We start from the raw sequence: 144,179 nt of genomic DNA, 5'->3' as shown, positions 1-144,179 counted from the left end.
ACCCTGCCCTGTGCCTCGGCGCCTCTCCCACCGCTGTGCTGTGCGGGCCGCCCCTGGAATGCACGGGCGAATTCCTGGGACATGTCATCTCTTGAGTCTCCTTTCATCCGGCTGGGGGTGGAGACAGGTGTTAAATCAGCCTGAGCACCCACCCTACCGCGCCGCAGTTGCTGGCAGGGAAAAATGAGAAGGAAAAGACAATGTCCCTCTTGTCCGTGCTACAATTTCTGTTAAGACAGAACCTGTGCTGCTTCTTCATGTTCAGTCAAGTTCTTTGTCACAAACTCCTTGCACTCCATTACCTGTATGGGATGCCTCAGGAGATTAGGATGAACCTTTCTTGCCACAATGACCTGGAATGGGTTTTTGGCAGCTGCATACTGTAACAAAAAACAAATAAAAAAGATAAAATGCACAATCCTGAGTATAGTTGAGAGGGATTTTATTCTAACAGGAGAGACTTGTCCTTCTCCCATTATCCCCAAACCCTAAGAAATAGAATGCATGCCTGAGCATCATGCACAGACATCATTTTAACCTTGAAAGTATTTGCTTTTCTATATTGTGTAACTTTAAATAAAAGCAGTCACTAAAAAATATTTAGTATAAAGATTATAGAGTTTCCAACACAACACACATCTAGTTTTGTTTATAGTTAAAACACCTTTTAAAACATCTTTACAATTACAGTTCCACCTTATTAGCAGTTCATTAAAACACCAGCTTTTAGTGCAATAAAATCTGGGACAAAGCAAACAAAAATCCCTACATGAACTGCAATAAGTGCACTGCTAAACACACATATAAGGAGCCCATAGATTAGGATTAGAGCCAAACCCAAAGGAATGTGCATAATTTTCAGTCATTCTCAGGTATATTACAGCAGCACAACACATTCCCACCTGCATGCTCTGAGCATAGAGCAGCCTTTTGTGGAAGCATCCTTTCTATTTGCTCAGCACGTCCTACAGCCTCCCTTCTTGGACACACAGAAAGTCTCACTCCTAGGCTTACCAAAACTCTGCAGAGCAAATAAAACCATTGCAATGATTTCAGCTACTTCTTGCTACCTATCAGAGTTATTATTAGACTCCTTAATCTGTCCTTCAGTCACTTGGATACCACTGGTACTCCTTGTTTCTATCCAAACAATCTGTGAGAGGTTTTTACCCAGACAGCAAACCAATTCTCTCAGAAAGGCTGAAGTAACAGCTACCCTGGGGATGACTTATCAAGTCTCCAGGAAAGGATGGTCATGTGTGTCTGGCACTCGGAGTGAAGTTTGTGGCAGTGGCTCAAACACTGTGTCCCTGAAAGTCAGCAAGAGCATGATGCCCCAGGAGAGCATCTTGGCTGGGCTCTGAAGATGGGGCTCCCCAGAAAAAAAAAAAAAGCCAGAGGAACATATGCTTGATTTCAGGCCTTGCCAGAGGTGTCCTGAGCCATGAAATTGCAGCCTGGGGGAAGTTAAGCTAAGCCATGCCTGTGTTCATCACCATGAGGACCACAACACCCATCAGTGTCTCTGCCATGCTGCCACCTGGAAAATGACATTGTCTGTCTCACAAGTGGAGGTACAGTGGATGAAACTGGGGGAACGCTGGGAGATAAATAGCTCAGTCCCAAGATTGTGTTGTCTCCCTGCAGACCATCACGGAGCAGCAGGACAATGCACAGTGGGGTCCCTGACCAGATTTCCCTGTTGAAGTATGTTGAAACATGGCAGTGTGCTGTGGCCACAGCTTGCTCAGCAGCGGCTAAGGCTTGTGTGCACACTGCTGCTGCAACAGGGGCTCCAAATCAGCTAATGCAGGACCTGCAGAAACCACAGTAAGTGCCAGGTGTGAGCATGGCACAGCTGCATTGGTCCAGCCCTTTGCCTGCCCAGGCCCTTGGGTGGGTGTAAAGGATGGCTCCGGTTCCTTCCTCCCCCACAGTTTCTCCCTAGGCAAACTCTGGCCTGGCACAGGGGAGCACAAATCCTTTTGTTCAGAGACAGACTCTGAGATAAGAACTTGCAGGAAATTAGGAACCTGTATGTACTCCTTAATCCAAATTCCTTGGGTGTAGATCAAAACAAAAAAACAATGGAATTAACTAGAACCTTCCCTAATTTAGAGTGGGTAGAGTCCCAAAAGTTAGACCTCAAATTCTGAGCGGCTCAGATATTATTGCTAAGCTACTCCCACAGGTTGAGGTGACATGGACTCAGCTTGCCTGAGTTTCTGAGTGATGTGTCTGAGACCTGACATTTTGCCTTGACCTGCTTTCTGTCTTGTAAAGACTATTCTCAGCTCCCTCCTCTCTCTCTCCTCCTCATCTTTGTTAGCTCATCACTACCGTATTTTATATATTTTAAATCTTTATACAGGAAAAAAATTTTAAAAAATTCTAGCTGATGGTGTCCCATTGAATCTGTCATCTCCTATTACTCTGTGTGACATGACAGACCCTGATATGGATATGATGTATTATGACATGACACATGACACCAGTTACCCAACATTGTACCTCATTAGAGGAAACTATAAAGCATAAACCAGGGGTGAGCCCCTCCTATTAATCTCTTGTTCCTTTTACCACCATCATTAGGTGTTTATGTGGTTGTTTTCAGGTTTTCCCCCCTTGGACAGTCTCATAATTGTTTTTGAGTGCAGATAAGAAACAAAAAGGGAAAAAACACTCTGAAAGGTTAAAACCCATCACATTATTTTCTTTGTAAACATAGAAATAATATCTTTTGAAACAGTCCTAGTTAATCCCTTCTTAATATCTAGAAGGAAAATTAGAATTTGTATATCCCTGAGAGCACATCCCAGATTTAATTATTTCCTGGCCACAGAATGGGTTGATCAGAAACACTGTTAGCCAGACAGGAAAAAAAAAAATTGTTATGAAAGGTGCTGGGTTCACCTTTAGCCACAGTTTGGCAAAAAAAAATTGACCATTCCCAGATCACATTAACATGTTTTCTGTCAAAATCTGCTGGAGAGAAAAAAATGCAAATGCTGATTCAGGAAAGAAAGATTATTGTTGCTGTTCCTTCTAGTTTCTCCCCTGTGCTTGATAAATGACATCTCAGAATTTTTCTTTCTAATTTTGCCTAACAAATATCACCAGAACAAACCCACATCATTTTTGTTCAAAGCTGTGTGTGGAAAGCAGTCGAGTCCAGTTTCTCGTCTGTTTCTGTGGAGCTCATATGTTCCAAGGAAAGGAAGATGCTGTTACAAAGGTGGATATTTATTAGCCACAGTAGATTAGCCTCAGACTGAATCTCAGTTATCACAGCTGACACTGACTGTCTCTTTGTGTTCCGTGTGGGCACTCTCTGGGTTGACCTGGCTAACAAATTCCTGTTCAGTGAGTGGTGACTACAGCTCATGAAACACCAAGGCTGTCTCTCTATCCTTCTATAAAATTTTAGTAGCAGAGAGGATGAGTGAGAAATTGATGTTTCTAAAATTGTAGGAAGCAGTAAGAGGCAAATCAATCAATACCAACAGCAGATCAGACACCTGGAGACAAGCTGCTCTCTCCTGCAGTTAAGGTCTGGGGATACAGCTGCAAACTTTTGTTTGTTGTGTATTTCCTACTGGATAGAAGAGTGTATGCAGATAGCTCAGGTCAATGAAGATATTTGTGAAGAATGTCATCTATGTTCCTTGACAACATCTGGCATCATGAATAGACCTTGTGGGTTAAGAGAAGGAAAACATTCACCTGGAGTTCACTGCATTGAACCAGTTGTCACTGGCAATGATCAGCCACCTGATGAAGGCAGATGTTTGCATACTCAAAATACACATTTGGCTCAACTGGCATATTTAATGTCCTTCTCACTGAACAAACTAAAAATTAAGTAAAAATGGTAAAAAATACCATACAAAGCTGGCTCATTCAGGCTGGAATGATCCTTTGCTGACTATGCAGATGTGGGATGGTGCTGTCTTGGTGCCACACCTGAAGATTAATAAACGTTCTTGCTCTTTTACATTGGCATTCCATAACTTTTGGTTTGGAACAGCAGGATGAGTATTTTTCCTGAACAGCAGGATGGAGTATTTTTAGGATTGGATTTACATTTTGAACCTTACGGTCCTGCTACCAAGCTTGCTATTTCTAGACAAATATACTCTACAAAGCAGACAGTTCATTTTCTCTTTGTTGGTAGAGGAATGTCAGTAGAAGAAACGTGAGTCACTCGACTAACTGGTACAACCAAATATGAGATGTCTTAATATGAAGGAGATTAGCAATATTCCTCAAATCCTCCATCAAAATTATTTCTGATCATTTGTTTGTGTAGTTATGACTCATGCTGGAGCAAAAGATGAAGCCCTGTAGAAAAGCTACTAATCTTTTTCAATCTGCTGATCTTTTTCCCTTCATTGGGTGTGTGCCACTGAGCTTCTGACAACTTTGGCAGTTCATTATAAAGTAAAGAACTTCCTCTAACTCTGTGGGTTTTTTTCATCTTTAAGTGCCCTAAATAACTGGTGAGTGAGCTATGCATAAGTGGTTTTTTTTTACTGCAGAATACAAATTCCCTATCTATAATGGCTTTATTTTGACACTGCAGGTGTTAAGAGCTGTCTAACACACCAAACACTTCCATAGTGAGGTGCCAGTAAATTCTAGGTTATAGGAGACCTCATTCTGCAAAAAAAAGATGCGTGCAAAGGCAGCCACCAGCTGCCAGACTGACCATCTGTAGGATCCATTCTTTTTGCAATTTGCTTCCACCTACCATAGGCTGTTTTAGAGAGGTAAACCTGCTGCTAGGTTTCTTTCTGCTGATTTGTACCCTATATTACCAGCTATCCCTCCACACAACATTTCAGTTGTCAAACCCAGCTCAAGTATGATAAATCCATTTGCTAGAAGGCCATATAAGGATTAGTTGTTGCAGTGGTGCCTGAGGCACTATGCTCTTGATCAGGCAAGTATTATAACAAAAGAATAATCCATGGCATACTAAAGTCACAGGAAATATTTCCACTAATACAAATGGATTGAATTAGGACTTGCAAATCTTTGTGGCAGATATTGTTCTTCAAGCACAGTTTCTTTGCTAAGGATAATGATACATACCTCTTTAAAACCAAAAAACAAAAAAAATTACTTGTTACTTGGGAGAGGAGACCATGTCCCACCTGGCTACACCCTCCTTTCAGGTTGTAGTTAAGAGTGATAAGGTTCATGTGCAGTTCTCTGGCAGAAGGCACCAGAAATGAGTCTGGGGGTGCTTCAGTGGTCGTTGGCAGTCAAACCTGGGGTGATCTTTGACGAGTGATATGTGTATGAGCAGTTCCTTCCTTTACCAGCAGGAACTTCTGTCTGGATAGATCAACCAGGATTTGCTAACCAGACCTTACCTCAGCCAGCCTTGGAATCAGCACCTTCCTGTCACAAATTCCTCCTTTCTGTACTTAACTCAAGCAGCCACTGTGGTGACTTTTCTAATTGCAAGTTCCTTCTGTGGCCTTGGCAGTGTTTGAAACAGACAGCTGTGCTCTTTCAGTCCTCACAGCTGTGGAGAAGAAGGGATGTTCTAGGTGCATTCGATCATTTGGTGGGGCTGGAGAACACAAAGTACAGCTGAATTTCTGTCCAAAGGCCAATTTAAAGTTGTTACGTCTGTCCTGGAGCCTCCCCAAAGCCTTTACCTCACACCTGTCTAGATTGCAGCCCCTTTGCTTGATGATGGGAGAGAGGAAGGTGAGAGGCAGCTGCACACCTGCAAGGGGAGTGGGTCTGTAAGATCTGCCTCCTGCCAGCTAAAACCACTCATTTTACTTTAAAATCTCCTTCGAAGGAAAGATGACCTTTTTCTCTTTGTTTTCAGTAATGGCTGGGCTGTGACACAGGTGCAAGGCAGCTCTGGCACCAGCTAAGCTCAAGAGCCCTAAAAGCAGCTCCTGAGGGAGGCAATCCTAGGAAGACAGCTGCAATCCTGGCAGCAGAAGGAGTGTGCCCCAGGCCCTAAGTTACCTTCAATTTTTAGCTGGCTTTTTCCACTGCAAAGGACTGCTGCAAGGTCTTCACTGCTGTTTTAGCTCTTACCTGAACATCTACAAAATGTGGGCAAGCCTGTACAGGGTCAACATGGGTTACTAGAGAGATGAAAAATTCATTGTTTATAAAGGTGGTCTCTCTGCCAGCTTCATTTATCTACAAGGGTATCAAGGTTGCTGAAAACAGCCTGGAGGGAGAAGATGAAACTGAGTTTTAAAGGCATGTGACAATGTCTGTACAATCCCAACAGATTAGCCACTACTCCTACATATCACAGTGATTTCTGTTCCTGTGATTCCCTCTATCTGTCAGCCAGATACTGTATGTGGGCAAGGGAAGACTTCCAAAGAATAAGGGAGAGGTACAAAAGACAAGCCCAATGTCCCAGATTGTATGTGGGGATGTACAGCACAAAGCTGCTTTGAGACAAGGGCCTGATGCCATCTCTCAGGGCACTTGCCTGGAGTTATCTCTCCTTTTGTGTGCAGGCATACTGCTAGAAACCTGCAGTATCCTTGGGCCTGGATTCAGCTGCTCCATGACCTGAGGGTGGCAGCAAGAGAAGCTGCACAGCTGGATGGTTGTCACCACTTCTGTGCCTGCCAGGGGCTGACAGAAAGGAGGGCTGCCCATTAACCCCATCCTCTGTAAACCTCTGCTGGCAGGTGGTGATCACACACCAGGACCTCATTACCTGCTGCTGCAAGGCTCTCACCACCAGCTCTGCTGGAAAATGCTTGCCTTGGTTTCCCCAGGAGGGGACAGGCAGCTGGGGAGCAGTCACAGTGCACCCACCAGTGACCCCAGCTGGATCTCCAGGACAGGCAATAAGCAGGGCAGGGCTGCCGCTGACCAGAATTGGGCTGAAACCTGAAACACCCTCTTGTCTTCCTGTTCTGACTTCAGCTCTGCTCTGGAACTGAAAAGCCTTTGGTACAGGATGCTGCCAACCTTAAACGGACCAAAGACTGCATAAGAGTTATCTTGCCAATCTTGCTTGGGTGACACCCACAATGTTTTCTTGAAAGTCCTTTGACCATACAGTTTAATTGTTTCCTCTTGTAAGCAAGACAGTGAAAACTCAATTAAGTGGAATTTTTTTTCTGTTCACAAAAAAAAAAAAAAGACTTTTTTTATAATTGTCTTTTTCCCTAGCTGGCTTGTAGCGAGGTCTCAAATGTACTGAATAAAGTACACTGATGTAAAAATTTATGTCATCCTTGTTTTTCACAGAAAATCTTGGAACATATTTTATAAAAGCTTGTGCTTGCTTTACTTAAACTTTGGACCAAGCAAAGCCAACAAAATATTTTAATACCAGCAGAGAGGCAGCTGGATACAAGGCAGAAAAAGGAAGAAAAAAGGAAGCTCTAAACTTACTGCAGTGCTGTAGTACATGTAATGTAATAGGTTCCCTGTGACATCAATGGGGTTTAGGCATGCTTAGCTCTGTAGGCTTCTTCTAAAGTTTTTGAATATGTTAAGGCAGAATTTATTTTGGTTTCAATAGCTGTGCTTTATTAAGCTGAAATTTTAAGTTTTTAAGCATAAGTAGAAACAATAGAGTTGTTAAAGTACTAGGGAAAGACTCTAACTGTAATCATGTCCAGAAGCATTTGAACTGAAGGATAAATTTAAAAAACTGTGGAAAACAATAGCCCATTACAATGGCAAAACCCATCAGCTGAAGAAAGCAGGGCAGACACGGTCAAGGCATTGTGCTTAAAGGATATCCACGAGATACACACATACAGTAACAGAGAGTGACATTCTTCATGTTGTATCAGTTTAAAAATCCAGATAGATCTAGATATAGATGTCAGCTACTAGGACAACCAGGCTTCATCGCCCATGGACATCGGCCGAGCCAGCACCTGTCTGCTCAGCAGGTTGTGTGCCTCGTGGTGAAGGGAGGGACATGATCCGCTCCTGCGAGCCCCCGCGCCGGGCACCAGCCGCCCGCAGCCGCTGCGCCGCCCACCCGCCTGTGCCCGCACACCCAGGGCAGCCGGGGCAGGCAGATATAATTATTGCATGCAGATTGCAGATGGCCACTTCGTCAGCATCGATGCAGAGGCACCCCGCACACAACGTGGGGTCCCTCTGCAGAGGGGGATGGCTGGCCTGCTCCGATCTCTGAGTGCCTCTCCCAGGGCTTGATCCGGGGTGGTGCTGAGCAAGGTCTCTTACATTAAAGTAGAAAATATCAAATTAAAACCCCTTTGGGATAGAGGCTTGAAAAGGAAATTAGAGAATAGAATTTCTGCATCATAAAATATTAGGAACAGAGTGCATTAAATTGCTCCTAAATGGTGACAAAGGAGATCTGTTTCAATGTCTGTTTGATAATTGTTTTAACTAAAGGATGTGTCTGTCTTGTGGGGTATTGACTGTTAATTCCAAAAGCACAAATATTGGTGGTGTGTTACAATTAGGCTGCTGCGCTAATTTTTAATGAAATAACCATCAAGTTGTGTGTGTTCTGCTTCTAATATTTATTTACTTGCTAAAAGCAGACCTTTTATTGAGAGTGGTTTCATGCATTCTTTCACCAGTCAAGTCAACGTTACTGTCTTTTTAAAACAGCTGTAAATCTCTTTGATTGGGACTTGAGGCTGGAATCATTCGTGCTGTGTTAAACTAAACTGTCTTATCTCCTTGAGTGCTATGCAGCCTCTAGCATGTCCAGAGCTGCATCTGTCCATGGCCTAAGGAGGCCAATATTTGAAAGCTATTAATAAAGACATTTGGGGAGGAGATGGAGACACGCCTTTAACCCTCAGTGCAATGTGTTAGAAGAGATGACAGAGTAGGAGAGGCATGCTTTTTCATTTTCAAGGATAAAGGGTTTTGTCCTTTTTCTTTTTTTTGTTAATGGAGACAATCACTGCCCTATAAACAGCGCATTATTTTCAAAGGAATGCAGGCTGATGAACATCTGCACCACCAGACTGAAGATTAGCCCAGATAATGGTTGCAAAAACAAAAGTAGGAGGAAAAACCAAAATTGCCATGAAGCAGCACCACAGCAGGGAGACCCTCACCTCTGAAGGCTCCTTCTGCCCTTACTGCCCCAAGCTGCTGAACTGCAGACAGAGGGGACACTCTTCCATGGGTCAGGAGCACCCTGCAAGTTTCCATAGGGCTTAGTTAAGTAGGGAAAATATAAAGCACCTTTAATGGGACCAGGACTTCCTTTGCATGGGATATTCCTGTCTTCTGTCCCATGCCGAATCTGTTGTTTTGCTGTTGAGGTGGCAAAAAGAGAGTTTCAAAGTGGTCCCATCATATCCTAGTATTAGACAGGAAGTCAAGTACCATTGCATTTACTGCATTTAGTGCTTCTCAATGTGCATGCTGAGAAGCAAGTGCCTGGTAAAATCCTTTTGTGGGAAGCAGTATTAAAAACCTCCAGTTTGCTGGGAACAAGTGGCAATAACTTCCTCAGCTATCCAAAAGCTATCCAAAACTCTGTATGGTCAACCCTGAGAACCAAGCATGTCCAGAGCATCCTTTGTGGGCATCTATCCACAGGGCAGCTTAATTCCTTCCTGAGTGGCGAGTGGACAAGGCACTGGAGACACATGACATCACTCTGACTTCAGCCCCTACAGAGATGGGTTTCACCCAGAGCGGCATCTGGGGCTTTGTTGTGGCAAAGCTACTGGCACTGATTTATGATGTGCCTCATAAAACAAGGGTGGACACAAAGAAGGGAAGCTGGGTTATTACTCTAGAAAGAACACTTGCTCCTGGTTTTCCTCACAGTCAACTCTGCTGGAGATATTACCTTTCCAGTGTAGATGTTGGTGACATGGACCAAATGGTTAGATGCCCCTGTCTGTACTCTTCCTACCCCTACGTGTCTGCTTTCAGGAGCTGCCTGTTTCTCACAACTCACCAAGCTGACCTACATGTTTCTCTCAGAGGTTATGTCCAGAGCTATCTGCCATGCTGTCTCCCACCAATATTTAACATTAGGCAGCCAGAAAGGGCCGTGCTTGTGGGTAGGGGAAAGGCAAACAAATTATTGCATTGCAAGACAGAGTATGCCTTTGCAGCTGTCATTGCTTATTACAGTAAAAGAGGGAAATCTTTCTTTGAAATCAAGATTTAGCCTCAGCTTTCCTTCTTGTTGTGGTCTCCTCTGCAGCAGTGAAAACTCAATGACCTCAACTCCCCCTGCTGCCACTACAGTCTTTTTATCTCCACAACATCCACCAAAGAAAAAAGAAAATCCAGGTACAACCTTTTACCAAAGTCCTCAGGAAGCACAGCACTGGTGAGATAGAAAAGCCCAGCCTTGCCCCTGAGAAGAGCAAGACTTATCTCAAAAGAGAAGCTCAAGTATGGACTGTAAGTTCTTTCATAGACAAATATGACAATTTTCTCTCTGACAAAACTTTACCTTCCACCTGGTACTTGATACTTATTTAAATCAGGAATTTCTGTGCGTTCTCGGATCATTTACCTATGTGACAAGGATGTAAAACACATGATCAACTGAAGGCACACAAGCCTCACAGTATTTACTTTAAGATGTCAAAGTGTTGCTGTGCAAAAATCTCAGAGTGATGAGACCGGCTTCTTCAATGCCAAGTCCAGAAAGTCCCAGTGAAATCATCATTCCCTGGAGAGCACATAAATGGTTTCACTCAGCAGGACTTCAAATTTTGTCCTCATCCAAAAAGCTCAGAAAGGTTATGCTGTAGTTCATTTTCCTGGCCCCCAAAATGTCTTTAGCTTTTTCTTCCATAACAGTCTCCTTTCTTCTTTTTGGTTTTTTTTTTTGGTTTTTTTTTTTTTTTTTTGCAGCCACAGAAATCCCAATACAAAAAGAGGAAAATGTCATGAATCAATGCTGCAGTTACAACAGCTCTAATAACACATGCAAAACAAATGTGTGACAATTAAAATTGTCATTATTTTGTCCAGAATTCTGATAGTTTCATTCCAACACAAATATTTCTATTTAAACTGAAAAATTATGACGACAGGAAAGTGCAGTGGGAGGCTATAGAGTGTAGTTTCACAAATATATATGCTATTTTCTGACTACCAGTTTCCCTTACTTCTAAAATTCCCATGACTGCAGTAGCTGAGGACCCTGAAGTCCAGATTACATTTAGTTTCATTTCAGAAGTGCTAAAGAGATTAAACACCTTGCAGATTAGATGATATTGCATGATCTACCCTATACATAATCATACAAAAACTTGAGCTCAGCTTCCCATTAATTGTGCATTGATTCACTTTAAACAGGCTCTACATACAGGCTGAGATGTATTAATAATATTTTATTGTATTTTAACTGACTTCTGTTCTTATTAACTTGTTAATTTGTTTTAATGAATTATTTAGTTTTTCTCATAAGATTTAGTAATGTGACAGACCATGCTTGACCTGTAGTTTTATATAATATCCCTGGTTGAGAAGAAATACCAAGGAAAAAAAGCAGGAAGAATTTTTATAGAGCATCTTTGTTCCAGTTGTACTATGTTTCGTAATTTATTATTATAATTTTGTTGCCTTACTCTGCACAAGTAAATTAACCAATGGGTGCCTAAGGACATGTAGCACATGTTCAGGGTTTGTGGTGTAGGAGTGGATAAACAAAGATGGTAATATTGGCTAAAAGAACATCACATCCCACAAGGGGGGGGAGGTTAATTTCTTTTCTTTGCACAGTTCCAGTAAGAAATGCTAACCCTTTAGATGAAGAAAGACATTTGTCCCCATGAGGTTTAGGCTAGCAGGACATGGGCTGTCCACTTGCAACCATTTTCTTCCCAATCAGCTTTCAGTTGGGTGCAAAGTCATGCTGATTTGCAGTTCTCCTGCTTTCGTGTGACCTTCAAGATCATCTGCAGTGTTATTTCTTCAGCATCAAAATTCACAACAAACTTGGGCAGAATTGGCACATGAAACCTGTGCTAGAAACCACACCATCTCAAAGGACCATAAGGAAATTGGTGAAGCAGGGATTATCTCCCTGCAATTGAAAGTGATCCTTCCCTCAAACAGAAAGATTTCAGTACCCCACATTTAGTAGGACTGGATAGATATATATGTACAAGTTAAAGAAGATATATATACTAAATAAATATATATGTACAAGCTAAGAACTAAATAGAAAGATATGTACAAGCATTAAAAGTTTCAGCAGCATTACCTTTGGAATGAAAAATCTGCCATTGCCATTACACTGAGATCAGAATATTTAAATTACTGCTATTCTTGTGACACTTAGATTTTGATCATGTAATATCCTATATCCTTTAACTGTCCTATATCCTTTTTCCCACTGCCAAATCAAAATGTCTGTGTGAATCTACTAGGGGCAAAACAGACCCTAAACCCAAAATACACTGCCTTTCCAAGTAAGCACAAACCAGCACATTCCCTTATGCTCACAAGCTGTGGTGGCTCATCTAGGATCAAAGATACATCAAACTTAAAGAAAAAGAATATATGTTCAAGAAATTTATTCCCTGATTTATGTTGATTTAAAGATACTGAGAAACAAAACCCCATCAATTCCCCAGCCCCTTTACTTCACATTTATTCACCCTCTGTATTGAGAACTGCACTTTACTTCCTGTGTAAATTATTGTGGTTTCAACTTCCAGCCATCAGCTCTAATTTAGAGCCCTTCAGTAGCCAGTAATTTTTTTCTGTCTCTCACTCATACACCACAGCACAACCATCACTGTGACTCTCTTCACTGCTCTTTTCTGTTCTTCCCACCTTCCCTTTACCATGGGAGTGCAAGGTCTGCAGGTAGCACGCCAGTACTGGCCTCACAAGGCTTTCACAAAAGACTGTTCCTGCTCTTTGTAGACCTACTGAGTACCACAAAATGTTCATTTTCAGCTCCTTTTCTGAGCACTCTCCCTCCTCTGCCATACCACACAGACCACCTCCTTCAACTCGTACTTTTAGCATGGATTTTTTTCAAATGCTCCTATTCTTCCAAGGTATTTAATCACTATGTAATTGTCCCCACTTTTGTTTATCACTTAAAGTTGTCTGCAAATTTTGCCAACAGTGATGTTGCAATTCCAGAGCCCTGAAAAAAATGTTTAAGAATATCATCTTTAATGTCCTCTAGTTTTCCCTCCCCTGTTCAAAACTCACTGAATTTCTATGTTTGTAGCCTCCTCTTTTGTGTTGTCTGTAGTACAGTTTTGTTTTGGAGAGACATGACCTGCAATTTTTATTTGAAGTTGTGCTTCTCCTTCATCTTCTCATGGATTGTAGCCTTCAGGCTGCCTGTGGTCCAGGAACCTTTTCTGTCCTTTGGCAAAACTAACACATCTACAGCAGGACCAGAAGTCGTTCTGTCTGCTAACATGCCAATTCCTTTCACCTAGGTGGAAAAAATCAGCTCTAAATTCCCTCTCAGAATTTCTGCTCACTCACACAGTGTCAGTGAGGAGGTCTCCTTACACAGCTGTACCACCAAGAGCAGATTTATCTGCTGGAGGTATCAAATCTTGGGTTGATCAAGGGTTCAAGGCTTGGGTTCAAGCCTTGTGTTCTTCAGATGAGGCCACATAGCTGGAGGCAGACAAGACAGACAGCAAGGTAACCCTTGTGTGCAGCTTTTGGTTGAAGCAAGCCCATATCTGCCTGCTGGAGGCTGAGCAGACATATCCCCAGGGCTCAGTCAGCAGGGCTGGCTCTGTGCTCTGTGCCTCTCCCTCCCCTCCAGCACACACTGGCACAGTCAAGGAGAAATCCAGAGTTTATGCACTTAAGCCAATGGGGAAAAGATATGAAGAAGAGATGTGCTTGGCAGACCTTTAACTGCAGCAAAGGTCTATAGGAAGCATTTTTCTGTAGGGAGTGAAAGGGGCAGGGACAGCAAGGAGGAATGTCCTAATTCCAGCTCCCATGTGGGAGCTGCAGCATTCCAGCCAATTTAGACAATTCCTGAGATGAGATAGAATTGCATCCCAGAAACTGTATCGCCACAGCTTTTCCTACCTCCTATTACTCACAGCCCTGTGCAGTAGCCAATTGTTTGACTGAAGTAACAAGAAAGTTGCTTCCTTCTTCCTCTACCCCTTCCCTTCTACCCTTATTAAAGTCAAGGAAGAATTCTTAGTGCTGATTTTAAGCAGACTGAGAGAAAAAAGTGCAGTTGGACGGCATTTACTTACCCTTGGCCAAATTTGAGATGGAAGTTTATGTGTTCAAAGAAATATAGATAGCAATCTTGACTTTGTTGTTTGGATTGCAAAAGCATCAGAAAGCAAAGGTGCTCTGTAACTAATTTCTATTGTATTCTCCAGACAGCTTGCTCAGTAGCATAAATCCTATTAATAGATGACCTCAGATGTTGCCTTTTGAGCAGTGGTGCACTTTTGAGGAGCAGGAGCAATGTTTGTCCATGTCTCTACAATTTCCCTACTGAATAAACAATGCTCTTTCCTCCCTTTCCCCCAGGTGTGACTACTTCATCAGCATTTCCCTGGCCGTGCATGAAATGTAGGCATGCTAAACAACAACCCCTCTGTTTTTCACAGCTGTACTCACACCAGCAAGGCTCTTTGTACCATTCTGAGGCTGAAAGTTCTCACCCTTCTCCCCATCCTTCTTGTGGGGATGCAAAAGATCCTAGAGAAAAACCCAGCTTGTTTAGCTATGGGGAGATTTACTACATTAGCCCTTTAATCGATGAGAAGGAAGTCACTGGACTATGTGCCATAGCTGCCATCCTAAAGTGTTGCCAAGCCCAGCTTCCAAAAGAGGTAGCTAAGTCTGGAAATACTATGGAATGTTACTCTGAGCACTCAGAAGTGACTTGTCACCTGCTGAGAAAAAGTCCCTTGCAGCCTCATTAACTGCGGCCAATGCAGTGGAAACTCCTGCACATGTCTCTCTTCGAAAGATGCTGATCAAGAGATTTTTAAAAAATCCCTGATCTTATTTTTTCTCTCCCACCCTCTTTCTGTTGTTTTCAAGTTCATGGATCTCAGATTTGCTAAGGGTGAAGGATCCACTCAGAATGAAGATACTATAAAAGAGGAGAGCAGATCAAATCTTCAATCGGATGAAAAATTCAATGATGAAACCATCCTCCATTTTGTTTAGTTTACCTACCCACAGCAGGCTCTTACCAAAATCTCTTTTACTTGATTTTCCAAAATCTGAGAAAACCAGGACTCACCTCTGGCAAGAATGGCCAGAAGGGAATGGAAAAGCTTAGCAGATGAAAGGTGTTGTGCCTTCAATTTTTAAGTCCTACTATGAAAGACACATGCACTCTGTCAACTTCTGAGTCCCCAGCTCACTCTCCCTGAAGAGCCACAGGGCTGAGCCAAGCAGAGTTTCTGAGCCAGCCCTGTTGGGCTGAGAGCTGCACTCGGGTTTAACACCTACGTTAGTGCTCTCCATCTGTCACTATGTGTAATTGTACTTCCCTACCGCTGTTTGCAGAGTGGGGGACGACCATGCAGAGACACAGCTCTCTTCTAATTAAAGTACTTGGATTTAATCAAGGTTACAGCAGCTTGAGGATGACAGACTACCCACAGAAAAAACAGCATCCTGAGCCATCTTAACTAACTGAGTGCATAGATTAAGCGGAGAGAAAGGAAGCAGCGCTTTTGTTCCTTTCGCTCTGCGCTTCGGCATTCCAGCTGCCAGGGCTGAAGGCCAGCACTTGCTTTTGCAGGCAGCCAGAACTGCAGGCAGTGTGTGTGTGCTGTCTTTGGTATCAGGGGTGTGGAGCTCTGCTCCTGGACAGACCAGACTGGATGACATCACAGGGAGGGCATCCCTTGGACCACCCCTCCATCTGACCCTGCCACTGGGGGATGCTGGAAGGCAGAAATGGGGAGAAATTGGAGGAGGAAGATGTGAGCCAGGAGTCCTGCAACCCTGTGGCTGCCAGAGTAGTGTGTGCCAAGCCCTCTAATGCCTCTAGTGCCAGATTTTCCCCATCTGTAAATATTTTTTGCCGTTGTCTAGCTAGTTTTCAAGTGGCACTTGAAGTCTTGATACTAGGTCATGGATTCTACAAAAAGCTGTGCCTGTCAAAGATTATCACTCCTAATTGGGGGTTACCATTTCCCTACCAGAAAGCATTGTCACCTCAGCTCTGCCAAGAAAGGGGCACACAAGCCCTTCCTTATCTGCTTCAAGCCAGACAGTTAGAAAAATTGCCTTCCTCATCTATATAACCTCGCTCAGCTTCCTTGCTCAGAAACTCTCACTGAATCATATCTTCTGGCAGGAGTAATAACTTCCAACAATTAGGACAGGAACCCCATCATCCAGGGCTGTTGAGTACATGAAGAACACACCTCTAGAGCTTCACTCTGCAGCACCAGCAGCATTACAAGGCTATTCTTGCACATGTACTCTGTCCTTCCTGTGGACATCTCAGAAACTCTGTAGCCACAAGAAGAATGGAGATGTCTAGATTTGGCATTCACTTCTGCTGGGTTTTTGGTTTTAGTTTTATGGCTCTGGAAAAGGGACACCAAGCTCTTGATGCAGAGAGTCTTAAAAGCCATGCAACTATTTGCCCTCATAATGTTTGGGATTCCGATTTTGTCACTTTTGCCAGCTAAGACTGATCATCTGAATCCCCCACTGAAATTTCAGAGTCACCAGTGGGTCAGACATGGTTCCCTACTGGAAGTCACTTGCCTGAAAGCCATGTTTGTGTTACTCAAGCTGAGTAACAGTACTCAGCAGTACTGCCTGAGCTTGCAGTACTGGCACATCAGGTACCACACTTCTCTGTCAATGCTGAACCCATTTCTTAACATGGACTTATGGGCTGATTCAAAGTTCACATCTTAAAGGCACAAAAACTACCTAGAATTTTTTTGGGCAGGGTCATGCCATTTGCTATTGGCTAACTCTTGAGTGTCTGGTCACTACAAAAGGTTCTGTCAAAAGACACTACAGAGTGCTTGACAAAAGATAGAGCATCACACAACAGAGGCCAAAACACAGATGCAACATGACATGGAACTGTGGGAAAATGGGTGTATCTTCAGTTTTGCCTGTTTCAGGTGCTGAGGTATTTAATCTTTTATAAGACACAATTAACATATGTTTAGGGTTCACTGCCTAGAATCCTGTTCCAAGTGCGTCATGGGACTCCTTTTCTAGCAGCTGTCAAGAAAGGAGCTGGTCCTTTCAACAGCTGGAACTGACCTTGTATGAAGGACTCAGCAAGTGGGGAGGGACAACCCAAAAGCCCTTATCCTTTGGGCTCCCTCCCAAAGCCGGGAATGAGAGAGGAGGTTGAATTCCCTTGGACAGAGGGCAGCAGAGAACAGGAAACTTCATGGCACATGTCTCATGGCACTGTCACTTGGTCTCATCTGTCCTGGGCAGGGTTAGGTTTGTGTGCCAGCTGAAGCAAATACCTGCTTTAGGTCTGGCTGTGTGTAATTGCATAGCATTGAAACCATCATCACTGCAGATACTCCCTGAAAAAGAAAAGCTCCCTAAATGATCCCTGAATAATTGTAAGCCAAATAAACCTTTTTTTTTTTAAATGTGGAAGTCCAAGATATTTGTGCCTTTTCTCACTTATCCAGAGCTTGCTAGGACACCAAGCCTGAGGCATTTAAAGCTGCTGCAAAGTATTGTTCCTCATTAAATTCTGTCCTTCCACACCCTCATCCCCTTGCCTCACAGTATTAGGTGACACTGCTACCTCGCAGCAGAAAGCCATCAGCTCTGAGAAGTGATGATAGCCCATTTCAGGGCTGCAGCACTGCTGTGAACAAGGTGCTCAAGTATGATACATTATCCCTCCAAGGCTGAAAGTATCACCTCTGCGATGCTCCTAAACTCTCAGCTAGGTGAGGTTAACACCACAGCCCAGGTTTCTCGTGTGATAGAACATTGATATGCTCCTAACCAAAAAATCAAGACTGTTTATACACACAGGACACTGGAGCTTAATACCTTTTGCACTGCCCTGTGCCGAATTTATATATCCCTTGTGGGCAGGAGAGCTTATTGCTCAGAATACATTCCAATAACTTTTACACATTGAATTTGTTTAATTAGCGATAGCTAGTGGAAGCCCCACTATGGAATACTTAATTTTGTAAACTAATAGCTCTGTGACTAAAGACAATCATATAAACCAGCAAAGGATATTTCCTCAGACATTAGATTTATTTCCTTGACAGATGTAGTATGATTTTATACTACAGTGTGGTAATATGGTAGATAACTATAACATAGTATCTACTGTAGTACAGTTTTATAGTACTATGTATTTACAGCAGTTGTTCTGGTAAAGTCTGGTGTAAACTTTAAATAGTTTAATATATTTATAATGACAAAGCAAATCCTGTAAAAAAAACCCAAGCAGGTTCACCAAAATGGAGCTCTGCTACTGCAGTTTCCAACAGAGCCAGATTACAAAATAAAGGAATGCCTAGCAATAAAGGACAGATTTATTTTAAACCAGTTTTTTTGCCATGTCACATTAATGACCTGTATTAATGACCTGTAATGCTCATGACATCCAGATATTTAAATAAAGGGGTAAGTAGGTACCTCTCTGGCAGCAACCACTTCTCTATGAACCTGTGTTTATAAACTTGTAGGCACCTGAAATATGATTCTTCTAAGGCTTCACTTGAGCTCAAAATTCCCACACACTCAGCCAAGATGAATCTTCCTCCAAGCAGAATACACTTGCCAGTCCTATCATAGAGCAACACTGCACAAAACTGCTGGGAAGAAACTGAAGAGTGTTTTATCCAATTGCAACTGCCTGAGGTCAATGAGGAAGGCATTAGTTTTATTTTTAGCTTGCTTTTACAGCCTGATTGCATTTTTCATAAGATAATCCAGTAGAGGTTCTCCTCTCTGTTGCTTTGGGTTTCTTTTTAATCATCAAGTTTGCCACATTACTAATTAACAAGCTCTTAATAAATCACTGATTGTTTAATATGAATCAGTAGAAGAAAACACCGGCATCCCATGACTAAATTTTTTCATCGTTTGTTAATAGAAACTCCAGGATATTTGTCACTGAAGCATCCCAGCACCTCTCAAAAAATGAAGGATTTGGTCTCGTAGCAGCAATGGTAAAGTGCAAGAGTGATGTAAAAAGAGGCTGGCAAGTAGGAAGCAGAGCAAAGATCAATTAAAAAACTTGCTTTCAGTCCTAAAAGAAATGGGTAACACCAATGTCAAGGCAGGGTTTATCAGTTTGTCCTATCTGACAACCATTTTGCAGTCCTGGGGTTAGTCTTTAGTTTAGATTGGAAGACTAATGGGTACGGATGAAAGTCAATAGTCAAACCTGCTTGTAGTTTGGCTTTTGATATCAGATACCAAAGATACATTTGCTTTTTTGTAAAGCTGGAGTCTTTGCTTGGAAAAATCTGCCATGGAATTTTAGCAACGGTCAGAGGTAAATTTCACTAACCATGAATTAGATCTTGAGAAATTATGAGATTAGTGCAAAAATTATAGAAATGTTTTCGAATAAATGCTCTTTTTTGTTTTCATATTTGTCCTTTTTTTCTCTTTAACAGCATTAAGCTATTTGCTTTGCATGATGAACTGTCAAAGCACTGTGCAAATTGCAAGGAGAAAATTCCCACCAGAAAATTCTGTACCTTTTTGTAAAAATATTTCAGCCATGTATTTACTTGTCTTTTCAGTGTATAAAATACATTTAGTTTTCATCTTAAAATGGTAGTCTTGTCTCTGTTAATTTCCTCTCAGATAGGACTTTGTGGCTGGGAACTTTTAATTCCTCTCTTCAGCCACTTTTTTACTGTTACAATAAATCTTTTGATCAGAAGCTAGAGCACTGGAGCTGGATGAGAGTGTATGCAAATTCAGTCAAAGCCTTTGCCCAGTTGATTCAATCTTCCTTTTAATCCCCATGATGATCTGCAGTAATGGATAAAAATTATGAGCAGGAGAAAGAGAGGAAAAAACAAACCAAGCCTCAGGAAGCAATTTTGATTGCTGTGAGGAAGCACTGGAGGCTCTTAGCCCCAGGGAACTCTCCCCAGTTCACTGGAGGCTTTCAGATACCATGGTGATGGGGGACTTCATGAATAACTAGATAGATAAATGGTAAGTGCTTTTGATCTCTGCTAGCCTGCATTTCATTCTGTCAGCTGGAGAAGAGGCTATTCAAATCTGTCGGCTGTAGGAGGTCAGCCAGGAGAGAGAAAATGTCTTCATTACAGCCTTCTGTTCAGCCAGGCCTCCCAGCTGACCTCGGTGCCCGGGCTTGTCAGTCAGATGAGGCAAATTTTCCAACCGAGGGAAGACGTTGCTGCGCCAGATTTTTATCGCTGGTTTAAGAGCTCGAGCTCAGGGGCAGCAGCACAAGGCCAAGGAAGAGTTGGCTTGCATTTTGACATCTCCCCCAAAACTGCCATGGGATTCGTGGGAACCTTCCCCTGGTGGGGTGTGTATGGGGAACCTGAACTCGTTTTCCTCAGCACTTTTTCAGTGCCACTGGGGTAGGAGGCTCTGAAGGGAGGCGCAAACGGAACCACTATAGAAGACAGAGTAACTCTGTAATTAGAAATGCTTAAATATTGACTAAATTTTCTGCCCTGAATCTTCTCATTCAGTGAGTCTCTTCTCACAGGTCTGACATAAATTTCAGGCACAGGAGCTGGAGTTCTCTTCAGCTTCCATTCCAAGCTGAAAGTGAATGTCTCATGTTTAAAGATCCCACCTACTTTTTGGCAATACCCAGGAAGGAAACCAGGTGCAGAGCCCTGTGTAATAGAGAAAGAAGATCTCAGCTACTCAGGATGGAGAAGGAGGTCACATTTTTACAAGATGCATAAAAATTGAAATAGGAATTCCAATCCCATTATTTCGTAATGGGATTTGTAAACCTCATGTTCACAGGCTGAGATAAACAATATTTGCTTCCCGAATCCCTCTTGGAAGAAGAACTCCTTGCAGCATAGCTAAATTACACAGTAAGTTATCATTTACAAAGAACAAAAATAGGAAAAGGAACCAGTGAAATTAATTTATGTCTAAAGGATTTTTCACTTTTTGGATTGAAGGGTAGGGAAACAGTCTCCTCTAAAACCACACTTGTAATGGAGATGATTTTACTGTGTTAGATCATTTCCAGAAAACACTATAAAAAATGTTCCTTTTACTCAAGCCAGCCAGGTTTTAATAGTATCAAAGCAAAATATAGTCTGCTATTAGCATGAAATAACATTAGCATAAATAGAAAAGAGTAAGGACACTTGAAAAAAGTTCCACATAAATGGCCTGCTCATTTCACTAGACACTACTGTAGCTGAGAAACTGTGAAATTTCCATAATAATCGAGTGCAGAGAAAAACAAACAACAATTTTTATTGATAGGGAAATTACATCCTGTTGCTGAATATAAAACTACAGTTCTGTTCAATGGCCCTTTAACAGCATTGAAAGTATACATTAATTTGTAAGTGTAAATGAAATGTAAACAAAATATTCAGTTCAGTATGGCCACAGAGACCTCCTGATAGTATTTCAGGGCAGGAACCCAGGAGACATATATTTGGATTCCATATCCTAGACTCCATATCCTAGAGCTAGTGGCATCTGATACCTTTGTGGAAAAGATTTACGCAGCTGCTGTGTGGTGACATACTTGTGACAAAAAGCACCACACCAACTGGCCCGTGAGACATTCCTGGCCTTGGGGGAGAAGAGCTCCTTTGGGTTTTTTTCCTTGCTTTGTTTTAAAAAGAGGATCCTTCCATACTTTGCAGCAGTAATCCCAGATACTGCAGTTGGAAGTTACACTGCTGCAGCGCTTAGGACTGCTGCAGAGAGCTCTCCTGTGCAACAGGACTCTTCCCAGGGGAAGCAAAGCGCTTCTGTTGCGTGGAGAGCAGTAAGGAGAGCAGCTATGGAGAGGGAGTTCAGCTGGGAGGGACCACACCAGTTGTCACCACACAGACACAGAGCTGGCAGCCAGGGAATGGGGCTCTGGCTGCCCCAGCAGCCCCTGGCTCCTTCAGGGCTGGACATGTGAGGTGAAGGAAGCAGAGCTGCCTGGTTTTCTTAATGAGCACCTTCCCAGATGAACTTCAGCAGCTGTCACCACGAAGCTTGGAAAACCCACAGGGAGTCTGGGGATTGTGGCACACAAACCCACTGGAGTCCCAGAGCTGCTGTGATCCCAGACCTTGGGTTGCTGTGTTTCCTGCCAGGAACCTGCCGTGGAGCCAGGCTGTGGCAGATGGGATCCCACCGCCCATCCCAAGCGCTGGCAGCAGCAGATTCCTTCCTTCTGCCTGGGCACATGCCTGGGTGTTGGAACCCAGGACATCCCTCTGGCTGTCCTGAGCATCCAAGACCCCTGCCAGGGGGCTCAGACAGCCTGGCACAGAGCCCAAGATGCCTGTGGTTTTGATAATGACCCATGGAGCAAGTTACCAACCTTAGATGAAGATCTGCAGGTCATGACAGTTAAGTAGAATAATAGTGAATTTATCACGGGGTGAAAAAGTAGATTTTAGGGTTTCTGGTAAGGGGGTCCATGGGGCAAGATGGAGGGATCTGGGTGTGTTCAGACTTTCTCCTTCTTCTTCTTGGCCTCCATCTTCTGCTGTGATGTTGGCACTGTTAGATTGGTTTAGAGTAGAGGCTCACTGTCTAACACAGGTGATAGGTATTGGAAAGTAATTGTAAACATTGTATATGTAACTTTTAGTGTAAAGACATAACACGGCCCCGGGGCCAGGCAGGGTGCCTGGACTGTCTTGCTGAACGGCCCTCAGTTGGACAGGAGAAAATATTATAGATAAGGAACAATAAACAACCTTGAGACTGAGAACTGAAGAGCCCTGACTCCTTCTTCAAGCACTGGGCTGGGAAAAGAGACTTTCTAACTCTTCTCTGGGTCACTCTGACCAGCGAGAGGCCTGAGACACCTTGGTACTGAACATGTCTCTCCCCATTGCCTCCCACCCCCACAAACACTGCTGCAAAGTAGGTCTGAAGAGCTTCCCAGTCAGCACAAGGGTGCTTTACATCCTCTGCGTGCTCTGCATGGCAGTGAGTGATTCCCCCCGGGGCAGCACAATGAAAGGAAAGGCCCTAAAATGATGCCTTTAGCTGCACCCCTGCCGGGCAGCTCCCACCGAGCCCAGCCTGGATGCCTTGGCCTCAAAACAGTGTTGGGGGAGAAAGGTTTGGGGGGATGGGGGTGATTCTGTGGCTGCACAAAGCCCGTTGAACAGTTAATGCTTTAACCTTGCGTATAATTTATACAATAAACAAAGTCACATGTTTCTCTAATAATTTAGATGTAAGCAAATGTTGATTTATTCAGGAAGGCTACTGCCAGCAGCAAAGCCTGCAGCACTGAAATTTGAATTAAACTAGGACAGAAGCAGGCTAGTCTATAATAACATTTGTATAATTTTATTTTTGCCCTTGGCTCAGTTCATTTCCTTCTACAGTAGATGCATGAAATTGGTTCTTCAGCCACCTTTAGCTGATGTTCATTGATATCGGGGGTAGGCAGAGAAGCAAGAGAATGTAACCTTTTTAGACTTTGTGTTTGCAATCATAAGGCCATGAATTCTTAGGTCATTTATGACAATCATTTTCTTCTGTGCCTTTCCTTTCCTCAGTACTCTCTGACAGCTCCATGTCACCTGAAATGATGGGGCTTTTCCCCCCATTTTTTTTTTTCCTGCATGGAGACTTCTAGAACAGAGCTTGCTAAACAGATGCAAATGTTGTGTTGTTTTTATTCTTTCATTCAGGCCTGAGGGCATGAAATTGGAGTTCTCTTACTCTGCTTTCAACATGAAGGAAGGGGACTGTATGATACTTCAAAAATGATGGTGAAAAAAACACACACTCATACAGATCCCTGCAATGGATCCCTTGGCTGCTTTTCCAACTTTGTGTTTGAGGAGCAGAAAATAAGCTGGATAAGGGGGAAGATGCAGACCAGCACAGAGCAGTGGTTCTCTTAGGGGTTCCTGGTGGCAGTGAAAGTCCTGCTCCCAAGCCTCAGAAGCACAAGAACACAAAGATAAAGTGTTTCACTTTTGTCCAGAGAAGCCACAATGGGTTTCCAAGCAAAGTCAGAGGATCCTTCTCTGCAAGTAATTTCTTGTGTTCCCTTTCTGGCCATCACTGGGCACTAAGTGGGCGCTGTCTCACTGCAGAGAGAAGCCCAGTGTTATCTGCCTGCACACCCACAAATCCTCTGCAGTGCTGGGCTGCTATGCCCTGGAGACCCTGCTTGAAATGCTTCTGAAGTCATTGTTTCCAGCTGTGCTGAGCCAGAAAGGACACTCCTAGGCTGAAAGGACTTCATGGGCAAAGGAGTGAAAGAGGAGGGACTGGAGAAAGGGGAGAGGGGAGGGAGAGAGGAGCTAAGAACAGCACTGGCACAAGAGTGATAACTTCTCTGTCTGGCAATGGCACAAAATCGGCTTTTAACTGCAGCCAGGACAAGAAAGAATGCTGCACAGGATTGACTTATTTCTTTCCAGATATACACCTGGCCAGGTGTAAAAGCTCACATGCCCATCACAAACTGAGGTACTAGTGTTCTCATGCACAACACCCATGTATATGGTGATTTCACAGCTGTGCTTTTTGATAAGGAGTGACTTTCATTTTTGCAGTCCTCTCAGTTGCAAATAAAAGCTTCTTAACAGGAGTCAAAATTAAACCAAGTCCTGTGAGTCCAGGGCAGTTTCTGGGGCTCATGACCGGTCCATGTCCCCAGCACACACAGACCCTGAAACCTGTCAGTGGCACTTTCAAGACCAGCCCAATAAAAGTTAGAGCACAAACAGCCACCTGATGTGTTTTAGTAGAGGGCTGTGGCTGACTGCCAGGATGAGAAATGCCAGCCTCAAGCTCCTCCACTGTAAAAGTAATGTTTTCCCTCTCCTCACCACACAATGACCACAAAAATGGTACCAGTCCATGCCCCGCTGAGCAACCTATTTCCTCAGGAGTGCAAACACTGACACAGGACAGTTTTGCAACCCTAAATCCTAGGAGTATGTCACCTATGGATGTCTTGGATCTTATGGCCCCACATGACCCATCTTGCACTGTCTCACCTAAATAGGGCAATGCCACATTCCCCTTCAAGCAACTTTCCCTAGCTGTGGACGACAGTGAAGGGAGCAGAGCCACCTCTGTGTGACAGCTCAGTGTCCCTTCAGTTCTGTCCCTGCCAATACTCACAGACCTTTGTTCCAGCCCCCAGTCCTCTTCCTCTCCCCACCCACTGGTTACTGTAAGCAAGGGAAGGGCAAGCTGGGGGTATTTCCTTTGCCAAGGCACGTGGGAAGCAGCAGCAGACCACAACACCACCAGCCACAGCCCCCCAGCCTGCTCTTTGGGTACCACAGCCATGTGCCCCTGACCTGGGGCAGAGTCAAGTCTGAGCCCTTACTTCCCTTATTATTAATTAAAACATTGGAGGAGATCCTCAGCTGGAGTAAATATTCATTGCTCCTGGCTCTTGCCCACTGGTTTCTGAGAGCACCCAGAAGTAGTCACATTTATGCTGTTAACACTGATCTTGGCTCACACTTCTGCGGTCAAATAAATAAATATCACTGCATCCCATTTAGCTCTGTTAATGCCACATTAAGAATGGCATGTGTTTTGACATAACCACCCCTTCCCACATTTCTTTTAAAGACCATAAATGAAGCATTAAAACTCCCAATCCATCACAGTGACATCAGATCAGTGGACTGTGACTTTTATGACATCAGAACAATTGATTGTATGACTCTTTTATGTGTAGCTTGCTATGCGTCGATTGCTCTTCTCTCCATATATTACATCTTAACATCTCAGAAAAGTCTCAAGAGACAAAAAGGAATCACTGTGAAGCAGTGAAGTACAGTAGTTACAGAATTGCCATAAAACTGCCATAAAAATTGTAGAAACAAAAATGCCTTTAAAGATGGCAATGTTCCATTATGGGTCCCTAGCTAATGGTCTGGAGTTGCCCTATGCATACCTTACCATATTTACTGCTTCTGGATATTTCTGCGCCTTTCTCCAAGAAGATTATATTGTTATCGAGACACGCTGGTTTTCCTGCGCACTTTAAGTCTCTTTACCCCATTATATCACCTCTAACAAGTCAAGTGATATTTGTACCAGGCAAAATTCAGGCCTTCTTTTCAAATAGCTCAAAAAAATGAATGAAAAAGAAGGAGAAGAAAAAAAATCAGACAAGGAAAGAGAGGTATAACCTGTTTGCTGTTACAAATTTGCTGAAAGAAAACAGATATTCTGTAGTGCTTATACAGAAAAGTATTGTTAAAATTAGAATCCAGGTACAGAATAAGCAGCTCTCTCCTGCTGAGAGGTGACAGGGAAAGCTCTGCCCAGAAGAAAAACCTCCCACTGGATATTTTACTGAAAACCCACTGTGCCTGGGCCCATGTGCTGTGCCATGTAGCTGCGTGTTTTCTTGTGCTCTCCAGACTATCCACACAAAGCTGCTACCAAGAGCAATGAGCAAGACAGTACTTCTCTTTCTCAGGTACAGATGTGGCTTCTGTTGCTCTGTGGGACAGTAAGGCCCAATAGGCAAAAGCTAAATGTTTGGGGTTTTTTTTTATCTTTTGTTGTAATTTCAAGGCAATTCAATGTAAACAGAAAGGTGCTACAGTCATAAGGATGGTGTTAGGTCATAGCAGAAATAATGCCTTGGGTCCTGAATGATGAGCTCTGGCAAACCCATCCCTGCTGCTGCAGATGTGAGTGCTCCTGCCCCTCCTCTGAGCAGGGTCACAGGGTCACCTCATGTGCCAGTGCCCTCTGTGATCCATCTCCCTGTGCATTCCTGGGGGTCCAGGATGGATGTGCAGCATTGCTCCAGCACCCACAAGAGTCACAGACACACGGACAGGCGTCTGTCTCACTCCCTCTGCTCCTGCAAGGGGTGACTTGTGGCAGAGGAGATGGGCCAGTGACCTGAGCAAGGGCTGCTGCCCCTTGAGCAACTGCAGCTGTTGCTATGGCTATGTTACGTGTGAGCTATGGGCACCCATAGCTCCTTCCCAGGGTGTCTGCCTCACCAGAACAACACAACAGCTTCAAGAGGCACCTGAACATCTTGAAAATACTTTGGGATCCTTACACAGAAAGCACCAGAGAAAATATATATTTGTAAAGTCTTGATGGGTAGACAGGTGTGCCAACACCCTCTAGTCACCCTCAGAAATGATGCAGTGGAAGAAAAGCAGGGCCTCTCCAGCTGTTTTTTTCCAGCCCCTCCAGCACACACACACAGAGATATACACACACCTGGGAGCTCCAAACCACAGCTGGACAGGACATTTGCTACAGGGAGTAAACACAGACTGTTGGCGCTCCAGTCAAAGCTGCCAAGCAGGGAAAGCTGCAGAGAGTTCAGCAGCCTAAAAACCAACCTCCAGGTATAGTGGCACCTCTGGGAAACCCCTGGTACTGTGGTGGGAGCGGAGCTTCAGCAGACACTGCCAGCCTTGCTTGTACTCACATGAATCAGGGACCTGGATAAATTTACTCCTGGATAAATTACGCCTTTTTTTCTTCTTCCTAAGTCCCTCCCAAGCAGGCATATTGTGGGAGGCTGAGAGAAAATCTAAGCTATCTAAGATGATGAATGATTACTACTTATCCCTCTTTCAAGGATCTGTACTCTCTTTTATTGGGGTGAGAGGGGAAGAGATGTGTGGCTGGGACCTTTACAAGTGCCCTTAGCAGACTCCAGGGTGATTTCAAGGGCAGCTTATGGCAGGGGATATTGACAACAACAGAGCCCATCTTGAACACACACCCTTAACTCATTCTTAATTTATATGCAGACCAAGCAGCAACATTATTGTTCAGCTGGGGGCATATTTAATTGCTGAATGTTCTGCAGATGTCTTGCAGGCTGTATAGATAAAGGCATTTTAAGTTGCTGACTTATAACAGCACATCTTTCTTCTTTTAACATAAAAATTCCTACCTTCTTTGATGGATGTGGAATTTTTAAGGCTGAAATCCTGTGCTAGCCCTTGAGAATATTTTAGCGAATGTTAAACTCCCTGACACTGCGTGGGAGCAGCTAAACCCTGATGCCTTTTCATTGGGGAAAAAAATTAGCTTCATTACTGTAAAAGCAGTGTTTTCCCATGACATGAAATTGAGGAAGGCCCATTATTGTTTATGAAAGCCCAGCAGTGTGACTGGCCAGGCTCTAGCCAGACACTGAAGCCATGGCAGCTTATTTAAGTGCAAGCAGCCGGCTCAGGGCTGAATAAGACATCCAAGGAGTCCGGAGCCTTGCCCTAAGGTGACTGCAACCCAAGGGCAGCTCTGCAAAGCATTGCTGGTGCCAAGGGTCCAGCACAGCTTTCCTCCTCTGCAGCACTGTGAGGTGCCAAGCAATTTGGGCTCAGCCCCATGGACTTAAAGCTCCTGTCTGTTGCGAGTTCCTAGCTTATACTTAAGGACTGAATACTGCATACCATGTCTGGGTTTTGGGGTGTTTTTAAATCTCTCCCAACCTTCAAGACTAACCAGACTTACAAATGGTTGTTCCATATAAATTTTTTAATGACATCTATGATGTCCTTTCTGGCTTGTGCTGCACCAGGACACCTCCATCCCAGTGACATAGGTGCCTGACAATTTGTCAAGGAGATAGCCATAAATTCGGAAGAAAACTGGACTCCATTTAAAAAAAAAAAGAATAAAAAACATAAAAGCTGGGAGGAGGCAACTTGATGTGGCATGGCTCCTGGCAATGAGGAAGCATGAGTGCATACTGAAGCTTAGAAATAGAAAGTGATGTCCTCATAAAAATATGGCTCTAGGCTGGTGTGCCACTAGAAATTCTTCTGTCAGTTTAGAATATTTAGCTCTAAGGGATCTCTACTTTCAAATGGATCTTTTGATGCAAAATAGGCTGCACACACAGAGATAGTGTTGAAGAAGGGAGAGTTGCATTTGCTCCCAGTCATGCTTGGTAAACTGGAGATTTTTAGATAGGCTTTTTGATCCCAAAGTATTGAGAGGGCAGGTGGGTTACCTTACCAGGTGCGTTAGGTCTCCGGGTTCTTCTAACTGAAAACTGTTACTGATACCAGGGCAGCCAAATAATAACTGAAAGCTTCAACACTGCTGGTTATCAGGGGAACCTCTTTAGCCTAATTTGAAAGCTCAAAGCTTCAGGCAACTGATTTTTTTTCGTTACAGGCTCTTTTGTGTGATGTTCCAATGCAGTATATCCAATCAATGATGCCATATCATGCATAGTACCATCATGTGGATGTTTATTCCCCCTGTGTTTTGTATTTGACTTGTTAAACTGCAAGAAGAGTTCAGGGAACAAACGGGGGAAAAAAAATAAAAAGCAAACTCCTAGGCTCCCCTACTGCAGAAATTTTAAACTAGTGCATACACAAGCCTCAGCGCTCCAAGAGAAATGAAAAGAAGCGGAAAGTGAAAATATATACATATGTATACACATGAACAAAACATGAGCCACAGTCATAGCAATCTGGGCTCCAATGTGCCAAACAAAAGGGGTTATTCCTTCAAGCAATCTTTGTGTCGCAAAATTTAGGACACGGCAAGGCTGGTTTATGATCACACTGTAGATTCCACTATAAAACTACACAGTTTCTGTACAGTAAATTCCACTGGATAATTAGAGCAGGCTGCTTTGGAAGATTTTAATATTGCATCTTCTAAAAAAGGGATGTTAAGGATAGTCTGGATGGAGAGAAGGGGACAAGACTAATTATCAAGATACTTGTTCTTCCCTTCTTCTGTACTTCTTTTCACGACACACACTTCATTATTTAGGTTCATTTGGGGAAATGACAAGAATTGTGAGGATTCTTTCTACACCGAGTTTTTTAACGTAAATAATAATGGTCCAGATCTTCAGATTAAATGAATCAGACTATTTCATTTACAGGGTGTCTGTGTAAATAACGTTAAATTGATTTTATTTATTGGGATGCCAAAAGTAAAAGTAAAAGCCGGCTCCATGATGAATGATTCGTTTACAGAGGGTGCTGACGCCTTCTGAGGTTTTGGCCCAAAAGAGCAGGAGCAGCTTAAGGAAACTCCATCGTTTCATAACCCTTTTGATATAATTTCTTGTGAACTACTTCGCTTTGGAACAAAGATCTCAGCTCAACTAAAACCAGTGCCTATATTAACTGCATTTTTTATTGTATTTACAAGATTTTACCTTCAATCTGGTTTCTCTTGCCCCTCTGTTCTGAAGCAAGCCACAATTCTGCATTTCTGGTGCTGTAGTTCCTGGTCAGTGAGACAACTATGAGATGGTAATTTTCTCATTATCTTTTCACACAATTACTCTCAATTAAGAACTAATATTTGTATCTTAATATCAGCAGCAGTGGGACAAACAGGCCATCAAATGTGTCAGGCATCCGGCAGAAATACACCTAGCTGTTTTCTTAGACCAGGAGAAGAATCCCTGCTTTTATTGGCTTGATGGTGCTTAGTGATAGAGCTGATGGTGCTGATAACCTTGTGCTGTCATTGACACGAGCCAGGCATGAGGCTGTTCCATCCTTCAGGGCTGTATCTTGCATTTGCCATTACCCTGAAGCACTTACTAGGTAGCTGGATTTTTTTTCTTTTTTTTTTCATCCTAAAATATAAAACCATTTAACCACTATTTATACATTTCCATGAAAGCAAAGTGTTTGTGGACACACACTGTCCTGGAGTTCAACCAGGGCTGCTGTTCCTTTCCTGCATTAGCTCCCTGCCATGTGAATCTTCGTGGTAAGTCCAAGATGATTTTGTTGATTCCTGGAAGATGTCATCAATGCAGTTGTGACAGCAGGGATGAAGCAACACTTACACCTTCACACTGGGCGTATTAATCTCATTCACAAGGGAGGTGTTACCCAAATTTAAAGGTATTTCAGCTTGGTAAACAAATCACTGCTGGAGTCAGCTGGGTGTAATCAGATGAGACCTCTTTTCTCCCTTAAAGGCTTTGGCGTCAGAATAACAAATCAAATGGCAAATTGATCAAATGCATGCAAGAAGAGCAAAATTTTCCTTCTTACACCTACCTGTCTTACTCTGTATCCACACAGTTCAGATCTGTTTGTTCACCTTTCAGGTACTTTGAGCTCCTGTCATTTCTAAGCAGGAGTTAAGAAGGTGAACCTAAGGAGGCAATGACTGCCACTCAGGATACTCAGTTAAAGAATGAAAAAACAGCACTCTCCAGCTAGGAAGCACAGCAGAAAAGCAAAGAAATGCGTGATTAGGGAGCAAGGTGAGCCTGCTAAGCTCTCAGCCCAGTGAGGCAGAAAAAATGCAAAGGCCCGCCCATGCCTGCAGGGGAACTGCAGTCCCCAGGAGCCCTGGAAATTGTGCCAGCACCTGCCAAAATGTGCCTGGGGTGGCACAACATCACCTACCCTTCAGAGTCCTCTCAAATCTGAAATGAAGCTCAGCAAACCAAAACTAAATACAACTGTGGAGTTTAGGCGTTTACCCTATGAATGCACAGGGTATAACCAGGCATTAAGAAATTGAAAAAAAAAAAATTAAACTCCCAAAAAGCCAAACCAACAACAACAACAAAAAAATCCAAACATGTAGGGACTGTGTTTATTTAAACATCATAGCTAAGAGATGTATGAATCCAGGTGTGCTACAAACATTATGCTCAAATGATGTGGCAAGTGACACTAGAAGGAATGCTTTCCATACAGGCAAAGGCAGCCTGGTACAGAATTACCTGCAGAATTCAGCATGGCAAGGACAGCAACTATTTTCCCTACTGCCAGCTTAGTTTGTATGATTGGCTGGGAGCAGCATTTTTCTGAGATGCTATGACCCAGACATTCTGGAAGCACCAGCATCCCCACAAGCAAGGGGGTTCCCTTTTGCTGCTGTTTATTTTCACTTTGTGCTGGAGGAATAAAACATGCATTTCTGTCAAGTCATACAATACTAAGTATGCTCAAATTAATGTCCATCCTAACAATATTGTCAAAAACAACTCCTTTTTCCAAACAGCAAATTTTAATTGCCACCTTAATCAGTGTAATGATCAGCGCAGTATGGAGGGTTTAGGCCCCAGCTCATCATAGCATTTAAACATGTGCTAAGTATCATTGCACTTGTGCAAAGAGTAAAAAAGAATAAGCAGGCCTGAAGGGCAAAATAAAAGTCTTTAAACCAGTGAATGAACTTGTTGCTATTGTAGAATCATGGAATAGAATAATTTTGGTTGGAAAAGACCTTTAAGATCATTGAGTCCAACAAATTATGCAAGTCCACCACTAAACCCTAAGTGCCACATCTACACACCTCTTAAATACCTCCAGGGATGGTGACTCAACTGATTCCCTGGACAACCTGTTCCAGTGTTTGGCAACCCTTTTGGTGAAGAAATTTTTCCTAATATCCAATCTAATCCTCCCTTGGTGCAACTTGAGATAAGGTCTCCCTTATTGAATCACCTTTTCTCCGGATGCCCCAGTTCCTTCGGCTGCTCCTCACCAGAGTGGTGCTCTAAACTCTCCACCAGCTCCATTGCCCCTCTCTGGACACACTCCAGCACCTCAATGTCTTGTAGTGAGGAGCCCAACACTGAGCACAGCATTCTGGTATTGTGAGGAGTCTCTCTAAGGAGGATTCTATAGGCACTTCCATGCTAAAAAGAATCAGTAAAAAGCAATCAATTGTCACTACTCTGCAGAATCCAGCAAGTCAAATGTAGAAAACACCCTTTGAAAAGATGAGATCATCTCCAAATAGGGACCAGGGAACATGTCGCCTCCCATCACTGGTGATCCCACGGTGGGCAAGGGTGGCTGCCATCTGCAGTCACCCAGGAGCACCCAGGGGCTGAGCTGGTGATGAGCACCTGGACCTGAAGAGAGCCTCCAGGCACTCCGTGATCCAACTCAGACATTTAAGACAAGATGTGTGTTTACACCTCTTCCAGCAATTCTCTCTGCATTCTGCCAAGCGGTCTTTCTGATTGTCCCATCTTTCTTTAAAAATATTTTTTCAAAACTCAGTTGGAGAAAGCCATTCTGAATAAAGGATTGATTGTATAGCTCATAATTTTAAAATTAGTAAATAGAGAGGTTTGTGCATAGCTTTGACTCTGCTGCTCACAGATAGATATGTATGTGCTTATACACACATACAGATATACACAGAGGAGTATCCAGTATTACTATTCCTCTAAAGGAGTTCTCATAAGCCAAGAAAATTTTAAAACTTGAAAAAAAAGTAACACAACATATTTGTTGCCAGTACTAAAGGTAATATGAATTTGCAGTATTCTTGTTTCCACAAGCTTACACTTTGGATCTATAATATGATCCCCACAGTAAAATTAATTTGAGATCAAGATAGAAATGAGAAATACAAACCTGGGGTATTTAGTTCTATAGGAACTTTGCTATTGACTTCAGTTTGACAAGGAGTGCAGTTGCCATGAAAATTATTTTTTCTTGGGAAATACAAGCCCCTGAAGTACCAAGTAACTGTCCAAAAAATCCAGAGGGGTGGTATGTGGTACACATCCATTTGCAGGTTCCTTGTTCCCTGAAGTGCTGTTGTTGAAAGCCAAGCATTCATTACAAGGAAGTTCACAACTTAGTAAAGTTTTGCAGCTAAATTAATTAAAAAGACTGAAAACACATACATAACACATACATAAAAACAAATCCTGCAGCTGTATAGCTTAGACCATAGAGGAAAGTTGTTGTATTAACTTTACTGGAGAAATAGATTGTGCCTTTGTGATCTTACATAATTTCTCCTTGAAATCCGGCAAGCACGTAAATTCCTTTCACAAACAGAAGTCATCCACACCAATATATTATAGTTAAAATGATTTCTTTGGATTTCCTTCAAGCTTTTGACAAGATCCTTTACTAAAAAAATCCTGTAAAAGCTACACAGTAGAAAAGTAGTGTTGTTCTCTGTTGTAAAAAGCAAACTGGGAGACAGGAGCTCCTGAGTGCTCATTGTATTTCCTTTGATCTATATGCCCTGTTCATAATACCCCTGACACTTATTCCTTCTGTGGCTTTGGGCAAGTCATATAATCTCTCTGCCTCGTTTTCCTGTCTCGAGGGGTATTGCATGGATTAGTTTGTCAATGTTTGCAAAGCAGCTGAAAGAGTATTCACTGGATTCTCCCAGGGAAGCAGGGACACTTAGCTTCCTGGGGAGTCATGACCAATAAACTCTAAGGCATGCTACAGAAAATGAAAACCAGAAGAAAAATGAAACCAGTTTTGACACAGACTCCACCTAGTTTAGTTCAACTTGTTCCTGAAAAGTCTGCATACACCAACTCTCTTTCCACAGCTATTAAAGGACCCCAGGACCTGCCCAGGTCCTTCAGGTTTTGGGTGTGGATGCTGTTGAGACAGAAGGACAATGAATTGCTCCCAGAGGGGACACCAAAACCTCCCTCAAGGAGTGTTTGCACTCGTGAGGTGGCAGAGGAAAATAAACAGTGAGTGAGTGACACTTGCTGATACTCATTGTCCCGTGCCATTGAAGAGGACTGTGAGAAGCCTTAGAGGAACTGAAAAGCTTTGGTGTATCCTGAATTTGGATCAAATGAAATTTATCTTGGATGACTATAAGGGAATAAACATTGGCAGGGTTTTCTCTGTGACCTCATAGCTTTTACTTAGATTTAAGTTTGGCTTGAATTTGGTGCACAGTCACAACCAGTACATTTCCATGTCTGTCTGTATGATAGCATAGAGAAATAACCGAGGATCACTCCTAGGCATCAGTGTGGGTTTAACTGACCACTGAGTTTAAAAGGCAAATTGAAAACAAAAGCTAAGAGAGAAATCAAAAGAGACAATACCACAGCCAAGCCATTGATAAGTGGCAGCAAATCACCAGGCAAAGCCAAAGGAATATTTTCTCAGCATTTGTAATCCTTCCTGATCATTTTGGGAACTGCTTTTCTCTGCTGGCTGATGTCACAAGAGTGAAGGTAGCTGCTGCATTAGCAGCATTTTCTCCAAGCTCAGAACACAGAGGGATGAGCCACCTTTGGCACTGTGGGTGCATCTGCAGTAGGTTGTTTTCACTTTGGAGCAGCTCTCAGTGCACACAGGTAGTGTAATTGCGGGGACAGGAGAAGGCAATCAGCTGCCTGGGCCAAGCCCTTCTCCTTTCCTTGCACCAGCAGCTATGCCAAATACATCAAGCCACTGACTCCTTGCCAGCACTGTTTGCCTTTATATCTGTCAGGGAAGTGTTCCTAGCATAGATGTCACCTTGGCAGCAAGGCTTTCCTGCTGATGTGCTCTTACTTTTGAAATGCCTCTTTTGTGCCACCTTCTTTGAATTGTCTCTGGATTTATACTTGGTGATCATCATATCATTTCTCTCCCTTTCCTGTGTACTCTCCACGGTTCTGTTGCTCACCAAAACGCTGAAGACTAGAAGAAATACCACAAAAAAAACCAGAGCAGTCTAGCAGGAGGGACTTCTCTCAACATCTGTCTTCTGCTGGTCTGGATGGAGCAAGGTTGCCCGGAGGTAAGTATGGCAGTATTGCCTTTGCATGAACTAGCACAGCAATTTTCATTGACTGTGGCATCAGAGGGAGAGTTTTGCCAGATGGACATTTTTCCCTGGCAGACATTTTCAGCCTCTGCCTTAGGAGATGTGACTGTGTTTATTTTCACAGGCAGTCAACTAAAATCCTCTTTAACTTGTAGGTCTCTTCATGCCCCTCCAGCAGCTGTGATAGGACCAGCAGGGCATGGATTAAAATATCGATGAGCTTCTGGTAAAGCCGCTGGTTTTGACCAAGAAATTAACAAATATGGATTGTGATGAGGCCACAAGGCTCATATCCCTGACTGCTATCATCACCCAAAAAAATACTGTTGTCTATCACCGCCTACTATATACATTTACATTTTTCTTATATAAAAATAGCTACTCAGACATTAATAAAACATGAAAATTACCTTTATAACTGCAGCTGGGATATATACACTATATATGGAACCAAGGAGGAGACACACATTACTTAACATTTAAGCAACTTCCCTCCTTTGCATAAATTCATCCATCAAATATGGCCAGAGTAGCCCAGATCCTGTAATTCACTGCAAACCCAAAAAATTACAGTGACATAAAATCAGTACGTGAAAAAGGGTTGCTTTTCAGGAAGTGGCTGGGAGAAAAATATTATAAATTTAAAAGCGGATTTCTCCAAATTATTCGAAACAGAAAAGCTCCACTACTTTCTACAGATTCCTGTTTCTACAAAGAAAGAACAGGAGATGCTAGCAACACCAGTTTTTCAAAGCTCATGTATAATGTTGAAGGCATAACATAATTTCTGCCACACATAAATACAATACAAATGATAAATGCTTTTGCTTTGGAAAGGGATTGTTTCAGACACTTGCTACTTCTTTAGCAGAAGGGTAGTGAGTATCTCCTTCAAACATCCTTTTGACAAGACACACTTACTCTACAATGATTCTTGAAAACTAATCTGGTTCCAAAATCTGCAGGTCAGTCCTTACAAGCAGTATTTGGAATTCTAAAGACTTGGAATACACTATTCCTGAAGGGTGGATGAAGCAACAGCCCCAGTCACATTCTGTGATCTGACCCTTTCTTTAACCAGATCCTTGAAAACCCCAGATCATAATACCCACTCCCAGACTTTGGGCTATTTAAAACATAGACACAAATCCAGATTTCACAGCCTGAGTTTCTCTTGCAGCTGTATTGTGTATCACTCTGAAATATTTCCTCAGTTCAGTAGGATGGTATCCTGGGTAGAAATTCATACTTCAAATAATAATCTTCATGTATTTCCATATTATGCTGAATCACACATTTTCTGGAGGAGAGTGTTTAGAAACACATCTCTGTTGAAAGTGAATGCTGTAACATCAATGTCAATTTTCTTTCTGAAATCTCAAGGTACACTTGAGTAACACTTCTGAGAATGGTAGTTTTAATGTTAAAAACCCACGAGGGAAGGTTGTTGGTGTGTTTTATTATTTAACAATACCAAATACCTCTGCTCATTGTGTCTGTGTATATAGGTGAGTTCAGGGAATCATTTTTATAGGTAGGAATGCAGAGAGATTCTGACACCCAAAGGATGCACAAAGAGATACACTAACATAAATTTCTATGGTGCCCTGAAGGTACTTCCATTGTATTGTAGGGCTTCTCATGAGCAGTTCTGGCCCAGGCAATAGGACCACGAAGTAAAACTGAGTGTTTCTGGACTAAATGAACTGAGAATGAAGCATATTATACTACCTGTAGAAACCATGTTTTCTGTTATAGGCTACTGAAATATGAAAAAGCAAAACAAGTTAATCAAATGCTTGTCTCCTTACGATTTCCCTTCTCCCCCAACCTACACACACATACCCACAAAAGCACATTTTACCCACTTTTCCTCAGTGTGGTCTTTAATTAGAATGAGTTGAGCAGTTAAATTGGAACGATCTTAGAGCAATTTGTACAATCTCATGAGATACATTATCAGTTATGCCCTGAATTCTGCACAGTCTCTCTGAACAGTGAGACTATCTGAGGCTCCTTCCATATCCAACCCTGCTGTATTTCACATGATCCAGCCCAGAAAACCTTACAGTAACTGTAAGAGGGTATTAATCCTTTTGCAAAAGACTAATTGACAAATTGACTAATCTGAAAAAAAAATCTGGCTTGCAGTGAGGGGTAGAGGTTTCTAATGTGCATTGGGGAAATCCAGTCAGAGTAAAAGACAGCAGGAGCAGAGGTGAACTCTGACTTGCCTCTGCCCTCACAAGTTGTTTAGAATGGGTCCTTTCTCACCTGCTTTGCAGCAGAGACAGGTTTTCTGTAGAGAAATGTCTGAAGGTAGGAAAAAAAGCTGGCACTATCCTCTTGTGCCCCTCAGAAAGCCTCAGCAATTACCAAGCAAGCAGAGGAGCTGTTTCTCAGGGGAAAGAATAACTGGGGAGGGAAGAGAAACACAGAGAACATGAGAGAAATGAAGAGAATGTCCCAAAGTTAATTATAAATGCCTATGCACATGGGAGGCAATGACACCAAGGCAGGGTGCACATTTTCAAACCTACATGCTCAAAGGCAACACTCTAACCTTTTTAACCTATCCACAAGTGTTGTGATTTGCTAGAGGTTTTAGCACCTCTAGCCTCCATTGCTGGCAGAGGGATTTTGAAGTGCTAAAGGCTTCCAAAAGACACTCACAAAACAGCCCCCAATACCTAAGAGAGGCTTTCTGTGAAACTACTCTGTGATCCCTTGATAACCCATCCAGGCTGTAAGATTATCCATAGCTTGACAAGGGAGCAAGTTTTGTACACTCCTTCTGTAAAAAATTATGTTTCTGGACAAGGGAGTTCACTTTGGGAGTTTTCATACCAATGATAAAATTACAAAAAATGAGCCTCATGTCCCATTCTAGTGCTGCTATTTCAACTTAAAACAGTGACTCAACAAGTCTGATGTTACTCTCTGAAGCAGACCACTGAAGAAGCTTGTAGTACAAGAGATTTTGGTGCTGGGATGCAGAGAGAGCCATCATCCCCTCTTACAGTGACTGGCAGGCAGAACTGCCATATCTGGTCATGACAGGAGGCCAGAGCTAAGGGATCCACAAGGAAATCCACCATTCCTGTTTCTGTATGGATTTGCATTGCATAACACAGGGACAACCACATAACCAGGAAGTGTAGTGGGATGTAGAAATAGTTTTGTTCAACTTGGTCTTGTTTAACCAGCAGCAAAAGGACATTAGTGCAAGCAGTGCTATTGTAGGAATATGGCAGACTATTGTAGAAATATGGTAGAAGCACTTGCTGCTGCTCAAGATCAGTTCCCTTCCTATAGAAGATCCAACACCCTGGAATTCTCACAAATACAGCAGGGATGTTGTTGCTTAGACTACTTCACTGTTTGGTAGGGTTCACACTGTTCAATCCATTTCACGGCTAAATAACAAAATCTATTTCTTCAAATACTGCATCAAAATATTGCTGGTAATAAAGAAAAAGATACATTATTTTTAACATTCCTTGGGGAAAACCAATCTGGAAAAGTGTGTTTATAAATCTCCCTCATTCAAATGCAATGCAAAATCCTTTTTATTTTTCTCAAAGGAAAAAAGACCCACTGACAAAATATCTAGTGCAGGCAATGGTTGCTAGCTTTATATTTCCACACTAAGTTGCTCTTCTCAGTATTTTTGAAACAAGACTTCAGCACACATGAAGTCCATGAACTGCAGGATGGAACTCTTAAGAGAAGGTCAAGCTGACAAGAGGGCCTTCCTGAGAAGAGCCAAAGTACTTGTTTCCAGACAGGATTATAGCTAAATCAGAAATAATGCCCTTTAGCAAGTGGACACATATGATCTGCAGCCGTTGGGAAACCTGCCTGTTCAAAAGCTGCAATTTTCCAAACTGTTAACATTGACAATGATATGGAAAAACTACTGTAGTTTTCCAGAGGCTAATTGTGAACAGGTGATGATTTGAGGAAAAATTCAGAAGTCCAACACTGAGCTCAGTTTGAGCTCATTAAGGTTGCTATTCAGCATCAGTAAAATATTCATAATGCACAAACATGTTGTAGTTTTTATAAACCTGTTTAAAAAAAGATAACTCCAAGTAAAATGGAACAGAATTTGGTTTAATGTGTTCTCCTTTGTATGCAAATTACCTCCCAGGAGTTAATAAAGGTAAACACTGCTATCTTATTTAGATATGTGCGGCAGCCTGTATGGGTTATATTTATATTTAGTGAACATTACCAACGTCAAAATACATCCCTACATCAGAGTTTGGCCTCATCAGCAGTAAACTCAGGCCTGAGATTAGACAGTGAAGGCTGAGGATACTGCAGACTGTGAGAAGAAAGAATAACCAGAGCCAGGGTCTCTCTCCTCTTCTGGGGACTTACTATGGAAAGGTTTAATTTGCATGTGAAGAGAGATGCAGATAGTACTTCAGTGGAGCAGTTACTAGCGACTTCTTTGAGTAAATCTCCATTTTACTCATGTGCCTTTATATTTTGTATCCCCATGTAGAGGGAAGAACCATGCTGCAGTCCCATCTTGAGATGGTAGTGGACAAACTGAGGCAGCAATATCTACCCAAAGGGGCTTGCAGCTGCCCCTGTGGGCATTTACCCTATCCCACTTCAGCCCATGATTTTCTGTCTTGGAGACGAAAGTTTTACCAAATGACCCTCCTTAAGGTAAAAAATAATATGATTTTTTACTTCATGAGAAAATATACCATTTCTTATCTAGTGCTGACATCATTTGATAAACTCCTTGCTGCAGGTAAAATAACTGTACAAGGATATTTTTCATATTTTTAAAGGATGCTATATTGCTATTTTTCTTCCCCTTTCACCATAATACCCATTTACTAGCTTGAAATTAAAGTTAGTTCCTTTGCTGATTACTTTTCTCTGTACTATGCAGGTCGCTAATGAGTGCCAGGCTGCTGGCATGGCTTTATTTATTTATTAGAAAGAGAAGTGCAGTGAAGCATTTAAAAGTCACATACACAGGCCATAATTTTTTTTGTGTGTGTGTTGACACATTGTAATACAGAAATAAAGTTGGGTCATGACACAGGTGTACTTGACTTTATGTAAGGTTTTATTTCATCTGGATGAAAAACTGAAATTTTTCTTAACTGTGAAGTGACAAACCATGAGAACCTTTAAATTGTTGAACCAGCTTTAAGTACTTTAAAATCACTGTGCCCAAGCTGCATAACATTAGTAAGGGTTGCAATGATCCTGTTTCATACAAACCCAGCTGGGGAAGGGGCATATGGCTGAGGGGAGTTTTCCCTCTCGTGCGCTGCTACTTTTTGGAAGAATATTAAAAATAGAATTTGAAGATGAAGCCACGTTTCTTGGGGCACGTAAGCGTGCGATTACTCCAGCTCTTCCTTTTAATTTCTGTCAGCCATTCCTGGTTAATTAACCTATTTGTTCTGGTTACAACAGAATGACAAAGCATTCGCAAATGGTGCGAGATTCCTACATGGGAAGTCCTACCATGTTATTAGGCTTATCGCTTAAAGAAAAAAGGAAAACCAAAAAGAATGCACTGGGTTGGATGCCTTTTAAAGCAAGGGAATTAGTCATTCCTCAGGCTGCGGCAGCTGCCGTAGGAGAAAAGACGATTGTTATATTTTGCATTACTTTCTCTAAAATACTAAAAACGTGTCATAAACAGCTAATTGCAGATATTCTCTGGACAAGTCTGGCTCTATTCGGGGGCTTTACTGGGCAGCTTTGGCCTCGTAGCCTGGTCTTTCTCCTCAGAAATGTCAGTAAAGTCCCTGAATTAATGGACTGTGAAGTGCTTAGAAACATACCGTTTCACAAAAGTATACAGCGAGGATGTGACACTAATGGGAGGTGACCCGTGGGTTTATGACAAAACAGTCCACTCTAACAGCAACAACAACAAATTAACACAGCTTCTCTGCGCAGAGGCTTCAAACAAAGCAACACACAGTGGCGTGGGAGGTAAATAAAGGTGGAATAAGGGAAAAGTGACTAAGAATAAGATTTGTAAATTATTTGTCTATTTACGGTCTCGTTGTCTTCAGGAGAGGGCAGCTGCAAACTGCAGGGTAAAGAAAATTAAAAAGGCAAGGCTCCATTGTAATTGGGTAATTGGAGAAGGAAAGTTAGTAGCGTTCGGAAAGATGTCACATGAACCTAAGTGGTAAATTCCAGGATTTGCTCACACGGATTTGTTTTATTTTAATTTTGCTGCTTAAAAAAAAATATAGATAGACACATACAGAAAAATTTTAAAAATGCAGTGCAACTCCTTCAATCTTTTTGCAATTCTGCATGGTTGAACATTTGAAATGAGTTTGTGTATCACCCCCAGGCATTGATTCAGACTCGACTGGGGCAAAGCAGACTCCATGTGCTTATTTTTATACACGTCATTTGGGAAGTTATATAGCCAAGGGAACAGAAAATGTGTTGCTCCACTGCCAAATTATCCCATATCCCTCGATCAAAACGGGAGGTGATCCTAATCAACAAGTTGTGCGACCTTAGTGCAATGGCAATGTCAGGTCAACTCGAGAAAGTGAAGAGACAGAGCTAAATACAAATAAAAAGAAAGAGAGAGACAGAAAGGAAGAAAGAAACAACCAACAATCCTTATAATTATCATCATCTGCTGCTTTTCCCTCTTCTGGCAAAGAAACACTCCATCCATTTGCAGAAATCGCCCGCGGAAACGTTACATCAAAACTAATCACAACGATTAAAATCAGCTTTTCTGTGCAAGAGGAGAGTAAAAAGCAAGTTGTAGGCTGGAATGAGACTGTTTTTTCCACCAAAAAAATCCGAAAAAATATACACGCGATATATATATATATCTTTCTATATGCACGTTTCGAAGGAGATCAATTTTATGCCCGTGTGATCAGTTAATTTAATTTAACTTTTATTTCGGAGATTGATTCAGACTGGAGGTAGAGACATGAGCTAATTGTATCCTGATCCTTGCCTTGAGGGGTTTCAAAGCCCTGGAGCAACTATTCTCTGTATTTTGCTCTGTCTACCTTAGCCAAGCTATTGCATTTCTCTCTGGTGTAGCGAGGAGAGCAGACCGCTGCCGGGAGAGAGAAATATCGGAAGTGTGAGTTGTGGGGGGAAAGGGGAGAAAGAAGGGGGGAAAGAAAAAAAAAAAAAAAAAAAAAAAAAAAAAAAAGGAAGGGGGGAGAGGGAAAAAAAAAAAAAAAATAAAAGAGGGACACTTTGGCGGCTCCGATGTTCCAGGTAAGGGCTGCTCGGGATTGTTGTTGTTTGCAGCGGAGGGTGCGGAGGGACTCGGGCGCCTCTCGCTTCCACGCATGTGCCGGGCGCTCGCACCCCGCGCGGGGACGCGGCTCGGCCGCCTCGCCCGCCGCGCTCCCCCGCGCAACCCGCGCAGCGCCGCGGGGAGGCGGGCGGCGGCACGGAGGGAGCGGGAAGGAGGGAAGGAGGGAGGCGGCCGCGCGGGGGGCGCCTCCTTTCCCCGCCGCCGCCGCTGCTGCTGCCATGGGGGGACTCGGGCGGCGGCGGTGTGCGCGGGGCGGGGGGGAGGGAGGGAAGGTGGGGGGATGTGTTCAATTTAAACGCGAGTGTTTCCGCGCTGGGGCTGCGCGCCCGGCATTGTTCTCGCCGGGCTGCGGGAGGGGGCCGCCATTGTGTGTGTGTCTGTGTGTCTGTGAGAGCGGGAGGCACCTTCCCCCGTGCCCGCGCCCCCTCCGGAGCGCCCCGCGGCGCCCTTTGTTGCCGGGGCGGCGGAGGGAAGGGCGGCCCCGCGTTCTCCCTCCGCGCCGGGACCGCGGGTGCCCCCCGGGACAGACAGCGCTGCCCCGTCCCCTGTGCCCGACGCCGGCCCGGATGAGGGAGCCGGGTCCGCCGGCTAAAAAAGAAAAAAACCCAAAAATTAAAAAAAAAAAAAAAAAATTAAAAAAGAAAAAGGAAGAAGAAAGCAAGCCGCCCGCCGCCTGTTTCCAGTCAGCGCGGTACAAGTTTATGGGAGCGCGCCCCGCGGGCACCGAGCGTGCTCGGACTGTTCGGGGGAATTAAAGAATGGCGAAACGCTTCGCTCTCTGGGCGGCGGGGGCTGCCGAGGAGCGCGGCTGCTCCCGGGAAGGGAAGGGAAGGGAAGGGAAGGGAAGGGAAGGGAAGGGAAGGGGCCGCCCGGTGCCCGCAGGCAGCGCCCGGTGCGCGGGGGGGTAGCGGTGCGGCCGGTGGCTCCTGTGATTGTTGTTCCCGGTCAAGAGCCTGCAGGAAAAGCTGGGCCTGGACCGCAACTTTCCAGCTTCAGCTGCCCCCGAGCTCCCGGGGGCCGTGGATGGAAGGGGGCAGGGAGCTGCGGGCGTGGGGATGGGGAAACTCCGGGGTGACCGGGGGAAGTTGGCTCCTTGCGCACGCTGAGGGCGGCGGGCAAAAAGAAAGAAAGGAAAAAAAAAAAAAAAAAAAAAAAACTATGGGAAAAAAAAAAAGAAGGAAAAAAGAAAAAAAAAAAAAGTGTCGGTTTAATAGTTTGGGCAGCGCCCGCGGAAGGATGCTCGGCCCGCGGAAGGATGCAGGCCCCGCGGGTCGGAGGCGCTTGGCGAAAGTTCCCTTTGCCTATTCAAAATGACTGCGGTGATTTTGGTGTATTAATTGCGCCCGAAGCAAAACACAAAATGTTCTAGCACACGCTAGAGGTCCCTCTCAGAGCTGTCAGACGGGAGAGTGTTTTCAGGTTGGGTTGTTCTTCATTATTTATTTTTCCCCGCTTTAACTGTTTGAACAAAACCGGCTGTCCCTTCAAATGCCAGCGCAGCGTGCTTTGTTCAAATAAGGGTGAAGAAAGATTTGCGACTTTCTTGCTTGTGCCCTGGTTGTTTGGGCATCGGTTAATAAACCGCACTCTTGGAAAAACGAAGGTAAACGGTATTAATTTCATGCAGTGTTTTATAGTTTTGTTTGAAATAGCCTCCCCGTTTGTTGTTGGGGCCAATTCCAAATTTTGTACTCGGTTTTCTCATGTGAACCCTGCCATGGAAGTAAACAGTGTAAAACTTGAAATAAGGATGCCAGGCAATGGCTTGTGGTTTTTAAAAGAGAAACATGCAAGCAAGCAAAAAGCCAAGTATTAAGATTATAAAGAGTCAATAAAGATGATGGAGGTGACTAAAAATCATTGATCCCGAGAAATTTCCATATCCAGACCGTGTTAGAGAAATAATTAGTCCCCCCAATCTTCATGTATTACAACAATATTATCACCATTTTACGGATGGAGAAACTGAGAAATAAAAAGAAGGTCACTGACTTGCCTGAAGCCATATAGCAAATAAAAGATAGATCTGGAATCAGCTAGGACAGATTTAGATCTCTTGCTGATTTGTACTGCTGTAACCATTGATTTCAGTGGAATTCTTCTGGATTTAAGTCAAGTTTGGACCTTATGTGTTCCTCTGTCCCTTAGAAACACTGACTTAATGTAAGTTCCATTTTGACCATGAGTGAATTAGATGCAAGATTTTAGGGAGAGTATTTGGTGTACATCCACTTTTGGAAGACACATTACTGTGAAACTTTAGGATTCAGTTGGCTTTTGATTATTCTTCTCTTTTTTTCCCCATTACAGTTTCATTTGTCACCTCAGTGTAGTTCCCTGGTTGGGTTTTGATATTGTGGGCTTTTTTAAATGAAGGATTTCCTCATGTCTAGTGCAGTTTTTTTTACTCAGGATTCTGAGAAGCATTTCATGCTAAATGTCTCTGAATGATACATTCAGTTTTTTGTTGGAACACCCTAAGAACACCCTAAGATTTTGCATGAGGAAAACTTCCAATGCAGATCTCACTCAGGCAGAAATGAAAAATTGCATGAACGTTGTTTGCAAAAAGCAACCAGGCTTTCCCCTGCAGAGTGGAAAGGCTGCATGTAGAAGACTTGCTCTTTATTGGATTATGGTAAGTTTATGTATGGAGAAAATGCGATGTGAAGGGAAATATTCACTGATCATAACAAATGTTTGTACATTATTCAAAGTAGGATCTCCCACAATTAACGAAATACCAAATCTGCCAGTCACAGTCAGATAGCATTTCACATGAGCCTAGCTGGGAAGGAATGATAATTTCTGCTTTCTCTATTCCAACTACTTTAGAAATATTTTCAGGATACCATAAAGCAGACACAGATGTACAGATTGTGGTTGTAGTACTTTACTCTTCATCTATTTATGTGTCCGGGTATATGCAAACTGCCTCCACTGAAGCACTATATGAAGTTCCTGCTTTCATGTCATCAGATGAATTTAGGAAGATGCTGGTACTTCAGGGAGCTGACATTCCCTCAAGTGTTGCTGACATTGCTGCACTGAGGGTCTGACCTGACATCCCCATGTGTGGGGAAGCAGGCACAGAATTTGGGTGTAATTAAGACTATTCTACCCCCTCCCCCTGCTCCAATTTGAGCTTATATGTCTGAAATAGAGAGCATTTAGTTGGGAATTAGCTCTACAGAGTGCATATGGTTTGTTTAAGACCTTGTACTGGCTCCCTGGCTGAGCAGAGGTTGAACTGCCTGAGCTTTCGCCTCCTTTCTCATGTTCTGTGCAGTAAACTACTGTGCCTCACTTGCAGAACATGTTCTACTCTTCTCTTGTACCAGAGGAAAAATAATGTTGATCAGAAGCAAATTTTAGCAGAGATGCCTGCTGTTACTTATTTTGGATCCTTTTACGCTGTTGCAGCGGAGCCAAGTTGGATCTCCTTCCAGGAAATAAATTTAGTTAGTTGTTGGTTTTTTTCTGACAGAAACATAATTCTTACTCTGAATGGAATCTTTTCTGTTGGTCTGTGTTGCATTTATGTTTTCTTTTTACAGCCTGGGTAAAATTCATCTCTGGTATAGTGCCATTGACTTCTGTGTTGTTTCACAAAGCATTAATTTGTTTTCCTGTGTTAAAATACAGATTTCTATTGTCCCGCTTTCCATAGAATACTGTTTTTTTTTAAAGAAATAAGTTTGATTTTAGAAGGAGACCAATATAAACTGTACATCTTCATTTTTATTTTGCCCACCTTTACTACTCGTGCAGGCAGAGATTTCTTCTCTTCTTTCTCTACTGGCAGAGATTAGGTTGATTATGTATGTTTAGAGAATGTCTAGGCAGGAGAAGGGAGTAGCTACTATCTTCCTAGCTGATAACACCTTCAAAAAAATCTAGAAGTGAAAGCCATTAGCACATTCCATATTGATGATGTATGCTGTAGCTTTAATAATCTTGGTTTCTCTAATGTGCATTTCAATCATGCTGTTAATCCAGTAATCAAATGAGCAACATCCCATATCCTAATGAGCCAAAGCTGATGCTGTAGAAAGTTCAGTTGTAATCCCGTGTTTATGAAGCGAATGGCTCACCTGATAACCTCTTCCTGACAGCTCCTCAGCTGGCTGCCTTCCCCCACGGGCGCTGGAAGTCAGGGTTTGATGTGGTTGGCAGCTTTGTGCAGACTTTGCAGGTGGTTTGTAGGCAGCCGAAGTCTGCGGGTGAGGGATGCAAACTTTAGGAGTGCTTGCTGGGACAAAGGACAACTCACCCTGACAAGTTATTTAGTGGCTTTTACTCAACTAGGCTTCCTTGCCCAGTGCACTTATGGGTGAGGAAAAGCCTTTAAAAATACCCCCAAACTTTAAAAAAACACCTCTCAACAGCAGGGTTGCTTGAAGATGATAGGAAAAGGAGTTCTGTCTCACACAGGTTAATATGGCTCTTTCTGCTTCTCATCCTCAGACAAGACCTTTACATCTGTGGTTGTTCCCCCTCAGCCAGCGTTTATGACTCAGTTCTGCCTCAAACCTCAGGCTCAGGATAGGCATCTATGGGTTTTCCCTTATTTTCCCTGGCATAGTTCAGGGTGATTTGCAGGACAGAGCCACAGGCATGTGGATCCCACTGCTGACTGTGATTGTGGTTGCCTCTGTCTAACAGGCTGCTGCTGTGGGAACAGAACTGCTGTACTGGGCTTTGTCAGACCTCACCTGTCAGCTTTTAGCTCTCACAGGTGATCTCTGAAGCCTCATCATGATGGGATCAGGCAGAAATGATGGGAGGTTGGCTCAGGCAAAATATCTCCAGCAGACAGGAGGAAATGTTAGTATTTCTGCATAAGTCACGGCTGAAACCTAATCTGTAGCACAGTCTGCATCTCCAAGCATTCATCTTTGAGGAGAGTGAGCTTGAGCTGGAACCACAGCTAGAAGGCTGACTGGGGAATGGACAGTCTGTCTTTTGAAAGGAGATTAGAAAAGGCTTGAATGTCCTTTTTAGCAATGTGCAGTCTGCAAAGTGATGTGAAAATTCCCTCTCAAGTCACACAGGTAGTGAATCCCAGAGAGGAGAGAAGTAGCTATTCAAGCTAAATGACAAAAATTGTGGATATAAACTGGGCCTGTTTAGGCAATAGTTTCCCAGAACACTTTCATATGCATTATCTAGAAGATGCAGCATTTAAAGTGAGACCTTACATTTGGTAATACTCTGTTTTGTGCATGCCTTTAAAACCTGGGCTACTTGGAGAATATTGCCAAAAAGGTACCTCTGTGACCTTAGTTGTGAGCAATAGCCTATGATTGACTAAGTTTTTCATCAACGTTTCTGTCAATGGACCAAATAGCTTGCTTTTTTAAAAAATATACACATTTATATATATATGTGTGTGTGTGTATATGTATCAACAATCAATTTCCATACCCGAAAACCACTATTTTGAATATTCCTTAGGTAGAAATTTGAAAAATGCCAACTGACAGAAACCTATTTAAAACACAGAATTTTTCATAGAAAAAAAAATCAGTATCTGTTTTTATAATCAGTGAAAATTTTGCATAAGTTTTGTCAATGGAAGGAATTTCTGATTTGTGCTTCACATAGGGTCCTTAGTTTATTTTCATTCCATCTGCAAAACTATTTCTCTTTCTATAGTTCTTAATTTTTTCCAAATTAAGCCTATAATGCTTACAGTTTTCCTATGATTTCTTTAGTGGCATTCACTTTATTTTCAACACGTTCTGTAAGAAGGAGGTGGGAGATTCAGCAAAGAAACATGAGCAAAAAGCCCATTTTTCTTTTTCTTACTTCCTTACAAACTTAACTTAAAAACATCCTCTCCATCATCCAGTCACCCAGTCAACTTTCAGCGTGCTGATTTGCTTTCATGCCCGGTCTGTAAATCCTGGTGGGGCAGGACCATCTCCCCTCCTGCAGCAGAGCACAATTAATTCCACAACTAATAATATCTGCTTGTCATCGGTGTTGCCAGGAGAGCAGGGAGAGGAGAGGGCAGGAGCGGCAGCTGATGAGTATAATAACTCCGAGTACCTGGTGGAAGCCAAGCCGAAGCAGCTGCAAGTTTGCTTCCTAAGAGCACTTTGCCTTAAAACAGCTTTGTTTCCCTCCCTGAACTGAACTGGCAGCGGCATTAGGTGGAAGAGGTGCTCACAAGGGGAATACAGGTCCATCAGCATGATCCCAGAGCTACCAAGGGAAGGAGGGAGGAGCGCCAGGACCTAGGGAATGGAATGGAATGGAATGAAATGTGGGTCTCTAGCTAAAATACGATGCGAGTCTCCCCAGAATGCTTTCTAAACAAGGCAAGACTCCCCAAGAGGTTAAGTTGCCCTAACAAAGGTTGATGGGCCGTTCAGCACAAGGGACCGGTGCTGAATAATTCACAGATCGTTATCATTTCTGCAGCCCATTATGTACCCATTACACCCAATCCTTTCTAAACACTAACGAGAGATAATCCATGCGCTAAGGACCACTCACACAAGGTAAACAGACATTCCTGGCTTGCCACTAACAGGCAGGTGTGATTCCATTTATCTGCAGCAGCCTGTTCTGCTCTAAGTGGGACGGCAGGAAAGGGATTTGACAGGCTCAACATCTGTATGGGAGAGGGCCCAGAGTGATGGACAGCAGGGCAGCTGTCCCAGCTGGTGGCTGTAGGTGAAGTGTGATAGATGAGTAATGATTGACTCTCACAATTAATAGACAAGTACAATGTATATACGTTAAGAAAAGTTTTATAGATTTATAGTTATGTTTTACCCCCTCCCGTGGTTATCAAGGGACAGCTGGGGTTGAGACATCTGGGAGGGCTGGCTTGTTAACATCTGTATGAGGGATGTGATCACTTTGCCCAGAGTGATGGACAGCAGGGCAGCTGTCCCAGCTGATGGCTGGAGGTGAAGGCTTGGAGACCCTTACAGGAGAAAATGAGAAAAGGGCTGACTAAATGGGCAGAGGACAATTTACACCCTGGTTATCAAAGGGAGCTCACAGATGCAAGGAAGCTGGGGAGAGCCTTGAAGAATGGTGAAAGTCCAAGGGAGGAATTCAAACAGAGTCAAAAGGGAGAGCTGGGGCAAGCAGGACTCCAGCCTGTGGGGCCAATGGGTTTATTCTAGGCATTCAAGAGATGGTCACTGGCAAAATGCAGGTGAAATCTTACATGGATCTGCAGCTTGGCTCTGGAGGAGGGGGAAAGAAGCAGTGGAGTTCAAGATGGCTGCAGATGTGAGCTGAGAGACAAAATGAGAAAGTGCAACCTGCCATATCCTCCAGCTTTTCCTTGCAGTGGCCTCTGTGGTACAAAAATAGCTTGGGATTCCTGGAGGTAAAATGAGGATGTGATTTTTGCTATTAGCAGAAAACTGAATTTCTGAGGCTGGTAATGCTTTTTCAAGTAAAAGACGTCTTGAGGAACCAATATGCAGGAGTGTCCCTATTTGGGAAGAACTCCGGTCAGGAATAAAACTGTTTGCTCTTTCTCAGGGAGAGAGGTGGTCCTTTCAGGGAGAACTGTGGCTTTGAAGAAACATTTTCTTTAACTCAAAAATCTGTGCTTATTACTGGCTGCATACAGTCTTTCCTTTTTTCTTTAGTCTTCCTCAAGTACTTGCATCAATGTCCTGCAACTGAGAGTTCCACAGGTTGCTGAGAGATAAGCTGTGGAGTGATATCCTTATTCATTTATAAGCTAATGCCTTTTTTAATTCCATTAGGTGCCCTCTTGTTTTATGAAGGGCATCTGATTTCTCCTTCACACCATTCATTATTTTATATACCTCAATTCCATCATCTTTTACTGTTTTCCTTTCTAAATGAAATAGTTCTGGTTTTAATCTTTTTGTTTAGAAATACCCCCACATGTCTCTAATCTTTTTTGTTGCCTTTGGCTATCTAGTGTAGCTATCTATCACTCCCATCTTGCTTCTCACTGGATCTTTTAAAGCTAGTTCCAAAGTCATCAGTGTGAAAGAGACTGAAGGATTGTATTGTGGTTAAAGTACATTACTGAGACTCCAAATTTCTTCTTCCAGATCTCCTGCCCTATGACCTTAGACTAATCACTTGGCTGCAGAGTTCCACAGTTTCCCTTTTAGTTCCAGAAAATACAGCAGGGAAATCTCAAGCAATATATGTTAAGTGTTTCTCCATGTCTAGATGGAAATTATTCTAGATGCATAGCCATGTTAAATGTAGTGGTTTTGGTTGTTTTTCCTCAAGGCAGCTGCATGTTGTGTTGAAATTTGTAACTTCTCCCTGACTCTTTGATTGTATGGTGCTTGACTGTTTCCTATTTGTTACACTCCTCTGATATTAGGTTCCAAACATATTCAATTAAGTAATTTCTTTTTTGTTATTTTATGGTGAGCTTCGTATGGAAAGTATGAGTTGCTGGCAATTTGGGCCAAACAGACATTTGACTTTCATGTATCCTTGGGGGTTTGGAAAGTCAGCGCAGTTCTGACGAAAGTGAAAAACAGGATGGAATCCTGACTTTTTACATGTAGGACACAGCCTGTTCCTGGGAGACACAAGGTACGCCCAACTCCCACTCATACTTCCCACGTGTGGGATCTGGACCAAGGTATTGCTGGCTTGCCTCCAGCCTACACAAACTGATTATCCACAACCTGTCAAGGCTCTCAAAAGGAGCATGACACTCACCGATCTGGCTCCCTCCTCTGACGTTTACAGCAGGCCCTGGCTGTTACATATTTTTAGCACCTCTGTCGCTCTCCAAAAGCCCACATCAGGTCTGCACACCTTGCTGCCTGGGTGTGGCATTTGGTGCCTCGTTTCTGGCACACAGGAGCCAGGAGCACTCCGGATGGGTGTACATGGGGCTGTCACAGCCCCACACTCCAAGGAATCTCTCCAGCACACACCTTCCCAAGTGTCATCGCTCGCTGCAAAAAGGTCATGTGTCAAGCAGTGGGAGGAGAGATCTATGAGGTGTCTGAACTATGAAACCTTTCTTTTAAAATCTTCTTGTGCCACAAAAGATGCTGGAAAAATACACTTTGATAGGATGCTATTCCAGCAGAATGACAAAAGCAAGCTGCTTGGACATTTGTAGCATAAAACTAAGGAAAACTACATTGTTCTTTACACTGATTTTTTTTTTTTTGTCTGCTTGTTTTCCCCCTAGCCCCATAGCTCCTTTTTTTTTTTTTTTTTTTTTTTTTTTGACTTGATGTCCCTCTTTCCCTTTGTAAACAGATAGTCAGCTCCTGCTTTCATGAAGCCCCCAGACAGCACTGTCTGCTCCTTCCACTGGAGCTCAAGCCTCTGTACATATTCCTGTGCAAGCCCAATGAAATTTGGTGCTCTTGTGGTCTCTGTGAAAAGAGGCCAATCCTGGAAGACTCCTGATAACCCCATTCAGGTCGATAGCCTTGTTTGTGTGATTGAGGATAACACATAAGGATGCTCAGGGGTGTTGAGACATCAAGAATATTTGCAGCTTTCAAAAAGAAAAAGGATGGTTTGGATTTTGGTGGGGTTTGCAGTGCTTTGTTTCCCTTATGCCTTATAGCTGGCATTTTGTCATAGCCTTCTGCTCACTTGCATTCCCATGACACATGAACATGCTCAAAAAAACTTCCTGTGAGAAGTCAGTGGGCTTCATTAAATTTTCAAAGTTTAGAGCTGTGATCCTCTTTGCCCCTCTCCACGGGCGGCTGGCCCTGCCAGATTCTGATTGCTTATGTGAACATTTGATAAATCTCACTGTGGACTACATTTGCTCTTTCACCCAAACAGTCATCACACACATTTTCCTAACACTTTAAAATTATGCCTGCCAAACATTTTCTGATGTAAAGTTAAAAGCCATCTATTACTGAAGTGATTTTTCAGCCCTTGTGGGCATGTTTTTCTTTCTTATTTTTTTTTTTTTTTCCTTCTTGTGTAGTTCAGATAGTTTCAAGCTCTTTTAAACAGGCTGCCAAGGGTCAGTTTCAAAAAAAAAATGTCTTCTTTAGTTTTCTCCTAAAAAGTATGGTGGTGCTGTTGTTTTCTTTTGTGCAACCGCTTTCAAAGCTGAATTCCAGTGAATGTAGTGTTGTCATATTGCCATGGCCACAGAGGACTTAATATAAAGCTGGAGATTGCTGCTTATTCTCTGTAAAGGTGTCAGTCCTGCACTTGCATCAGGAAGGAGACTTTTCCCATTGACTTCAGTCAGCCACAGCCAAATAGGGCCCACCCCACCATGCTGAAGTTGATGACACTCTCTGAAATTGATGACACTCTCTCTGAAGTCAATGACACTCTCTCTGAAGTCGGTGACACTCTCTCTGAAGTGGCCTCCACCGTGTGCAGTGACATTTGTGCCCTGCTGTGCTCCTGAGATGCCCAAACTGGCAATGAGGTTTGAAGAATGCACAGCTCCCTCCTGGCTGCCATGTTCCCTGCGGGGAAGGGAAGTGGGATGGAACTGGATCCAACTCATCCAGACTTGGAGCACTCCCAGGTTCCCCAATCTAAGATGGGCCTGTGTGAATTTGGTTGCGTCTTTGCAGTCCAGTGATCTGGTGTCACTCATAGCCAGGCTCTACATGCAAACCATTTGTTCATAGTCAGAGCTTTGCCTGACCCTTCCCTAATTTTTCCTCCCTGTACAGATCATATTCCTCCTGTCATGAGTGAGCAGAAGGCAAGATGTCACTTCTTTCCTCCCTTTCCTCCCCTTCTCAGTGCTCCGGGCATTTTCCTTTAAATGCTTCTATTTTTCCTCTGGGTTCCAGAGCTGTGCATGGTTTTTGAAACTGATTAAAGCAGTTTGTCCTACCATGGCAGAGAGATGCTAAAACAAAGCGTGTGTGTCTCTTGGTCTTGAACCAGGATTTTTCTTACTCTTTTTTCCCAGCTGCTTGTTTAGCAAACATGGTTAAACAGGATCATGGTGTAAAAAAAACAAAGCAACTCTTACCTTTCTGGATACCACTAGCCTGATAACACACCCAGCTTTTACCCAAAACCCTGCTAGTGCCCTTGAACTCACTGAAGCCAGCTGCAGCATCGAATGGTCTGACCAATCTGAATTCATCATTTCCCTTCAAAGCGCCTTGGCAGGACCTTTATTTGAAATCGTATTTGTTGCTTGTTTGTGTCACAACTGCACTTCATGCAGTTTCTGGAAGTGTAGAGACTTGGGTCTGGGCCAGTCCTAAATAAAGAAGCTACTACACAATTACCCCCCCAGCCTGCTCAAAGACAGGAAATACAGAACATCATATAAAGCCTCCTTGGGTGCAGATAGAAGCCTAATAACAATATAACACTTAAACTGCACTGCAATTAAAATATAATCCTTAAAATTTCTTGCATTTGGAGGGAAGAGAGAGCTGGACAGAAGTGCAGAGAAGGAGTCAGAAGTGGAGGCATTACAAACCCTCAACATGGAACTACTTAAGCTTACCATAATTGCATCACGGAAGGTATGCATACCCTGAAACCAAAAAGGAAGAAGGAAGGCTAGAAAAAACAAACACAGCATGATGAACCAAACAGGTAACCTTCAGGAAAAGGAAATTTAGCCCTGGCTAACCCAAAAGACAGGAATGTAAAATGGCAAGGGAAAAGGAAGGAGAACTGAGAGGATATTTCAAATGCAAAGAGACACATTTCTACAAACAAACGAGAAATTAAAATATCTAAAACAGAATTAGTGAATTTGCTGGATCAAAGGAGCAGTTAAAAATGACAAGATACAATTGTAGAGACTACATTATATCCTCCTATCAGTCTTTACCAATTGAAAATGCAGTCAGTCTCTAGATATTCCATTTAATTACTGTAGATGGGTGCCTGTCAAACACTGAGGTATCAGAAGAGAAACTGTAGGATTGACATGCTAAAGTAACAAACCTCCCAGAGCAGATGGCATCAATCAAGACTGATAGCTGTTAACAAAATCATGCAAGTTCCCTTTACAAATAGGCTATTCTGCTATACCAAAGCAATGGATCATTGCATGTATTTTACTTTAAAATCAGGATCATCTCAACCAAATGAAAAAGAAAGAAATATTGAGGTATATGTTAGTAAACTAAAAAAATCTTGAAGTTCTCAGTGATTATGGAGAACAATTTAATATAAAGTTTTAAGGAAATTTCAGAAAGTCTTTGATTATTTATCTCAGAAGATGTTAAGAAAATCTAAATCATGAAGTGAGATGTGAAATTCTGCCCTAGATCTGTTTTACAAAACAAAGGAACTGTTGCAGGAATGAAAAATGAAAGGTTGGCAAGGAAGCCAGTAGAATGCTTTGATGAATTATCAGAACAATAAGGTGGGACATATAAACATATCAACATTGGGAAAATTATCTGGCCCCTTGGTCATCCAGGGAGAGATGACTCTGAAAAACTTGGGGTACCAAATAAACTGAGTTGAAGAGGAAAGTGGCATTAATTGTATTGCTTTGCCAACATGGAAAGTGCCAAATATGAGAGGAAATATTTTGTGTTCTCTGAAAACACTCTCAGGTTATGAAAAACCTCTTAAACCCTCTTACTTACTGGTGCTCAGTCCCTTGAAGGCAAAGCTGGAGAGGCTCCAGGCAGCACCAGAGCCTGGAGGGCAGCGAGAGGGGCTCCCTTAACACAGGCAGGCTCCTCACCCGAGTGAGCTGGTCTGGTCACCCTGCTGAACAAGAGTTAAACACAGAATGGACCCAGAATGCACCAAAAGAGCTGGTTTGTTGAGAGAGGAGACAGAACATATCGTAAAAGTAAATTATATAATCAATTGGGAAAATAAATTCAGTCTTTCATTTTGCTCCGCCACAATATTAGGAAATGTTTTGTGTAGCAGTGCTAGTTTGTAAAAAAAACCCCAGTGTTTTCCTTGAAGATTCAGGGTTTTTTTAATTCTTGGCTAGAACTGGCTGCTGCATCACTCCTACCTATTTCCACGTTTATTTCCATGTTTATTTCCCTGCCTTTGCATACTGAACAAGCCAGGGCAATGATCTCACACAGATCAGAAATGCAAAAGGAAACATAAAGCCAGAAAGTCTACAGCTGATAAGCGGAATTCCATTTTGATACTAAATGGAAACTCCATGGTGCAGGATGGAGTAGATGACCTTCAATGATCCCTTCCAACCCAAACTATTCTATGATCTGAGGATTCTATAGCAGACAGCAAATATAATTGAGCTCAGCATGGACTGGCACAGTGAGGTTCACCCAGGGTTGGTCTTTAGGAGAGAAGGCTGTACAAAAATGGGACTTTGTGCCTTACAACAAAGCTGTGATCCAGTTTTAAGGAGAACTGTACTGCAGCCTTCACTTTTTTTTTTCCTATAAAAATGGCTAAATTTTGTAATCCAAAGGTTCCTTTCACTGCTCTTGTGCATTTTCCTTCCCTTACTCCTGCAGTGATCATGTTCTGCTGCAAAAAGTGTTCGGTTTGTTATGAGTCATTTGGAATTTTGTCAGTCCTGGAGTGGGCAAGAAAGAAATGGAGAGATGCTTGAATAAAGAGAAATCCTAATTTATAGAAATGAATAGGACATGATTAAAGCAGTGAAAAAGTTCCTTTCATCTCACACCCAATACAGTATTTGTGGGATGTCAGGATTATGAATGTCTTGTGAATGACTGAAGTTCAAAATGCTTCTATCTGTAATTTTGCAGCTAGTGGCACTTCAGGGTCCAGGAGTCACCAGAGGAAATTACAGAGAGGGAAATAATTTAGAGAAGAAACTTATGACACAAATCACAGCCGAGAAACAGAATTTAGTTCCAACGTACAGTACACACTTTAGTCTGCAAGCTAAGAAATAATCATATGAAACCTCTCTGCCTTAGCTGATCTACAAATAAAATCCATTTAATTCCTCCACCTTTACCTGGCAAAGAGTAACATTACAGGTAAAATGGTAGATACCTTCAGGGTGATATTACCAACACTGATTAATTTTTTTTTGTTATCTAAAACAAAACAAAACAAAAAAGGAAAAAATAGATTGCATTTTGTTCTTCTTAATCAGTGTCCCCAGTGGGTGCTTCTGATCTTCTCTAACAGAGTATTTTAGAAGAAACTACATATGAAAGCCTAGGACTTGACTTTTGTTTTTTATAACAGGGTTGATAATCTTAGGTGCAGAGCTAAGCTCTGAGAGCGCTGAGATTCCAGGATTTAGAGGCCACCAGAAAACACAAAACATTTAATATCCAATGCCTTCCCACAAGCTCTCCTACACAGACTCCTGGGCTAACACCTCTTGCTGTGTGTACAGGAGAAGGGCAAGGAGGAAAGTTAAAAGCCACATTGCACAGTTTTCTGTTCACAAGCACAGACTGTGTAACCTCCACAGCTTGGTGCACATCTTTGTGTATTCTGGGATTAATGAATGGGGCATTCATGTCTGCCAGTCACAAAACAGCAATTTGCAAGCTGCTCCAAGCATCCCTGCCTGGGTTTTGTGAAGGTGATCAGAACCTCACAGGATCAGACATGCTGGACAAAAATTGCTATATTTAGCTATCCACAGGGAGTTCCCCTGTTGCCTTGGTTATCTAGTACACCTGCAACTATATGTAATACTGAAGGCATTTTCAAGTGTTGTCAATAACTTCTTCAATCTATAAAGTGATCAGAGAGCAGAGTGAAACTCCTTGCTAAATAGAAAGCACAACTGCATCCCAGCAGACTGACAAGCAGTACAGCAGGAGTCACTGTCCTAAGGCAAAGAAATGAACACCAAGGTCTGTCCAGAAGTTAAAACAGAGCAGGTGGAACCTTCCCTAGTCTCTCACAGGGAAGGACGTGGTTGCTCAGTGCACCATGCATTTGTGAATGGTGGGAGCATTATGAGCAGACAGTTAAACAAGGAGATGTATTTTTGTGCTCTGTTCTGAGTGAAATGAGAGAAACAAGTTCCCAAAAGGCACAGAGAGTCAGCCATAGAAGTTGTGGGTTTGTTTTCACTGTGCTCAGAACCTTTCTTTTCCTGTGAGCAGATGACAGCAAAGTCATCATAAAAATTATTATTATTTGAATAGAAAACCTACAAATTAATATAATGTTAGTAATTATATTGGCCACCTATCCTGTTGCATTTTTTAACAGCAGATTTCAAAGTTTATAAAAAATAAGTGTTTTACTTTGAATGCATTTTCCAGAGAGGAAAACTGCTGCACAAAAGATGGAGTGACCTATCCAAATTCAGCCAGGAGGCAATTGGCTGAGTCAGGAATAGAAACCAGAGTGCCAGCCCAATGAGGAAGGCATCCTAAAACAAATGGAACCAAGCAGAAATGGGAACAATGTCCCCACATTTCAGCAGTGAGAAGTGCCAGCTGCCTTATTCACCATTTCTATAAAATATTAGCACACACCTTTTTTTTTTTTTTTTTTTAAGATGAGTATTTAATTAATTACTGAACTGGCTCTGCCATTCCTCCACAGAATGAAAACAAGCACTTAAACAAGTCTCTCCTGTCAACCCCACCCAACACCTACTCAGTTACAGCAGATGGATGAGTGCCACAGACCAGATGTCAAAATGATCCCAAATTTGAGGCTGCACAAGTAACTGTAGCATGCTGCAGAAAAGAACTGCTCCCACAGTAATATTATTGAAATGCCAGGTTGCACTTATCCCTCTTAGAGGTGATGTGCACGGAACCCAGACAGCAAAGGCTGTAGCTGCTGCCACAGCCTCCTGAAATCTTTCCATCTCTTTTGTAGTCTTGCCTAAATTTTGTTGTCTTCTGAAAGTGGGAAGGTTTGCTGGGAAAGGAGATAGAAATATCCCGGCTGGAGTCCAAGAGGGATGAGATGAGTGTCTCCTCTCCTTGGAACAGCTTTGAATACACCTGCTTTGTAAGTGCCTAGTAAATAGGGCTGCTTAGGAGGCCCCTGGTTGCCCTTGGACATCAGCCTTGAAGGACAGGTGATCTCTCTTCTGAGACACTTAAGGTCTTCTCCTTGAAGAGATTCAGATGTGGTGTGGACAGGGATGTATGTATGTGAAGAAGGTATGAAGCTTTGACATTTACATAGGTGCCAGCTTCATTCAAATGCTTTATGTAATGTTGTATCCATTGGCAACCTTAAGCCTGAAGCAGTGTCACCTTCTGGGCAAGCCTGCGGGCCTTGAGGTTGGATGGGTGGCCCAGAGTTACTGGGCTTACCAAGGAGGTTGGTCACCCTCTGGGTCTGTAGCTTGGCGTGATGTCCTGAGCCAGGAGAGCCTCCCTGGAATTGTGGAGCATCTGTAGTTGATACAGAACAGTTCAGATGAGCTCCAGACATGCCTTTGCAAGCCTACTTTGACTTCTCCCAGAGCAACAACTCTTGCAAACAAAAACTTGTTCAGTGGGACTGGCACACTCATCCCAGAGCCCTGCCATACTCTCAGCAGTTCAGATAGGAAATATGTACAAAACAGTTGTCTGACGAGAAAAGGTCTGACAAAACTGAAGGTTTTTGCAGGAATTTTTCAGTTTTGATTAAATCACAAAGGGCAAACCCTTCTTGGTTAAACTGAGTGGACAAATGATCTAGAAGTACCAAAAGTCTGCTGATTTGAGCAACTACATAGGAGAGCCTAAACACCTGGAGCCTGTATGAGACAGAGGTTCACCCTTCAGACCTGAGAATGGTTTTCCTTTTGTCCTAATGGGGATTTGAAACCTCAAAACTATAATTTCCCAGATATGTACTTGTTTCTGTCACACTGTCCCTATACTGGAAGAAGTATTTTGGATACAGGAAAGGGAATCCAGGGAGATCATGGATAACACTGTCTTACTAATTTTAATTTTGAACCTCTGAGTGTCTCTATTTTTCAGAGTATTTAGCATTTTGCAGCATTCTGCCCCAGTTACATGTAATGAGCACTTAGCTCTTTCACAAATCTCAAGTCATTACAACCAGACACCTACAGCAAAAAAAAGTAGAGGGTTTTTGCGCCCACTTTATTTGGTTTAAGTTGCTAGTCCAGTACCCTTACACAGAAACTTTGCAGCAGAGCCAGGGATATAATCAAAGGATGTATCTTCAGCTCCAGGCAAATCTGAGGCAAACTGTCGGACTGCAGATGCCTATTCAATGAGTCGCATCCATCCTGGGCACTGAATGAGGCAAAGGCCCTCTAGAAAAAGGAGGATGTGATTAGATCATTAAGTGCAAAAGAAAATGTGGCAGTAGGAGAAGCAACATAGCTATGCTGGCTTTAAGCTAATTAGTGGCGAAACAGATTTATTTTAGCTGTGGCTGCATGGAAGGCTCTAGTGTTGGGTAACTTGTATTAATGTCACACCTCTAGTTTGCTGAGCAGACTTACCATGTTCTCTTTGGTGCCCACAAACTCTCAGCAGCATAAGAGAGTCAGGATCCCTTTTCAGATCAAAGCTTAATGATCTTTCTGCTGCCTTATCACGTTCTCTTTATTTTCAGCACACGCATGGGAGCACACAAGGCAGGCATGGCCTGAAATACCAAGGCACTAAATGTAAAATGGTGGCTGGTTCTTGGCAGCAGAGTCAGGAATTCAACACGTTTTTAATATTCTGTAAGACCTTTGTTTTCCAACACTAAAGAATAGAATCTAATCCAAAATCCCTACAGTGTCTCTGTGCATCCCTACATTTTTGGTATTATGTCCATAAGGCACAAGGAGCTAATCCATGTTATTCATTAACTGACTCCAGAACAATGACATGTGAGTGCAAGTTCTTTGTGGATATTGGACCTCATTACTGTGAGGTCCAATCACTGCTCCTTTTGGAACAGTGACCTCACCATTTTGGCTTGTGTTGCATCAACACCATCTAACACTGTAGCAATGGAGGTACCAGGGGGTTATATACATGGTTATTGAATTCTCTGTGCTTTAGTAGAAGTTTCTATGTTGCATAATTTTGCAAGACAAAATTTTGCAGCTCTGATTCCCAAGATGGAAAGCAGTTTCTGTCATCTAACCCAAGACCAAGGAGGTGATGCCCACTTGTATCTTCACATCAGTGCAACTGTGCTAACAGTGATGAGTCTCTATCAGTACAATTGTTGGGCAAAATAAAATGAAAACTTCCCCATTAATCGCTCATGTTATTAAAACTGTCAACAGGCAAGTCCTGATATAGTAAAGGAAGCCTAGTAACAGAGGATAGGAAGGGACATGGGAGATCTTCTGCAGTTCTGTAGTTGATATTTTGTACTAGTTGATTAGCAGATCACTAGAACTTCTTGGAATAAATATTTTCTTTGTGACACTTATGTTTGATAAAGTGTTGGAGAAGGAATAGTACAGGAATAGTAAAGAAGAGCACCAAGCAATGCACATTGACTCTTTAGGTAATGATGATACCTAGGAGTCAGAAAAGAAGGGATGGTCTGAAGAAGAAAGGAGGAAAAAAAGACAATGGAAATGTGAGGCATAAGACAGCAAGTGAGGAAGTTACTTGACAGCTGAAATGCGCCAAATATGTGTCTCTGGACTGCCCTAAGTTCCCAGTGAAGCCCCCAAGATAGGGTGCAAATCAGAGCTTGAAATGTTTTCTATCAATGCCCTTCCCACCCATGGTCTGTTGCCAGAGCTAGTTATCTACCCCTTATCATCCAGCAGCCCTTCAGGAGCCCTCGCTGAAGGCAAAGGGAAGGAGCATTTGAGGCCATGGTTTCTGTGGCTCAGAAGACTGATTTCCCTTCATTTAAGGATTAATGTTTTTCACAGTTCTAAGGATGACTGCTCAAATGTTCTTAATCGTGTGTGTGCTTGCCTGATGGGAAATGTGCAAGAGCATTTGGGGACTGTGGCATTGGTACATGGCAAATGGCCATTAACAGAACAAACTCTGCCTCTGGCAGATTAACTTTGCCCAGAATCCTAGAGGCGCTTTTGTGGTGGTGGTGGTGGTGGTAGTGGGTTTAATTTATTTGATGAAATAAAGGAAATTGAGAATATAATTTCAGAAGTTTTGTGAGGATGGAGCCCTTCTTCCCTGACGTGTGCACTTATTTTTCAATTCTGCTTTCCCATTTCTGTTTGCCTAGGCATTGGCCTGCATCCTTTCATGTGTATTGCCTCTGATGTCTGACTCATTATGGCAACAGAAATGTTGATGCCAGACCCAGAAGCAGTACTTAAAAACCTGCTATTCTCTCTCCTTCAAGCTCAAAGCTAACCCAGTTTGTGGCAAATGAATGAAATGCAATCATTTGGCACCTTGTCCATGCATCAGTTTGGAAACATAGGACCTTTCTCCTCTGCCCTTCTGTGTCTTTTTCTATTTGACCAGGCTCCATAAAGACCAGTAACTCTGGGGTGTGGAGTTTAATGATTGAAAAATAAATAACTGGTTTAGTGCATTCTCTCTTGTGTTGCCAAGCCTCTCCTCTCACCTCCTAGTATGTTTCCCATTGTCTCACATCCAGGATTAAAGAGATTCCTGGATTTAAAAGGGGAAGAACAATCATCCTTTATGTTTGGGATGAAGGATACTTAGCCTTTATGTTTGAAGTGGAGGATAAACGGATAAGGCAGTAAGAGAAGGGAAAGGTAGAACAGGACTTGAAAATTATTGCAGCCTGAAAACTCAAACCCAGAAGTTAAGTGACTACTCCCAAACACACTGTTTGAAAAATAATCCAGGTTTCATCTCTTTCTTCATGCTTTGTTTTGGAACATCATGTCGTCATGAATACCAGAGATTAGCAAGAGCTGGGCACTGTTTAACCCAAACATCAGCAAGAACACGTGGCTAAAAGCAGAGAAATTCCCCCATACATGGCTGGGGACAGCAGTCCTGGCAGGACTTCAGTGCTTGGTGCCACCTTTGGTAGAGCATTACAATCGTTGGGCACCATGTGCCAAAGTGAGGAGCTGGAAACTCCTGAGGAGGCAGGCAGGATTATAGAAAAATTAAGAAACTTGGAGAAAGAGGGATAAAATCATCCTGTCTTTCCCACAGATATTACTGCTGTTTGTTCAGCTGTTTGTGTGGGCCCATAGGAACAAGAGAGCAGCCAGGGATTCTCCCAGAGAAGTGTGGGAAGTCATCTATCATGAGATGTAATCACAGCTCAGAGAGGAAGGGGTTTTTCTTTTCTCCTGCTTTGAAGCTGACAACCATGCAGTGTTTTATTTCCTCCTGTTTTCCACAGGATTGCAAAGGAGAAGAGATAAAGCAGAAGCAGGAGATTGTAGAAGGCACGTTCAGTGTAGCTTCACCTATCAGTTCAGTGTATTTTCTGCACCACTTTTCCCTGTCTTTCATCTTTCCAGTCTCTCCTAGCAGAAACATAGGAAACAGTTAAGGCAGATGGGTATGTGATTCTGCTCATTCCCAAAGGAAGAACAGGTGGTGAGGGAAAGGGCATGGGAGAAAGCATGATGTGATTTGGAGAGAACGGAGGATGAATGAGGAGGGGAAGCACTCACCAAGCTGGGATTGATGTGTAGCATTTCAGTTACCTGGCTATGATGCACAAGGAAGAGGGGAAAACTGAGGAGTTTATCTTAGAAGAGTAAGAAAGAAGAGTCCCAGGTGAAGGATAATTATCAGCCGGATTTACCAGCTCAAGACTGCTCTGTTGACAGTGGTGTCAAAATTAAATTTCTAGTTTCTTTCAACTGGAGTGAACAAAGAGAAACTATTACATTTTGTACCCCTTTGAGAGTTGTAAATATGACAAATGAGAGAACCCTTGGTGTGCCTTAAAACAGAATTTTTGTTCACTTTCAGCCACCTTTGGGGCAAAGTGGTCCTATCTAATGAAGGTAACTGCAAGATATGTGCTGCTTGGAACCACTGTTTGGAGTCCTTATCAGGTGTCCCAGGAGAAATCCTCTCTGCAGGCACAGCAAATTTACTTAGGCTTCACCTGTGACTCCAGGAGTTTGTCTTGAGAGAAGGTTGCTGGAGGTTTTGAACAGAGCTGACCCAAGGCTCTAACAACACAGAAGCTGCTGAGGGCAGCAGATTGCCTAGAGGAACAAATCAGCTCTGGTTCCAAGTCTGTGTCATCTGTGCTAGAGCCCTAGAAAATGAAACTTGCTCCTGCTGCTGCCTTCACCAAGGCAGAGTCACTGCTGGGAGGGAAAAGAGGCAAATCCCACCTCTTGTCAGCTGTGGGATGAAGGAAATCTGGTTCTGCAGCATCCTTTTATGCCTCTATTACATCTGTCCCCTCCCTTTTCTGTGTCAAATATGTTCTTTCCCTGAACCTTGTCCACTCCTGCCCTTTACTAGGACAAGAATTCAAATTTAGTTTTGCTGCTGAGAATAATTCACCTGTTTTGGATAGAGAGCTCATGAATATGCCTGCATGTGCCAAAGGAACATAAATGGATCAGGGCTACAGGAATGCTGCTACAGTGACTCTTTCTATCCATTGGGTCTGCTGATGGGGAGAACTGCAGGCAACCAGACCACATCTTCCTCTGTTAAATGCTCCTCTCAGCAAGATTTTGGAGAATTGCAGACTGATTGATAATAGGATGGCCTTAGGGCTCTAAGGGTTTGGCTAACTGCCAACAAACTTAGAGGGCACACAGCGATTATTAGAGAAAAGCACAACCTGAGTGGGAGTGGGAGTAATTTCAGCACTATTTAAAGTCCTTTTGTGGTACAGCTTCAGCTCCCCACCTTTTCCTGTTGTTCATTGTTGTTCCATCTTGGTTAACCCAGCCCAACCCTGATATCCCAGTATCAAATGTTCTCTGATACAGCAGTGTCAAAGGTTCAAAAGGAGCAAGACAGGATGCTAATGGAGGAAAGAGCCATCTGTTTGGTCTGGATTTCTGTGGGGTTTGGTTTGGGTGGTTTTTTTGGCAAGGGGGAGGTCTTTACTCAAGAGGAATGTCTGTGGTGAAATTTTACTTCTCTCTGTTATGACTTTTAAGTTATAATGAGTCAGACTAGTTGTCATGAGTCCAAGAAGAGTTCCCCTCAACATTGCTAATTTTGCTAATGTGGTGGTAGATTTTCTAGAGTTCTTGCTCTCTCCTAGGAAAATCTTCATGACCCTGAGCTCTGTATCCACATTAAGGTCTCACATATATCATTAGGGCACAGCAGCAGTCTTGGCATCCTTGCAGTTTACTGAGAATGTCCTTTAAAAATATAATAGTTAGTTGACTGATGGTTGATTTCACCGAGCAAGGGGACTTTCTATTTCTTCCATGAGGAAACCAAGCCAAATCTGTGATTCAGATTATTCTACCGGAAAGTTTTTAGCTCTTGTGCCCAGATTACTAATATTTTCCCCCAAGGTGTATGCATTTTGCAGCGAGCACAAACAGAGTGGCATGGATCACCAGAAGCTCTCAGATGACTGCAAACAGCTGAGACAGAATTCTCCTTTCCCCAGTCTATTTGCTAAGCCTTATTCTGTTGGCAGATTCAACAGAGTCAACCCAGGCAGTGTCAGCCCAGAACAGAAGGATGTTCTTCATGGCTGGATGCAAAGAGACAGGTGCAACCAGTGGTCTTAGATTCTCTTTTCTTGCTTTTGGAGTGTTTCTTGAAGTACTTTGCAGGATTAGGTAATAGGTGCTTTATAAGAAATAGGTAATTTCCACATGATAAAAGTTTGGTCTTCATTATCCAGCCAAGTGTCTTCAAACTGGTTATGCCAATACAATTAAATGCCTGCCCATTTCTGCATACTATTCTGTGATTTGGCAACATTTTACACACACTTGAGAGATACACTCTTTTAGCACTGTGTAAAACAATTGTGTCATCAAAGCCAGAAGTTTTATTAACCGTTTTCTGATTGTTTCCTTATTTATATTAGTCGGTTTTCAGCTGAAGTGGTTTGTTCCTTTGGTTTATTTTTTTTTTTATTCCAGCTGAAGTTGTAGAACATTCACAACATTTCCTGTTTGTTTCGTGTCCTTTCTGCAAAGCAGAAGAAATTGAGAGGAACAATTCTCTCTCTGAGGTTAAAATGAAGGATAAATTTTCATATGGGCAAGTGATAGCTTGCCTATTAAAGTAATCATTTATGCATAGGACTTTGAGAAACTACTATTGTAGGACCAATATTTGCCACTTTTCATTTAAAAATGTTTTATTACTGATGTATTGTGTAGTCTGTAGTATTGTGTAGTCTGTAGTATTGAGGAGTCTTGCCTAATACAAATACCACAGTACTTACATTCAAATTATGCTGGAAAATGTTGCTTTACATTTCTGAACCTTTTAAATGGTGAAAACTTTTCTTATTTCTTAATATCAGAATTTTTCTGTTGACCAGCAGATAACACACTATAAGCTTTCAGAATTTAGCCGAAAATACTGAAAAAGTATTAGGCTTATGTATATTTGTTGTTTTATCAACTGTCAGCCAGCTCCAGAGAAAGCTTAAGAGATGGAGCAGTCCTTCAGAGAGCATGAACAAAACCAGAATTCAGCAGTCTATACCTCAGGTGGGCTTTTGAGCAGCACAGAGCAGGGAGGTAGTGGCATTTGTCCATGGTACTAGGGAGAAGCTTCATGAAAGCTCAGAGTTCATGGACAGAAAGTACAAAGAAATGAAGATCTGGCAAAATTCCCCAGTGTGGAGGCGGTTTGTAGCTTCTGTGTGTGTCTGGTACTACTGCAGGGAGCTGGAATTCTCAACATGACTTCCTAGAGTAGTACCAGGCTTCTTGGACTTCACAGAGCTTAAGAGCCAGGCAGACAGGGACCCCTGCAAGGGTCAGACTCGTTCTGCTGAGCAGCCAAAAGGCCTCTGGGTTTGTGTCCTCCATACAACAGAATTTCAGCAACCCCAGTAAGTGGGAATGATTCTACAAGTCCTGGGTGGACAGGCTGGCCCATGAGCATCCCACCATGTGCTTCTGGCAGGATATAGCTTCAGAATTGCTTTCCCACATCCAATGAGTTTGGATGTGATCAAACCCAGGAAGCAAAGCAGGCAGGTTCAAACAGATTTCCTGTCTGTGGATGCTAATCAGTGCTGCTGACCTCAGTAGGACATCAAGAGTTTTCTAGTTTATTCAGCTGCGTGTGGGGTTCTCCCTACCCATCCCTAATTAGCCCAGGCACTAGTGGCCAAACTGGAATTCAGTAGCCAAAATCCCGTCCCTCTCTATATGGGATCTGACAAACTCATTTGAAGCAATGGGTTAACAAAATTAATCTAAAACTTCCTTTGAAATACAGTGCCTGCCCCCCAAAAATTAAAATTGTTCCAGATACTTTGATCCATTTAGCTTTATAAACAAAGCTCTTAGAATTTCGCCTCTACACTTTAGATATGACTGGCATTCCTAAGTACTTAAACTCCACTGCTTTCTGATTGAATAAAACTAGTTCTTAGAGAATATTATGAAACATTTTAGTGTAAGACGAGCCCAATATATCTTGCTGGACAAAAGAAAAGGTTGAAAATTTGGGAACTCTAGTGAAAACAGAGGAACTAAGTTGATTAAATGCTCCATCTGGAGTTGTACGGAACGATCCAAGGGTAACTGCTGAAATAGTAGGAGATTTTGGTAAAGTATCCAGAAAGTCATACCTAGCTAGTCTTAAGGGAAAGAAAAAAGTGGTACAGAAAATGTAAAGCATAGAAAGAATGTATTTCCCTTCACTCTACTACCACGTGCCAGAATGAGCGAAGGTCAGCTGTTCAGAAGAACACTGTGTTCACTAACTCTAATTTAATTATCTACATTAGCAGCCATGTTTGCAAATGGCTAAGGACCAAGCAGCTCCCATGGAAACCATATCAGGTGCAAGCCTGTTTAAAAGTACAGCTGGCTTAAATACCTATACAACCATTTTTGAGTGCAGAGACCTTCTGATAATCAGAACAAAAAAAGTTCGTGGTTCTGGGAACTCAAAGAAATCTGGATATGAACTTCTTGAAGTAGTTCTTTGTGATTCTCTGACTCTTCTACACATATTGCCAAAGAGGTAGCAAAACTGGCTTGTGTGTAGGATTTGGATGGTGATTTTTTGATTAAGAAATTATGTAAGGCAAAAAAGTTAGTAATTTAGAGACTTGTCCAGAAAACCAATTCAAGTTAGCAGCTCAGCTCTCAAGGCAATTTTATCTGGGAAATCCCAGGAGTTCCAACCACCAGAGTTCAGAATAAAATCTTAATCATATCGTAAAATCACAGGGATTTCTTCTTTCTAAAATTGCAGAACTGTGGCTTGCCTCCTGATTTCCAAGTATTTACAGAGAAGTAATTCAAGCTTTCAAAGTTGTCTGCCAAAGACTAATTTCAAACCTCTCAGTTCCAGCATATTGAGAAGGAAACTCCAACCAAGTATCGTGAGGCTCTGAGATTTGGCAACCCTGCCATCAAGATGCTACTGTTGAGGCCAAGTCCATAGGAATGGCCTTGAAAGAAAGACCCTATTATCTCTCACCAGCTCTTCCAACTCTCCATCCCCCAAGAAACTCTCAATTGGAATAGGATGCTGGGCTGTTTGCAAAGAGATTAAATTGTTCACAGCTGCTTGGGAATTAACAAACCTCCTCCTCTTTCCAGCGTATTTCTGAGCCAGGTGTAGGATACCGAGTGAGGTTCTTGTAGGACCTGGAGTTGGCACAAAGAACAACATTTTCAAGTCTGCACATATATCTGAGTTACCAGGGCTCAATAATAATTTTCTGGCAGATTAGTCCTGCCCTACAGCAGGTTTCTATGATCACTAAAGCCAGAATGAAAGCAATGGGTCTGGATTTCACACTTTATATCCTTCCACGCTGAAGCTTTGATTTTAAACACTGCTTTATTTTTTTTTTCTCTCTTTTGACACTGATCTGCAAGAACAAGTGTGACAATTCACAGGTAAACAGCAGAGTAAACTGAAGGAGCAGGTCCGTAACAGACCAAGTGACACACTCATAACTTGAAGGAAATTACTCAGAATAACTCAATAAACCTTTGCCAAGATTGCTAAGGGAGAGATCAAGCACTGCAAATTGCAAATGTGACCTTGTTTTGTCCAAGGCAAAGGAAGAGCTTGTAATTTTTCTCTTGCTTATTTTAACAATACTCATTTCTACTAAAAGCAGAGTCTTTACTAGCAAATAACTACCTGCTTGTAGTTGTATAATTCATGAATGTGCAAAGTCTTGGCTCTAGGATTTTTTAGATTATTTTAATTTATTTTATGATACCTTTTGTTCTGTAAAAAGAAATTGAGTTTTAGCCTTGATCTTCAAATAAGAAAACTTTGATTCATGCCCAGCTTAACCTTTCATAGATAGAAAAAAGCAAGGCTATTCAAAGCCCAGTACAATTCAGGGCTGGACAAAAAAGCTCTGCAGTTAAGGATTCTCAACAGTTGCAGAAGTAGTTTGTTGGGGTTTTTTAATGCCAGACTCTTACAAAATACTAATGCTTACCAGATGCTAGAAGGTATTTTTCATCTATTTTATTACCTGATGCTGGAAAAAGAGAAGTATATCCAATACATCCAGTCTTTTCACTAAACTTTATCAATTTTCTTTTTCCTTTCTCTGAATCATTTCAGGTTTTCTACTTTTCCAGGCTTTACTCTCTATAACTTAAAATGCAGCAAAATGCAGGTGCAAACTGCAAAGAGACCTGAAAGGTCCTTTATGGCCTCTGGCTTTAAACCTCACATGAAAGTCCTGACAGTATCCTGAGGCTTTACCCCCAGTTTCATTTGAAGACAGATACAGTGGGAACATTTAATTAATGCAAGTGGTTTTGCATAAAGGACTTCCCTTATTTTTAAATATTCTGCCACATTTTCTACCATTTTTTTTCTTGGTATGAATTAAACCATGCTGATAAAGGAGGTGATAGGGTCTGGCAGTAAACATTGCAATACTTTTTTTATCCCAGCACTCTTCTTTCTTATGACCTATGAATTTATTCCCTTCTGCTCGAATGCTGCTTTACAAGTTAGTGTAACTTAAAATTCAACAGCAGTGGAAAGGTGGGTCTGGGTGACAGCCTGAGCAGGGCTCTGGCACTGTTTAACAGTGTGTATACACCCTCTGTGGGCTTCCTTTGAACTCACACAATTCTAAAGTTGCTTAAATTGGGTTTGTGTCAACCCAGCTGAGATAACTCAATTGAGAAGAGAAAATCCAAGAAGACAGACCATTGGTACTGGGGTTTTTGCTACATAAATACCTGAAAGGGAATTTCCAAATTCATGATGACACAGACATAATACTGGTGGAAAAGGGGAATAATCAGTTTATTTCAGTCACTAAATCAAAACAAAAGTATATTGACAGTGAATTCATTCCATAAAGAGGCTTTAAAGCCACTAGTCGACGGTCAAAAGAAGATTCCCTTTTCCATGCTGGGCTCTAGGCCAGCTGTTGTCCTGTCCCTTGGGGACCCCATGCTCTGAGAAAAGCCTGGTATGAATAAGTTCCATGGGGTATAAAGCTCTGCCTCTGGTCCTGTGCAGGAATCAGTGCTCAGCACACCTCATGGCAACACAGAACCTTTGGGTCATGCAATGGGGATGGTGAAAGGAACCAAGATAAAATCCATGTGGGACAGAAACAAGTGGGAAAGTGCACTTTTTCAGAGTCTCATGTTATTACATTCTTGTTTGGATTCAGGCTTTTTTCCCCTTTTTTCTTAAAGCAATGTTTAAGGAGTTTTCTTAGCCAGATCTTGTTATCATGTAACCAGTTGTCCCTCCCTGCATTTGTAGACCTCATCCAGCCCAGTGTGACTTCCAGCCGGAACTCATAGTTCAAAATAAACTTTTACTGGAAGATTATGATCAGAAAATAGGATTTCTAGAACTCCATATCCAATACAGCATAAAGTTATGCTCTATTACATAGTACTTGAAACACTATATGAAGTAAAAAGTTGTACTTAGACCTACAACACCCGTAAGCTTTGTGGTTTCACAGGGATCCCTCTCTTTGGAGCTCCCTTTCTTGAGTTACTGGCTATGTCCTTCTAAATTTCCATCACCTTCATGTAGGATGTATGGACTTGGTTGAGAAGGAATAAAAACTAACCAGTTATCAGCCTGGATAGAAAGAGCTCTTTGTGCCTCCATGGAGAGCAAATTTTGTGCCACTAACACATAAGGTTGCTTGGTGTCAGTAGTTCATAGAAATGATCAGACAACCACTACAGCAACTTTAACCAGCTACCACTGTGCCACACAGACCAGCCAATTTGTTTAAAGTGCCTCAACACCAGAGAAGCAAAGACAAACACAAACTGAAATACAGCTAAATAAAAGCATTAGTATATCTTCTGGCAACTTACCTCCAGCACATTTTAAAAGACCCTTAAAACCTTTATGCAGCACAATGCAATTTATTACCTGCCTCTCTCTAAGCTGTCTGACAACATAGCTCTTCCATATTTTTGGAAGCAAAAGTGCTCCAGCTGCTTGACACTGAAAATAAAGGTGATTTGCAAAGTCTTGCCTTTTAGTTTGCCAAGCACTGAATGTGTGCTTTCTTGCAAAGACGATGGCTTGGGGTTTCTCTGGTTTATTTTGAAAACAAAGCAATTGGGAAACAAATCGTGGCCTCAGTATCAGAAATATTGCTTTTGTAAAAGGAAAAAAAACCCCAAAAAAACAACAAAACAAAAAACGTGAGTGAGTAACGGCAAATACCTGCAGGGGGAAAAAATAAAATAGGAGCATACTGGGGAAATAGGCTTTCAATTGGCATTGAGGAGCTTCACAAGGGGGCTGGTTTGATGCTGCCTTCACCTTTCACAAGGTTTGGCTGGTAGCTGGTGCTTTGATATGTGCAACTACTACTAACATTTCATAATATGACAATCCAAGAGGTGAAATAGCTTTTGTATTTTAAAATCCATTAAGAACAGCTGCAACTTAGTGCTGATGGATACATCCTCACTTTACTAAATCAATGTCTCCTTTGTTGAGTTATATGAAGCTGTTTCATTGCCACGCAGATGGGAGATGCTTAAAAAAAAAAAGAAAAAAATTAAATAAAGGAGATTTAAAATCTGTTATAGCACACTTGTTATAGCACACTACATGTTAGCATTAGCTGTCCCTAGTATGAAGAAGTAATGAAACAACTAGAAATATCATATACAAAAATAAAAGAGTAAAATAAAAACGGAATTAGCATTTGAAGTGACAGTTCTGAAATGCTAAAAAAGCTTATCTCAAAACTGCATGTTTCTGGGTGGGAGAAGGTTTTCTAGGACATGCTTTTTCCCTAAGTGAATTTTCCAAGAGTCCCAAGTGTTATTTGCCTTCTAGTTCTGTAGTGTCAATATGGATTTCTCATACCAATTTCCACATAGCCTGCCCCTACAGTGAAAACATCTTGTGTTTAGAAAACGTATTACGACATTTAAAAATGTTTATTGTATTTAACAGTAAAAGTGTATGTGGAGAAAAAGTTATTTTCTTTAAAAAATGCCTGGTGGCCAGCATTAGGGTTAACCCACAAGCTTGTTTCAAGCAGTATTTTTAAAATAAACTTTTCTAGATGCCTAGACAGGATCCTAAGAAGCAAACGGACCCGATGGTTTTTCTTTGCTTGTAGGCTTTTGGGGTATTCCAGTTTAGTTCCTCGTGAAGCCTCATGATGACACACCTACCAAGGCTCACCGAAGCACGAAGGTTTAGGTGGTTGTAACGAAATAACCACTTACAGAGGCTACGGGAGAAGAAGGTTTTGTTAGTCTGAAGGAGAATTGGGCTGTGGAAAGCTTTAGCACAATAGCCGATTGTCAAAGAACGCTGCTCTAGCAAGCTCTCTGCTTGCCAGGGGCGAGCCCAGGGGCAAGAGCAGCTTAAAAAAGAAGTGAAGAAAGACCTGAAACTATTTGCTAATGTGGTAACAAGCACTACCTTTATTATGAACCAACTGACTCATGGAGGAGGTTGTTTTGGTTTTTAAACTGGCATGCTCATTCCGTGGTATATGAACTGATCTCCGAGTCCTCGTAAGGATAATCCGTGGTGAGGCCAGTCCATGATTAGTGTTCCGTGGGTATCACATCTTCTTTACTGACAGCAGTAATAAAATGTATTCTCCAAGTGCGGACAGGACCTATTTGATAATCAGCCTCAAACCCTGAGTCCTAGGGGAGAATGCAGAATGCTGTCTGTGCCTGCACGGAGCTCTCAGCAGGATAAACCTCTGATTAGTGACGTGGAGGGTGGAGTGGATGTAAGTTTAATGTTATGTGCCAGCTCACATTAGACAACCTTGTGCAACTCTGTCAGTTTTGGAATGCAGTTCGATTACCTTATCTAACTGGAGAGCTCGAACAATAGGATTTAAACTTCTGGAATACAACTGACTAGGCTAAATGCTATTTTTAGGAACATAGATAGGTAAGTTAACATATATGTATATGATTAACTTACCTATTTGCATATAGATTATACAGGTATATAACTTGTGCATGTGTCTTCCCAGTTACGGGCACCTGCAGCACTCTGAACACCTCACTTGCTACTCTCTAAATTCCCCCTGGCTGCTGAGGTGCTTCCAGTTGATGTGTGTAATACGGATGCTCCGTATACATTTTTCCCCTCCAACCTCACTGCAAGTTCTTTATGTCCTTTATACTTACTATTCGTATACTGGGCTGCATATTCATCTGCAAGTCTGTCAACACAGTTCACCTCCCGCAATCAGAAAATGGTGATTAAATGAACATCCAAGTACAGAAGCTGTCAACCTTGTGTTCATCTTTTTTAAAGTTAAAAAAAAATATTCAATTACCTTTTGCACTCATATGGCTCTGAAAAGGTCTTTAAAAGAAAAGTTTCTTCCACCATCGTAAAACAAAATCAAAGGTCAATGCCGATCACATAATTTTTAGCATTTACAGGAACAATAAAGAAAAACCATGTCTGTAAAAAAAGTTTATGCTGCAAACCCTGCAGTTCTCTGTCTTCTAGGGTGGGTTGTAATAGCTCCTAAAAGGAGCTTGTCTGGGGAATTTAGCTTTTAACCACAACAAGGTACTGTTTGTTTTAGCTATCTGTTTCAGCATTTGGTCCATCTCATGGGACGGTCTTTGAGACTTTGTTTCAGGATTAGGTTACAGATAGAGTATGACAAGGAAAGGGAAAAAAAATCCTTATTTATATCCTCTTACGTGTATAGGGAAAAAAATGCAGAATTTTCTATATGTGCCATCGACCTCAGAGGGAACATAATCCGCTCTCAAACTACAGAGCGAGCACAACTTCTGTAGTGCGTGCAACAACTTTGACCTCCGTGTAATTACTCCAGGCTTACATCAATATAACAGTGCCGGCTTTCTCTTCAGTTATTTCCCGGGAGTGGCAGGCTCTCTTCCCGCAGCGCTTATTTATTTCGAATTGGCCTAATTTGCTCAACAATTTGCACATCCCTTCTTTGGCATCCCACGTTTCCCGGACGGCGGGAGCTGGGGCTGTCGGGGCCGCCCCGTCCGTGCCGTCGGTGCCTGCCCCGGGGGAGAGGGCACGGGGCTCGGCACCGCCCGGCACCGGCGGGCACCGAGCCCTCCCGAGGGAAGCACCGCGGCCGGGGCCCGGCGCTGAGCGATTCCTACGGATGAGTAAGCAGCAAATGTGGTAACTCAGGCCAACAGCTCTGCAATTAGGGCTATAATTTCAGGTGTAGCCAGCAGTCGCAATGAATATTTATTTCATCGTACCTAATAAAAGAAATGGCCCGGCAAAATAGCACGGGGAGTTCTGTGGGGTCCTTTGGTTTGGAGAGTTGGGGGGCTACCAGCGGGGACCCCCCTCGTCCCGGGTGGGACAGGCTGCTCTCCCCGCGGCAGGCTCATGCCCTGGTTCGTGCCCGAGCCCGGCCCGGCCCGGTCCCTTCCCGGGCAGGAGGGTGAGGAAGGCAGCGTGCAGCAGCCGCCTTCCCGGGGCACAGCCGGCCGGGGGGGCAGGGCTGAGCGGGGCTCCGCGCCCCCCGCCCGCCCGCGCCGCTCCGGGGCTCCCCTCTGCGAAAACAGCCGCCAAGTGTCGGGCGGTTCTGGCTCCGGCGGCTCCGCACCCCGGCGCGGTGGCGGGAGCCCCCTCGGGTTTGGCTCCGTCGCGGAGGAGGGTAGCGGAGGAAGAGCGCGGCGGGCGCGGTGGGAGGCAGCGGCGGCACGGGGGGGCCGAGGCCCCTCCGGCTGCCCTGAGGTCTGCAGCCCCGGCGAGCAGGAGGGCGGCCCGGAGCGCCCGTCAGCCCCCGAGCCCTCATTGCTCCCTCTCCGCAGCCAGCCTCGCCGGGGCTCCCGCCAGCCAAGCGAGCGCCGCGGCGACCGACTGGCTGTTCCCGGGCGGACTGCAAGCCGCACGGATGCAATGCCCCGAGCGCCCGTCTCCTCCCGAGCCCCTGGACCGAAATCCGGGCGCCCGATTAAAGGTGCGAGGTCGGCGGCAGCGATGTCGCGGCAGCGCGGCAGGCGGGGAACGGGGCCGGCTCCTCCGCCCGCTCCCCGGCAGCATCCTATCGAGGTCTGAGCCGTGCTGCGGACAGGCACAGCCCGAGCCTTTTCTGTGGGGGGGGGTTGGGTTTCGTTTGGGTTTTTGTTTGGTTTTTCTTTTCTTCGCTTTGCGGGGTTTCTTTTTTTTTTTCTTTTTTGGTCTGTGTTTAAGTTACTGGGGAATGAGGAGGTGCGAGGCGTCGTAGCAGCTCGGTGGCGGTCCGTCCCTACCGAGAGAGCCGCTCCACAGGCGGAGTGCTTTTTTTTTCGGGAATGGGGAGGTGGGACGGGCGCCGGGGGTGGCGAGGGAGCCTCCGGGCCGGGGCGCACCTGCCCGGCGCGTCCCCCCCGCTCCCGGCGCCCGTCAGCGTTGCTCGACGGGACGGACCCGAGGTGAGCGGCGGGCGCGGTAAGTAGCGCTCCCTTCCCCGCGGTACCCCCTCAGCGCGACTCAGCCTCCTCCCCATCCATGCCAGCCTCTCCCGCCCCTTCCCCGCCGCCGCCAGTGGGAGCGCGGCCCCTTTAAGAGCCCGGCTTTGCCTCCCGGTAGCTGAAGGTCATTAAAACACAAAAGCGCTCCAGCGCTGCGGTCCAATATAGCGCATGCGCCCTGCCCGAGGACTGGCAGGGAGACGGCAATATGGCGAGAATGCCTGGCAGCGGCGGCGGCGGCGGAGAGTGGAGCGGCGGCGGCGGAGGGGGCGGCGGACGCGGCGGAGGCGGCGGGAACAATGCGGGGGACCGGCCGTCCGGCCGCGGCGTCGCCCCCCGCCCGCACCGCTACTGCAGCGCCGGCGAGGAGGAGGAGGGCGAGGAGGAGGATGAGATCCAGGAGGTGCAGATAACGGGGGACGAGGAGGAGGAGGACGGAGCCGATGGGGGGCTGCTGCTGGACGAGGAGGAGGAGGAAGAGGAGATGGGTCTGGAGTGGGACGGCGAGGAGGAGACGGAGCCGCTGCCGCCCGCCCCGGGCCGTACGCCGGGCGGCGGCAGCAGCGGCGTCGGGGCTGCCCCGGGGGGCGCCGCGGCGGCTGCCCCGGGGGGCGGCGGCGGCGGCGGCCCCGGGGGGGCGGCGGAGGACGCGGAGCTGGAGGCGGCCCTGCTGCTGCAGCGGCCGGAGCGGGCGCGGCTGAGCGAGAACACGCGGCTGGCCACCCGCTACGCCGTGCGCATCTTCCGCGAGTACCTGAGCGAGAAGGCGCAGAGCCCCGACTTCGAGACCATGGACAAGGGGGCGCTCTGCCGGGTCCTGCGCTCCTTCTACGCCGAGGCGCGCTCCAAGAGCGGGCAGCTCTACTCCAAGTCCTCCCTCATCAGCATCCGCAGCTCCCTCAACCGCTACCTCAACGAGCCGCCCTACTGCCGCACCCTCGACCTCACCAAGGACCCCGAGCTGCGCGCCGCCAACCTCACCCTGGCCGCTGTCATCCGCAAGCTGGAGGAGCAGGGCGCCGGGCCGGTGGTGCAGAAGCAGGCCATCACCCGCGCCGACCTCCGCAAGCTCTACACGTGCAGCGTCTTCAGCACCCAGAGCCCCTTCGGGCTCCTCAACAAGGTCTGGTTTGAGACCTGCATGTACTTCTGCACCCGCGGCCGGGAGAACCAGCGGGAGCTGGAGGAGGACTCGTTTGGGCTGGCCGTGGATGAGGACGGACGCAAGTTCGTCTACTTCAAGGCGCTGGGGCCCTACCACAAGTCGCGCTCGTCCTCCTGGAGCAAGAAGCGGGCGGAGAGCAGCGACGAGGAGAACCTGCCTCGCATGTATGAGACTGGCACAGAGTTCTGCCCCTATGCCAGCTTTGTCAAGTACCTCTCCAAGCGCAACCCCCTCTGCAAGGCCTTCTTCCAGCGCCCGCGGGACCACTGCAGCGAGGGGGACATCACCTGGTACGAGAACAAGGCCATCGGGAAGAACCTCCTGGGTACCCGCATGCAGATGCTCTCCAAGGCGGCCAAGCTCTCCAAGACCTACACCAACCACTGCATCGGTGCCGTCTCCATTGCCACCCTCAACAGTATCGCTGGCATTGGCACCAAGCTGGGAGGACTGCAGCCACCCCAGCACCACCACCCCCCTCCCCACCACCACCACCTCCTCCACCACCCCGCTGGCGGGGGCTGCTACACCCCTGCCGCCCTCAATGGTGGGCCTCGGCCGCGGCCGCCCGCTGCCAACCCCTACGTGCTGCCCAAAGACGGGGACGCTGCGCCGGTGAAAGCAGAAGCGGCCGCAGTGGCCCCGGCCAAGCGGGCGCTCTACGAGGCCGTGTTCCCGGCGGGGGCTGCGGCCGGCGGCGATGCCTGTGGGCCCTCTGCCTCCCCAAAAAGACTCTGCCGCCGCCCCGCCGAGCCCCTGGATGCCGCTGCGCCCGCCGTGGTGGTGGTCTCAGTGAAACACGACCCCTTGCCTCACCTCCTCCCCGAAGCAAACGGGCACAGAAGCACCACCTCACCCACAGTAGTTTCACCTGCTATTGTTACCCCCACACAGGTAACCGGAAAAAGAAAAAGGAAAAAAAAAAAAAAAGAGAAAAAAAGTGGCAGCCCCTCACCCTGCCCCACATAGTCTGCACTGCCCCCCTCCTTTCTTGCCCCAAGGCTGGGCACTCAGGCACACTGCCAGCACTGGGGTGGCTCTTGGGTCACGCTCACTCTTCAGGCACCCAGAGAGCCCAGACGCGAGTTATCCAACTTACTTGCCCCCCTCATCTCTTCATGCCCTGCCACTGGTCCAGTGGCCACTCACTGTGTGCCTGGGTGTTGGACTTGACTGGTGCCTGGGTGCTGCCATGCTCCCCCTCAGTGGCAGCACCGAGAGCTCAGCCCTATGGGCTCCCCTTTTCCTCCTTTTTAGTTCTTTCCCCCCTCTTTTATTTCTCTTTTTGCGGAAGATGTCGAAAGTCGGGCCAGAACAGTAGATAGGGGCATCAGGTATCATTAGTGTGTGTGGTGTTCTTGATGTGCTAATGAACTATTTGAATAACCTCAAATGCAAGAAACAGCCGGGAGAATACTCAATTACACACTAGTAATGAGGGTGTAATTTTAAACTTCAGAAGTTAACAAGAGGGTTAATATGGCAATTGCATTCATCTTGTATTTGTTTATTTAAAATAGCTCTGTTTCCTGGCAGTGATCCTTTTTTTTTTTTTTTTTTTTGTAAGGCAAATTGGCTTTACTTGCCTTAGTTACCATAGTGGCGAAACATACAGTAAGAGCACAATTAAACGGGTTTAGGTGCAGCTTAGCCGTGGAATGTGCCCAAATTCATTAGATGTGTTTGGTTAAGGTAAAACGGTGTTGTGGAAAATGCTGCTGAGCTGTGCCTTGATGTGTGCCTTGCAGAGCCCCCTGTGCCGTGTGCCAGCGCATGCTGGTGCCTGCCCCCCATCCCCTCCAAAAGCACTTTCCTCTCGGGTGTTGGAGCGCCGGAGCTAAATTACTTCAATTAAAGCCTCGCTGCACCTCTGCAATTGCCTTGAAGTTTGGAAGCCATTCCAAGTGAATCTGTAAAGCGTACGCAGTTACGTTGTGCCCCATAAAATACCGCGTTTCGGGCAAGAACATTACTGCTGGCTGCCCTACATGATTACGAAACCCCTCCGACATTCTTGTGTCAAGTAATAACAGGGATCGCCGCCGTCAGCCAGGGAGCGCGGCGCGGGGCAGGCGCAGGTATATGACATGCCTGAGCTGTTTCCCGAGTGGAAATACCAGTTCTGGACAGACTGACCCTTTCAAAGAGTTTGCCAGCTAATCAACCAGCCTGAAGGCTAATTGGGGTGGGGAGGGGGAGGGCAGGGCTCCCAGCGAATGCCTGCATAAGCATCTATGTTCTTTAATGTACCTGTGACCTCTCCTTTCTTTCGAGGAGGCTTTTTTGGACCACTTCAGTGGAGTGCTGTAGCTCGATCCCCTGCTGTGTGTATCTGGTGTCTCTGAATGGCTTAGAGGCTTGATTATGTGCAGATAATGTTTTTGTTCTAGCTCATTATTCCAGGTAAAAGCTAATGCTCCTCGCTGTATTTAACCCTAGATTCCTCTTCCCCTTGCTTTTAACGGTCTTGAAAGCAATTTTGGAACTTCGGGCACAGTTCAGCTTTTGAGGAGGAGCGCTGCACGTGCGTCTGGGAAGGGGAAGAGGGAACTGGGCAGAGCAGTCAGTGGTCAGGGAGTGTGTGTGTGTCTTTAACCTGTTAAATGAGGCGTCCTGGTACTTTCAGTTGTCAGACTAGAGAGCTCTATTTCTACCCTGGCCCACAAATCCTTTCACACTTGCAGAAAGCTTAGGCGAGGAGAAATCCAGCTGCTGTAGTGTTTGTTGCAAAGCTGAGCTTCCTGCGGGAAGCGTTTGGAGCTGTAATTCTCATTAGCAGTGGGCTGTGGGGAGACAGGGAGAAATAGCTAAAATAGAGTGCACAGGCATCTGCTGTCTTCCTAAGTGTATCAAGAAAGAAAATGAGCAGTCAGCGAGGGTAATAGAACTAGACAATGTGAGTTTTATCAGTAATTATATGAAAATGTTCACCTCCATTCATAATTTCACGAGTTAAACAAGGTGCCCACTCACTTTTGTAGCTGAATCTTGCCTTTGCTACAAACCTCATTAATGTAAATCTATAATAGAAAAGTGTCTCTCTCTTTTCTTTTCTTTTTTTTTTTTCCCATTTTCATCCCCAATCTTGTGTCAGTCTTAACTTATGCACTTCTGGGATGTGACAAAATGAAAAAATACTGGCTGTGGAATGGATTTCCTTGGGAGACTGTTAATGCTAAACTTTTTCTCTCTAGCTGCCTTTTATGATACTTACACTAATCGAGGTCCAGGGCATTTCCTGGGGAAATTAATGACTGGCTGAGGTTAATGGCCCAAGGCATTGCCTCAAGCCATTGGTTCTCCCAGCCCGGTCATTAATCCCCAGGAAATGCCCTGGCCCTCAATCATTATTGCTTAATTATAAACAAAGAGTTTCTAGGCCTTTTTACTGAATATATCTCATCAAGTACCATGACACTAAATTCCACTGTTGACAAATATTACTGATTCCTTGAAAACATGAAGGTCATAAGTTTGTGGTTTATTGTTTGTCTTTGTGACTAGTCTTCCAGGGGACAGATTGTGCAGAACTCATGGATTTGTGCAATGCTCTGGTGAAAAGTGGTGGCATAATGTGCAGGTTTCTTAGCATATATTCTTTTTACTGTGAGTTTTGATTTTTTTTAATAGCATTTAGCAAAGTGTGGAATATGAAAGTACTAAATGGGATGTCTTCAATTTGCATTGACTGTCTGAGCAAGACTGTTGATTTTATGCTTTTGTGTTGTAGCTCCCATTTTTCGTTTAGCCCCAAATTGTCTTTTCAACACTGAGTTGGTAGGAGCCTCCTCCAGAGCTCAGGAAAGGTACATTAAATGTTCATCTTGATCCAACTATTGCTTTAGGTTTTAACCTTAAGAGCAGCATTTATAGTGTATTTTAAGCATACAGCACTGCCATCATGGCACAACTTTCTTTTCAGCTCTTATTTGCTCTGAAGTGTAGCAATTTTCCTGCCACTGACAGCAGTACTTCAGTTCAAGTTGATGACAGAGAGATGTAATTTGGCTGTTGTTCATCTCCCATGCTGCTGAAAGATGAACAATAGCTAAAGCTTGAACTTTTGGTGCTACAATGTGGTGGTAGCTTTTGGGTTTTATAGATCTGGTACATGCTGAACTTACCACAGTAATAATACCCAAAAATAGGTGTAGGAAAATAGTTTGGTCTCTGCCAGGGGGGAGGAAAGCTGCCTGTCACTTGCAAATGCTTTGGTTACATTTGTTCTGTAACTCAGTTGTGTTTCTCTAGCCTGTTTGTGAAGAATTTATTAGCTATTAAGATATCTACCAAAAGCTTGGTCATTAAAACCTGAACCATGTGCATTTGTCGTAGCTGTTTTGGGGAATCCTGAAATGCCTTTTTTTTTTTTTTTTTTTTTTTTTTTTTTTCCTTCTGCTTTAAATTCAGAGTTGCCCTTTTTGCTGTCTTTTGATCTGGCACATGCCTTTTCATTGCCTTATATTCTCTTTGAAGGGCTTCCTTTGACCTGAACCAGAAATCTAGTTCTGGCTGCAGGTTTTGCAAAAGAAGGCAGAACAATAGAACGTGAGGAATATGAGTAGACAGTAGGCACAACCGGGAGCAAATCAAAAGTAGCTAACAAGTCTAACCCCTTTTAGTGTTGGATTTTGGAGGAAGTAGATAAGAATCTGATCTAGGAACATCCTGCACATTCCTTAATTGGCCACAAAATAGACTTGTGTTTTGTGCAAGTATCTCTAGAACTCTGACCAGAATGGTTGGTAGGTGCTTCCCCAGTGTGCAGGGCAGGAGAACTCATCAGGTGGCTTCAGGGAAGGACGCTGAGGATGGTGGTGTAAGGATGCTAGGCTTTAGTTCTGCAGGGTAATAGATGCAGCAATATCCCTATCTCAAGGGCTTGAAGTACAGTGGCTATTAGGACTGATGACCGCTAAAGACCTTGTTAGTTCTTGTGACAGTGCTGCTATTGATCAGGTTTCAGAGGTTAGTGCTGTGCTGGCTGCCCTACTGCATGGTTAGTGCTCTTCTCTTTGATTACTAGATTATCCCAGGTTGCAAGAAAATCCACAGTTTTCTAATTTTCTTTTTTAAAAGAAGCACTGAGGTTTAAATCCTAGAAGGTAAGGATTAAAGAAACTTTAATCTATGGTTTAAGAAATTGTATCTACCATTGAGCCTGCTGTTTGTTACTTTGTTACTTACAGATTTTTTAATGAGGAAGGTTTTTGATCTTCTGCTGAGTTACAGATGTGGAAAGCAGATTTGTGGAAGGGACTGTTATACCTAATACTCATCAAAATTGCTCTGAAATCCTTGGAGGGCAGGGGGATAAGGTAGTAGTGGTGTAAAGTTTGGTCCCCAAAGCTTTCATATCAATCTCTGTAGTGAAATGCAGGAATCCTGGCTATGGCTCTTTTGGGTGGAAGTCAGTGTTATTTGTAACTGAGTGCTTCTAAAGATTGTTGAAGAAAGATAGGGTTTTTCTTTTTAAGGAAGTAGGATATCCCAGGATACATTCCTTATAATGAAGATGAAGCTTGTTAGGCATGTGAGTGTTTCCCAAGATGAATACAAGACAAGCAGAATAGAGATTAGGTGTTAAAGATTAGAGATTAGAGATCTTATATGCAGCTTTGGGGGCAGTACATGCACTGAAAGGAATGAAGGGAACTGGCTTTTCTTTCCTTCCCTGAGGTTGGTCCATGTTGAATGAGTTGTTAGAGAGTTGATTTTAGGTGGCTTGGGAGAGTATTTCAGAGCAGATCCAAGGATGGAGTTTTGATACATGCATTTAGAATGGTGGCTGTGGAGCTAAAGGTCCAATACTCTCTTTGTAGGTCCTCTTGGTTGCATTGGCATGATATGTTTGAGGTATTAAATTGTGCAACTATTTCAGCTGGTGATTTCTACTATCACTTAATTTTTCAAAATATTTTTCCTTTTTAGAAGTTATACTAATTTTATTTAGTTGCATCATATGAGCTGTTCAGAGAACTTGCTTTGTCCAGCCTTCAGCGATGGCAGGAATGCAAGAGGTGACCAGTTCCTTGTAGCTCAAATAAATATGACTTTTGTGATACAATCAGGAGAAAAAAAACATCACTGAAGGTGCTGCTGTATTTTGACACTCTTTTACATCCTATAGAATCTGAAATGACTTATGTTGGTACTCTGTGCACATCAAAGATAAAACGCACAAGCTTAAAGGCAGCAGAGAGCTGATATTTTTTTTTTTAACATAAAAAGTATTCTGTGATTATCCTGTAAAAGATTTCCCATTGCCCACTGCTCTGTTTCTAGAGAGCAAGAGATCAGAAACTGCTCAGTCTAATTGGTGAGTCTGTGTGACAGGGAGCTGCCTCATTTCATGTATGGTGTAGAAATAAATGAGTGCTTAAACCCTTTGAAACATACCACTACTGCAAAAGCCATAGGCTGTAATTAAATTGAATGTGGGGTTGTATTGTCTTGTGCCCTTGGCTATAAACTTGATAACAGGCCATGGTACCTCCACCATTGTGTTGGAAGCTGGAACCTAATTAGAGATGTTGTAGATTTTCAGTCACTTTCGAAACCCTTCTGTTCATCTTTTTCCCCGTGTCCTTTCTTATTATTTTGCTTCTCCGTTTCTGAAGCAACAAATGCACCCTTCTTTTCAGAAGGAAATTGTTAAGGGCATGTAGCCAAATATGTATGTGCAAGATAATTTTTTTATCATATTTTTGATTCAAGGGACAAGTGTTGGTAACTGCATTTTATCTGATGTGGAAGAGATTTATTAGTGTTGAGACAGTAAAAATATATAATCATGTTTCCAGGGAATGCTTTCAGAATCTTCTAGGCATTAGAATGGGGAATAAGGAAGGGATTGGAACTTCTTGTAATACCTTGATCTGAAAGTAACATTGGAAGATGCACAATTGAATTCTGTTCTGGTTGTTTTTGGGGTATTATCAACAAGGAAAAATGGCTTTTCTGGGCTTTTAGAAATTTACATGCTTTGCATTCAGCCAATTTTAGTTGATCTGAAAACCTTCAAACTTGCTAAGGACTTAATCCCCGATGAGAACAAGTATCTTTGATGTGTTCTTAATACAACTTCTAGTTTCAAAAATAATCAAAATTGCAGTGCACAAATGTATTATAAACATTTCCAATAAATTCTTAGTTAATTTATAAGGTTGCCTATTATGTGCACCAGTACACTTCTGTAGCTAGGACAGATCATTTTAATGAAATGGAAAGTGAATGACGTTTTCTAGCCTCACTCACTTTACCAATGTATGGATTTTGTTTATATATATATATATATATATATATATATTTTTATTTTTTTCACTGTATATTTAGGACACATATGCTCCATATAGCACAGTTCTGAGCTAGCACCTTTTTGGGACTTCTGACTCGGTTCAAATCCTAGCCTGAGTGTTCTGATGTGGTTTGCAATGTTCTTGGTACTTAAAATAGGTCATGTAGGCTGGATATAATGCATTAGTGTGTGACTTCTGGAAGGAGGTAATCACTGCTCTTCAAACAGTGTCACCAGCTGTAGGAAACCAGTCCTTCCCCAAGGTGGACATAAGAGATGAAGACTGAGTGAAGCATTTTGGTAGTGAGGATAGCTCGTGGTGGAAGAGAGGTTGTTTGATACTGTTCAGGTAACACAGGCTGGAGCATTTGTCTGTGTAAAGGGAAGAGAGCAGAAAACTCTTTACAGGAGGCAAGGTGTAAAGCTGCATTTTGGCTTTCCTTTCCAAAAGAATTTTGGCATTCGTTTTTCTATTTCCTTATCCAGAAAGTCTTGTGGAGGTGCTAGGGTGATTTCTGAGCTGAGCTTAACTCTACGACAGTGCTTCACTTCTCACTCTCCTCCTCAGAGTGCCCAGGGACCAGGTCTGATGATGCTGTTGTTTGTTTTAGTTTGGTTTTTGATATCAGGAGTGAGAGGAAGAGGAGCCTTTGCACTTAAGACTCTTCTGCTTGGTAGTTCTAACGAAGGAGCCACAGCTCTCAGGCTCCCCTGCAAATTGGCACCTGTGTGTACTCAGTTAGCACTTCTGTGTCAGCCTGTCAGAAATGTAATGCAGAAATTCCTAAACCACCTTCTTTTAAGCCTTTTGTGTGTGCGTGTCCGCTTATGTTTATTCAAAATGAGAGATTACTGGAATAATTTCAAGAGTGATTTCTCAACACCCTTCAGCTGAATCCTGAGCTTTTACTCACCACAGTGATATTTTTAGCTGCTTCTGCTGCTGCTGTTGATTTTTCTCTGCAGGTTCTAGGAGGCTTCAAAAGTGGCCGAGGGAGGTCGGTCTGCAGTAAGGGCAGCATCCTGTGTCTGATGCCTTGGCTTTGAGTCATTCAAGTCCAGTCTGGTCATACTGAGCCCTTACTGTGATGCAGGGTGACCAGACCAGCTTGTCCTCACCTTGCTGGTGAGAGCTCTTGTTTCATGGGTGCTGAGGTGTCTGCAGTGCACACCAAGGGACAGCATTGGAACTCTTGGGCTCAGTAGCACCAGTGGTTAATTACTGAGCATCCTCTGGTTGGAAGCTGCCCTGGACAAGTAGCAGCAGAAGTGTGTGGTGTGTCTGGCCAGTGTGGGGGTGGGAGCATTGGTGTGTGGGTTTAGTGTGAAAGAGAAGGGGAAATCCACTCGTGTTGCCCTCCTCATTTCATTTCTATTTGGGATGGCTTGAGACTCCTCTTGATCTTTTGTCTGAAATGTGGGGAAGAGGGAGAAGCAAGGAAGATGAAGTTGACTTAAATAGCTTCCTTCCTTCCTTCTTAACAAGGGCTGGCTGTTTCACCTGTGGCATGCCTGATAAATTCCCTCCCTTGTATTGAAATCGCCCCATTCAGAAGAATTCGAGTCATCTGAAGTGCTGTAATTAACCCATCTAGTTTTGATGCCAAATGGGGAGGACCTAGCTGAGAGTTGGGTTGACAAGTTGGAAAGTGTAAATGGGAGCACAGATGTCCTAACAGAATCCTATGGCTGTAGTACAAACTGTTTGCAATTCAGATAAAGAGGGAGCCTGCTTCAACTGATTGCCTTTTTGAGGGTTTCCCTGTGTTTCTAATGATTTTATAACTAGCAGCTCTGGCTAGTCACACAAAAACCTTGTGTGCTATTCCTCCTTATCTCAGATATGACAGTGATACTGGCTGTTTGTGGTGATGCTTTTTGTAGGCTTTTATCAAGTTGATCAGTACTAGTTTCCGTCTTGAGTTTAGAAAATGTCTTGTCTTGTCATGATACAGTAGTTTCTGCAAGCTCTCCTAGATTGTTGCAAGACCTGGTTCACATCTTGCTCAAGTTCTTAAAATGCTTTTTAAGGGATGAGGGAAACAACAAGATGCTCTAAGCTTGCACAGTTTGACTAATCAGCAGTTCAGAATGATCTGTTGAGCTTTTAGGTTTATTTTCTCTTGTCTCTTAATTTAGTAATGCTGAAGTATGTATCTTGCTGATTATCTCTTTGAAAATACAGTTTCTTGGGAAAAAAAACAAAACACTTTCTCTGAAAACACACACTGATCAGTGACTGACTACTTGGGAGGGGAAAAGTAAATGTTCTTTGAGGAAGAACAGATAAGACAAAGCTATGTGGTCCATGAAATCATGTGAGGAAAACTTAAGTTCTCTAGAACTGACTGGATCTGGTAAGAATATGATTATGATGGGTTTTTTTCCCAGCACAAACACTTGAAAAAGTCATATTCCTTAGCAGGGATGGCAATGCAAAATTCCCCTGTCTTTGAATCTGCTTTTCTTCCTCCTCAAGTACCATTTGAAAATAAAATAGGCAGAATGGGACTAACATGGTTTCGGTGTCAGCCTCAAATTGCTGCAAAATCGGCTTTCTGAAGCTGCTGCCAATTCAGAGCAGTATGTGTAACACAGTTACAGTTTGATTTTTGAAAAGCAAAAATAAGACTTTTATGTCCTTTCAGAACTTTGTAGTTTTGCTTTCCTTTTGGGGTATTTGACACACTTTCAAAGTAACCTTATTACTGGTTTTATCTCTTAGAAGTCTTTGTAAGTTACCTTTTTCGTGAGACTTTTAGTGTGTTACTTTTGAAATGCACTTGAATACAAGTTTTTTGGTTGTTTCCACTGAAAGTACTCTAGATACAAGCTGTTCTGTTCAGGTTTAGGCATTGGAAAGTATCAAAAGTAAGGAATTTTTAAAAAGCTAAGGAAAATGAGGTTTATTCAAGCTAGGAAGAACAAATGTGTCAAAATGAGCATGGCATGTAGAATGTGCAGTGACTCAATAGTAAACATAGTATTAGTTGAGTTGTTAATGCATTGTATTGATGTGTGGAAGTAGCACTACACTACTGTGTAACTGGCAAAATTATCCCCATGGTACAGAGGAGGATAATTCAAGACTTTAGAGTTTGAATTGAATTCATTGTGGTAATGAATTAAGAAAAGATCTCTCCTTCTTGAGCTAAAGTAGAATTTTAACCACTCAGTTTTTCTCAGTCTCAGTATATTCGCTTCCAGACTGCCAGTGGATATAATCAGAATCATGAATGTAATAGTAGGCTAGATTTACAGTACAGGATAATGATATGGTAGTAACTGTGATTGCCATGTAAAATATTCAGAAGCTTGTGTATGTTGTTTTAATTGTTGAGAGATACAAAGGCATCAGGTCAAATCTGTATCTTTCCAGGAAAAAAATATAATAGATGAGATTCTTTTTTTTTTTTTAATACAGAAGGCCCATGTCCAAATTTTTGCTAAAACAGCAAACCACACTCCTCCACCTCCTCCTGCTTGGTAACTCAGCTGACTATTCTAACTTATTAAGGCATTTTTATATCTGTAAAGTGCAGGACTGATTTGACTGGACACTTCTTTTGCTACGGGGTTGTCATCTTACCAACCTAGTTGCTGTGGGATGCTCTGGTGTTGTGGCATTGTTCTGCATAGATTACCAGCAGCAGAGCTGCCAGAGCTACCCAGCTCCCCTAACCCTGTCAGCAGCTGCCCCTGGCCTGGCACAGGGCTGGCAGTGCCCCTCATGGCCTGGCACAGGGCTGGCAGTGCCTCCATGGCCTGGCACAGGGGCTGGCAGTGCTCCCCATGGCCTGGCACAGGGCTGGCAGTGCCCCCCATGGCCTGGCACAGGGCTGGCAGTGCTCCCCATGGCCTGGCACAGGGCTGGCAGTGCCTCCATGGCCTGGCACAGGGGCTGGTAGTGACTCCATGGCCTGGCACAGGGGCTGGCAGTGCCCCCCATGGCCTGGCAGTGCTCCCCATGGCCTGGCACAGGGCTGGCAGTGCCCTCCATGGCCTGGCACAGGGCTGGCAGTGTCTCCCTGGCCTGGCACAGGGCTGGTAGTGCCTCCATGGCCTGGCACAGGGCTGGCAGTGCCTCCATGGCCTGGCACAGGGCTGGCAGTGCCCCCCATGGCCTGGCACAGGGGCTGGTAGTGCTCCCCATGGCCTGACACAGGGGCTGGCAGTGCCCCCCATGGCCTGGCACGGGGGCTGGTAGTGCTTCCCATGGCCTGGCACAGGGCTGGTAGTGCCCTCCATGGCCTGGCACAGGGCTGGCAGTGCCTCCATGGCCTGGCACAGGGGATGGCAGTGCCCTCCATGGCCTGTCCCTCCTGCAGGGAGCTGGTTCAGGCTCCAGCCACAGGAGCATTCTGCCTCTTTTATTTCCACTGCCTCTGGAGCAGTGGCCGTGCAGCCCTGCCTGTGGCTCAGGGTTCTGCAGCTCTTCTCAGGCTCCCCTCCCAAAAAGGGAACTAATGCTAGAAGGAAAATTTAAATATCTTTCCCCTCACCCCAATCTTTATATAATCAAAAAAGCTCCAAAAAAGCCCCACCTGAAAAGCTTTAATTGTCTTTAGTGTTAATTATAGTGGTCTGAAATAGCTGTTATTTATTTTATCTGAAGGGATTAGATTTTAGAAGGGGAAAGGAGCTTTCCAACCTGTCAGGAGGCCAGAAAGGGTAAATAACTGAGCTAGCAGGATTTTGAAGGCAGAGCATGATTACTTTGTGAGAAGAAAGAGATGGAAGTAATAAGTTGAAATGGAAAATAAGAAGGAGAGGAAGAGCAGGGTGAGAATACCTTACCAACTACCTTGTTGCAGCATATCTTTTGGGGAGCTAGATTAACTTCTGTATGCCAGTGTGCTTCTGCTGAATTGGTTTAATGGATTCAAGGATCAAAAGATAATGTCTCTGTTTGGAGAGGGGCTAAAATTGGAGGAAGAAATTAGCGGGAAAAACATCCTTCTTTCCTAATGCTAAGTAACAAATTTAGTTGGTGCACTGAAACAAAATCTGATCAAGGAAAAGGTGGACCCAGAGGGATGGCAAATAAGAACTATGCATATTTTTCTTTAAAGTAGAAAAGCTAGACAAAAGTATAGAAGAACAGTTAAGGGGCAGAGAGGGAAATCTGAGTTTTCTTCAACTTTAGAGTGAGTTAAAAAGAAGTGAGTGGGACTTAAATTAAGTGTGTTGTATTATTGCCTCTTAGGGGAACTAAAATCTAAAGGGTTTTTTTCCTTAACCTTCAAAAATGTGAAATTTAAACCGTGGTTTCCTGTAGAGTTTTGTATTGGAGCAAGCCTTGGTTTTTGGGTATGTATTCTGAAAGAAATCTGCTGTCAGCACGGTGGTAAAATGGCCTGTAAGCATTGTGTTTGGTTTTATGCCTAATGGACAATAAAGTAGTTTCCTCAAGCTACTTGAAATACTCCTTGTAAACTAAAGTGTCCGGATCAATTTCTCATTCACATCTTATTAAAGCTCACTGAGGAAGTTGGGAAAGCATGGTTTTGATCAGAGCACTGTAGAAGCTAGTCATAAACTCTCTTAATCCTTAAGCTACTCCATAAAATTCCTGAGAAGAACCCTGGTGGGTTCCTGCTTTCAAAGACAGCTTCATCCCACCTGGATGAAGCCAAGCAGGGAGAGCAGTTCCACGCTCTGGTGGGAGGGCACTTGGGAAGTCAAGGGGAGACAATTGGAGTGTCTTGCTTTTCCCATGTTTGTCTGACTCACAGTTTCCTAGTGGAATAGTAGAGTTGTTGAATCATTTGCATGAATAGCTGTCTGCATCCAAAATTACTTGTGCACGCTAGTCTGTTCTCTGTATGTTAATGCCTGAATTTCTCTTGTGTAGTCGGTTCATGTTACATGACAACCTTAAATGCCGCGGTGGTGTGCTTGATCAAAACACATTTTTTTTCCCCCCCCTAAGGAAACACATGGTGTCACAGCTCTGAGAAGTCAGGAATTTCTTGTTGGTAGGTAGATGGCTGGGTGCTAGCTTTCAGCATCCCATTCTTGAGAGGAAGTTAAGCTGCTATCATTCTGTACCCCACTTTTTTCATAAATATATTTTAAACTTTTATGATCTCTTCTATCAAGTTGCATCTGCATGAGTAGGAGGCTCAAATCAATATTTACAGGGTCTGCTTTCATGCTTTATATATGCAGCTATATCAAGATACATGGTTGTGCATTTTGTAAGAAACTTACTCAAGGGAAGTGTTTATCTGATCAGCAATATCTGCTTTTTTAACAATGATAGGAGGATGCTTTGAGCACAGTTGTATAAGGAATGTGCTTTGGAGAAACTGTCAAATATGCTGGCCATTTTGTGACTTGAAAATTGTGTTTAACTGTGGAGAAAAGTGGCCACCACAACATGAAGCTTCCCTGGAGCAACAAGTGTGCTGCCAGTGGGGCAGTGCCACAAAAGTAAGTCATGTTTTCAAGACACAGGAGATGACAATGTTGGAGATGCTGTACCAGCTAATGGAAGGCTGTAAGCAGGATACAGGATAGATGGCAGAGATGTTATTCTGGCTGCACTAGTGAAAGAGTCAAAAAAAGGGGGTGGGGAAAAAGGTCCCCATCTGTGAAAATGAAAGTGTGTTAGCTGTTCCTAAAGCACATTTTTTGTGACTTGTGAGAAAATTAGCGGTCTCAGCCTGCTGGGTCTTAGTGGGCAAGTATCCTTGCATGTTGGTTGTCATGAACTCATGCTGGCTGTCCCTGCTGTTGGCAGCCTGGGTGGTGAAGAGTTGCTCTTGCCCCAGAGGTGAGCTCCTGACTGGCAGGACAGGGTGACAGCCACAAGAGAAACCTTGCTCTGCCAGTGGTGCACTTTTTGCCTGGGTAGTCTGCTAGGCTGTTGATGTGATGTTACCTCAACGCAGCAGACTCCTGTACCAATTTCAGAGGAAAAACAGGACTAATGGCCAAATTTCTACACCCTGTGTCTTTCACTAATTGTGAAAAATAGCAGTTTGCTTCTCCATCCTCCTGGCTTCACCATCTTTTTCATATAACTCACTGACTTTTACTTATGGCTTCTTGTCTCTAATAATTTCTTAATGAAGCAGACAATTATATTTTATTTTATCCTGTGTGAGCTGCTTCTCGTAATTTATTCTTGCTTCCCTCCACTCCATTTCCACTCCAGGCAAAAATTATTTCCAGTGAAGAAGGACTGGATGTGTGTCATTCCAGCACTATTGTAAAGGACCCTAGAGATTTTCTTGCATATTGTATTTTCACTAGAGTGCATGCAAGGAAGGTCATATGGGGACTGTCCCCATTCCCCATCCCCTCATCAGTGGCCAGGAACAGATGTCTGTAGAAGAGAACACAAATAGACAGATAGGTGATGCTTTTCATGTGGGTGTTATAAAGATACTTGCCACTTCTCCCTCTGAGGTGTGACATGTCAGAAGCACGTTAACCTTTAAGAAGCAGATATTAACAGAGTCACATTGGGCCTGTGGGATGTATGGACCCCTTTACATCTTCCTCTCAAACTGTTTTGATGGGAATGTTGATTACAGACAAGGTAAACTTGTTTGTACTTCATTCATTAATAACAAACTGTAAACTGCCCTGCCTCCCCTCCCCTCCCCACAGGCAAGGCACTTGAGGAGATGCCAGGCAATTAAAGTACTTAAGACAGTAATTACAGTCAAATATACAACAAAAATAAAATCACTGCACATGATTTTTTTTTATGCTTGGTTTTGTTCTGTGCTTTTATTAAACCGCAATTCTTGCCTCACGATTGAACAGGAATCTCTCAACTGGTAATACCAAAATGTTTGACAAGCTTTCTTTGGTTCATCTGGGTATTTAGCAAACTCTTTGATCATCTTCCTACTGAATGCATCACAGCTCAGATTCCTGCTTTTTAGATGTATCTTGCTATATAAAGCTGGTGTACCTCTGAACCTCAGTACCAATCAGTAGGGAGGTGATACCAATGCTATCTTGAAACTCTTCCTTTCTTACTTTTCTTGCTGGTTTTCATACTGTACAAGGAGTAGTATCTCTAGTTGTAGTGATGCTTAGGAGGAAAGGCTGAATTGGGCTGAGGTGTTCATTTATTTGGGCTTCAGATATTTGAATTGAACCTGATGCATTTTAAACTCCAGAAATAAATGTCAACAGATTTGATTTGTGAACCTATTTACTGAGTTAGCATCCTCCAGTAGAGAGTTGTGGGTATGTCAGCTCAGTATTTTAAAGTGAAATTCTAAGGGACTTCAGCATTCCAGATAAAGTACACTTTAAAAAAGACAGAAACTTAGCTGTAATGAGACCCAGCTGGTGTGCATAAACCTTTCACATTGTGTTACATAGTTAAGTTGGCAAGTAATGTATGGGGAAAAGTTGTGGTGGCTTATTCTTTTGTACTGGAGTTTTACGAGGCTGTATAGATGCTGTAAGTATTTAATGGGGGAAATGCAGGATTAAAAGCAAACAGCTGATGATGTATGGTACAGAAATGTCAGAGAGCAAATGTGTAGCAGTATCCTTTCAGTAAATATGAGATGACTGAAACTTGACAGTGTTGACTTATGTTAAAATAGCTCTCATAAGAATAATTTCCAATTGATTGGTTTTATTAATGTGACTATTGCAGACTATGCTGTATGGCATCAGAGTGTAGATCCTCTCTGAGTAATGTTTTGACTGGTCTTTTTATTCAGTAAAATCTACATTGCTGTGGTATTCAAAGCAGAGGACAGGCTCATGGGCTCCTTACCATAACTTAACAACCTGTTCTCCTTTTAACAAACTGTAATTACAGAAACATAAACTACATCTTCATTTACTTCAACGGTAAGAGCATGGGAGAAGAATGTGGGAAGGCATTCTTTGTGCCGCCATCAATTTACTTGCCTACCCTGCAGTTGTTTCATAAACATCCTAGAAAGCTCCTGAAAATACCGAATGTGGAATGTGCCAAAAGTGGTTAAAATGCAAAACTTTGTCCTCTGACAGACAAGCCCTGGCAAATCTTAGCTTGATGTTACTGCCCTCGGCTGCCCTCCTCCTTTGTGGAAGGCTTTTGCTCCCTTGTGGAGTCAGCAAAAGGAACCGTGTGCCTGCACTTCAGCAGCTACAACAGACCTCGGTCAAGGGATTTGGGATTTTTGGGTGCTGTCACTGTCACTGGTAACTTGAGTGGCCACATTTATTCTGTGAACTGGAGAAGAGGAGGCAGGGGCATGCAGTCTGTTTTGCCAGCTGTGCTATGGGGGTGGTAGCCCTGGGGAGAGGAGTGGTTAAAAAAGAGTTGTCCGAAATTGCGCAGCTATTTGCTGCATGATGATGTCTGAGCCCTCAGCTATCCTCATTTAAAGGCAATGGTCAGGGAGGTACCATAACATATTTAAAGCTTAGGTAGCTGCCCTTATGAAGAGTATAATTTACAATAATTGCCACTTTTAATAATGAACTGATCTATTTGAGATGGCTCAATGCCCACTAAACAGTTAAAATGACAACCTAATTTTAAGATGCTGTTACCAATGTGGGTATATTGACCTCGAGCTGTTCAGAGGGATATTGTGGGGTGATTCTTCCATGCAAAGGTATATATATTATGCTTAGGCACCCTTCTCCAAAAGGGAAGCTGAATTTAAAACTAGAAATAAATCTTCATTTTCTCAAGATTTATTCAATGAAAGGTGAAAGGAACATTCAGAACATGAGTGAATAATAAAAATCTTCTGGTTATGTTGGTTTGTATGTTCTTGTAAATCAGTCAGCAAGTTCCCAGTCATGACAACCACGTCCCACAGTCTGACATTGCAGCCACCGCAAAATTCAAGAGAGGGATGTAATCAACCCCTAATAAAAGTGGCGAACCAAACAAGCAGCATTAAAAAAGCCAAGGTGCTGTCTTGCAGATTTCTGACTTAATTTTTTTGCAGGCTGTCAGTATGCCAACATATTCTTTAAAACCTCCCCCCTTTCCTCTGTGGGTCTTCACCTTGCTTCTTTTTCCTTGGTAAAGAAGCAAGCAAAAATTGCATAGTGGGACTTTGTGCAGGGAAAATGGGCTGAAGAACTTTAATAGCTTATACATAAGGATTTGACATGGCTCAATGTTTTGTGATCCTTGCCTTTAAGGAAATGCTCATGTAAAATATGGAAAATAAATAGGTTGAAAGACAAAGCAGTGATAATGAGTGCTCCTCTGTTTCTCTCACTGCCCTGGGGGCTGAGATCCCCACTGCTCCTGGTGAAGCCAGCATGAGGAGTTGGGCTGCACTGCTGGGCATCAGCCCTGCCTCAGGATTTCCAGCATGGGTGAGCTCTGGCTATGCTGCACCATGCCACCCAGATGTCCTGGGTTAAAAAATGAGGATAAAAGAAGCATTGCTGCTCAGCAGCCTTGGATCCCTCGGCAGGGCTGTGCTTCTTGCCAGCCTCTCACTGTGTGCAGGACCTGTGGATAGCCAGCAGACCTGCCAAAGCATTGGGAGCAGTGGCTGAAGGTGCTGCTAGGGATGACTGTGTGCCCAGCACCTTGTGTGCTTCTCCTGTGTGAATTGGCCTCGCTGGGAGTGAGACGTGAGCTTGCTTCAACCTCGGAATGGCTGATTCCAGTGCTCTGCCAGCCCCTGGCCAAAAGCTGGCCTGAGCCGACCCTGCCTGGCTCGAGATCTGGTGGGATCACAGTGCAGTGGGAATAAGAGGCACTTTGTTCTCCATCGCAGATACACTGTGATTAAACTTGGTGGTCATGAGGGCAGATTTACTGCTGTGCTCTCCCTGCTCTGCATTGCACAACAGCTCAAACGCCCAGAGAGCGAGCAAATTTGATCCGTGTTTCCTAAGGATTGTGAAATTCTCCTTCTGTACAAATTTGCTGGCTGAATTTAAAGCGTGATTTATAAAAAGAGCCTTTCCTCTTAGAGTAAATGTGATTGCCCTTTCTGTAGGGCTGCAAGATAAATGTTCTTAGTCTTCAAGGGAACTTTTTTGGCATGCTATCCTTAACAAGATTTTGGCTCATCTTCCCTGCTGCACACTTTACTAACTTAAAGCTATTTAACTGAAATGCAAAAGAAAAATATTGTTTCTTCAGCACTTGGACTTGATAATGGTATACAAGAAACGCAGAGTAAGGCAGGCATTTGTTTTGGACTGTTCAGAGGCTTTAAAAAATCCTCCAGTCTGCTGTGGTTCTTAATTTTGGTCAGTTTCCTCTGACTGCCATTGCAAGTAGACTTTCTGTTGCTAATCTGCTGCCTGAAATACTCTTTGTTCAGGAAAGCAAGTCTCTTTCTGTTGTAATCAGGGCTAGGAATTCAGCTGCAGGGTCACTCTTTGTGCTGCAGAGTTCACTGACCATGTTTTGCTTCTGGCAGTCCTAGCTTTGGCCCCTTTACACAGATCAATGCCAGGCTAACCCCATTTATTGCTACTACTGAATCAAAACTCTGCTTCTCCTATTTAATTTAGCTCAAAATAGATGTAATGCAAACAAACGTCAGTGTGGAGAAAGGGAGAGAAGAAAAAACCATACTCAGAGTTTTTTTAAATTAAATATACACTAAATGGTGTCAGGCTGAAAGTGGGAAGAATTATTTGGCATTGTATCGTTAGAACCTTTCTAAAAATCAATCATCATCATTGATTCTAATTTGCATATGAGTATTAGAGTTTGTCTGCTTATCTTCCATTCCTTTGTTGTGTTTAAAACCATTTATAATGTAACTGCTACTGCTCAAGCTCAGCCATGCATTCACATTTCTTCAGGGTTTCTCAGTCCTAGATGAACCTCCTGGCTTGCTTCATTGTGCCTTCATGAGGTGAACCTCCATCCTTATTTCTGGATTCCACAGTGTCAGCATCATAGAAACTTCCAGACTTGCTTCTGGTTGAGCGAGGCTGCTGTTGGCAGGACTGTGTTATTCTCGGTGAAGCCACTTGATGCTGAGCACTTTGTAAGACTCATCACTGTGAGATGGGTTGAGAGGTTTTGTTGAAGCAAGCATGTGGCAGGCAAGACTCCTATGGCTATCAAACCCTGTGAGTCTGATATAATTTTTTTCTGTGGCACACCTCAGTGTGAGAAAGTGTTGGGCACCTCAGGACTTACTTGAATTTTAGATGACAAGACCTTCATGGCATGGTTGGCATCCAGCCATCTTTCCTGGCCAGGGCTGGAGTTAGGAATTTCACTTGCCACACCTCATTCCATGCTGCCTTTCAAATATGTGGAATAAGGCACACACATACCCTCACCCGTTGTTGATTTCTGGATTGAAGTTCTGTTCGTTGTGCAAGGCAGTGTGGGTGGAAATCATGAGGTCTGTTTTTAATGCTGAAAAACAAAATCTAGCCATTCATCCTTCCACTCTAGCCCCTTTCCCCACGAATAAACCTCTCCTCAAGCTATTCCCTTTTGGTTCTTCCACTCTAAGATGATGTTCATCAGAAGTCAAGTGTCTAGTTCACTGTATTTGTAATGGGATGGAAGATAGCTGAGGCAATCTACAGCTTTGGGATTGTTACTGAAGTTAAGTTCTCTTATGCTCTGCTGGGTGATCACCACAAGACTCCTGAACCCTTCCTGTTTGTTTCAAATGCTCCTTTTTTTCTGACATTACAAATCTTCTGTTCTTGAAGCCAAGCTTCTCAAATATTTTTTCTGGAGGAGAGACCTGTGAACTGAAATGTTTGGCATTTGGGAGGAGTTTGCTTTTGGTTTTGTTTTTTTCCCCCACTCTTGGCAATTTTATGCCTTCTCCTTCTTCTGTCTGCTCTTTCCTTTTCCTTGAAGGACTTTGTTGTTTCAAAAGGGGATTCTTTGGTTTCCTACTCCCATCATTTGCTCCTGTCTCTGTTGCACTCTGTCCTTGCCCTTTTCAGGAAAGCTAGTGCTTCAGCCTCTGCTTTCCTCCTTTTCCACACCTTTTCAGGAGAGAGCTGATGGTTTCCTCCACTGCTTCTGAGTGGCTAGCATGAAGTGAGACCCAAGCTGTCAGGCCTTCTTGATGTTTCCCTCAAATTTACCTAGTTCCAGAAAAAATCCTTCACAGTTATCTCCTATACGTTATCTGAGATTGCTTTTTAAAGACTCTGGATGTGTTGCCATGTACAGTTGTCCCTTTACCTGTCAATTTTTCCTCTTGTGAATGTTTCTTCCATTATTCAGGTCCCTATTGGAATGTGGTGGGTTTCTTGCAAATGGTTTAAAAAATAATTTCATCATAGTTGATGGTTTTCTGAACCTGACCCCTTTCATACTTTATATACTCAAAACTGTTCTTTTAATGAATTTTTAAAATCTTTTTTGTCCCCAATCCTGTAGTCTTTATCTTTCTTTAAAGTTGTTTTTTCTGTATTGCAGAAGATAGGTTCAAAACTCTGTTTGGGCCTAGAGAGGCCCCTGATCAGCACGGTCTTACTGGTTATTACCACTCAAAATATTCAGGGAGTTTCTTTCCTCTAGTTTTGGTTAAATGAACTCTTCGTCTTCCCCTGCTTCCCTACAAACACAACAAAAGATTTCTTCAAGTATTATTCTGAGTGAGGGTAAGTTCATCTAAAGCTCACTGCCTCAACAGCAATTGGAGTGAGCTGAGCTGAGCCTCCTGGCCACTGCCAGCTTTTCTGAGAGCCCCATTACAGGGCAGCCTGGCAGAGGAGACATTTATTTCACAGCCAAATGCCTCTTGCCCCTTGGTGGCTGCTCCAGCTGTGGCAGGCGACAGCCTGTGTCCAGGGTTGTCTCACTTAACTTCTGTGTGTTTTGAAAATAATGTACCTTTATTATGTTTATCTTTTGTTCTCTTGATGAAGCCGCTGTTTGCTGGTTTAAGTTTGAGGTGTCCCTTGGAATCATCTAAGGATGTGATTCTTCTCTGTGCAATGACATAGATAGGGTGACTCTTGGTGTATGCCAATGTTTTTATTTTCAATTTTTATTGACATGTCTTGTACATTAGAGGCAATAAAAGCTAGTAGCTAGAGAAAATGAGACAGGCATTTACCTTTGATTGATCAGCATGGGTTTTGCTGCTTCTTTAAACATTTTCATGTCCTTTTGTTGCCCAGCCACTGGTGTTTTGTGTTTTAGTAATGACCAGAGAAGTATTAACACAGACTTAGAAGCAGGCTATGCCATCCAAAGGAGTGCATATTGTATATAATGTAGATTTCATCCATTCTTCTGAGGTTGTATGCATGGTCTGATTTGGTGTTGGATCAAGTAAAAGGCTTTTAATATAAAATTCAGAGTTTGCTGAGCTATTTAGCAGAGACTGTGTGGCCACAACTAAATAGTGGATTGCTGCTTCATGAGGTTGGCAGAGGCAATGATGGCTGCTGTTAGCATATAGCACAGGGTTATATAGATTTGGGGTTAATCACCCCTGTGGGTAAAAAATGCTAAAATTAGCTGCCAAATGGATGTTTTTATCATATAAGCTACAAGGACTACTTGGGGAAATCCCTACGGGTCTGAAAACAATAACCAAAATTGTATTTCTTAGCCATGGATCTTAGAGTATCTTTTACATATAATGGAATCAAATGAACCAGATCTAAAATATGCTTTGTTCATGTGCCATATGGTCGTTGTGTTGCCAAGCACTCTTTTTGCCTGCCAGAGCAGACTCCTGCATTCTCCTTTCCTTGAATCCTGCCCTTCACACTAACAAAACAGAACTGCTACTTGACCCTCATAGGGAATGGTGGGCATATGACTTTCTCTGTTCCTCCCTGAATACATTTCCAGCATTAAAGAAAACTCCAAACACCAGAAAAGAGGCAAAGTGAAATGAAAAACCTTCATGTGATACTGCATTGAAGGAGCCTTTTGAATTTACTCACAGCTGTATTTAGCTTAGTTTGGGATTTCAGCATCTTCCTACCAGCCACCCAGAAACATACCTGCTTCTGTAAGGGATTTAAACTCAAAGGTGGACAGATTTTGGAGCAGGGCGGGGGTAGAGAAGTGTCTGGGTCACCAGTGGGTTTGAGTGCAGGTTTCATGTGCCACATGCATAGCCCATTCCCAGAGCTCTGGGGAGAAGCCCCCATTGCTGTGTGCTGCCTTGTGCATGTTTTTAGCAGGGGGCTCTTTCCTGCCCCCATGCAGTGACACCCTTGTGGTGTTATGCTGCCTGTCCCAAGGTATTAAGTAACCCACAGGCATTTTGAAATCGTTAATCATAATACGATTCCTCTCACGATAATGTTTGGGGTTTTTCATTCTCCTGCTTGTTATGAAATCTGTAGGCTGATAATTTTAATGGGAGTTACAAGAGGAGAGGAAAAATTCCCAGCTAGCCCTGGAAAAGCATGGGAGAGGCGGGTAAATGCTCCCTATTGCAGCCCATCTTGACAAGAACCTCCAAAAAGCCTGTCATCTCAGTAAGTTCAACTCTCATCCTTTCCTTGCACTGTTCTCCCTCTTGGCAGTCTCTGTCCCTCCAGTGGGGTTTTGATAAATTATCATTTAGTGAGACTGGGGCATTGCTTTGCTAAGTTCAGCTTCAGAGACTTGTTGGAAGGGGAATAGATGAGAAAGAAAGAAAGAAAACTGAGTGACACAGGGGTCCTGAAGGTCAGGGTTTTTTGCTCATGGTGTTTCATTGATCTCAGAGTGAGGAATGTATAATTTAATATTACAATTTCACACCCTATTTCTAATTCTCTATGAGACTGAGCTGTGACTTTCAAAATTGTGGTTGTGTTTACATCTTTATCATAAATTAGATAATTACAAATGTGTGGCTTCAAAGCACTTTCATGCCTTTTTCCTGCAGTCAGGTTATAGATGAAGCTGTCTGTTTTACTGGCTACTGCCATAATTACCAAATGGACTCAATGTCTTCAAATTTCAATTCCAGCTGAGAATATTTTATTACTGGTGGCTTCAAGAAACATCTGGAGAGTGCTTAGAGCTCTTGTGTATTACGTTTCAAATGTGTGGTTCTATCAGATCCTTTTGTCCCTTACCTTTTTCCTCTTAATATGGCCAGGAGACCCAGTAAAGAGTTTCTTGTATTTTTCTTAAGTGTGGTAAAGGTGATTCTAGATACAAAATTCTTCAGGTAGTCCACAAGTGGGGGTGTTTTTTTGTTTTCATGTTTGGTCTGAAGTAGATATCTTCTCTAGATGGGTCAGTGCTGTTTCTTTCTGCTCCTAGGCAAATTAATAAACCAAATTTAAAAGTGCAAAGGAAAGCAGGCGGCTGGCTGATTCAAAGGGAGAGGCTATGTTTTTCATCACCACCCTTTCAAAGCCTCTCTGAATCAAAAGAACCATTGGATTGCGAAGGCAAGACCTATGCCACACCAGAAGCTCCCAGTTCAGCAATTTTCCCAGGGTAAAATTATAACTCATGTTTCCTCAGCACAGGCTGTAACTGGCAGCGCTCCTTCTACTTCTAAGGGTGAAATCGCTGGGGGGAGAACAGACATCTAATGTGCCTCTGGAAGTTTTACAATGGGTGTTAGCCTCCCTTTGTGGAAAGGTAGATGTTCTTCTGGAACATACCCAAGGGCAGGTGCTATTCAAACTGGAGTGTAAACTGACTTCAAATAAGGCAGTACAGCTTCTTTTTGTTCAGTTTGTGAGTCAAATCTAAAGAAGAGAAACCCATTTCTCAAATTCTGGCAATTCATGACAATCTTCCAGTTATCCCACTGAAGTCTACATTTTTATGGGTCTTTGAAATCTTCAGATACAACTACAATTCAAGACATTAATCTTTATTCATGTACTGCTGATAGGATCTTACCTTGCAAACAAAACAGATTTTAACAATGCTTGTTTTTTAGTGTTACTTCTCACCAGAAGATTATTGGACAGATTGCAAATTTGGTCCAAGAAGATGTAACCATTTGGTTTCTTTCCCACTTAAATCTTGACACCATTTGTGAGGATTTGTTTGACTTAGCATTCAAATATATCAGCATGGTTCTGGCAAAGAGAAGTCCTTTCCTTCTAAACCCAGGAGGGAGTGTTTGTTGTTGTTTCTCCCTTTTCCTTTTGTGAAGACTCTTGCAAAATACGTGTAGAGTGCCTGCTAGAAGTGGATAAAAGGCAACAGCGCTTGAGTGAAAAGTCTGACTAAAAATTACATTATTAATAAATCTCAACCTACAAGTAGTCTACTTGGGAACAGTTGAAAGATGGATTGCAGTGTTCAGAGTTCCCCTGTTTGTTCCCATAGCTGTTCCTGGCCCAAACCCCGTGTGTGTGTGGTGAAGGTGGCTGTCACATTCCTGCCTTCCCTGGTGCAGGAGATGAGCTGGCAGATGCTGCTTCCCCCTCAGAGGCACTGGGAGCTGTTGACTGCTCTGTGCTGGGCTATTCCCTGGGACTGGGGAGAGCTGACTGAGTGGCTGCCTCTTGCAGGGAGGAGCTGTAGGCTCTGAATGGAGCCCCAGGGCATTCAGGTATGTTGTCTGCAAAGTAGCTGGCATGCCAAACCTCTTGCAGCAGGGATGAAGTGGTCTAAGATATTTGGATCTGTGCTTCTCGCTGGAATGAGTGAAGCCTTGTGTGGTGGGGAAGTAGCCTGTCATCTCTGCCCTTTGCAAAAGGTGGAGCTCCCTTTGTGTGTGCTTGCTTTCCTATGAAGTACAAGTAAATTCACGTTTTCTCTGCTACCTGAGGTTTGATAGAGGTACGAGAAGAAAAGCGACCTATTTTCCAGGTTTAAAGGAAAGTAAATGAAACTGTCCTCAGGGCAGCAGAAGCAAAGACTTTAGTATCAAGCTGTAGTGTTGTGGGCAGGGCTGCCAGGCTGCTGAAGGCTCTTCAGACCTGGAAGCCTTTCCCAGGGACTGTTCATCTTTTAATAGTGTTTCAGTGTTTTCTCCTTTCTCCTTTTTTTTTTTTTTTTTTTTTAAGTGTCCACAATGTCTGCAGTCATTCTGTGCTCAGACAAGGGAGCACTTCATGCTTACTGGCTTGTTTCTGCAGTATTTGATGGGATACTTGTCCCTCTTGCAAGTGAGAATAAAGAAATTTGAGTGAAGGTGACTGGAGCACTGCATTGTGTACACTACACTGCATTGTGTACCTCATGAAATATTTTGAACTGGTCATGTCCAGCTCAGGTGGCACAGCTCAGGAGTTACACTTTCATTCCTAACTTGGTTTCATTGCTAATTTGAGTAGATGCTGGTGCAGAACAGACAAGCCCTTGGTGGAGCCAGTGGCCTGAAATGCCAGCTGTCCAGCCTGCCCCTATCATAGGACACCCTTAGCAGCGTCATAGCAAGTCTGTTACCTTTGGTCCCATGTCCTGCTGCATCTAAACACTGTGTCCTCCAGCCTGGTTAAGGAATGTTTTTGCCTGCTGCATCCTAGCGTGAGCACCCTGTGATTAGAGTGTCAGGTGGGCAGTGGTGTGCTGTGCACTAACTGGGAGCAGCTTTCAAATCCGGTTTTGCTTGTAAATTAAATGGGCGCTTTTGCTGAGTGAGAATTGAATCGGCACCTCTAAAGGCTGTAGAAGTTCTTCCATTGTGAAAGCCCAAGTGTTTGTGTTTGGGGGTAGTGAATCTGGGCTAGACCCCCAAGTTTCATTTGTTGTTTTTTTTTAATAATACAGTGGGTTGCATGTATTCCAAAGATCCTGCTTCTATTAGAGGCTTTAGTCAGATTCTGTGCTGGCCATGTTTGCCACTTTCTTGACCCAAGCACAGCAAGTGTGCAAATCAGCCACCTCCTACAGAAGGGTTGTGCTTTGACCCAGGGAAGAAATGGGTAGGCAGTGCAGAAGAACCTGGATGTAATAAATGACAACATTTGGGCTGACCTCAGCACTACTCACCCAAACAAGCAAGGGGTTGAGTTAATATTCCATAAAGAGTGCAAACTTATAAAATATTTTGAGGGAGGTATTAAACTTTTGTCTGCAGTTTTGAGGCTTAGGGAGGTTTTCAGAGAACTTCATAAGCACTTGAGAAGATACATCCTGCCTCTGTAAATTTTGCCAGGTTTTTGGACTCGCCTTAACTGCTGTACTGGTGTAGGCACAGGCCCTCATTTGACTTCTGCCTTATCCATGATTTTTTTTTCTCCACCTAAAGATTTTTCTTAAGGGCTCAATGACAAGTTTCTGATGAAAGTGTGGTTAGAGCTGTTCTGCTCAAGCTAGTTGTGTGCTATAGACTTGGCTCCTCGGCTCTGGAATTATCAAGGTGCCTCCAAGCTCTTGTCCAAGGGTGGTTTTTAACTGTCCTGCGTTTCCAGGTAGGCAGCTTTCTCCACCCAGCACAATCAAATACCTCACTTCCTTCAGCCCTTTGCCTTGCATTTGGTTCTCTGCACCTGTGTCATTTATTCTAGGTCCTGGTCAGCTCTGAAATCCCAGCAAGGCTCATTTTCCCAAGGAAATGCCACCACATCTCTCCAGCGCTTGCAGCACTTAGCATGTGTATGTGCTCTGCAGTGCCAGCATCTCCAGGAGGAGAAGGCTGAAAGCAGCCAGAATTTGGGATGTGCTGCAAGGGACCCCTGTCTTGAGGGGCCAGATCAGCGCTTCACTCCAGGGACAGTGACTCTGGGACAAGGAGAATGTACCAGTTAAAATTGTCCCATCAGGTAAGTGCTCCAGTCACCACTGCTGTGGCCACTCTGGTGTGACCAGAGGTGTATTTATCACCTTTGTAGGCTTGAGCAATTGGACTATTTCAGGATACAGAGAGGACAGCCCAGTACTGTTCCTGACACCTTCAGGAAAGAGTTTCAGCCAAGGTTTTTGTTTCACAATGAACTGTACCCCACACTCTGGCTATGAAGGACCCTTCTGGGTATCTCTGTCCCCTCTCTCAGGTGGTCTTGTGACACTCACCTTTCTAAAATGCATTGCTGCTTGTATTTCTGCAAATAATACTGAGTGCCCCAAGCATGGCACTTGTGATGTGAGGAGTGAGCAGCTGCTTGGCATAGTAGATCTGCAATTCAGTGGCTCAGCATATCCAGAAAACCTTCCTGCTTTTCAAGCTCTCCATTGTATTTGACAGTCTTGCATAGGATAATTTGACCTTCTGTTGTATATTGACAGACATTCAGGGTGTAAAATGAAGCTTTAGAGATTTAGAATAATAAATCTAGCACTACTATTGAGTCTCAGTGGACCTGGTGTGTCTTAGCTTACTGTGGCATTGAATTGCAGCTGATTGTGTTTTGGGCCTGTTTCTCGTGTGACGCTCAAACACAATTGTTCTGGAGCTTTGCCTTATAAACATAATTCCTCATGTTCAGAGTCAGCAATCCTAAACCTTGCAGCTGTGAGAGAAAGGGCAGTTGTATTATATTGATGAAAGGCAAAGCATGACAGTGCAATCGGCATATTTTGCTGGGGAAAACAATGGGCTGTTTCTTTGTTTTGCAGACCCAGTGGCAGCAGTAGCCCAACCATGTCCTCAGGGAGCTACCAACCATTGGTGTCAGGGTGAAGAAGCAGAAGAAAAGGATGGATGTGCTTACATGTAAAGACTTTTTGACAAAGATCTGAGCAATTTCTTTGTGCTTCTGGGCTCTTCAGAATGAAGGTGAAGAGAAAGCGCCATGATGGCATGCACACCTTGAGATCAAAATGCAGTTTGCATGCTCTGTGTGGTGCACTCGGTCATCTCTGACCACCTTGAGGGCTCTGTCTGAGGGGCCAGCACAGCTGGTGTCATCTGTAGATGCTGAGTACCAGAGCCACAGCTAGAGAATTTGGTGTGAGGACATCACCAGCCCATAGAGGTACCCAGGGTGCAATTTTCCCCTGCCAGCAGGATAAGCTCCTGGGTTTCTTGGACATGTAGCTTTGTATCTCTGCCTGCTTGCTACACCTTCCAAAAGTGCTGTTTGTACTATACTGATATTGTTTATGTTGAATAAATACTTTCTCCAGCCTCTTTGTTGTGGCAACTCTTTTTGCTGAATTCAAAAAAGGGGGCGGGGGTACTTGTCTAAGCATTGTGGTGAGACCTGATGATGATGATTTTTTTAATCTTTAATGAAATGTTTGTTTTGAAAAAGTGCATCTTCAAAATGGGGACACTTGTGCAGGAGCCAAATCCGAGAGCGGTCCTAATGTTCCTGGTTTGGATGAGGTTCTTGAGCTGCACTTTCCCCCATCCCACAGGCACCCCAGAGATCAGCCTGCTGTTTATTTCAGAGTGCAGGCACACAGATGTCCCTGACACTTGAGTGATTTCTGCTCTGTGTTGGAGGAGAAGGGATTTGACACCAGCTTCTGAAGTTTGTTTGCTGTTTGGATTCATTCCCCATGCAGTGGGATATGTGTGTTCAGACTCTTCTGCTGGAGGTGGCTGATGTGGATGTGTTAACTGCTGTTTGCAGTTGTTCCTGGGCACCAAGCTTTTGTGAGGAGAAGCATCTGTCTCATGTCTCTCTGTTGTGTAAAAAGGATAATGAACACAGACTGACTTGATACTTTAGAATAAACTACTGCATGATTTTTTGTTCTAATGTCTATAACAGTTAAGCTTACCCTCACCTCCCTCAAAACGTCCAAGGGAGTTAGAAATGTGTAAATTTGAGTTTCTCAGCAGTAATTGCTGGGGCTTTGACAGGGAATACATATGCTACTGAGTAGCATATACACTTCTGGTTGGGCTGGGCTGGCTTACAGGGAAGGCATTGGCTAAAATAATTCCAGCCAGCAGTGTCTTAACCTGCAAACTAAAATGATCCACACAGTCTGGTGAGTCAGGCAGGCAGTTTGTGCTTGAATGTCGGTCCTTCTGTGCCTGAGCTTAGCTTGGCTTGTCTTGTGGTGGCATGGTTTTTGTCAATGTTTCTGTCTTAAGAGGGAAACCAGGATGACTTTACTCAAGACCACAGAGTGTAAATAACACTTAGGACACCAGTGCTAATATTTTGAGGGGAGGAGTAAGCCTCCCATCTCTTTGATTTTTGTACACTTAGCACATTGTAGTGACTCATGTTCCTCAGATATCTCCTTTTCCTTCCACTTGCTGCCAGAACATTGGCATGGTTCCTGTGTTATTGTCGTTTGGTAGTCCAGTTGCATGAGTGCACATCTCAGTGCTGCAGCTACTGTGGTTTGCTTCAATCCAGGTGTAAAGACTTACTCTTCAACAATGTTTTTGAGAGGAATTAGGGAGAAGATGGTATAGAAGAAAAGGCAGGAAGAGGAGAAGGGATTTGTAAGCTCCATGATCCTTGGCCCCCTTTGGTAGGAAAGCTTCTAAATTATATGGATTTTTGTAAATTCCAGGAGGAGCAGTTAAAACAGGGCTGCTTTTCCTTTTGTTGAGCCTCCAGGAGGGCTTGCCTAGAGCAGAAAATGTGAAGCAGATTCAGATATACTCTAAAGATCTGTGCCTGTGAGCTGCTTGTTGTGGAAAGGCTCCTTCAAATATCAACAAAGAAGTAGAGGAGCCCCAAACTGTCCTAAGAGCAGTGCTTTTGTGTGCTAAACCAAAACTGAAAAGTTTTAGACAACTTAATGGCCTTTAGCCTGCCTAGCACACAGATTTTGGCACTTTTGATTACATAGTTTCACTCATTCTGAGTGAAAGTGGGAACTAATTTTTATGAAAAGTTGTTGGAGGATCATCTGGATAATAATGATAAATGTTTTACAGGGTATTTGAAGTATTTTGGTCCATGGAACTGCTATAAAGCTGTATTTTCTGTTCTTACTTAATTTTTTTGTGGGATAAATAATAAAACGTTTGAGAAGGAAAGTTATGAGGGGTCAGCCTGTTGACAGCTCAGGGGGTCAGTGCCCATCCAGCCAGTGCAGGTGCTTTGTGCCCCACTCATGAACAAAGCTGATGCAGTTCCCAAGGCAGACAGCAACCTCTGTGATCTCCTGTGTGGGAACGGCCGTGGCTGAGCTCCGAACCCGTTCCTGGGCTCATGTCTCACCTGCCTGACACCAAGAAAGGTTTCTGAAGAGCTTTTTGATTCTTTTCATTGTCAGCTGCTCCAGATAGCTTGCTGGAGCCCATTGAGTTTAGTTTCTCTGACTCCTTTCTCTCCACCTGTAATTCTTGCTAAGGAATTGTATTTGTAATCACATTAGGTGGTGGAAGCTTAGCTTACCAGCAGTGCTTTGTTTTAATTACTTTTTACCAAAGCTTGTTCACTTCCACACTTGCAGTAATCCAACTCAAGCCATATATTTCTTCAGAGACTGTTTGCCCCTGTGTTATCCTTTCCATAGCTGAGCAATACAGTGATTTAACTAATGTAGTTATATAACTCTGGTCTGTTAAATGCTGTACCCATTGGATGGTGATCTTCTGTGCTCAGACAGTGCTATTGAGTTGTACCGCATTGAAAAAATGGCATTTTTTTATGGACTTGCTTCTCTGAATCCCATTTTTGCTTTTGTTTCTCAGGGGCAACTGCAGTAGAAATACAATTGTTTGATTTCAAAGTATCTCCAAAATGGTACTGAACTGTTTTTAGGCAGGGAAATGTGCTTTGTGGGCTGAGACTGGAGCAAGGTTAGCATTATTGTGCTTAATATCAGCCACTGAGAAGAAGAACTTTGTTTCATGAGGCACAATAAACACAGGTAACTTGAAGAGGAAATGTTGAAAAGGAGGAGGATGAAATAAAAGAGCAAAAGGTTTTACTATAAAGCGTTTTTATTTCTTGGGAGTTTTAGTAGGTAAACTGTGTAAACGGCAGCTTGGTTATGACTTGGGTTTGGAAACTGGTTCCCTTTTCTTATGCTTTGTGGGTTCTTTTGCCTTTTAAAATGCCCACAGTCCTCCAACCTATCTCCCATCCTGGCAGTGATCTTTATACTACACATTCTTCTACTGTTTTGTGCAGCCAGTGCTATCACAGCTATGCTGAATGAGGCTCCAGCCTAACTACAATATTAACCCTGCAAATCTGTTCATTTTCTCTCGAGCAGCCCCAGGCAGGGTATACAGGAGAATGTGTCCAATTGAAAAACTGTGACAGACTCGGTGGTGGTGCTGCACTGTGCAAAATTGCAAGAGAGCTATGTTTTTTCTGCCAGAGAGGATCCTATGAAGGGACATGCTGTTGTCTGTCTCATACAAGTGACAGAATTTGGTTTTTGTTTTAGTCTCAACTTTCATTGATAATGTTATCTTCATTTTTGCCAAACTGTCTGCTTTTAAGCACTGAAATGTATTCCTCAGACCTGCTGCTTTCCTCCTGCTTGCTAACCGTCCAACGCATGCTCCCGTACCCGTAGTTTGTATCAATCCTTGACTTCTTACTTTCACCTTTGTAGTTGTTGTTTTTAATTTTTTCTTCATTATTTTACTAAATACCGCTCTGCAGATCAGTAGCATCTTGGGTGGTGGTTGTACCACATAGCATTTGTAGCAGACATTAGTTTTGCATAGCGTGTGTATCTTATTTTGTCTGGACTTGTCTTCTTTGCGCTGCAGGCACCTCCTCCAGCAATTGTAGTGATTAAGCCTGGTATTTCTGCAGATTTATATTAACTTTTGCTTATAAAGAAAGAGAAGAAACCCAACCCTTCCCTCCCCCCCAACATCTAAACTAGATGCTTTTCTTCATTCCCTTAGTTTTTATCAGTATTAGACCGAAGCTTGCTTTTGCGTATGAAGAAAATTAGTTAAGTACCTTGTGGTTTATAGATGCCTTTTGTTACACACTACTGGGATTTATTGTGCAACGTCGGCCTGTAAATCATTTCAGCCAGACGATTACCTGGCTCGCGTTGCCTTTGTGATGTGAGCCCTTGAACAGCCATGGAAAATGGAGAAACGCTGGTTTTTGGGGGCGGCGGGCTGGGCTGGTGCGAGCGCCCGTGACTCTCTGGTGGCCGCGGTGCGCTTTGCTGAGGTTGGCTGCCTGGCTCCGAGGAGATGTTTACAAGGAATCCATTACTCTGTGCGGCTGAAAGACGGTGTTGAAAGAACAAAGGGAGTTTTGTGATGAAGTGTATCTGACTTCTCGCTGCTTTGCTTACCTTTTAAATGTAAAACTCGGTCATTTGCAAGGGCTTTTAGTTCTCAGGGCATCCCTATAAGATTCCACCCCGTGCGGAGCTGTCCTTCAGTCGAAAGCGGCGTTGTCTCAAAACCGCTCTCGAGAGCGCATTTCTATTTTAATCCCCAACTTTGCCTGCCGCCTGCCTTCCTGGCTCCAGCTCACCGCCCTGCCCTGCCCTGCCCTGCCCTGCCCTGCCCTGCCCCGCCCGCAGCGCGCAGGCGGCCGCCGCTCGCTCCTCTCCTCTCCGCTCCGCTCCGCGCTGCTGCAGCTGCAGCGCTCCCAAAGTTGGCTCATCCGCGGAGCATCGGCTCCGCTCCGCGCCGCTGCTGCGCGCCCATTGCCGCGGCTCAGAGTTGGCTCATCGGCGGAGCATCGGCTCCGCTCCGCGCTGCTCAGCGCTCCCAAAGTTGGTTTGGTTTCATCGGCGGAGCATCGGCTCCGCGCCGCGCTCAGCCCGGGGAGCCGCTCAGACCTGCAGCCTATGCGCGGCACGCCGGGGCAGCTGTCGCCATACGTATAACTTTTAAATGGAAAATGTCTTTCTCAAAGGCTGTCGATGTCCAGTGGTCTGCAGTCCATGAGCAGTTGACTAGTCCAGGTGTTTCTGCTTCTGTTCCTGTGCTATGTGAATTGGGAATTCAAGAGAAGAGTGTGCAGGATGGAGGAGTTGAGGGTTTGTATTCCTGTTCTGGTGGTACGGCAGTGACGGAGGGCTTGGGAAGGAACAGAAAGTCTACCTGGGGTTGTCTCAGTTGAGGAAAATAATTGCTCTCAGTCTTTGTGTCTGTACCTCTTTCTGTCAGTGCTTTCATCAGCTCTTAAAAATGAGAGTGACCCTTTTTGTTGGTATGGATTGACTGTCGCTAATAGTGTTCAGGAAAAACTTGTTTTAGAACGTGATTTCTTCTTTGTGGGTTCTATCAGTGCGTTTTGCCCCACTCATTTAAAATGTAGCCATTTCAAACTCTCGGAACTGGATTAGTTTTAAAAACTGCCGAATATTTGTCTGTGCTTTACTAAGTTAAAAGTCGTAATCTGAAGCTATGAGACAGTCCTACTGATTTAAGACTGGGGGTTTCTGTAAGGTTTGTAAGGAGATCATTAACCCGGGTCTATCTTTTCACAGGACAGTCGGCCCAATATGTCAAGACCTCTGATCACTAGATCCCCTGCATCTCCATTGAACAATCAAGGCATCCCCACTCCAGCACAGCTCACAAAATCCAACGCACCAGTTCACATTGATGTGGGTGGGCACATGTATACCAGCAGCCTGGCCACGCTTACAAAATATCCCGATTCCAGGTAACTTTAAAAAGCTTCTTCTGCATGTCTTTGGCAAACTCCTTTTCTTCCTTTTCGTGCTTGGATGTCCTGGGGCTGTCTCAGAATGATGAATTTAGCTCCTTTTGTTTCAAAATTAAATTAGCTTTCTTTGTTAGTAGGCAGTTAGAGACTGACTTTTGTTTCCCTGCTCCACTGTGTTCCTGACAAATGGCACTTCTGCAAATCCTGATACGTGTGTGCTGAAACAAAGCTGGGAGAAAAGAGCACTTACTTTCTACTACCTAGGATTCTGGGTTTGTGCCAGGGCACCCATGCTGTGGTTTGTTACATTCAAAAACTGTAGTGATACTGCATTTAATCCCAAAGGTGGGGGTGTTGGAGTATTTGTTTTGTTTCTTTTGGAACAGTAACCACTCTCCTGTGCTGTCAACACTCCATTTCAGATGTGTCACTTGAGGCAAAGGCAAGGTTGAATGAAATAAACTCCAGGACAGTATTAACTGAATACTTTTAGGACTTTTCAAATAATAGGCTCTTAACTCTCATGTACCTTTTGAATGAAGTATTTGTGACTCTGGTAGCTCACTGATATTAAGAAGAGAACTGCTGCATGTGTGTACAAACGGTGCCCCTGTAGAGTAGCTAAAACAAGAGCACATCTCTAAGAAATCTAGAGTGCATTTAGCAGTGTGTGTGGGCATTGCCTGGTGGTGCTGGCAGACAAGCAGTGTGGCTGGAACTCTCAGGGTCGGTCATGAGACAGCAGGAAGTCATTGTGTCCACAGTACAAATCTCTACCTTGCCCTTTGCTGCCCAGTCCTGCTCCAGAGGGCAGGCAGTGCTTCCATTGTGTTCTCTCCAGTCTGAGGGGGAAGATTCTCAGTTTCTTGATGCCACAGCTCTGACCTGTCTTTTCAAAGGGCGCAAAGCCCACTTCATGGGACGTGGCCTGTTCAAAGCCTGGGTTTCATTGATGTTGCTGCCTCTGCATCACCAGCTCACAGTGTTAGGTGGGCTCAGGCAGTGCTCCTGACGGGTGGGAGGAAGAGAGAGAGCCCTACACACAGCGAGGCACATGGCCCTTCTTGTGACAGCCTCCTCAAGGAAACCCGGCAGAGGGGAGCAAAAGGAGCCATGCCAGAGCCTGGGTCTGCCAGGAGAGATTGAAGTAATGTCTGGGAAAACTTGAACTGTTCTTAGAAAACCAAATCTGTTCTTTTGGGGTTTTTTTTTTAGAAGCTTCTTGTGTTCAGCTCCTAGTAGTTGTGATGACTTTGTGAATTTTTTGGTAGTTGGAGCAGTGATGGTGTCTGACACTGTTGTGTATGCAGAATGAGAGGCTGCTGCTTCTGTTTTCATGTCAAATTCACAGAGAGAGTATATTACTTCAAGTGAAGAAACACTAAAATGTCATTCAAAAATGTGTCTGGTGGCAGTGGAATTTAAGCTTAATGTATTCTGTGCTCAATTGAGCCATTGTAGCACTTGAAAGTGAAAGCTATGCCTGTAGTATCAAAGCCAGTTTAATAAATTAAACATTTTAAAAGCTCTTCAAACATAATTTAAAGAAAACCCAAACTCTGAGTTATAGTCATTCTGTTTCAAGTCGTTCTGACATGTGTTTGTGTTTCAGTTCTGACAGTGTCTTTTGAACCTCTTGATGAGTGAATATTTCCAGCTTAGCTGTTAGAACCTGGAATTCCCAGCCACTTCCAGAGCTTGAGAGATTTTTTTTAACATTAGCAGCTTCAAAAGAGCAATTACTATACTCGTTTGAATGTCAAGACAATGGCATGAAGCAATATGCCAGTAATCATGATATAGTTGTTTGGGTTTTGTCTGAGATTTTGCCAGGAGGTTTTTTTCCAGTGGAGGGTTGGGATGTATATATGTGTGTATATATATCTGTACATATTTATATAGAGAGAGTGCTAGGTAAAAATTATCCAGTAATATTTAGACATTAATACAAATTGTTTCTTGAAGCCTGACCTGGTCAGTTTCATATCTAGCTAGACTCTAACTTCATTACTCACAAGGTTTTTGTCAACATTGCTTGTATATTTCTTTTTCTGCCAATATCACATGTGTGAATGCTATCAAAACCAAGGAAGGTCTCATAGATATTTTTGGGCCAGTTGAAACCTCCTGAGACTTACTGTTATATGAAGTATTGTCTATGAAAAATAAGGTCTTGATTATCTTGCCTGAAAGAGCACTGCTCCAGGGATGAGTCAAGGCATCAGTTACAGGCTCCAGCCTGTAGCAGGTTGAGACACGAAAGTCATTAGGTTTCTGACTCGTATTACATGTAGTCTAAGGGCCAGAAGCCTAAAATGAACCTTTCATCTGTGGGCCAGGTACCAGAGTCATCTTTCTTTGTGAGATTGAAAGGGTGATATTCAAACCAGCAGCTCTGGAGTCACGCTGACTTGCTGGTGTGAGGGAGACCTATTCTGATGGAGCAGTCTCTGCTTTGGAGCAAGTGCACTCTTCCTTCTCCTTTTGGAGTCAACAGCCCTCATCTTGTACCTCGCTGTTTTCTTCTTCCTGGACAGTAGAGCACGAATTGGAAAGAGCACTTTAAAAAATAATTCCTTAAATGATATCAGGTAAAGACTTGTAGCTTGAAGGGATCATTTTCCATAATTCTTCTGTTAGGTTCCCCAACCTGGTTTGTGCCTTGACATGTAAAATGCCTACTGACAGATACCTATTCATCCCTCCAAAGAAACCTTGGTGTGACTGTAAAAGTGTCTTGCTACTGTTGCTGGATCCCTGCCCTTTGCTTTGGAAAGACAATTGTGGGTTTCTCTCAAATGCTCTTGTGCTTGAAGAAGCCAAAGAATCAGACCTGATCTGTGTTTTGGGCAAAAGCTGACTCAGTGAAGCATTCTGACAGACAAGCAGCTTATCTAATGGACGGTTTGAATTGAGTAATCCTAGAATTATAAATTCTGAAGCTAAAATAATGCTTAAAAAAACCCCTCAAAATTAATTTTAAAATCTACTAGCATATAATTTCAAAGAGCCCAGTTATAATCTAGACAAGGGAGAACCTATAGTTTTCACAAGGAAAATCCCTTATGAATACTTCAGCTCATCAACAGGCTTCAGATTCTCCCAAGAAACCAGTGGGACCATGCCTCAAACATGGTTTTATGAAGCTCAATAATACAACTTGCCAGACTTAGGCTTTGGGAAGAAGCCTAAGTTTGAATCAGCCTGTCTACCAAGAAGACCTAATGTGAGGTCTCGCTGCTGAAATAAATAGCAATTTTTTTTTAAGTCTGAGGAGGGAGCAGGTATGCAGCCATCTATATAGCTCTCTCCACTGAGACTGTAGACCTTGGTGCATTCAGCCCTGCACAGATTGTACAACCTTTGGTTTACTTACGTTACCAGATCTTGAGGTTAGTATCTGGCAACAGTCAGCTATCTGTTAAAGACTTGAGTGTCCAAAAAAATGTTTTAATCGCTTGCTTTTCGAAAATAAAGATTTTTTTAAATAGTTTTTTTTTTCCACTGCCCAGGGGAAAAAAAAAAAAAACCTTATTCCAGGAAAGAAAAATCCAAGATGAGGGTCTGCCAAAGGAGCCTTTCTCCCCCAAGAGCTCAGGCACATGCATGCAGTGCCTTTGTTCCCAGTGGTCACCAAAAAGCTTGAGGAGAACAGGTTGAGGTGTTAGGATTTATGATTGTGAGGAGAGGAAGCTGTGGCTGGTTAGCTCTGATACTTTAACCCCAGCAGCCTACTCTCCTTCCAGCACACAATCATCTTGCAGCAGGATCGAACCCTTTGCTTGGAGTCGGCATTCCTACATCTCTCAGCCTTAATGCTGTCTGCACGGCATCTACCAAAAGTTATTGTGCACCAGGCTGGGACAGCCTCAACTGAATATCCGAGCTGAATGGGAAGATGTTGAACTTTGATCATACAAGCATCAGCTGTCTGATATCTCTGATATCAGCAATATCAGCAGTGTTGTATATCTTGTATGTTCAAAGCATCTGAACTTTTAATTAGGTCTGTCCAAGTCATCTGGTACAAATATTTGCATAACACTATGGCATTGGATTGCCACTCCTATATTCCCACCACAGAATGGGAAGAAATCACTTAAAACTTGTATATAACTTTGTAGAGCCTTTTGGAGTATCTGTTTGTGTTGCTACATCTCCCATCTTGAGTTACTCCCTGCATATGAAGATGGATTCTTCTTATACAGTATTTCACAATCCTTCCATATTTCTGCCCAGGGCAATTTCAGGTTTTCATATGAACCAATCCATTCGTGTCCCAGTTTTCTTACCCAATCTTCACTCTCAGCCCTCAGGGAAATTAAATTTCACACACTTGGATCCAGTTAGGACACTGGCATTTTTTATTTTTTTTATTGGTAAGGGTTTCTTTTGCATCAAGAGCACAGAATTACTTAGGAGATTGTCCTTGGCCTTTTTTGACAGTTTGCAAGAAAGGATGTACTGTGAATCAGGCAGCACTGCTTGCCTGTATCACAGCTCTGGCAGTTTCTGCTATCAGTCCCCAGGTCCAAAACAAACTGACAAAATGGCCTTAGCTCAAACTCCTGCAAATTGCTGCACCATGCTGGAGACTCCTGTCTTGGTAGGAGACCTGCTGAGGTGAGGGTGGTCTGCACTTTGCATAGGCCTCCCTCTGTAACACCTCCATGAAAGCACCCTGTCACAACTTTCCTGCTCACCTTGGAAAGTGCCTCCCAAACTGCTCTAAGTTGTGCTAAACTTGAAGAAATACAAAATTTTCTAACTAATGAGCATTTGGTTATTTGGGTTTTTAAAGGAAAAATTGAGAGAGAGGTGTTACTGCATCTTTATTTCTCTGTCCTTATTTGGATTTATCTTCCTGAGAGGTACAGATCTATCTGTATCTTTCTAGAACAGCAGCATCAAGGGCAAGCTTCTGTGAAAGAGCAAGCCTCTGTGAAAATTTTCAGTATTGCTGTAACCAGCTTTGTCTGCTGTATTAGCATGAATGGTCCAGGTCACAGCTTTTTAATGTTTTGTAACATTCCTGGCAGGAGGGAGATAGGCAGAAGAAGTTGGCAGAGGGTCAGCTCAGCCTTTGTTATCGATCCTGTTTTACTCATCTCATTATTCACCTTTTATATTTCATCATTTGATTGCTGCATGGTCTTGTGGCAAGGAAGAGTGAGGGCTTGGGATAGGAAAATACATTGACTCTCACTGACCTGTTCTGTGACCCAAGATAACTGATTTAACTTTGAGCTTCACTTGCTTCCTATGAAGGTTAACAAAAAAGCAATTTGTAGAGTGCTTTGGGATGATGATTGAAAGTGTAGAAGATTACTATCTCTAAGCATAAATATTTATAGATCGAGTGACTGAGATAGAGGTTGATGATGTTGGTATCATCAGTAACATGTATTAATAAAAAATTAACTGTTGATTCATGAGGACCAGACTGAACACAGTCAGGCAGTGCAGTTGTGTTGGTTGGTGTAACCACATACACAGACTTGGACAGAAAATGGAAACAGAGCTGCGAATGATACTGTGGTTCATGCCTATTTAAAGAAATTCAGAGAATTCGCACAACTGATATTTTAAAGAGAGCTCTCTTGCAACACACATCTGTCAATAAAGAGCTTGGAGGGGTATTTTCTGGTCCTGGCTGAACCAAGATTAATTGTAGCTCTAGGTATGTATATTGAATTTAGTGTATATATTGACCTCATTTTGCCTCAATTAATGATCACCACAGGTCAGTCATCACTGTTGCCTCAGTAGAAGTAAATATTTTTCAAATTGTAGTCCTGTAATATGTTTAATTTGCAAGGTCAGCAAGTTGCTGCTGTTGCTTGTGGCTGGTGACTGGTGAAAGAAATGGCACCATCAGCTTAGCAGGTTCTCACATCATGTGGTCAGTAACTGGTGGTGAGTCATCACTGGAAAGGGCACAAATTGATATCTGTCTTCCTGTTCTAAATGTCTGTAAAAATGGGCTTATGTGTATTTATTTGGAGAGTAAAATGCGGTGTCCTGTACTTGTTCGATGCTTTTGCATTCAAATCTGTAAAATGACAGTAAAATCAAGATAGTGGCTTGTTGGAGAGCTCTTTGCATATATGCAGAGCCAGGGAAAGTAGATGTGCAGACTTGATGCTACAGGGGTTCATTACGCGCTTGTTCTGGCTGCCTGGCTATGACAGTGAATAAGGAAATATGTTCAGAGGAATAAGTGTCTACGTTCAGCAGTGTTAGAAAGCTAAAGACTTCAGCTCCTTATTTCTGAGGCTAGTAATCCTCAGAAGTAACAATCATTTTTTCTTGAGGGGAAAGAAGAAAATCCATAGCCATATAATCAGCGTAGGGATTCCTTTGCCAGTTGGCTTATGTGGGTTTGTAGGGGTTGGATCCGCCTGTAAGTCCAGCAGAGAGGAGGTTGTCAATAACTAGTTTAAGGGCCTGTGCTTTGAGAAATCATTTGATTGCAAAGGCTGCTTGGAATCCTTGGTGGATGGAAATTTGTGGATGGGAACCTTACAACTTTTGTATTTTTCTGCCCAATAGCATGGTTTCATAAGCTAGACTGAAGGCACCCAAGCAGTATTTCTCACTCTGCCTGACCAATACCTGGGAAGATAAAACAATATTCTGAGTCTCTGGGTCTCACTGACCTAATAAGAAAAAATCCCATTAGGAACTGAGGTGGCACAGAAGTATTCTGCTTATTGGTCACTTCTCTTAGGGCCCAGGTTTGAACCATAGTCATGAGGTTCAGTGGTTTGTTTTGCCTTTTGCTGTACTTACAGAGGTTCCTGATGGCAAGGCGTGTGTTAGCACAAGGTTTTCATTCTGCTCCCACATAAACTGTTTGTACTTCATTGGTCTTTCATAAATTGCAATATAGTTGCTAAGCAAATTGGCATCTAGTACATACATAATTGCAGAAGCTAACACATTTGGCTTCCAGTTTTGCCGTCAACACCCGGCCACCTCTTGGGTGTGTTTGAAGCTTTAGGATATAGATTCCAACTTCTGGCTTACTTCTTTCTGGTGATGATCAGCCTTCTGGCTGGGTTTCATGTATACAAGTATGCTTGCCATTTGGGGATGTATTTGCAGAGGTTGCATAGGAAATGGTGAAAATTGCTCAGGACTCAATGGTTATCTGCAGTCATTTAAATGCAAATAAGGCACAAATGCTGTGTTGGCCAAGGGAATGTCACCAGTTCCTGTTATGTGAACTTTTCTTCTAACTTAACCAGTCTGCAGTTTATTCAAATATCATAACCAGACAAGTGTCATCTGGCAAGCTTTATTCTCCTTTTGTCTTTTGTTCTCAACTCTTTTTTTTTGCCTTTGTCTACACCATGCAAGATGTTGATGTCTCTTTGACTCTTGCCTTTCAGTATCTTTTTTTCTGTCCCTGTTCTGCTCTGAGCATTGGCCCTACTTCTGTCAGGTAAAGTCCCTCGTTGCATTGTCTTCATTTCCTTTTCGTACACACTTTTCTATCTCTGTTGGAAGGAGTCAGAGCTCACAGAGGTCACAAGTGATCTTTACCTGACCAGATCAAAGCACACTGCTGGCTTGCTTGTCCTTTTCCCCCCACACATGTATGGTTTTCTGGCTCTTGTTAATAGTGAGCTGTCTTAGAGTAGATAAGCAGCCAGCATGTTTTAAGGATATCTCAGATACTGCTTTTGCTCTTAGTGACATCAGTTCAGGGATGTCTCTGAGACTCATTCACATTGATTCCTTTCACTGATTCTTTAAATCAGTAATCAAATACATTGTTTCTAGCCCTAATGTGTGCATTAGCTTGGGTCTGTAGGACTCTTCCAGCACAGTTGCAGCTCTCTGCAGAAAATGTGGGCACTTTTCTAGGCAGTTTCAAGGCACTTTCTGCTTCTGAGAACCAACGGGCTTCTGTAACCATTTGAAAGCATTATAAGCTGAGCTTGTAGCTGCTGCTTGTGGACTGCTTTGCAGGGACATGCCTTTAGGAGAGCAGTGGGCTCACAGTCACTTTGCCATCCAGCCCTTCCTCCGTGCAGCAGCGTGTGTGCAGACACTTGGGTAGCTCCGGTGCTCAAAGCAATCCAGCGCGACGCTCCACCTGGACTCGTTTTTCCTGCTTCCAGCAAACTCAGCTGTGCCACGGCTGGTACCCAAGCTAATTACTAAAGACCTATCTTTGCAATTTCTTCACACTGCTGCATTTTGCAGAACAGGCATTCGGTGATGGAGAGCAACACTGGCAATTCAGCTTCTGTGAATCAAAAACTTTCTGTTTGCAAAGGATTAAAAGAGGTAAAGGGGGAGAGTGACAGAAAGGTGAAAGGGTTTTATTCAGAAGGTGGGATAGTTGCACAAAGCAGTGTTAAATGCAATGGGATACACTTCTGCAGTTCAGCAATTTAGAAAGATAAATTCTACCTCCTAGACCACAATGGGGTTTTCTTGATAAAATGTGAGAAGCCTGTCAATCAAACGGTAGACATAATTGTTCTTTAAGTGACCTATTAACATCTCATTCCTTTTAATTAAAAATTGTATTTAAGTTCTCGTTCAGGCCATATTTGAACGGTAAAAACTCTTTCCACATGAGGCGTGTTGCAGGTGAAAGGCTGTCACAAGCTGTGTGACACATGCAAAACAGGAGTGATTGAAGTCCCAGTGCAGCAACATGTGGCTTGCCTTTGGCTCCCTGCTGACACAGAGGGAGATGGAGGGATAAGCAGTATCTCACAGAACCACACCCAAACCCTTTGCATTCCTTGCCTAAGAAATTGCTTGTAGTTGCTTATTGTGGCATAGAAAGTTATAATATACAGCATTTGCCATAAGTGTGTCACTTCAGAGCAAATGATGGATTATGTCCTTCCACACCCCAAAAGTTGTTCTTTGTTCTGCAATTAAAAAATAAATGTTGCAATGTTGAATTGGAAATATTTTGTGCTGTACAATAAATTTGTTTTGTTAGGTTGCCTGGGTGTAATTGCAGCAATGTCACTGCATTAAACCCGTGTCATGGGGCAATGGTTTCCTGCCCCTGTGCCAGTGCCAAGCACTGCTTTGCTTAGCAGCTCTATTGCTGTTTATCTCCCTCAGCCCCTTTGATTATTTTGCTTCTGTGAAACTTTTTTTCCTATTTTGTTTCATGCACACTATAAATTATGGTTCTGTTGGAGCGCTAACCACAAATCCCAAACAGTGGGAAGCTCTGCCATGCCAGAGTGGCTCAGCTGGGAGCTGGTTTTAGGTTTGCCCAAACTTGTCAGTGATAGGAGGGGAAGAAGGTGCTCCAAACCGTGACGGTCTGCTGGGCCCCTTTACCCATCTGAAAATTGATCCCTCTTAAACAGTTTAGAGGACCCTCAGGGTCTTGCAGCTTACATAAAAAATGAAAGCCCTTCCTGTCTCAGAGCAGTGCAAGCAGTCAATACAAAAGAGAAAAATGATCTTTTAAGTGTATCCCATAGAATCCATTATCTCGAGAGCCCGTGCTTGATGCTTCATCAAAACATCATCGTCTTGGTGATGCATGGGGGAGAGGGTGAGGGGGCATTCGGGGGGTTTCAGAGAAAATGCTGCAGTACTCTCAGTGCCACAGGACAGGCTAAATGTGATACAAGCCAGAAAATGAGAGCTGCAGAGAAACTTGATATGTTCCTCCTTATAACATATTGAATTTTGCATGTTTGAAAAGCAAATATTTCAGGAAAAGTTTTGAGTGTTTCTTTTGTGGTAAGAAAGTCCTGTTGGGCGGCTTGTACAGTAATGTCTTTGCTTTCAATGAGAACATAAATTTGCAGGGTTTTTTTTTTTCATTACAATGATAAAGATAATAAAGGAGCAAATAAAAACCAGTGTTTGTACCATGACTACCTTCTACCCTTGTTGTGGGAGGTAGTAATAGGGTTGAACTGCTCTACCATTACCTCAATTGGTGTTGGTTTTCTGGTTCTCATGAGCAAGTGTCAGGATTGTTAGTTTTTAAATGCTGAAGTTTTAAAAATCTTTGCATGTCTCTACTAATGATTCATATGTTTTTCTTAGGCTAGCATGAAAGGAAAATCATTGATTTCTGTTGTTCTGAGTTTGAAGTATTTATAGCAGCACAGTGGAGTTTTTTTACCAGATTACAGGGGTAGGAGCTGATCTCTTGCCATCAGTGTTTCCTTACTGGAAATAGTAAGAATATTGCTCTTTTGCTGGATTATGAGCAGTAAAACAGAAGAACTGGAATTTCTTTTCAATAACCAGTAGCATCAGTAATTCAGAAATACTACTAAAAAAAGGTGGGTTTTTTTGGAGGACAGAACAACAAAGAAGCACTATTTCTGAATGTAACTGAGCTGTCAAACACACATCCTTTGGGGTGTCCTCCATTTCCTTTGGTGAAAGCCTAGCTTAAATAAACTGAGCAGTAGGCAGAGGGTGTGTGCCTTTGCACAACAACATACACCCAGGTGCTTTGCTGGCCAGGGTGATCCCAAAGGCAGAGTGCTGTCAACATTCCTAATTGGTTATTACCCAATAACACACACCCTCCAGTGTCTTGGGACTACAAAACACTTTTTACCTAGCCTTCCTACATGAATAATGAAGCACTTCAAATATTCATCCAATTATAGTCAGCCTCTCTCTTGGCTAAGGATTGCCAAATGCAATTGGACATACTTCTGACATAGAATTTCAGGCTATATCTATGTTGGAAGGGTTTAGTCATAATTCTTGACTTCTGGGGAGAGATTAGATATCACCATGATGGTAATTTCTCCAGCCTCAGAAGCTATTGTTTATTCACTTTTGCTATGAAATTCTAGTTTATTAGCGGTATAATGTGGGAGTTTTAGGAATATTTTTTTCATTTTATACTTGGAGCTTGTCACATGAAACTGCTCATGTTTGTTTGAAATAATGAGATGTTTTGCTTTTTCTCCAAGTGCTGTGGCTACAGCTGCACAGGACTGAAGTTGCCATAAAGCATGTGAAAAGCAGTTAATGTTTACTTTCAAACATGTAAGCTATATTTATATTCATCTTATTTTTTTTCTGAATATTTTGCTGCCCAGCACATTTGACTCCTGATGTGCCAGTGACTGACTTTTAAGTACGTTTTTCTCATGCCTTGCTAACATTTTCAATAACAATGTCCTTATCATTTGCAGAATATTAAGGTTTAATTTTGCTTTACTGGCTTCTCCTGTGTATGAGCTCCCCTGAGTGATAATCTTCCCTCTGGCCTTTCAAAACCTGATGAGGGCGGTGCTCTGCTCATGGCAGCTTCCAGCCCTGCTGCAGTAATGCCATGGGGAGCCACTCTGGCTCCATCGTGGTGCCACAGAGAAAAGCCCAGGGTCCGTGGCTGGAGATGCAAAGGAGATGCATGGGTAGGGAAGTGGTGACAAATGTTATTCTGAGCAGATTGAAGCTGTCAAAACAGTGGCAGGAAGGATACCTGCCTGCTTATTTCCCCTTTGGAAGAGCTTGTGGGAAAGGGAAAGGAGAAAAACTGCTGCTTTTCTGTAGCTAAAGTGTATTTGGAGGCTCCACTTTTCATCAGACATTCTCATTTTCCCGGTTTCTAATATTGCAGTCTCATAAAGCTGGACCTTGGGCTATGCCTCTCATACTGGCCTTCCCTTGCTTAGTAGCTAACCTCGATAAACTCATCAGCAGAGCTACAATTGCACTTCCCCACTTCCACTTTGGATTAATGGTGTAGCTGAATGGATGCTGCTCTCCAGACCACAGAGGTCTGATTCTAGGTGAGCATTTAATTCCCCTCTTGGGAAGTAGAAATAAAAGCCCTAATCAGGTATGTTTCATGCTACTCTCTTGGGTAGGCTCAACAAAATGAAGGATGAAAAAGATGCTATTGGAAGTTGCTGCTGTCTGCTATCATTACAAGGCATAAAGCACTGGTTTGGGTGCAACTTTCAATTGTGTTTAGCTTCCATGTGGGTCGGTTTATTATTTCCTATTAAAATGCTAAGTAGTTAAATCAGAGGCATAAGCCCTTCTTCCTTTTGTTTATTAATGAAAACCTGGAAACCTGATAAACATGAATGGCCCTGGGAGTGATGAAGAACATAGTTTGGTACCGTGTAAAAATGTAAAGTTGGCAGTGCAGTTCCTAGTCAGAGAAGAAAAATGAGTCATGTTGTTCTGCAAACCTGAACCTGAGCCTGCAGAAACTCTGCTGGGCTGTGCCCGGCTGTTTCACTTTGGGACAACTCATCTGCAGCTCTTCTGGGAGTGTTTCTTCCAATACCCCTTTCTGTTGCTGTGAAGGACCACAGGAAGGGCTCTGTCCCTTGGCCTTGCATGACAGAATATTTTTCTTTGCAGTGTGCTTCCATTGGGAAAGGTGATGAAAGTTTTATCGGTTGGAAATTGCAAAGGCTGTAGACAGAACACAATAAATGGGGTGATGTCCCAAAAAAGCAGTCAGTGACATCTAGTCCTGATAAAGGTCAAGTTTGTTGTAGCACGTTGCTGACTAAATGCACATCCATCATAGCAGAGAGTTTATTTTCCTCACTGATGTCCTAATATTATTCTGCCGTAGTAACAAAATATTGGCAGTGGTAGGGCAGGTAGTGTGGAGGGAGTTGATGCCCCTGCTCTACAGTGACTCCACATGCTTCAGCCAGCAAGAAAGTGTTGCTGTCAGCTCTCCCTGCTTCAGAGTTGAAGTGAAGCTCCTTCATTGTCATGTCTGAGTCTTTATTTCTAATAAATAATAAGCCAGTGATGTGCTCCCAAAGTTAGATGTGGAATTTAATTTTGCCTGCGTTCACAGACCATGAGGAGCAAACGTCTGACTTCAATCCTGCAAAGCAGCCTGAGCTGCTGTCCACAGTCACATGCTGGCTGTTTCTGAGCCCCTCAGTATTTGTTTAGCAGAGGATTTTCCTTGAAGATCAACCAACTCTTGAAGCACAGTGGAGAAATACCCCTTCCTTTTGTCATCCTGTTGTGAGGCTCAGTTCTCTGTAAACACTTCTCAGGGATCCCTGCAAAGCTGTTGCTGCCTTTGTGTTACCAGTGTGAGTGGCAGACTCGTTCTTTACTGCAGCATTAATCCCTGGGGCAGGTCTCTGCCGGAGGTCTTCTGACATCAAAGCACACAGATAGATGTTGGTGGCAATTAGAGGCAGCAAAGATGGATTGTGTGCCTGCACCCACTGTGGCTGGAGCTCTGGGTGGGCTGCAGGATTCAGGGATGGAGTGGGCACAGCTGCTGAGCAGTAGGGCTTGGGGAAAGCATCTGATTCAAGGGGCAGCTGCAAGCAAATGAGCCCTGTGGTCTTGCTGCTCTTGTTGACTGTGCTGCTGCAGTATCAGTGGTGATACAAGAGCCCAGCCTGACCTCAGATGCCTTCTCCCTCCTGTTAAAACCCATCATGGTGCTCACCAGTAGGTTCTGCCTTCTGCTGGACAACTGGGAAACCCAGTTCCATTTCGCCTCCTGTCATTACTTGTGGGTAGTTGTCTTGTGGTGTACACTGAGGGAAGAAAAGCTGCGCAAAAGTGAGGGGCCAAGAACTGCGCTGTCAGCTTCCATCATTGACGGTGAGGTTAAAACAAATAAATACAGACTCTTGTGCATAGGGTGGTTAGCAATATTTAATTTGATGGTCTGACTTCCTAGTCAAAGTTGGTCGTTTTAACACATTATCTTTCTCCAGACTTCTTCCTTTCATGGTGCTAATTGGCTTCTGCCTGCCACAAAAAGAGGAGGTTTTTAGGAAGGTAATGGAAAATAATCAAAATCAAACTATAGCCCCAAACTGTTTGCAACACCAGTGGCTTTTGGAGAGATGGGGCTTTGATGAAACAGTGCAGCTCTTGATTACCCTAAACTATTTTCAGTCTTCTGCAACTTTCGATAACGTGGTTCCGTAGATCTCCCGTAAAGATAGCAGAAAACAATTTATATCTATGCCTTGGGGAGAGGAAAGAAAAAAAATCTGAAATCTACCAAGACACCTGGATTTCTGCAAAATTAAAATTTTATTACATTCACATATAGAGCAAAAAGCATTGGTATTAACTAAGTACACAAGTGGAAGGAATAATGCAAGGTGGTTGTAATATGTTTGATTTTCAACAGAGGGGAGGAGAACTTTCTGGAACAGTTTTCTGTCCCCAAAAATGCCTGTATTAGAACTTGCATTGTTCTAAAAAACTGTAGGTTTGCGATTCATTATTTTTCTCAGTAAATTCTTAGCTGTTTTTTCTTCTTGTTGTTAAGGAAATCCTTGTCTTTTGGTGTACATATCCCTGTTGTGTCTTGAGAAGTTTTTTTTTTTTCCAGTATTAGTGCAAGCTGCAACTTAATTCATTTATATGAGGGTTGTGTGGTGTTACTAACATCTGGAGAAAAGGGCAGATGCAGTATGGAGAGTCCCTTAGAAAATGGTGCTTTTTTCGCTTCTATTGTTCCAAGTGTAGTTATATTTTCCTCTCTTTAGAGAAAAGCCTCACAGTTAAGTGAATGCAATAATGAAAACCTACAAACTCAAGCTGCCTCATCAGCAGCATATTTCTATTAGTTCCAAAGCAGTGCTCAGCTTAATAGGCATTTTCTTGTTTATTAGCAGCCTGGAACCACCCCAGGAAGATTTTCACTATTGCGTTGTGCTGGTTTCCACCAGGAAGATCACAACGGGTGTAGGACATATCTCCTCACTGCTGTAAATCCTCCAGACTGATGGAGTTGAGCGTGTTTGAGTGTTTCTCCACAGATCATTTCCCACCTGCATTCAGCATTTATCAGCCGCTGTGTGACAGAGCTGTTGCAATCTTTGGGGTGCACCATCACTGCTGCGGTGGTGCGCAAGGTGTGCGTGGATGAGAGCCAGCCCCGTGTGGGTGGGCTGCCCTCCACAGCAGTCTCTGTCTGTCCTTGGGCTGTAGCCTGATTCTACAGTCAGCTCACCTCAACACCCTGCTAAAACACTTGAGGCTGACTGCCTGCATTTAGGAAGCAGGGCTCCTAAATGTGACTTTGGATGTCACTCCTCTGTATTCCTGTAGTGAAGCTGTAGCTCAGGAGGAAGCTCAGACCAGTCAGCTCCTCTGTGTGAGAGTAACCTGACCTGCCGGGTAAAAGAACTCTAAAATTGAAAATGTTGCAAATTCCTGTGCAATTTAGGAGCACTACAAACTTTTGCTCTGAACTTAATATCATATAAATTTGTAATTTTTTATTTAATAGAGCCTGACGTTTTAAGAATTGAAAAGAGTGTTTAGGAAGAATGTTAGATTTTGTTTAATTTGGTACAGTTAGTTTCTGGTCATTTTTGTGAGTGGGATACACTCACCTTGACATGTGAAGCTGACGCCTGTGCAGTGTCTGCTTGGACTCTGTGGCTGCTCCAGCAGGGCACAAGCCTGCAGTAGTGTCCCTGTGCCATCACCCAGCACTTTGGGATGCCCTAGAGTATCTCTAGTGGCAACAGGCAGCTGAATCACACCCTGGATGTTGTTTATTAAAGGAACCATATTGTAACATTTACTTTTGTCATGTGGTATTTTTGCAGATTTTGCTTTCTACAGTTACGGCATCTGTTTTTACATCCATAGATTAATTATTCCTTGCACCACTAGTTTATGGGGCTCTATTGCTTCTGTGCTGTGTCTCACTTCTCTTCCTTTCTTCTCTCTCTACCTCCTCCACAGGATTGCATCTGACCTACTGTTGGGTTTGGTATGGCTGCAGGGATGATTACACCATGGCAGCATCTAATTTAATAAACAATAAAGCCACTGTTTTGTATATGTAAAGTTTGTCAATGGAAATAATGTTATCTGTGTGTTTTTTTATCACCCCACCACCACCAAAATGTTCAGGTGTGGCTTTGGCGTTTCTAATCTGTGCAATAAGCATTATTTATTGCTCATAGCCACTGTCTAAGATGTTTTAGGTGGACTTTCCTGTCCTCTTAACTGATTAGCACGCAGGTTCTGTATGAGCTGATTTGGTTAATGGTGTGATTTTTCTAGTTACTGAAGTGCATAAATCACTGCAACCTCTAGCATGGAAGTGATTAAATATGGAAATGTATGGGAATGAGTTATACGGGTATAAACACGTTTCTCTATGTAGACACTTATGTGTGTCCACATGAGGAATCACAGCAATGTAATTGTACTGGATGTGAGTTAATCAAGAAAAGAGCAGTGTATGGTCTTGTGTTTCCCATATTTAATTCTGTGCTCATAACACCCCCCTCTTCCTTGCCTCTGTTGTGTATGCTTTTATGCTGTATGGATTGCCCTTCTAGAGGAATTTGTAATCTAGGGTGTTATTCTGAATGCACTGCTTTCTGTCTGGGTAGAGGAATCTCTGAGCAGGTGGGCTAAGTAAGGGAAAACACTAATATTTGAAGTATAATAAATGTGCCATTGGGTAGATAGCCTTGCAGCTTCTCTCATTGCAATTAAAGTAAGCTTTATAGGAAAAGAATGTTATTTGAGCAGCCAGGGTAACTTTTGCAGTTTTCATAGTATATGTGTAATAATATTATCTCCAATACATTTCTCTGCCTCTGTGCAGAGAGATGTGTTGCTTATTTACTCAACATGTCATCAGCATCTCCTGTTCCTCCTCTGTTCAGCATGTGTCCCTTGGGCTGTATTTTCTGCATATTACTTGAGTCCTGTTCTGAAGAGTCATTCTTGTGTGCTTTCTTCACAATGTTCCTTAGTCTGGTCCCTTCTTGCTTCACTCAAACGAGCTTAAAAATTAGGGCAGGTGTGCTTAGTGGTAGCATCACAGAGGAAATGCTTGGACAGAGTCCCTTTTTCTAGGTCAGGCCCCATGTACCTTACCCATTTTCCCTTCCTGCAGTCCCTTCCTCATCCATTAGAGCTCCAGCAGATGAAGCAGGGGTCCCATAGGCAATAGCCTGCTAGGCTGTACAACCCTGGCTTCTGCCTGGCTTGGGTGCCAAGTTAGGGTGCTGTGAGAAAAGAGTGGATCATTAAAATCTAAAGTCTGAAATCCTTCACACAAAGGGAGGTTTGCAAATGTGACTTGCAGGAGCATCTCTAATATCTGACGTACCTTAACTTGTGAAGCTTGTTTTGACTACCTTAATAGTGTTCTTTGTACATGCATTTTTTTCTCCTTTGTCTGTTTGTGTAGGGATTTTAAAAATCAGACTGAACATCTTTTCCACATTCCCTGGCAAATTTGTCTTCTGACAGTCCAAGCCCTAGCTCAGCAGCAGGGCTGGGACCTGGTAATGTGTTTTACAGGCTTCTGCTGCCCAAACTAACAGCAGCAAATTGTTGTTCTCTGCGTGAACCACACTTAAAAATGATGTTACAAAGTTTGTGTGTGACTTTCATGGGTATTTATTGAAAGCAGAAAAGTGAGGATGTTTGGGAATTCTTCATTGCTTCATTCTGGGCTCTGGAGGGTGGTATTTTCTGGGGACACAGGCACAAACATAGTTAAGACACAGACATGTAAAAGTTTTAGAAGCGCATTGTCTCTCTGAATTTTATTCATTAATGGGAAGCTTTTACTTGGGCTTTAATGCAGTAGTGGCCTCTTTCTCTCTCTCAGGAAGCAGTTCCTGTAGAATCCCCCACAGAGCACACAGAGGTTAATTGTGCAGTCTCCTGCTTTTATGGGCTGCAATGAAGAAGGAGCTTGTGCAACTCTTGCAAAGGGGAAGGCAAGTGTGTTCTTGTCTTGTCTATGGAAACGCACTGTCCTTTCTCTTAGAGAAGGCAGCAGTTAACAAAACAACATAGATGTGATTTCTGCCTAAGTAGTCAAAGTTGTGAAGATCTTGGAAAGCTTAATTCATTATGTTTTCATTGCCATGTTTGCAATTTGTACAGAAAGAGGTTCCAGCCATGTGAGAGTGATGCCAGGTTCTCAAAGTAACATCCTGGAAAGGGGCAGAATTAGCAACCCCTTACTGTTTCTACAAAGCATATACATGCTGTAGTGGGATCTCTATTGGGTTTGGATCCAGAACTTGTTCTGCCATTACTTTTCTAAGGCATTTCATGGAGAAACTTGGAGTGCTTCCTGATTTCCAGTGATTTGTATGTGGAATTTTGATGCTGAGTCTTCTCAAGGATACAGAGGAAATACTGAGAACTAGTAGTGGTTTGAATGAAATTCATGAAAGCTGAGGGGCAAACTTGATGTACAAAGGAATACATCAAAGGATTTCCCCTATTCTGAGAAGGTTTTTTGTTGGTTGTTTGGTTTTTCTTGATCATGAGTTTTGAAAGGGAAATGGCTCTGGTAGTTTTTTCCAAGCTGCTTTAACGGTGTCCTCTGTTCGTGGAGTCTGCATGAACAGGTTTATCAACAGTGATTTGAGGATGGGTACTGTTAACCATCATTTTATTAAAAAAAAAAAAAGTTCACAGGCTCAAAGGAGGCTGAGTTGAAACTGATATATTTTTTGCTTTTTACTTAAATGCGATCCTAAGACACAAGTTCTACTTTTTTACATTGCTGCCTGTGAAGAGCTCAGTGTTCTGAATATATAGATTATAATGGCCTTTGGGATGTTGTGCATCCACCAGTTTACCTACTTTCTGGCTTTTGGTATTGAATGATAAACACTCCTGTTCTGCTCCTATCCTCCATTATCTGCACTCACAGCCAACCTGACCATCTTAAACATGATTAAAATATAATTCAAAAGTTATTAGCTAATTATGACGCAAAGTACTTAATTTGCCATTGCACCCTAATAACTTAAAGGTACTCCTGATAACTCAGTAATAACCATATCACAAGCAAAAGGACACGGTTGCTACTAACTTAATAGGCAGCTTCCCTCAAGATAAAACAAATAACATACCTCAATGAAATCGGATTCAAGCTTAGTAAAATCATCTTGGCAAGCAAAGAGAGTATTTGTTAATTTTTCTGTGAAATGTTATCATTGCCAAGAAAACTTGGTTACAAAAAACAGAGATGGCAAAAGTATTTGCATGAATAATTGATTTAACATTTCATTGGTTTAAGTGATTTTAGGAAAAGTGGTTTTGATATGCTCTGGAAAACTAGAAAGTTGTTTAAGGACTTATTTGCAAGATACCAAACACTGTAGGAGATGTGGGGCTTAAAGGCTTGTAGACTGTTCTTCGTTATATCCAGTGCATGGACAAGCCTGAAAAGAAAGAATAGTAGAGATGGCATTTTAAAAGGTTAAAATCCTGGTGCTCAAGCTGTGGCTATAGTCTCTGGGTGTGCAGGGAAGCCCATGTGTGTAGCTCCTTATTGCCTGATGTCCTCACAAATACCTTGAGTGAATTGCCCCCTGTGATGAGAGGGATGATGGCAGGCATCTGCAGCCTCCTGCCCTGCTCTGAGTCTCCAAGATTTGGCAGGTGGGTCACTCAGGGTGCTGGCTGCTCCCAGAAGTGTCTCAAAGTCCTAGAGGAACAGAGGGGCTGTGGCACCAGTCTGTGGCTTGGCTGAAGAAACAGACAAGCAATCCCCCAAATTGGGGATTGCAAGGCTTAAGTTTTCTGGAGACGTATCTGTATGGTAGCAAAAGTACTTGAAGGTGTGTTTGGTATCTGAAGGCAAGCAAAACTGTGAGGATCAGGGATGTATTCAGTCACAGGATATTCTGAATTGGAATGGATCCACAAGGATCATCAAGTTCAGCTCTTAAGTGAATGGTCTGTACATGTCTTGGGAAGTGTCTGTCAGATGGAGGAATCTCACTTTCTTAAAAGTGATGGGGCTTGTGGTATAAAGATCCTGGTTTGGGGTGGGAAAACAACTGGTGAGCAGTGGATAGACCCCTCTCAACCACATCTGAAGCCTGTAATGCAGCCTAAAGATCCAGGAGATTTGGCTGACACGGTATTGAAATTGCTTTTAAAACACTTACCTGCCCAGCCTTGTGTGAAAAAATGCAGATTAGGGTTTCGGCCTGTTCCTCTTATCAGTTCTGCATCTCCCTGGTTCACCAGAGCAGAGAGAGAAGGAATATGGTAAACAAAAACTCCCTGGCCCATCCATGGTCTGGGATAGTGCTTTCCTGGTCTCACCCTTGTTACCATCTTGCAATGTGGGAGATGGTTTCCATCTACCTGCAAATACTGTTCTCTGGTCATGAGCCAACAGCTCTCAACATCCCATCCCAACCATTTACTCCTTTCTGTTCTGAAATGTCAGCATTTCTACCAGTGCCCTTTGTGTCTGGGCAGGTGATGGTCCTGATTCCATGGTTTGGGAATGAGGGTTTGAACATCCCGAGGACGCCAGTGACAGAGGCTACATTTTTGGACTGACTTCTGTGGGACATTCGGGCACCCTACACCCACCAGGGTGACTGTCAGCCCACCGGTATGTTCTGTACACCAGGGGAGTTGCTGTATTAGCTCTATTTCATGGTGTAATCATTAGTTCTGGTGTGAAACTCCTAGGTGGCTAGGTCACCTCTTTAGGAGGGAAAATACAGCTTTTAGTTTATTTTGGAAAAATTTCCATTTCGGGCAAACAGAGGTTAGGGTGTTTCTACTGACTTGTGGATCCTTGGCCATCCATTTTTTAATGCACCCCTGTGTTTGCAGTGACCCATGTGTCCACGTTTGTTCCGCTGTCATTTCCATACCTGTCTCTCATTCTCCACGCTCATCTGTGGCGTAGACAGACGTAGTTTGCTCTCGTGTCAGTAGCATTCCTGCAACATGACTACACCATGTTGTGCAATTCATACTTTTCCAGTTAATGTGTCAGTTTGTCCATCTGGATTAGATCCAGCAGCTATTAGTTCATTTTGTAATATGTCTCATTGGCTTTCATCTCTGCTCCTGATGCTGCCTCTGATCAGGCAGGTTGTAGCAAATCCCATGTTTCTCTCTTTTTTCTTAGTTGTTTGGTTTTTTTGGTTTTTTTTTTGTCTCTAGTGTATTCCCTGATGATATCCTGTCACTCATCATTTCAGATCCTTCCCATCTGCTCCTCGCTTACTTTGCTCTGCCTTTAAGATTATTCACCATTTTTTGTCTATCTCACTTCCTTCTAAATGCCTTATGAGCCCTCTGAGCTTGTCCCCACCTTTTCTTTTACTGTCATGCTGAAGTAACAATCTTAAGATGTTTGAAATCTTCTTCATGTAAATGATTCAGTTCCTTAATCTTTAGCAAATATTTCTACAAAGGTCTGACATCCTTTTACTCAGGATTTGGCATTTATCTGGCTCTTTAAAATGCCATGTAACTTTTTTTTTTAACATCTTGTAAGAACTGGTGTTTAAATACTTCTTCCCGTACATTCTTCTTCTCTGTAATTTTGGCTCCTATATAAATACTTTTTCTATAGAAGGTTTAATGAGCTTTTAGGTTTTAATGCATTTTTCCCCTGTTACCTTTGCTTTATAATTATTTGTATTAATCCATCTTCTCATAATGTAGGAACTGTATGTGCCAAGAAATTCTTGAGACTCATGGACATGAAACCTTAAATTAAATGTAAGAAGAAAAAGATAAGAACAAATTACAATAGCACTGAGAGCAAGAGATTACAACAGGGTATTTGGTTAAAATGTGGTTTTCGTAATATATGTTCCTGAAAATTGCAAATGTATTCTGTTATGTTTATGAGCCAACTTTTGTTATGCAGAATTATAAAGGTTGCTATGTATTCAGTCTCTGTGGATCCAAATTATGTGAGTTATTCAAAAAATAAAAGCAGGTTGATACTGTCAAAGTGGTTCTCTGGAAAAAAAGAATAGGAACTCATAATTCTCCACTTGGGTAGGATAACATTTCTCACTGGCATGGACACCACTTCAACTGTACTAGCTGCTAGGGGACAGTGCAAAATTATATAATTTAGACATACGAGGAAGTAAAATTAAATAGCCATGAGATGAGCATACCATTAAACAGATCTCATTTATAATGGACTCTTATGCAAATTGCCTTTGAGCACTCAGTAAAAGAAAATGAAAAGAAATTAATAAGGATGGCTTGAACTAAAAAGTTGCAGAGGAAAAAAAAATAAAAGCTCGTTACAGCTCACTCTCCTCACACTCCAGAGTGTTAAATAAGCATTCCCATTAGCCACATAAATATAATGATGTGAAAATAAAACTTGCACTTAACTTTTAAGGACCAAACTTCTTTGCTGCAGTGGCTCCAACCAGATGAGTAAGATTTCAAATAAAATACATTTACTTTGTCATGTGATTCATCATTAGAGGGAAAGAAATGTGTTTTCATGAGTATTTTGCTCTTTGCTAGCTGCTGAATATCCTCCCTCAGTGAGATCCAGACAGTTACTTGCCTTGCCATTAGTGTGGGGTTGCAGGTTCCAGGGCACCACTGCTGCTCCTCCTGCTGCACAGCCCCCTCTGATGGGTTAAAAAAGGACTTCTCACCACTTTTCCTCCCTTTTTCTTGTTCTGTGAAAGACGTGGGCGCACAGAACTCTGACAGCTCAGAACTGTTGAAAGTAGTGTATTGCAAAATATTTTCAGTTAGTTTGTAGTGTCCTCTGATAAAGATGTTAATAGAAGAAATTATATGCTGAATATATTCAATTATAAGAAACCTGTATTTTCTCAGAGGAGAAATGTTTATTTTTACCTTAGTTTGAAAGTAATGTAATATTCTGCATGTTTGTAAACATCAAGGCTTGCAGCTTTTCCATGTTCATTGGATCCTTTTGATTACAGAAATGAAGAATTTTAGCTCTGTCCAGTGAAGCCAGTAAAACACTTGGTAGAACTCTGTCATTTTTTCTTGGCATTAAGAGAGTTTTGCAATAATTGACTCGTTTAATTACTACTGGGCATCTTGTTCCTAATTATTGCTGCTTTCCCACATTTCCAGCTGAGGCAGAATATACTAAAGTGAAGTCTTTTCTCTTTATGTGTATAATAATAATAATATATTTAAATATTTATACAACGAGAGATCAAGGCTATAAGCACACTATGTATACAGTTCTGCTGCAGACAGTATATTTTTATGCTTGACAAGTAGGACTTTTTTCTGAAGAAATTGAGAAATCCTACAAGCAATCATCTTCCTGTGCTAGCTTTTTGGTATAGAAATGCTGTTACAGGAGTGCTGATGTGTGGGAACATCCATCTCTGTAGTATTTTATGGAATTAAAACAATTATATTTTCCATTCCCTGTTGTTTTTTCTCCAGTAAATGAGGGCTTGTAGCTATACCTAGTTTGTGTCCTTTAAGTAAAACCAAATTCTCACATGGAAGCAGGGTTTTCCACTGGTTATATTTTCAACCCTTGAAGCATTCGATTTCTGACAGTGGAATATGATGAATAAAGGAATAAAGCCACAGACATTAATTATTACCCATTGGAGGTCACACTTTCAACCCATGGGACGTTAATTTTCCTGATATATGGAAAATTCCCGCCTGTTAGTTTTAATTAAATATTTCAGAAGCACATTTTCTTGTAAATGGACTACAGTTTCTTATCCTTTACCCTTGATATTTGGCTAATTCTGCATATAATTATCATCTTATTTTGCAAGCCTCCTTCAAAGTGCTCTCCTGTCTCGAAACTCCATTCAGCTGTTATGTATTTGTCATTTAAAACAGAAAGGTGTCTTTGCCAGTCATCAGCCAACATTGTCAAGAAGAAGATGGGGAAAAACATCTTTCAGGTTTTCTTGGGAAGTGAAATTACAATGACTTACCAGTCCTTTCTTGTGCTAGCAAACTGGTGTCTCTTAAGCATGTATAATCCCAGAGTGAGACCCAGCAGGAGTGCCAGCAAAGCTTTGGGTGGCAGGAAGGATGGTGATCAAGTTGTATTGTACAGAGGAGGTGACAGGGGAGGCATGAGAGAGTGCTTCCCACTGTGGCCTTGGGAACACAAGAGTTCCTGGTGAGGATGCTGGAAGGTGAGGATGCTGGTTGTTCCCTAGATCCTGGCATAGCCCAGTCTCTTCTCCTGATGGATGTAGCAAATGCAGATTAGGAACCAGGACCATGTCACCAGATTTGGATCCCATCTTACCTCAGGTTTTTTCCTTGAAGGCCACATGAAGGATGCTGTAATCTACGTTTTTCCATCTGAAAAGGAAAAAAAAAAAAAAATTTTCTTTACAGAAGTCTCTGCTGGGGGTCTACCCTTCCAAAGCTGTTTTAATATGTGAAAGTGTATTGCAGAGTGATCCTGGGAGGGGAGTCAGGAGGGAGTTGGGACTTTGCAGTTCCTGGGATTTTGCTGCTGCTGCTGCTGTTGCTGCTGCAGAGCAGCAGAGCACCGAGGCAGCGCTTTCTGTTCACACTTCCAGTCCATTCCCAAAACCATTCAGGTCCCAGGTAGCACTCCCAGTGGCTGAGCACTCTCCTCAGCATTATGGTTTTGTCTGAAGGCTCCGTCCTCTGATACTATCTTGTCTTCTCTAAACAATTAATAAAATGGAGACAAAAAGCCTAGAGGTTTAAAATATGTAATTATATAAGTAATTTAGAACTAGGAAAATGCTGCAGAAACCAATTACAATTATACATTTCGGTAATGACTGACTTGGCCAAATACATGTTTTGTGTGTGAATTCCGTGATAAATTTGAAGATGTCATGCTTGAGTATGGGGGAAAATTAATTCTAAATGCTGAGTACTTCCATATTAGACATAAAATGTGGCTCATACACCACGTGAACAGGAGCCTGTGTTATATGGGCTGTCGCAGCTTTTGAGCAGCAGGGCAGGCAGTAACAAGTCTTTGAGGAAGAAAGCTCGAATAGTTCAAGGGATGGCTTTGAAAAAAAAGTGTTCTGTACCTGCTCATGATGCAAAATATATTTAATTTGTTATATGTTACAGATTTCATGCAACTTGAATTGGTTCATGCATTTATTACAGAATTGTAAATGGCCAGCTGGGGTTAATGGAGTTTTATTTGTTTTCTGGTCTCCTCCCAGCTGGTGAGAAGCTATAGATGAGATTTGTATTCTGTTCACAACGTATATATATACCTGCTCCAGGCACAGACATTGTTCCAAACTCAATTTGGGCTGCCTGTGCCATTTTCAAAGGGAGGATATTTGGCTGTTGATGCAACACAGTGTATGGTTGCCTGGAGCCCTGCCCCTCTGCAGTTCCCTGAGGCCCTGCTGCAAGCCCTGCTGCCTCCCCCTCTTTGGCAGCCACTTCTGTCTTTTGCCTCTTGAATCCCTTCTGGACATCCCCTTCTGCTGGCCACTGGATGGGGCATCTCAGCCTGGGGGGCTTTGTGCAGCCAGGAGGGCTGATCACCTCTGAGTATTTGGTGGCTTTTTTTTATTGCTGGTAGTGGGGGTTTCTTGTTTATTCACTGCTTTTAAAACAAAACAAAAACAGTGTGCTGTGACTTTTTGTTGACAAAAAGTGCTTCCACATTGCACTACAGACATGTGAACAGGCACACAAAATCAGACCTGCCAGTCACTCCTGCTCATTTCATTGGGAAACCACCAGTGACTCAGGAGTGTTTTGCAAATGCCCCAGTGCAGTAACAAAACATTTATTTGGTGTCACTCTGAGGGTTTTGTTTGGCTTTTTCAGCCCTTCCTATTGCTCTAACTAAAGCTGGTTTGGGAGGCCCACATGCAGAAATGTATGTGTACTCAGTGGTTGATGTTGCAAGACCTGTTGTCAAGAGGAGGCTCTCTAAGTGGCTGTGTGGTTCTGGTGGTCAGTGGGTGGTGTCTAAAAGCTGAGACATTTTTCTGTATTATTTGACTGTTCTGCTTGATACCTGCCACAAGCACTTAACTTTTACATTAAAGCATTACCTCACATCGAAATGTTATCAACTCTGCACCCCCGTCTTTACATTACCACTATGTGCTGCCCCTCACCTTAGCTGTGCCTGCCCTAATGTTGGTTGCAGTAAATAGTATCCAAAAAGTGACCTGAGTTTAAAAACAAGTGAAAACTAAGCAAAGAACCAAGCCAAACTATTCCCCAGGTACAGTTTCCAAACTAAATCCAAACTAAATCAAGTTCCCTATGCAATCCGAACTAAATCAGGTTCCCTAAGTGCTCTGTAAAACAGAATGAGTTAGTTCAGGGTGTTGGAGCATCTAGAGGGGATGGGCTGTGCTGAAGGGGACTATCAAAAGAGGTGTCCAAAATAATTGAGGCATTGTCATCTTATGAGATACAGATTGGGGCAGTGAGGTGAGTGGGAGAGGCTGCTGGCCTGGCTTCTTCCCTTCCACCTCCCCAGCTGTGCTGCTTGGAACTTAATGAGGCTATGTTGGAAATATGTGGCTTACACAGTGGTTTGAAACCAGCCCTTTTCTAATGAAACAAAGCCACAGAGCTGCTTCAGTGAAGTGTGCATGGGAGGGTTTTGTAGTGCTGGGCTATTTGAGCAGCTCTTGAGCAGAGCTTGGTCTGACTGTGCTCCTTGTCTCTTGTTTCCTCTCCAGAATTGGCCGGCTTTTCGATGGCACGGAGCCCATTGTCCTCGACAGTCTCAAGCAGCATTATTTCATCGACAGAGATGGGCAGATGTTCAGATATATCTTGAATTTCTTAAGGACATCAAAACTCCTCATTCCTGATGATTTCAAGGTGAGATTTCAAGGGACTTGGGTGTTTTGCATGCACCTCGGTAAAGCAAGGATCTGGTGTGTAGTCAAAAGAGAGGCCTGGAGAGGGAAGGTGGACTTGCAGGGTATGGTGTTTGATTTCAGGTACATGGCAAAAGTAAGAATGGGGTTGCTAAAGTGGTGTCTTCCTTTCCTAGAGTGGCATCAATATTAAACTTTCCCCTCCTGGCTATAGTGGTAATAAAGCAACCTTGCCAGATTTGACCCAGGGAAATTAAATGTTGTACCATACTCTTGGAAACAGAAGCGACAATCTGCAACTGACTGCTCATGAGCTTTACTGATTATTTGTCCTTTCATCCAATTTTATGCTTCCCCAATGATTGCAGCAGCTCCAGTTTCCACTCCCACACTGAAATTCAGAAAATGGTGTGTGAATCACAATATTGACAAAATAAACTGCACACATGGTAATATTTGGGCATTAAGTCATAGACTGTTTTCTCCCTCAGACTCTTGAATGCATACTGCAAATTTAATTTTGGAGTTTTAGTCAGGAATGAATTGTTCTATGTTTATTATTTAAACTTGAATAAAGTGACTGCTTTTTTTTTTTAGCTTTTTTTTTTTTTTAGTTTTTAGTAACAAATTGAATTAGTGGTATTTCAATGTCAGACAAAGCTTACAGAGGCAGAGCCTCAGAATCCATGCAGTTTATCTGCTAGTAGGTATGAGGGTATATATGTGGGGTCTTCAGTCAGAACACATCCTTACCTTCACTTCATGACCACCTGGTTCACTGCAGGAAATGCAGCAGTTGGGATTGGACAGGAGAGGTGATGGGTGATGAGGCAGGGATGGAGCAGCAGGACTGGTATTCAGTCCTTTTCCCCTCCTAGCTGAGACAGTTTTTCAGGCATTTGGGCATAACAGGTGTGAGGCTGAGTTCAAGAGCTGTATTTCAGCAAGCTTTGAATTATCTGCTGTAGACACATCCTTGCTACTCCCCTAGTGACAAGGGCAGATCTCCCTGAAAAATGTGGAGTTTGGAGAAAACAGATAAGCATCACTTCCTTCTTTTGAAGCCTTAGCATGGCTTTGTGCTGCTCTCGGCACTTCTCCTGCAGGTAATCAGAAATATAGAAAAAGGAAAAGCCACCTTTCATGCAATATTAAGAAATTACATATGTAGAGCATTTTAAACACATAAATATACTGTAGCTGTGTTGAAATTAAAAATGTAATTCCTGGCAAGTTCACCCAACTGTGATGTTCAAAGGGGTGTCCTCCCCAGTTATGCTTTAAGGTGTACAAAAAAAACAGTGATTAAAATGAACAGTGTTTCTTGTTTCTTAGAAATATATGTGTTACATTACTTTTTTTTGTTACACAATAAATGTAAGCAGTATTTAGTATTTTTACCATGATTTAGGTGTCCTCATCAAGTATTTGGTTTCTAGTTCAAATTCAGGACCATACTGACTGTTACCAGGCTTCTCTTGTCATTCTGTTTCTCTCTCATCCCTAATTCTTATGTATCTCTTTTCTCTGTATAAATATTTTCCAAATGGTTTTATGCTCTTACACCTAGAAAAATAAGATTTTTTAAAAACATTTTTTAAATTTAAAAAATGGCAGTAGGCAGACTCCACATCATCAGTTCTAAATTACTTCTGCAGTGGCTATGCCTATAAATGCATTCCCTCTGCTCTGGCATTTGAGATGATGTAGTAAACAGTACTAGTGGCAAAATAGGGAAGTATTAAAAAATACTTAATTTTTAAAATGCACTAATATGTGCAAACATTATGCAAATATCTGAATCATTTTACACTAACAAACATTGCAGGCTTCCTCATTTACATTCTTATACCTGTTATAATGCCTGCTAGTATTGCTGTAAGACACAATGGATCCTAGTGATGAATTTTCTGAATCCTGATTGAATTCTGTTCCATCTGTTCAATGAGATCATTATTATATGACATCACTGTGGGGATGAAATATGGGGAAAAGTGGGATTTTTTTTTTTTTTTTTTTTTTTTGCAGAAGGGAATTGAGCAAGCATAGCCTTACTTTTGCAAGTGCTGCTATACTCATTGTGTTCCAAATAGCTGATTGTTGGAATCTGGGAAATTTCTCTAGCTGCCCTGGAGGACTTGAAACCCTGACAGGGGGCTTGGAAACCTTGGCACAGAGTCAAAAACACCTGTGCCTTCGATTTTAGCCCTTGGAAAAAACAATTACCAACTTTGTATGAAGATGTGCAAGCCACAAGAGTTTGAATAGAGTGTTAGTGAACTATCGCAGGGTGAAAATGTAGAATTTTGAGTTTTTAGAATGTGGGTTCAGAAGCCAAGATGGAGGGATTTGGGCGTGCCTTGTCCTTCTTCCTTCTTCTTCTCAGCCTCCATCTTCTGGGTGATGTTGACACTTTTAGATTGGTTTAGAGTAGAAACACACTGTCTAACATAGGTGATAGGTATTGGGAAATTATTGTAAATAATGGACATATAGTTTTTAGTATAAAAGAGAACACCACCTTTGAAGGCAGTCAGTGTGCCTCAACCCAACCTGCCAGACAGACCTCAGCAGGTCGGAGAAAGAGTGTTATAGATAAGAAATAATAAACAACCTTGAGAACAAGAACAGAAGAATCCTGACTCCTTCTTCAGCTGCCAGGCTGGGCAAAGAGACTAACATATCTCGGGGTCATTGTGACCACAGAGACCCCCGAGAGCTGATGGTTATTTTTTGCTTGCACTGTTACTTTATTACCCCTTCCTACACAGTCATGAGGAGCTCTGTCCAAAGGGTTCCAAACCTAGAGCAGCGTCGGCCTGAATATCCACCTACCTTAAGCACCACATTAGCAATGCCTCTCTTAATGTGTGTGTGTCTTTCAGGACTACAGCTTGTTATATGAAGAAGCAAAGTATTTCCAGCTTCAGCCCATGCTAGGAGAGATGGAACGGTGGAAACAGGACCGGGAGAGCGGCCGCTTCTCAAAGTCCTGCGAGTGCCTGGTGGTGCGAGTGGCCCCAGATCTGGGCGAGAGGATTACGCTGAGTGGAGATAAGTCATTGATAGAGGAGGTGTTCCCGGAGATCGGGGATGTGATGTGTAACTCTGTCAACGCCGGCTGGAACCACGACTCCACACACGTCATCCGCTTCCCGCTGAACGGATACTGTCACCTCAACTCAGTTCAGGTAGGACGTCACACGGGCAGTTTTTGAAAGGGAGCTGCTGGCCAGGTGCCAGGGGCTGACCCTGTTCCGTGTCACTGGAGCGTTTTGGTGAGCAGAATCAGCTGGAGGCTTTAAGCAAGTTACTTAACTTCTGTGTGTCGAGTTGTCTTTCTCCATTTGATTAATGTATCACCATTTAATCCACTTAATTCATGTATCTCCATTTAATTTATGTATCAATTCAAATCTCTTTGCAAACAAACTACAGTAGTGTTAGAATTTTCCGTGATCATAGGGAAAACCCTTCACTTGCACTTCCAGTGTTTTTTCCTGATTTTTTATAGCATAGTAGAGACCTGTTCCAATTGATAGGACAAGGGATAATGATTTAAACTAAAATAGGGTAGATTTTTACTAGATAAAAGGAGGAAAATTTTTCAGTGAGGGTCGTGAAACACTGGAACAGATTGCCCAGAGAGGTGGTGGGTGCCCCATCCATGGAAATATTCAAGGGTCAGGCTGGACAGGGCTCTGAGCAGCCTGATTTAGTTATAGATGTCCCTCCTCATTGCAGAGGGGTTGAACTTGATGATTTTTAAAGGTTTCTTTAAACTCAAAGTATTCTATGATGCAATGTAGCAATGTCTAAAATCAGTAGATGTTATGAAATGGATAAGGGATAAGAAAAAATCTGGGAGACAAATGCAGGTAATTCCTGGAATAATTATAATCAACTGCAGAGTTAGTGTTATGTTTTTATCCTTTGTTGGTTAAAAGCAACCAGCCTCAGACACCTGCCTGCCCCTAGTTAACACATCCTGCATAGCCAGCACTTCCCATGCGAAATCATCAATGGCACAATTGGTGCTGTTTGACTTAAACACACCTCCTAAGTGCTGCAGGCTCATGGGTGAATTCTTTTACAGAACAGGCTTGCAAGCTGAGCTTGGCATCTTTTCATCTGCCAGGTCCCACTGTCCAGGTAGAGAATCACAGTCATTAAGGCTGGAAAAGATCTCCAAGATCAACAAGTTCAGCCTTTGATCAATTTCCACCACGTCAACTAAACCACAGCACTAAGTGCCACATCCAGTCATTTCTTGAATATTTCCAGGGATGGTGACTCCACCACTGCCCTGGGTAGTCCATTCCAATGCTGAACCACCCTCATGGTGAAGAAATTCTTTCTGATGTCCAACTTCACCTGAATGCCCCCTGGTGCATCTTGAGGCCATTTCCTCTTGACCTGTTGCTGGTTTCCTGGTAGAAGAGCCTGACACCCACCTTGCTACAGCCTCTTTTCAGGTAGTTTTAGAAGGTCACCCCTGAGCCTCTTTTTGTCCAGATGAAGCACTGAGGCACACTGAAGGCTGGCCAGGCACTACACCTGTGCTAGCACTTAACACAAGGCTCCAGAGAGACCTATCTAGACCTATCTAACCCATGCTATGCTTGGACAGTTGTCTCTTACTGGCCTTGACTGTCATGCTGAAACATCAAAATTGTTTGTCATCGAGATTAATGCAAATTTAGGACAGCCTTAGATGTCAGATTACAGCTGAAAAGAAGTTTCAAGGATGACTGCTTAGCTATATCATATGACAGTTATCAAGGCAGTTGTGTCCTTCAGCACTTTGTCACTTATTCTGAGGCTTACATTTTTGTTGCACAAATAAGAATAATAAGAATTACAAAGCATATTTACTGATGTGAAAAACCTGAGTTAGAGTGGCAAAATATGTACAGACTTGTGTAATGATCCCACATTGTTAATGGGAGGATATAAGTACCTCCCAGTACTAATAAAAATGGGAGACAGGAAAGGACTACCAATAGACCTGAAGGATGAGGTACAGACCAAATGGATTGTCCAAGGCTGAGCTAGTTTCCAGAGTTATTTCCACCACATTTTTTCTCAGGACCCAAGTTCTCATGTTCTTTTTTCCAGTGGCTCGCACTGACACATCTGGGCAGAGGCAGGGGATTTTGGCATCTATTGTTAAAAGCTAAAGATCACATGTGTTTTGATCACTGTTTCCAGGTCTCTTTTCCTATCCCTTCCTTTTTTATATGACTGCTGTGCAGTTAGCCATGCTCAAGTACTTTGGAAAGACATTTGCCAACCTGAAGCATTTTATGTAAAGATGTGGCATGTCTTCTTTGAAGCATTTTTAAACCTCAGCTTGCTTCTTCCCCTGCCCTAGTCCTTTGCAGTCTTCTGCCATTCTGCTTGCCAGTGTTGTCCCAGCATGCATGCAAGCCAATTTCACAACTGGTGAAACAGCTGGGGAAGCCATGATAGGCACCAGATTCCAGCACAGCCCTTGTGAGGTCTGAATAGAGGGTCCCACATCCTCTGGGGTCCAGGAGCATCAGCCCCTTCCTTGGGTTTAGCAGGCTGACCCTGGTAAATCCCAGGAAATCACCTTCACAGGCGAGGCAAAGGAAGCCTAGAACAGGTGAAGATGATGATAGAAGTAACAAAGAGTTGGTTTTTAAGTCTCTAGTAAATATCATGGTAGGTTTTCTGAAATTATGACCGTTGTTATCTACACTGTCACCATTTCATTGTGGTGTTTGCTCAGCATCTGCTGTGCAATCATGTATTTGCCCTTTTGTGTTGTAAATTCTGTAAAGCAGAGAATGTGTTTTTCTAGTCCTGTTTCTGTGGGCAGAAGAAGACTGGATTTATTGACAGTACTAAAAAAATAAAATAAATTTTTCTTCATTTTTTTTTTCCCTGCTCAGTGGCCATAGTCAGCAGAAATCAATCCAGTACAGTTAAGCTGTGTAACCACTTTTTTTCCCCATGACTGAATCCGTTTGAAAACAGCAGTTATTATCATTGCACTGCAAATAATCTGTTAATTTACTTATACATTGGTGTTTGTTTCCTCTTTTTGCAGGTACTTGAGAGGTTACAGCAAAGAGGGTTTGAGATTGTTGGCTCATGTGGAGGTGGAGTGGACTCTTCCCAATTCAGTGAATACGTACTGAGACGAGAACTCAGAAGGACATCTCGTGCACCCTCTGTCATTCGAATAAAGCAAGAGCCTCTGGACTAAAATGGACATGTTTCTTTATGCAAAAAAAAAAAAAAAAAAAAAGGAAAACAAAGAGGAAAAACAAAAAGGGGGACATTTCATGTGCAGTTTGGACTCCAAACAAGTCCTGGAACTAAAATTGAATAAAAGACACATTTATATCAAATATAGAGACCACACCTGAATTCATATGGGAACACTTGGAATAGTAGTGATAATAATAATAACCTCAAGGTATAAAAGAAAACACACACACACATAAAAAAAATATGTATGTATATGTATGTCTGTACATATATATATGTATGTATATGTCAAAGGGTAGGAAATGCAATGACAAAATGTGGTAGATGAGGTTGGTGCTGTGATGGCCATTGAGTGTCCCAGGCCCTTCCCGGGCCCACTTAACGGTGTACAAGCCATTGCCGGGGGGGATTCATGGACTGTTCTTCACCCATTTTCATTGCCAAACAGCCATCCACTTTTTAATGTGTACACACCTTGACTCAACTTTATTTGCATATGGAGGTTTATGTCTGTCTTTTTTAGAGGTGGATGGGCAGGTGTTCAGGAGACGACCATCCATTGCATTGGAAAGCTGAAATTTTAAATGTAGTTTGTACAGAAGTCGCACACTTTTTGTCAGCCCTCACAGATGTGAAAGGTTAACTTTTCTTTTGAATGAGTTTTTTTGTTGTTTTGTTTTGTGTTTTTCAAAGGGGGCCAGAATAATTAATATTTGGTAGAGATGCTCTGGTTTGAATCTGCTGCTTTCCTACAATTTTTTCAAATTTTATAATGTATTAAATACAATAAAATCCTGTTTAAAATAACAAGGGTCTGGTTTAAGCCAACAGAAGCAGAGAGGGGGATTGCACTGCACTCCAGCATGTAGAGGGGCAAGGCAGTGGGCAGGCAGAGCTGCCTGCACAGGGTGGAGTGAGTTTAA

The 144,179-nt window shown here is 43.0% G+C and overlaps 1 protein-coding gene across 1 annotated transcript; it reads left to right on the top strand.

The window, feature by feature from the left end:
- Window positions 1-75,066: 75,066 nt before the first annotated feature.
- KCTD1 (potassium channel tetramerization domain containing 1) lies at window positions 75,067-143,318 on the top strand. The gene is made up of 5 exons (XM_058023931.1): window positions 75,067-75,232; window positions 110,286-110,464; window positions 136,873-137,017; window positions 139,902-140,207; window positions 143,093-143,318. Exons 1-5 carry the CDS (start codon window positions 75,167-75,169, stop codon window positions 143,249-143,251), a joined length of 855 nt encoding a protein of 284 aa, XP_057879914.1. The 5' UTR covers window positions 75,067-75,166; the 3' UTR covers window positions 143,252-143,318.
- The last annotated feature ends 861 nt before the right edge of the window (window positions 143,319-144,179 follow it).

The sequence above is a fragment of the Melospiza georgiana genome, chromosome 1 (genome assembly GCF_028018845.1).
Source record: "Melospiza georgiana isolate bMelGeo1 chromosome 1, bMelGeo1.pri, whole genome shotgun sequence".
In the NCBI taxonomy this organism is placed as follows: domain Eukaryota; kingdom Metazoa; phylum Chordata; class Aves; order Passeriformes; family Passerellidae; genus Melospiza; species Melospiza georgiana.
Note: the sequence above shows the minus strand (reverse complement) of the source record. Positions and strands in the feature narration are given on the sequence as shown.

Bases quoted from the DNA above. Each gene is read 5' to 3' on its own strand.
- KCTD1 (XM_058023931.1), top strand. From the start codon at position 75,167: ATGCAATGCCCCGAGCGCCCGTCTCCTCCCGAGCCCCTGGACCGAAAT. The intron at 137,018-139,901 runs GTGAGATTTCAA...TGTGTCTTTCAG, and splicing joins TCATTCCTGATGATTTCAAG to GACTACAGCTTGTTATATGA. The intron at 140,208-143,092 runs GTAGGACGTCAC...CTCTTTTTGCAG, and splicing joins GTCACCTCAACTCAGTTCAG to GTACTTGAGAGGTTACAGCA.